The 138,997-nt window shown below is 48.2% G+C and overlaps 6 protein-coding genes, 5 long non-coding RNA genes and 1 pseudogene across 32 annotated transcripts; 9 read left to right on the top strand and 3 right to left on the bottom strand.

Moving 5' to 3' along the window:
- Positions 1-20,241: 20,241 nt before the first annotated feature.
- On the top strand, positions 20,242-26,930 carry LOC119158628 (polymeric immunoglobulin receptor-like). The gene is made up of 8 exons (XM_037410816.1): positions 20,242-20,458; positions 21,486-21,824; positions 22,133-22,447; positions 23,115-23,444; positions 24,512-24,587; positions 25,394-25,509; positions 25,925-25,974; positions 26,441-26,930. The coding sequence occupies exons 1-8, from the start codon at positions 20,350-20,352 to the stop codon at positions 26,621-26,623; spliced, it is 1,518 nt and encodes a 505-aa protein (XP_037266713.1). The 5' UTR covers positions 20,242-20,349; the 3' UTR covers positions 26,624-26,930.
- A 2,071-nt stretch (positions 26,931-29,001) lies between these two features.
- Positions 29,002-35,951, top strand: LOC119158645 (triggering receptor expressed on myeloid cells 2-like). 2 transcript variants are annotated; one of them, XR_005107928.1, is made up of 5 exons: positions 29,002-30,675; positions 33,262-33,606; positions 33,964-34,018; positions 34,423-34,976; positions 35,801-35,951. XR_005107928.1 is itself a non-coding variant. In XM_037410833.1 (4 exons), exons 1-4 carry the CDS (start codon positions 30,462-30,464, stop codon positions 34,637-34,639), a joined length of 831 nt encoding a protein of 276 aa, XP_037266730.1. In that variant the 5' UTR covers positions 29,002-30,461; the 3' UTR covers positions 34,640-35,951. The 2 variants fall into 2 exon arrangements, 1 of the variants encoding a protein (XP_037266730.1); XM_037410833.1 differs by having other exon boundaries at positions 34,423-35,951.
- Positions 35,952-36,899: 948 nt separating this feature from the next.
- Positions 36,900-50,861, top strand: LOC119158372 (annotated as a pseudogene).
- On the bottom strand, positions 47,990-63,950 carry NFYA (nuclear transcription factor Y subunit alpha). Of its 13 annotated transcripts, none has more exons than XM_037410181.1 (10): positions 63,769-63,950; positions 60,578-60,699; positions 58,805-58,891; positions 56,336-56,482; positions 54,920-55,051; positions 54,141-54,246; positions 53,444-53,610; positions 52,469-52,642; positions 51,985-52,086; positions 47,990-51,193 (listed from the first exon to the last, which is right to left on the bottom strand). In XM_037410181.1, exons 2-10 carry the CDS (start codon positions 60,650-60,652, stop codon positions 51,140-51,142), a joined length of 1,044 nt encoding a protein of 347 aa, XP_037266078.1. In that variant the 5' UTR covers positions 60,653-60,699; positions 63,769-63,950; the 3' UTR covers positions 47,990-51,139. The 13 variants fall into 13 exon arrangements, with proteins under 13 accessions (XP_037266078.1, XP_037266083.1, XP_037266081.1 ...); XM_037410186.1 differs by having other exon boundaries at positions 53,444-53,604; XM_037410184.1 differs by having other exon boundaries at positions 58,808-58,891.
- OARD1 (O-acyl-ADP-ribose deacylase 1) lies at positions 62,954-67,870 on the top strand. 8 transcript variants are annotated; one of them, XM_037410173.1, is made up of 6 exons: positions 63,283-63,536; positions 64,645-64,712; positions 65,226-65,370; positions 65,520-65,578; positions 65,965-66,077; positions 66,381-67,870. In XM_037410173.1, exons 2-6 carry the CDS (start codon positions 64,677-64,679, stop codon positions 66,481-66,483), a joined length of 456 nt encoding a protein of 151 aa, XP_037266070.1. In that variant the 5' UTR covers positions 63,283-63,536; positions 64,645-64,676; the 3' UTR covers positions 66,484-67,870. The 8 variants fall into 8 exon arrangements, with proteins under 8 accessions (XP_037266071.1, XP_037266070.1, XP_037266073.1 ...); XM_037410176.1 differs by lacking the exon at positions 63,283-63,536 and adding an exon at positions 64,116-64,134; XM_037410175.1 differs by lacking the exon at positions 63,283-63,536 and adding an exon at positions 64,162-64,326.
- A 1,219-nt stretch (positions 67,871-69,089) lies between these two features.
- On the bottom strand, positions 69,090-90,598 carry APOBEC2 (apolipoprotein B mRNA editing enzyme catalytic subunit 2). Its single transcript, XM_037410197.1, is given in 6 exon segments — positions 69,090-69,526; positions 70,107-70,654; positions 78,475-78,635; positions 88,089-88,227; positions 88,657-88,863; positions 90,510-90,598. Coding segments are annotated over 4 exon segments (1,014 nt in total). The 5' UTR covers positions 88,830-88,863; positions 90,510-90,598; the 3' UTR covers positions 69,090-69,526; positions 70,107-70,113.
- Positions 78,612-86,662, top strand: LOC119158379. The gene is made up of 2 exons (XR_005107851.1): positions 78,612-79,716; positions 82,859-86,662. It is a non-coding gene; the product is annotated as an uncharacterized LOC119158379 (long non-coding RNA).
- LOC119158378 lies at positions 87,163-88,136 on the top strand. Its single transcript, XR_005107850.1, has 2 exons — positions 87,163-87,620; positions 87,982-88,136. It is a non-coding gene; the product is annotated as an uncharacterized LOC119158378 (long non-coding RNA).
- LOC119158375 lies at positions 88,870-103,167 on the top strand. The gene is made up of 4 exons (XR_005107847.1): positions 88,870-89,514; positions 90,468-91,815; positions 95,989-96,097; positions 103,086-103,167. It is a non-coding gene; the product is annotated as an uncharacterized LOC119158375 (long non-coding RNA).
- On the bottom strand, positions 100,457-119,424 carry BAK1 (BCL2 antagonist/killer 1). Of its 2 annotated transcripts, none has more exons than XM_037410195.1 (6): positions 119,274-119,424; positions 115,145-115,261; positions 108,538-108,673; positions 108,266-108,409; positions 106,027-106,207; positions 100,457-105,870 (listed from the first exon to the last, which is right to left on the bottom strand). In XM_037410195.1, exons 2-6 carry the CDS (start codon positions 115,227-115,229, stop codon positions 105,766-105,768), a joined length of 651 nt encoding a protein of 216 aa, XP_037266092.1. In that variant the 5' UTR covers positions 115,230-115,261; positions 119,274-119,424; the 3' UTR covers positions 100,457-105,765. The 2 variants fall into 2 exon arrangements, with proteins under 2 accessions (XP_037266092.1, XP_037266093.1); XM_037410196.1 differs by lacking the exon at positions 119,274-119,424 and adding an exon at positions 116,380-116,440 and having other exon boundaries at positions 115,145-116,288.
- On the top strand, positions 108,352-115,176 carry LOC119158376. The gene is made up of 4 exons (XR_005107848.1): positions 108,352-108,440; positions 109,362-109,866; positions 110,748-111,714; positions 112,635-115,176. It is a non-coding gene; the product is annotated as an uncharacterized LOC119158376 (long non-coding RNA).
- On the top strand, positions 117,522-132,535 carry LOC119158377. The gene is made up of 4 exons (XR_005107849.1): positions 117,522-118,570; positions 124,830-124,918; positions 125,394-125,661; positions 126,342-132,535. It is a non-coding gene; the product is annotated as an uncharacterized LOC119158377 (long non-coding RNA).
- Positions 132,536-138,997: the final 6,462 nt, after the last annotated feature.

The raw sequence follows: 138,997 nt of genomic DNA, 5'->3' as shown, positions 1-138,997 counted from the left end.
CAGCTTGGCCTGATCCAAGCAGCTATGGAAAGGGGCCTAGAACCTCAGCTGGACTGTTCCTATGCTCCCAAAGTAAAGACTAGCTTTGCTGTCCTTCCCGAGGTCTAACCTACTCTTAAAAAGCTCCTGTATTAGATATTCCACTTCCTTAAAGGCAACCATGCCGTGCAATTAAGATGCTCAGGCTATGTTGGAGAGGCTGAGACACATACAAGCACTATGGATCTCCCAGCACATGTGGCCAAGAACCTGTGGGTCACAGAGGGGACGTGCTTCCCTTCTGCCATATACCCATGGTAATGCTACAAAAAATTTCCATTCAGTCCCAGCCACAGCTTTTTTCCTGTAGAGCAGCAGCTCCTAAGGGACAGGAAAGCACGTCCGTATTGTTATTGTTGTTATTATTCACCAGTGTGGCAGGGGGAGAAAGGGGCAGGGACAACACGGCTACTGGTCCCTGGTGCGTGGTCAGCTTGCGGAGCACGGCTGTTTGGTCCATATGAGGTGATGGAAAACTTTCCTTAGCATCAGGTGTTGCAGCTGAGTGTGAGCTGCTCCAGTTACACTCTCGGCAAGTGTTATAAACACACAGGCACAATCTAAATATTTATGGCACATGAAATCTCCCGTCTGCTGTTCCTCAGCAGAGGGAGAAGAGAGAAGGGAGGGTGGGAGGGTGAATTAAGAGGTGATTATTGTGCAGGGCCTGTAAAATCAAAATATGGAATCAAGATGTTTTCAGTCCCCAGGAATGGTGACCACAAAGAGGAGCCAGGTGTCACCTCCCTGATGCTGACCTAAGAGGTTTGCCACAGACTGGGGTCAGCTGGCCCAAGCCATGGCTGGGAGAAAACACTCAACTTCCACCAGCCGAAGCGCTGCTATTTTGCACCAGATGGAAAACGTGGTCCTGGTTTCGTGGTCTCCCTTTTCCTCTCCAGTATCTCCTGAGGGACTGATTGCTTCAGCTTGTAAAACCTTTCTGGGGCAGTGAAGGAGGAGTAGAGCAGGCTGGGAAATTATTTCCCTGCCCTTGACAAAAATTATGATAGAATTTGTTTTCTTATTCTATTTTTGCTCAAATCTCTGGGGTTTTTGTTAAAGGCTTAAAAAAAGGGAGGGGGGGGTGGGGGTGGGAAGACAAAAAGAGACCCAGACTGAGGAAGTTCAGTGTGTTTCTGGAACAATTGCCCATTGATCCAACCTGTAAAGCACTGAGTGTCTGAGGGTGATAGGATCATCTTGCCACAAAGGAGAAGCAGAGCTGCTTTAGGAGAAGCGCCCCACTTAGCATAGCTTGGGAAGTTAGTATTGACTGAAAAGGCCTCACCAACAGAAATCCCATCTGCGCTGGTCTCTGGTGCTAGCAATTGCCATTTCATCACCAAGGCAGGAACAAAGGACAAGTTGTTTACGGGTACACATGTAAATTTGGTTGGGTACCTGAACAGCCCACCAACAATCTCCTCCAGATCAACACAGAGGCCTGATGAGGAGAACAGATTGCAAATACAATTTCAGGACCGTAACATACCACGATTCCCAAAGATGTATCTGCCCACAGACAGAAGACATGGAGGGCAAGAGCATTATCCCCTTGCATAATGTAAATTCAACAGGGAATGCTGACCCATGACTGGCTTGAGCAGACAACCCCTGCGAAGACTGCTTGGAGAGCAGGCAGATGAGCTCTCAAGGTGCTTCCCAGACCCCTAGTTCAGATTTTGCACTATTACTAGAAGAAAAAGACAATACGGAGGGTAGCTCCCCTACCGCAGAGTGCTTTTTGTTTACACTGGTGTTAAGACATCAACAATGTTAGATCCTGAACTGATGGTTCTGACTGAAGGCTTGGTGATGCCCAGCTGGAAATAAAGCAAGTCCTTCCTTCACGTGTCGGAGCTGCTGCTTGCCGTGTTCCAATAACCCCATTGATTTCTATCAGGAAGGGTGACACCACAAGGAGTGATAGTTTTCTAGTTTCTGATGGCTTTGGTTTCTGGCTGCCAGAAATCGGAGAGAACCAGCACATGGGAATTTGTGTACTGCTCTGTTTTCAAAGGAGTGTGTTCAGTTAAGGTGGGGCCCCCCAAGTTATTTTTAGCTCAGTACAAATAACGGAGCAGAAGGCTTTGACGTTTTTCCTGAACGAGTCCCAGGACCAAATTAAAAAATCTAGGCGATTTAAGCTCCGATCAGGAATTTTTATAACCTTTCACCTTGATTTGTGCTGGCTTTGGTGAGTTTGAGCACAGGCCGGTGATAGCAGTGGGAGGATCAGCAGGAAGAAATGCACGGGGTACGGTTGAGGTGAGCTACACCAATTGAGACCTCATTTTTATGTCCAAAATATGGGCTTTGTTCCTTCTCAGATCTGCTCTGCAAAGTTGCTGAACAGTAACTCTTGACTTCAAGGAAGTACTCCAATGCCTCAAAGGGCTGAGGGCTCGCTGTTGCCAAATTAGAGTAAACAAGCCAATTTCCACGTCCCTCGGAACTGCAAGCACGCTGATAATCACTCGGGAGAAAGTTTAAGTGGAGCTGGGCCTCAGCAGTAACAAAGCCAGGGCACGTTCTAGTTGGCACACCCAGATGGATGTTTACACTCACACCCACAGAGGCGCCAACCCCAATCTCCTTCCATTGCAATGACAGGCCCGACTTTGCAGGGCTTCCAAAGGCGTAACACCTCCTGCCCTGCAGAGGAATTTTACTCCCAGAAGGCTGAGAAGGTTTTCCGTAGGAATCTGCAGTTGAGAAAGGCGCTGTTTTCCATGTTTCAAATACGCAAAGTGAGACATCATTTACTGCTCACGTTCCATAAGCCACACACCATCTCTGTCAAAAGCTGGAAGAAAGGTACTGACTTGAGTGGACTTCTTATGGACTCACCAGGGTTGCTCGTCAGCGAGACAAGGGGTAGCTTTCCAGTTCCTCTTATTATATATTTCCAGGGTCTCTCATTTAAACCTCTTCTATGCCTCTCTACCATCAACCCAGCGAAACAAAGTACCTTCCTCCAGGGACAGCTCAGCTGACTGCACAGCCAAAGGTAAAGCTACTGTGGACATTAAGAAGCCTCCACGCTACCCCCCGTCTGAGCTCAAATCTCAAAAAAGCCAAAAATCTCCAGCTCAAACTAATAGACACATCTGCCAACAACTTCTTTTAATTTTTTGGAACTACTCTATAGATTATTTCATTGCCAAGAAAAAGAAGAGATATTTATGATGGTGACTGAAAAGCCTTGAAATTCCAATCAGATCCTCAGTGGTGTAAACTGGAGCTGCTCCAGTGAGTCAAGGGGACACTGCCAATTTACACAGGTTGAATCGGCTCTCTAGTTTTATCTGCCTGGCTCTCTAGCACACATGGACGTTTAAAGGTAGCTTATTGAGGTACTATATGAGTATCTGCCACTCTGTCCTCTGGAGTCATCCAGTTGGAAGAGAAATATAAGGGCGCAAATGCAGAAATAAACCCAGACATTTGTTCCTACCTTGAACTTAGAGGTAGCTGGTGTTGCAGCTTTGGCATGAAAGTGGGAATTGAAAGCTGGCCAGAGAGAGAACACCTGATGACACAGTGCCAGGCAGTTTCCTTGAAGGCACTGGGTCTGTCCTATAAACCAGGCATGGGCAGGAATCTTTAGTTTGTGACAGAGTGGTGAGTATTAAAAACAGGTACCACAGGGAGGTGTTTCAATAGGAGCACGGGGGAGTTCTAGAGGTATAAAACACATGTGCTTAACATTCAGCAGGTGCTTAGGTATATATAAAGTGCAGCTCAATGGATTTCCTAACTTCCCTGTCCTGAGGTTCTTCATGAATACAGTTTCCCCAGGTGGGTCTCATTGAGAATCAGGGCCTTATTTAACATCAGGGAGGTTCTTTTGATCTGTTAAGTCTCCTGGTTTCCATTATAACCGAGACATCTTTTTGAGAAGGTTAAGGAAATGTGTATTAAATAATAATGGCCTTTATTCTTACTCTTTGGAATTAAAAAAAGAAGTATACAGTCAACAGAAAAATATAGGTACATTATAGTAGCATGCAACTGAGGACCTTCCTGAAGGTCCAGAAGACTGTGGTATTAGCAACTACACACATCAGTAACTTTACTCATGGCAATAGTCTCCATTATCTTAAACTACTCACACTGGTAAAGTGACTCCATGATTGAAAGTGCTGCAGGATTGGGCCCAGTGTACTCAACAGCGCATTTTAAAAAATTTAAATGTATCTAATCCCTTAAAAAAAAAAAAAGTAAACCAATTGTGACCTCCTGGCATCCTGTGAATTTAATGGGGAGTTTTGTCAGCACAAGGAACGATTCCTTTGTTAGATCAGAACATGCTGAATTTAATCTCAGAATGAATTTTTATGGCCAAGACATAACCCACCCTTGAAAAGAAAGAGAGTTTATAATGGAAAGGCTGACACAATCTGAATTATAGAGCTATAAATGACAGCACTTTAATCATTCGATTAAAGTGACCAATCACTTCCAACAAAGAGGTGCTTGAGCCAAAGCTATTGTAGCAGGTGGAAGGATCCTCCATTGACTTCAGAGGTCTTTGGATCAGGCCCAGATAATTTATGGATTTCAACTATTTTATATTCATTTCAATCCTTATTCCCCTAAATATTTAAACATGTGTTAAATAGTTATTGTTTGTGCAACCTGGAACTAATCTCAAGTTTCAGACTAGGCCTGGGTGTAACTATTTTGCCAACTGGTACTCAGATGAGCTAGATTAAAAAGGCTCTTACTTGAATTTGGTATTATATTTTACTTAGCTTTTTGATTTACCCCGATTGATTTAATGCATTTGTCACCTTTTGTTAAAGCACATATTGACACTGCAGTGCAGTGGTTTTAATTGTGTGGGTTTAAAAACCCCACAACTACCCTCTCCAGTTATTTGGGGTTTCATTTTCATTTTTTTTCATGTTTGGGGAAGAAGAAAAGACACAGGGAAGAAAAAAAAAAGAGAAAATGGAAGGTTGAAAATGATTGGGTTTCAGGAAAAAAAATATTTTTGGCAATGAAATCAGGAAAAGAAGCAGGGGTTTTGTATAGTGAAGCTCACCAGCTAAGCCTGGGAAAAAAACTGAACTGAGCTCTGAAACTTTACCTTCCTTTAATTATACAGGTGACATTTCAGACATTTAGTCTGATTTTTTTGCATCTGCATATTGAAAACACGCTTTTAAAAATACTTTAAAAAATAGCTGCTACAGAACATTTATTTAGTGAAAAGTAAATCTTATAAAAATTCAATTGCAAAGTAGTTAAGGTATTTGAATTTTTTTTAAAGAAGAAGAATCCCAAGAAAGAAAGTATTTGATGGCTAATAATCTCATTTCAATATAATAGGACCTTTCTTTTGCAAAGAGCAAGACAGGTTAAAAGATATAATTATGACTTTGCAAACTCTCCCAAGTGCTACGAGATCATCTGACAGTTCTGATCCCGGGCTCAGCTCTCAAAGGGGAAAAGTCTTTGTCTAGTTAGAGAGTTAAAGAGACAGGATCCCTATTCCACCCTCTGCCTACATTGCAATTTAACTGTCAAAAAAATCCAAGCTGCAAAATTGTCTTATTCCAACACAGCGCAGGAAAAGAGAGAGAGGTTTGAAACTGACCTGTCAAAAGCACCCTGTTTAAAAATGTATAATATATTTTAAACATTTTTTTCCAGAGGTACTTAAAGGTTAAAGATGTGCCAAAGAAGTAGGATGGATTTTTTTTCCCCCCTTCACTAAAGCTTTTTAAAACAATTAAAATAAAAAAAAAATCATTTCAAAATTAGGGATCATCAGTGTAAAAAATCCCCTGAAGATCAAAAGGAACACATTAGAATCACATTAATTCCGATTAAAAAAAAAAAAGGAGAATAAATCCCCTTTTTCAATGGAAAGAGAAACTTCGAGGACATTTAAATAGTGTTTTCATTGTCAGAATTTACAAGAAGGTGGAGCAGAGTGTCTGGAAGAGACGAAGACCGAGGCAAGCACTGAGCCGTGAGGAAAGATAGAGGCTGCTGTTGACAGTCCGTCCTGGATATTCTTGGGCTGTTTAAAGCTTTGCTTTTTTTAATGTTTCAAAATAGTGAAAGAAGGAGGGGAAAATATTTTTCCCAAGTAACCAAACAAAAGAAGCCATTTCTTAAGGGGGGGTTTCCAAGGAGCCACAAACAAACAATTCCAAACCATTTTTTTACCAAATATAGATGGCAGACGGCTGGACACGACCAAAGGCTTTTACACAGTCCACCCGCTTGGCATTGTGCAGTACCACGAGCGCGTGACATTGCACCAAAGCAGATCCCATCTGTCAAGATTACAGCAGCAGTTCCCTCGCCCAAGAGCGCTTCAACAGGATCAGGCCCCGAAGCGTGTCAGCAAACGCCAGTGGGAGCCTGGAGGCTGCAGGAAGGTCAGGCTGGGATCTGTACACGAGCTGTGTGTTTATCTCTTAGAGCATGCGATGCATTCCCCTAAGCAGGGACCAGGGGCCAAATTTCCCTATTATCCATCATACTGCAAATCGGGAGTGAGCCCTGCATAAATCAGGAGTCAGTTCCTCCGAGACAACAGTTCCCCCATCTGATAGAAACCAAGTGAGAGTGTGTTCAGGTCTGTTCATCCAGCCCCAGCAAACACTACAACAAATTGGAGCAACTGTGAGGACTCTCGCACGAGCAGCCTCTTTGTAGCCTTCATTTGCTGCAGGGGGGCTTGTCATCCAAGGAGCCAGTTGGGGTTTCCTCCCTCCTAATCAGCAAATTGTAACCTGCTCCTTCCCAGATGTGGCTTGACTAATGGTCCTGCCGTATGTCTGGCGGGGGCACAGGCCAAGCTGTTTCACACACGTGATTGCACGGAGAGCCGAGGGACAGGCAGAGCCGTGGGTGAGAGATTTGTAGCTTTTGGACAGAAAAGTTGCAAGATAATGTCCTTCCCTATCCCTCTTTGGCATTTTAGATCTTTCCCATAAATGAGTCCTCTCCCAGATGCTTAGGTCCCAAACCCACCAAGAAAAATGGGACTCCCGTTTGGGCTCTGCCACTGGTCCTTCTAACCGAAGGCTGACAGGGAGGACTACCAGACTCTCTTGTCCTCCAAGTCACAAGCTAAAATCTTTCTAGGACTGAGAGCCAAAGGACGCTACCTCAAGGAGTTCCCCAAGTCACAGGAGGGGATCAAACCAGCCCTAACAGAATAGCACTTACAGACAGCCGGCATTGCATTGCCAGCACGGGGGCCATGCCGCTGGGCTGATGCCATAAAGTGCTTTGAAACATACATTTATTTAGATTTATACAAACACCAGGGCCATAGGCTCCAGGCATCCTTGGCCTACCAAATAAATACACCCAAAACGTTATCAGGACAGTCCAAGATAACATGGCACCAGCAAGATGAGTGGCATAAAAATCAACCTATCCCCCTCTACTCCCCCTGCCAAATTTCTTCCCTTTCCAGCCCTCTTCAACCTGTCATTTCCAGGTGGGTGAGAAAATAGATGAGCTTTGCGACAGCACTGAACATCACCGTCAGACACAAGGAATTTTGGAAGAGGGGTAAAGCAGCAGTTGTGTATTGGTACTTACCTTCAGTATTTTAATATAGATAAAGAAACTCTAGTAAATCAAACAAACAAAAAAGGGGATGGGGGACCTCCATTAAAGCATCCTTGCAAGCTGATTTGCATACCTCCTGCTGCATTAGAAGGTGTGTCAACACAGCCCTGTGTTTCCACAGGACCTGCAGGGTGACCAGGCTTTAAGTATTACTCGCTAAAAATTAAAGCCAAACTGGACTCCTGCCCTAGGAAACTCGCCAGATTTCTGCTCTTAAAGGAACGATAAGCCTTTGGGATGCTGCTTTACTGATTGTGCAAAAATCAGGGTCAAGTCTGGGATAAGAGCTCCTTATTAAATAGCTTCGATCCTGCTTCCCTTAAATCTGGAGGGAAGTCTTCCTTGAAGAGCAGGACCAGAACCCTGGTGTGCTCCTGACAGCCCAGACGGATTATATTAGGGCAAAGGGCTCTGCAGAAAGTGTTCCTTTCATCATGTTGCTCATCAGATGACAAGAAAGCCTTCCCCAGCCTTTCTATTAAGCTCTCTGGACCCAAATTCTCATCAGTTTGCCTCAGTGTTTCAAGAGATGAGGTGGTGCTGAGGTTTTCCTGGTGCAACCAAGAGTAGGATCTAGGTCTCCCTGGGAAATATCGTATGCTAAAGCTGGCTGCCTCACGCCAGTGGAAAGCTGCCATGATTCTGCCCATGTACGAACCAAAACTCATCTGCTTTGCATGTCTTCCTCTTAACCCAACCTGTCCTCCAGCTCATCTTTTCTAATTTGTGCTCAGTTGGGAAGGATTTGTGCCTTTGTGCCAGGGACAGTCTAGCTGCTTGCTTATAACAGCACCAAGAGGGCTGCAGGTGTCAAAAGGGAATTCCTGCAGTGAAAATCATGGAGGCAGCTCTGAGGAGACATGGACAGTGGAGAGTAAGACAGTGCAAGTGTCACCTGGTGAGAAAACAGTAGAGTGTGGCAAAGAGCCATGGAGCACAGATTCAACATGTATTAAGGCTGTAGCTACACACAAAAGGGGAGAAGTGAGCAGGTGTAACCCCATGAAATTACCCAAGACCCATGCTTGGGTTTAGCATTTTCACCTCATCACTTCCCTTCCTTCCCGTCGCTGCAGAAACCACCCACATCTGAACATCCCCAATGACCCATGCCAGCCGGCACCCTCTTACCGGGCAATTCAAACCAAAGGCCATGGTTAATACTAACAGCTTTGCCATTCCTCAAATAACGGAAATTTGCAAGTGGGTGCAGCTAGTGATGCTGGCTTTACACAGCAGAGCGTGACCCTACGGAAGCAGAGTACCTGTCCTCAGAGCAATGTCTCTCCATCAAACGATGATTTCAGCTGAGCTGCGAGCTGAGCTGCCTTCAGGCTGGGACAGGCTCAGGCGACGTCCCCACTCTGCAGTTGGTCCCCCCTCAGCGCACAGCACACGTTTCGGTTTGATTGATTTTGTAATTGCTCGTTTAATTGAACAGTTACAGCAACACTATCAGGAAAAGGTTTCAGGGCTGGGAAGGGAGGTGGGAGGGTGAGGGGGTGGAAGGGGAATTGGAGCTGGGGAAAGAGCAAAATGGGTTTTTCCCTTTCTCTTAAGATGAAAACAGAGAGAAGAAGAGGCAAGGAGATGAGTTCCCTTTAGCAGGCACTGAGGAGGAGGAGAGCCGAAAACAATAAATTACAAAAAGAGAAGAAGAAAAATGAGAAGTGGGTTGAAAAGTGTGGCAGGGCCGGAGGGTCCCAGGGACTGCTTAGCCTCTAACTGACATCCCCTTCCTGCGAGCTGTGAATGCTGCTGGCATGAGGAAAATGGGCCACAGAGAAGGAAAGCTGTGGGAGCTGGAAGGAGGCGAACAAGCAGGAGAAGGTGCCTGTGTGCCTAAATAAAAGGTGCAGGAGCAACGTGGAGAGACAGGGAAAGATATACCTGTGTCAGAGAAACTGCAAAGAGCTGAGAGCGTATGAAACCCAAACGGATGTGTACAGGGAAGTCTGCATTTCAAGCACAAGTAAGGGTGGTGTGTGTAACATACCGCTGAATGAGAGGTAAACCTCCAGGGAACGGGAAAATGGACAAGCAGGTATACACGGAAAAGCTGGAATATGCGAGTGTGAAGGGAGGGTGCACATATATGAGAGAGAAGTGAGAAAAATAGTGAGAGAGATGGATGGACACCTCCACAAAAGGAGATGAGTGCAAGAGAAGTTGGGAGACACGCTGGCTGGGTTTATTAGCAAGCCTGCTATTTATTGGGTATGCTCCGCCGTCATGCTGTGGTACGAGGTTGCCACTTCTTTGCAGATCTGGTGCCACACTGTTTTTCATGTCTGGAGCTGCGTGGGCACTACTTCCATGTCTCTCTGAACTTTCTGGAGCATTTTTACCTCCAGTCTGCATACACTGCCTAGGTGGGTTTCCCAAAGGGGTGAGCAGTCTCTAGTTCTTGGCACGGTGGGTGTTTACATCACTTTTCACAGCACATTTGTCTATACCTGTCTGAAGGGGTGGGCACAGGTATGTGTGTAAATCCACTGCACGCCCATCTGTGAGGTGGGCATAGCGCACCTCTGCCTCTGCTTTCGCAGGTCCAGATGTGGCAGCATCACTGTGTGCCCCTCCGTGGTATGCGTGTGTCAAAGGAGCATGTGCTTGTTGGGTGTGTGTCAGGAAAAGGACAGGAGAATCCAGACAGGGTCAGGGGGGAAGGTGCACACAGAGGCCATGGTGCAGCTCCACAGCAAAGCAGATCAGGTTTCAGGAGAGCCTGGAGCTGGGGCTGGAGGGGGACAGGAGGTGGGCTTTGCTGCCTGCATTCCCTGGCAGGCAGCACAAGGCAGGTTTAAAGAATATCCTTCCATTTAGGAGTTTGTTTATTATTCTTAACTAAGCAGCTCAGACAGGCAAGCCGGCAGCGCCATATCCACGCTGACTTCCCAGGAAGGCAGGGAAGGGAGGGACAGGAAGGCAGATTTCCAGACTAGGGGACAAAGGCATTTATGTACCGCTGGGCTAGGGAAGGGGCAAAGCCACTTTGCCAGCTATTTAGAGAGTGTGGAAGACACTCAGCTTTGGGATGTCAGAGTGGAGTCTGGGTGGGGTGCAACTGGAGTATGGCAAACAACATCATAGCTGACTCGCTGCTCCAAACCCCAGCAGCACCTTGGAGTTGGCTGCCCCTCTTACACTTGAGAACTCAGACTTTTGTCTGAAATTCCTCACAACTAGGAGCAGAGACTCAGCTGCGTGTTTTCTAGGGTGGAGGGAGAAGTGATCTCTTTGTCTCCTCTTAAAATCCGTTTACTCCATCAGGAGTCACAGGGTACCAGGGTATTTGTGGTAATAGAAATTCCCTTACCTTGCAAGGTCCAGGTGAGTCAACGCACACCTCCCAGCTCTGTGTTTTGGGCTGTCTGGCCCATCTAGCAAGTTTTCAGCTACTGGAGCAGTGACCAAGTACACAGTAACCTAGATAGAAAGGAGGGAAAATATTGGTGTGTCACAGGGACAGACCGCATAGGCCTGTGGGCTCCCCTGAAGCATAGGTGATGGAGAAGGGAAGAGTTCTGCACATTTACACATGGAGTGAAACGCGTGGGAGTATTTTCCTGCATACTGCTTGTGCATGCATGCCAGCTCAGCTAGACACTGTCCATATGTGCAAGGATACAACAGATGAGCATTTTTCAGCCAGCACCTTCCACATCTCTGGGCCCTAGTACGCAAAGGAGTGCTGCAAATCTAGGTGATGGGTCACGCATCTGCAGCAGGTGAGCACACACCAAACCGACCCCACGTATTGAACAGGAGAGTCAGCATCCTTGCGGCTCAGAGAGCAGGACTGCAAGGGAGGGACTATCTTTGCCATTCGCTGAGTGCCCATGTGTGTGCTCACACTGTCATGAAAATGAGGTCAAAGAAGGTCATTCAGTTCAACAGTATAAATCAAGGAGGAAAGTAGAGTGGAAGCCTGTGAACACTCGGGAGATCTCACCAGTGGGGGGTGGCCGGGGGAGCGGAGGAAGGGCTAATGAGACCGAGAATGCCACACACGGGTGAAGCAGAAAATAACGGTGAATGAAAGCAGCCAAACGGTGGCAGCCCAAACAGCAGGCAGGAAAGCCCAGCCTCGGGTCCTTTATCCTGCACTATAACCAACGCTTCGTGTTAACTCACAGGATTATTCTGCCAGAGCAGGCAGAAGGGCTCCACACCCTCCAGTCCCAACCTGCTGACAGGAAACCTTTCACTGGAAACTTGCTTGCATTCAGTGCAAAATGTCTCACTTCTGTTAGCAATTTGTTCCCCATCACAAGCATTCCTGGGGAAAATTTGGTGGGGGTAGGAAACGGGCCAGGAGGGCTGCATGCGGGGTGCTTCCACCTGGCGACCTGGTTAATAACACAATGGAGCAGACAGCCAGCCTTTCACCACCTCTCGCTCTCCTCCATGTCCCTCATTCTGCCTTTCACCACTTCCCCCTCCATTTCTCTCCTCTCTCCTCCCTTTTGCCAGCCTCCTCGTTCCCCTTCTCCGCTTTCCCTCTTCTTTCATCCCTTTATTTTTCCGCTGCTATGTGCTCTTGGACCTCACGCTCACTCCCCTGTGTGCAGGCCTCCCAAACTCATCACACCTGCACCCCACCACGCTCTTGGGTATGGCAGAGCTCAGCACTTTCTCCCTGCGCTTGATCTGAGCCTCCAAAATGCTTTTTGTGATCGGTCTTTCCCCAGCACACTCTGGACAGAAGTCTCCCTCTTCCCTTCCCCCCTCTCTTTCTCTCTCTCACATAATATTTTCCATATGAAGAAGCCTTCCCGAAGCCGCACACTGCCCTCTTGGCGAGTCTTAGGCGGGTTAGAGGAGACCCTGGGAGCCTTTAATCCTCTCTCTCTCACTTGCTTTCATCCTCAGCCACAGCTGGACGCCCCATTGATGTGGAACAGACCAAACACCAGGCCTCTCGCTAAGCTGCTGCTGTGGGGCCTCTTCTCCTTTAGAGCCGAGCTGAGCCCATGGCCCATGTCTTGCTTCCAGAGTGCCTGTCCCGTGCACCCAGCAGCTCCTGCACGCACGTGGTCGGTGCCCCTGGCCCCGGTTCTGCCTGCCTGCCTCCCCGCCATGCTTCTGCTCTCTCTGCTCACTAAAGCTGCTGTTGCCCTGAGCCATCGTCTACCACCTTATTCTAAGGGAAGCCCCCACCTTCTCCCTTACCCCAGCATGCCCCCTTCATCAGGATTATATAGCATCAGTTTCCCACTGCCTTGCATCCCTGCAGAGCATCAGGCCCACGAGGGTGAAGGACTGGTTTGTGGGGCTACGCTGAAGAAGCAACTGGTGGCGATGCCCCCAGGAAGGGCCTGGCAGGCTCCATCACCTGACAGATAAGGTCTTAAGGCTGCAGCCCACCTGCAGTTTTGAGAAATGGCTTTGGCTGCCTGTTCGAGATCTCTCTTCGGCTGCACTGCAGGGTGAGGCAAGGGTATACAGCTTCTCTAAAAACTTCGCAGCACGCGCAAGACAAGGCTCAGGTGGGCACCTGCCTCCCGGAGCCAGGGGAGACAGACAAATTGCCACGCCTGGGCGCCTGCCTGCAGCCGGCGGCGTGATGCCCTGGGTTTCGGTCACTGCGCAGCCCGCCAGCCGAGCGGAGCATCTCTTCTTCACGCAAAAGATGGGCAATATCGCGGAAGCACTGCGCAGGCCAGCCCGTCACTCGGTGCCGAGCTCCATCCAGGCAGCTCAGCGGCAGAGACGGGCCCTGGCTGCCGGAGCCCCCGGCTGCCCGCGAAGCCGCCCCCCGCGGCCCCCGCCCCCCATTCCTGATCTTCCTCCGCCCTCTAGCGGCCGCGCGCCCCAGCCCTGCCCCGCGCACCCCACGGAGCAGCCCCGCCAGGTCCTCCCGTACCGCTCGGCAAGGGCCAAGCTGGTAAACCTAAAGCAGGGAAGGCTCTGTAAGGCCACTGACACTGCGAGAAGTGCCTAATCCGAAGAGGCTTCTGCGGGTTCCTCGGCAATGAGAGTAAATCCACGGGAAACAAGAATTTCTACGGAAGGCAACGGAGAAGCGCGCGGTTTCAGCCTCGACTGGATGCAAAGCTCCTAAGAAACTTCAGGAGGCTTTGGGGGCTCCGAGTAGAGAGGCAGAGAAGTGGTGGATTGATGAGAGAGTTCAGGGAAGGGGTGGTGGTGTGATCCAAGCTGTCAGAAACACAACCTAGGAGGGAAAATTAAAAGACATGGGGGTGGTTAGTCTGGAGTGGAAGACTGAAGGGAGGCATGGCAGGCGGCGTTGCATGCCAAGCAAGAGAAAGGGAATAATCTGTTCTCCGAATTCACAGTGGGTACAAAAGGGAGCAAGGTGCTTAAGTACCAGGGAGAGTCAGGTGTTAGAAGCAGCTTTCAAATAAGGATGCTGCAGCACTGGAATGGGTTACCAGGAGAATGCTGCAACCTAAACTAGTTAAACAGGGATCTTTAGAAATTACATTGAAAGAGCCGATCCTACTGCGTGTCACTGGGCTAGATTAAGCGATCTCCTGAGATAACATTAATCTTATTTTCTGTGATACTATAATTAAAAGCCATATTGATCCTCTGTCAGAGATGCAGCAAAAAGACCAACTTCATTACTTCCTTGCTGCTCCTTAGTGACCAATATGCTAGGTTCTGGACAGACATCTCTTCATGACGCGTCCTGCCCCAAAGAGCTTCTTTCCTCAAAGACAGGACCTCCAACGGACACGGCAAACACAGATGCTGTGGGAAAGGATAAGGCATTGCAACGCAGCACAGTTCGTGGTTCGGTTTGTAGGCAACCAGTTGCAGAAACTGAACTAATTGCAGACTCTTGGGATTTGTTCATAAGAGAACGAGTGCATTCCCCCTTCTTGTTACTGAGCATCAAGTGCCTGATGAGAGAGGGATTTGGGGACAAGACAATGCGAAGATATCTAGCACAAAATGATTAGCCAGAATGTATTGTTAATAAGCTCCTTATTCATATAATTGGAAATTATTTGCAGCCAGGGTGTCAGTACAGTCTTTCTGCACTGCTCTGATGGAGCGAGGCAGGTAGGTACTGGCCCAGGGGAGACCACTGCGAGAACATCTGCTGGCAGAGAGGAGGCAGAGGAATTTACTGCCATAGTACTTCCTTACTGTCACTGCCTTGAAGGGCAGAGAAGGGCACAGGGATTTCAAGGGGAGGCAGAAGGGAATCTGCCAAGCCCCACTGACTACGGGCATGTTTCCCAGTCTGGCAAGCACAAGGTGTCTGGGGAACAGAGTGGAAGGACAGGCCTGCTCCCGTATCCTTAGAACGGCTAGAATGAAAGTAAGACCATGAAAGCACAGAGTCAAGGCAAATAAGACCTGCCACTGCTTACACTTCCCAAAGCAGCTGTTTGCAGTAGAGCCGGGTGTGCAAGATTCAAGAGTCCAACCCAGTGCTGCGGCAGCATCACTAAAGGGAGACTTTGGTTGTGGTTATGATGCACACATTGTAGCTTGATAATTGAATTGCAGGTTTCCACAGGTGGCTTTGCTCACCTTGAGGAGAACTGGCTTTACCCTGATTTGCAGGAGGCAAAGTTCCTCAGAGGCCGAGAGAAAGGAGGAGAAAAGCTACAGAAGCCATTCCCCATTCCCTCTGTTAGCTCTGCCCAGCAAGTGCACACATACAGGGATGTGGCATTGCACCACCCCATGTCTTTCTCCTCCCCTCCACTGTGGTTGAACCCAGGCCTGCAAAGCACCTGGGATCAGAATCAGTCACACTGAAGTTTATGTACCTCCAAAACCTGAATTTTCCCTCATTTCTTTGAGACCAAGGGCTGGCTGAATTTAATTATGATGCTAGTGCCAAGTGTCAAAGCGTCTTGAAGGAACAACACTGAAAGTGTGGCAAGATGAAGACTTAGGAAGAAGCTCCTGTTGATGCAACGGGGAGAAGAAAGCTTATCCTTGAATTCTGCATAATGCATCTGTGTCTTCCGAGCTGGCCAAGCTCTATCGATACAGACAATTCAATTATTTAAGTGCGAATTTAGATGTAAAACAGCCGCAAAGGATTTCTGTGCCAAGCCAAATGGTAAGCCACTAAGCTCAGCCACTTCCCAGGATAGAAGGGTACAGAGAGAACACATCTACGAACCCTCTGATCTGCCTTAGTGTTGCTCTTTCTCTTGGCCCAACGCAGACATGGAGCATGTTTCCTGTTTCTGCTCTTCTGTTTTTCAGGGAAGAGAAGGGGTGAGGTGGTACAAGAGGCAAAGGGAGCTCAAGTACAGTGTTTCTCTTGCATTTTGCCTGAGGTCCTCTACAATGCATGATACTCCAGCACTCGGAAAAGAATCTTCTGAAAGTTTGTAGCACCAAAGCAAGTTTCTTTTCAGACAGAGAAATTCTCTGCACTGCTACAAAAGGAGATGGGCCAGCTCCAGTTCTTATTACCTGCAGATTCTGGCTTCTCCAGGTCCATAAGCCAAGTCATTTTGGGCACAAAAATTCAAAAATAGGTGTGTGTCATGCAGACAACGTGTCCCTTGGCATTGCCTGGTCTAGCTCCACCACTCCCTGAAAAGACCATGTGGTCACAGGCTCGAGGGACAACTGTCCTGGCCGCGATTCCTTCTCTGCATGTGTAATATTTAATAGAAATCACAGCTACTTAAGGACAGGCTAAATCTGTGTGAATCAAATAGGAAGGCCTTAAAGCATTTGTTTCATGGCTGTTAAATTCCTCTTAGGAGTGGATTATTAAGATGCAGAACGCCAGGTGCTGAGGCACACCAGGCTAAGTGCACAGAGCACCGCACCTTTGACACAGCACAAAAAGCAACTCTGAAGGGAAGGATTCCTCTGAAAGCTTCTGTCAAGGAAAAGGAGAGTCTTTGGGAGGTAGCAAGGAAGCAAACGTACATAAAAAGAGTTGCTAATAATTTTGGAACTGGGATCATCCAAATGACAGTAGCATAATACCACTTCAGCAGCCCCCAGGAATGACTAGCACAGATTTACTATCACACACGACTGACATCGTCTTCTGTTTCCTTACAAAACCTTTTATATCCTCAGTCTTTTGAAGCCTCTGCAGAGCCAGCTCAGGCCTGTTAACTATTCCATAGAGGGAATATAATTCCATATATATTTGTGCTCACTGTATCTCTAGACACAAAGCTTGCATAGCTATGAAAAGATCTGTCCCTGAGCACAGTACTAAGCTGTAACCAAAGCTGGAGAATCTCCTGATCTTTTGATGACCACAGTTTCCTGCCTGATCCCTCCCTTTCTCCTGAACACGCACACTGAACCCACCAGCCATCACAAGGACTTGTGCAGAACTACAGGGGAGCTGGCAGCAAGGCTCACGCCACAATTTCTTCATTTTTTAAGGGACCGTTTCTGACTCATGCTCCAGCAGGTCAGACTAAAACCAGCGAATCCCCCAACACTACAATACAAAGAACAGTTTCTACAGCAGATCTTCACAGACAGTCAGCAACCTTTGGTTAAAAAAACCCTACATTTTAGTGCAAATTTGTGACTTTTAACCCAAAAATATATTTGCTTTCTGTGAAAGATCAATTTTTTTTAAAAAACTAAGTTTGTGTTATCCTTTACAATACAGTAAAAAATTAATTTGGAATAAGGAAAAGCCCCCATTTTCCTATTAGCAAAGCTGAGGGATGCCGAGATATAACATTTTTTCTCTCACACACTCCGAGACCAAGAATTCAAACAAAACGCTACTAAAATTTGTCACACTAGTTTCCTTTTTCTCCATTGTTGTAAAAAAAAGGACACGTTATTTTAAGGCTTACTTCAATTTTATGTTCTTTCCAATATTTTTGCAAGAGGCTTACCTTCCCCTCAAACCACAACCTGAGATAAGGCAGCCTAAGAATTTACTCAGCAACTCCTACCTTGCTAGATTCTTCCATGGAGTCTGAATAAGAGAACAACTGCCTCTACCAGAGGTTTTATATGAACTCATTTGATAATGGGCTGAGGCTGCTCAGCTGTGAACACTGATGAGTTTCTCCCAGCTTGCTGTGATGGTGGTAACAGGAAAGGAGAGATGGAGTGCTTCTATCTTAAAATTGCTACTCCACCTAAATCCAGCAGCTTCTTTGTGTCAGAATTTGGGACATTGTGGGAAAATAAGTTGCTATGCAAGAGGCAGAGAGAGAGCAGCCGGTGTGTGAGGTACACAGGACTGATGTCCCAGCTGAAGCCAGGGTCTGGATTTCAGCTGTGAAGACTATCCCATAGTAGATATGTCATTCATGGAAGATGTGTCATTGTGGCTCTTAGCTGGGATTTATACTGCTGTTCTTACGTCCTGCAGTGGTCTAATACCACTCTCCTATGGAGCTGAAAAGTATTCCTGTTTTATGTCCCTATAATATCCAGAACTACAATGCTACGAGGAAAGCCTGGTGCTGAAGGAAATATAAAGATAAATGTGGTATCTTGGGTCAGCACCGATTACCACCTATCAGTGTATCAAAACAAGGTTTATTCTGAGAGAAGCACTCCATGTGATGACATCCAGAAGGGAACAATTACTGTCACGACGCAGAAGCTGCAAGCTGAAGACTTAGGAGTGCACTGGTGTGCACACTGTAAATCTTCTCATTTTTTCCCAAATAATTGAGATTAAGCTGTCTGTTTCCAAGAATGAGTATTTCTTTCTAAGGAACATGTCGGGTATTTTGTAGATTTCTTCCTCCCTTTCTCTGCTTACCTTTTCAGTGTCTTGTTCTCAGGTTACTGAGGAATAGCCATAGTAGGTCAGACCAAAGGTCTCCAACACTGGCTGAAGGACATAATTAGGAAGGAGTATAAAACCAAGAGGAGCACGTAGAAACAGCTCTCCTGAATACTCTCCCAGCCTCCAGTGAATTTCTGGAGAATTATTTTTGTTATAATAGCAATGGCTAAATTCTTTTTTCTCTTGAGTTCATCTACTCATTCTGCTGACACATAAAAACTTTTGGTATTTGAACATCCTGTGGCAGTGAACTCCACACTTGATGCATGCATGGAGAATTTCCTTTTCTCCTAACTAGTGACTTCCTTCTTAGAGTAGAAAGTGAATTGTTGCTCCCGTTCTCTCTCCCCCTGCTATTCCTGATTTTATAGATGTTTTTAATATCACCCCTGTCACCTCCTTTCCAGGAAAAAAGTTGGTTTAGTAATTTCTTGTACATAAGGTGCCTCAGATCTTTCTCTGTCTTGGCTATTTCTCTCTGATTTCCAACTCAGCTGAGGAATTCAGAGCAAAGTTTCCTGATGTTTCTGTTACAATAAGCTTTGCTTTGTTTGGGGATATGATTATATTATTCTAAACTTGCTTTAGGAAAGAATATTTTGGACATTATTTAGCATCCCAGTTCAATTCGACCTTCCTGTAGCTAAAATGCTTGTGAATTGGACTACGATATTGTGCTTATTCTAATGGTGGAAAACGGATGTAATTGGACATTTTGCCTGGGCCATACTAACCAGTGTGACCTTTTCCAGAAACCCAAGGATATGTAGCTAGGGAGATGCAGTCTCTGCTGAGTGCCCATATAACATGCAAGATTACAAGGCTGCGTGGAAAGCCTGGTGCAAAAAGACAGTTGGAAAAGAGTGTGCTGTCTTGGTCAGTACAGAAAAGATGAGCGATCAGTATGAGACTATAACACTCAGAGGAAGATACACTGCACCCAGAGCGGTGTTCTCAGCATCACCATGGAGAAGCTCACAGTTCAAGACACTGGGGAGTACTGGTGTGTTCTTTATCATGCCTCTCGCTTCTTCCAAATAAAGGAAATTAAGTTGTCTGTTTTCATAAGTGACTGGATATTTTTTTTTTTTAATTGGAGAAACTCCTTCCTCATTTTCCTTGCAGAACAATTAACTTCCCAGGCTTGCTGCCTCACCTGCTCCACCTGTTCTCTGCTCTCTATACTCTGCAGTTCCTGTTACCTACTAGGCTGCTCCCGACTCCTAGTTCCCTCACCCTACCATCTCCCATTCCTGAATCGTATGGGGGAACCAAAAGGACATGCAGAGCCAGGAAGCTGTGTTTAGCTGTCCATTTTCACAGTAAGCCAAGATTCAGTCGTGTCAGGAGCTGCTTTGAATGGATTATTCCAATATTTGCATTGTTTCCCCTGTACTTAAAATCTCTTCAGTCATGTGGAGACATTACTGTGTAATGTGCAAAAGCCAAATGGTTCTGGTTTGATTTCTCCAGCTGGGCACTCTGGGGGTAGTCACTCTGTGCACGGCAGAGCACAGGGCGCAAGGGGACTGGCTGGGGTGGGGGTGGAGATGAGGGATCCCAAATGGCACAGCCCATGGGACAGTCCATGCAGACACAGCCCTGGGCTTATTGCCACACTGACTTTGAGGTGACTTTTCAGCAGAGAATGCCTTGGGAGCCCAAAGAGAAGGGCTGGGCCAGGGCAAATGACCTGTTCCATCTCCCATGGCTCAGGACTGCCAAGCGAGTGCCCCAGTGCCACCCATCTGAGGGCAGAGCATAACGTGGCCAGGCGAGAGCAGCAAAGGGCCTTTGCCATCAGGATGGGGTGGGCCCTGCTCTCAGCCACTTCCCCAAATGCACTCTGAAATTATCTTAATTCAGTCTTGTAACAAAATGTAGTGAAGGATTTCCTCTTGAAGCAAGACGTTAGGCACTTCCTCTGGCAGTGCCACTGTGATGCAGAACTGTACACAAGGAAGATGCTTTTGCACAGGACACATAGAGCAGCCTCCAGCAATGCCCCTTCCCTGGGCCTGAGGACAGCCATGGAGCTGAGAGTCCTCCTGCTGCTGCTGCTCTGCTTCCCAGGTAAGAGAACGGCTGGGTATGCCTCAGGCTTCCCACACACTCAGGGGGAGTGGGACACCCTTCCCCACCTCCTGCCGCTTGGAGAGCTCCATAGCAGGGGGGAATCCCACACCAGCAGGACTCTTGAGCTGGGCAACTCGCTGCAGGGGTGGGAAGGGGCAGCCTGAATTCCCACTACTGCACGTCTGGCTCCTCCATGCTCCCAGGACGTACCACCCCGGGAGCACAGAGCTGCAGCCTCTAAAGCAGCCTCGGTGCCTCCCCCAGTCAGCATTTCCCATCGTGCTGCCTGGTGCCACTTGGCTCCTCTGATCGAAGTCCTGGCTGAGGACAGAGTCGTCTGAGGGCACCTGCCTGCCTCCCCTGCCATCCCAGCAGAAAGCACAAAGCTTTCAGCATGTGGTATGTTGGGGAATCAAGGCAGTCCTGCACTTAGCACAGCCTCACACCTGTGAGTTGCTGGGCATCCTCCGAGGATACGGCATGGAGGAGCTGCAGGCTGCTGAAGGCGAGTTCAATCCCAGCCGTGGGTCGAGCATTTCATCCCCAGCACACACACTGCCCCGGGTCCTGCCCTCTGCCCCATCCCGCCATCCGGTACAGGTGGTACCCGGCCTGAGGGGCACTGTGTGGGGAGGGGTTGGTCCCCATTTTGCCTGCAGTGAGGAGCAGTTACAATGGGGCTGGGCTGCTGGGACAGCTCCAAAGACCGCATCATGCACGGCTCCATTTAGGCTTGAAGGTCCAACACCTCTAGTACCTGCATGTTTGTGAGATTTAAAGCAAAGATACTGGATTTTAAATCATGGTCCTAGCTCAGATCTCAACACTGCACACCAGAAATCAACCTTCCCGTTTTCAAGCAGGAGAATTTAACAGGGAGAATGGTTCTTGGTTTTTGTAGTTCCCCCAGCCACGAGTGCCCATGGGGGAAGGTCAGAGGCAGAGCTTCCCTGCGTCCGTCGGGACACTGTGGGCAGCCCTGCGTCAGCCCCCCCCTCCCTCACACTACATCTGATATTTGCAGGTCTCCAAGCCCAAACACCCGATTCTGAGGAGAGGCGATGGGAGGGAAGCACTCTGTATATCCGGTGTCCTTACACAGCAGGGGCTAACTACCAGCAGAAGAAAGTCTGGTGCCGTATGAGAGATGACATATGTGAGCCCTTAGTGGAGACGAATCACCCGTACCAAAAGGAGGTCACAAAGGGGAAGGTTAGAATAGAGGACAACCCCACGCACAAGACTGTGTCCATCACCATGACTAACCTCCAGGCAGAGGACTCAGGCATATACTCCTGTGCTTCTCGTTCCCGCAGTCACAATTACCTTCCACTAAAGACGATCTCACTGAGTGTTTTCAAGGGTGAGTACCTTTTTCCCCACACAAACCCACGTATTGTCAGAAAGCACCATCATTCCTTCCCCTGCTTTGTCCCCCCTCTCCCGCACAGCCGGGCAGCTCCCCCCGATCCCCACGGTCTCCCACCCTTCCCAGCTTCGCTCGCTGCCTTCCACGCTCATGCAGGCACAGTGTGCAGGAGCCCCACAGACCCGGCTGCCCCTGCAGACTCTCAGCTCTCTCTTGTCCTGCCCTAACCTCACCCCGGCCCTGAGGTGGATGCCCGTGTGGCCACTGCTTGTGCGTCAGTGACCACATTTGCTGTTTTGCAGAGTTGCACAGGTGGGAATTGGACAGTCTCTCTCTGCAGTGCTCCTACAGGACCTTTGGGTACAGCTTGGGGACAAAAGTTTGGTGTCGTAAGGAAGGTCAGACTGGCTGTAAAGACCTGGTGAGGACAGATTCAACAGAGCATAACAGCAGAGCTCTGCAAGACAGAATATTGATCCAGGATGACACCCACAAAAGGTCTGTCACCATCACCATGAAGAAGCTGCAGGCCCAGGACACTGGTGTGTACTGGTGTGCATTTGCCAGAGGCACTCATCTCACCCGGATAATGGAGGTCATGCTCCTTGTGTCCAAGAGTGAGTACCTGCTGGCAGCCAAGTGTGGATTTCGGCAGATTTCACCCCCACCTTCCCTGCTTGTTGTCCTTCCCGTCCTGTGCCACACCATGGAGAAGGCCTGTGCTGCCACTGCACAGCTGACACCCATCTCTCCCTGTCTGGTGGACACGCTGGTGGCTGCCCAAGAGGTCTGTGGAGCCAAAGCTCAGGCCGGGCCCTGCGTGCTCTGCTCACAGCAGAGACTCAGGGGAGGTTCCCATGAGCTCCCACAAACGGGGCCGCTCGTCGCAACTGCTTCCCACAGGGCTGATCCAGCGGCGCCAGGAGCAGCTTCCCCAGCTCAGTGTTTGGCTCGTCCATGCTGGGCGCTGCCGCCGACCTCCCCGCTGCCACGCATTGCTTTTGCTCTGACACCGCAGCTGCCAGCCCTGCCCTGTCCTTGCCTCCCAGACCCTACGGGTTGAACACCTGGGAGCATGCGGCCCCTGGGGGAACCGAAGGAAGTGGACAGGACCTACCCAATTTCGCGACTCACCATCTGGGTCTAGTCCCCTTCTGCTCCTCATATCTGGAGGTAGAAGGACATCCAGGGAGCGTTCAGCCCACAGCAAGTATTCCAGTGATGGGGAAAGGGTGCCATCGTGCCTGCACTGGGATCTCACCAAATATGCTGGGTGTTTTCCAGGGACCCAACAATACACAGCCACGGAGTCAGGCAATATCTCTGTCCAGTGCCTGTACAGTGCCCCAGTCTACTGGGCTGTGAGCAAAGCCTGGTGCAAAGAGGGAGCGAGGACAGCATGTATCGTACTGGTGAACAGCTACGTTAAGCCCACAGGGTACCGCAGATTACTCCAGAAAGGCAGAGTCACGATCCAGGACGACAGCCAGCAGGGGATTGTCACCATTACCATGGAGAAGCTGCAGGCACAGGACTCCGGCATGTACTGGTGTGCACTTTATGAACCCAACGGTCTTTTCCGAATGGCAGAGGTTACGCTCAGTATTTCTGAGGGTGAGTACTGACCTGTAGAAAAACATGGTTAGTTGTAGGTTGCAGACTCACTTTCCTACTCTCTCCCTCTAGTCTCTGCACTGCCCAGCTTACACCACCTCCCACGTTACATCTGTGTTTGCCTGCCCAAACCCCACATCACTCTACCTTCTCACACTAACCGTGCTATGGAATAGCAGCAGGGATCAGAACTGAACCACGTGTGTGCGCCGTGTGGCTTCTCTTTTACCTGAGAGCAGCTTCAGTCATTTTTGTGGAGGTGTTTCTGTCACTAATTCTCATAATACAAGTTCTTCCCCTTTACAGCAACTCATCCCTTGGCTTTTAAAGACATTAAGATCTTCACGTGTGGTCGCCTTCACCTTTATACCCATATTTTAAAGATTTGTGACTTCTAGGTTTTATTTCAGCATAGTGTTTTAACAATATGTGATAACATTTAGGCACTGATTGTGGCAGACCAACACCACGCTGTAGCTTGTCTTTCAGGGGTGTGGCAGAGCAGCACCGAATGGATATGGCATTCCAGAAGATGACAGGGGACGGCATAATTCCCTAGGAGGAACTCCTATCGCATGGGACTGAATGCAGTCTCTAAGCGAGCAGGTTTCTGCACGCATAACCTCCTCTGGGTACTGAAACAGCCCCGGAAGCAATTTTTACAGCCACGTCTTTCACAGGCAATGCTGTATGCTTAGTTCTCGCAAGCTTCGGTCTGCTTAAGCACAGAGTCATTAAGTACTTCATTGCTGCCTGAAGATCTTTGCCATAGCACATACCTGCTTGCACTTAGAGCACTTCCTTCTGCCATGCTTTGGGATGGGAACACACAGAGAGGGGGTCCTGCTGAGCTCCTTGCCCCTCCCTGCCAGGTTTTGATCCTTACATTGCTTTGCCTGGTGGCAGCAAGTCTTGATGGCACAGGTTACAGCCTGGGCAGCTTGCCTGTGCCAGGTGTCACAGCGGGTGTGGATTTATATCCATGGTAGCAATGGCCGGGAAGTTTCGCTGGTAAATGCAAAGCAGCCCAGTAGTGATTATTCTTGTCTTCATGTTTGTGATTGCAGTATTGGCTGGAACAACTTTGTCAGGTACTGCAGGCAGAAGTGAAACAACCCCTTCTGTCAACACCCCAGCATCAAGGTAAGCCCTAAGGAAAGTCTCTGATCTTGAACACAGACAAGAGTTTGCAATGTCTCGTCCACAAAACACCTGTCTCCCTGGCTGGGCATTCTGAAGACTCCTGCTTACAGAGGAATTAGATATGACAGGTGTCCTTGCCAAAGATGGCCTTTCCTCTTCCAGCTCCTGCCCAGGGTGTAATTACAAGCAGAAGCAGACTGGTAAAATCAAGCCGCAGCTTTCTGGAATGTAGATGCCTATCTACTTTTTTTATCCTTATCTCTTTGGGCTGTGCTCTTTGCAGTAATAGAAACTCCCAGATACTGCCCCTAAGCCTTTCTGTCTCGATTTTGCTCACCCCTGCCCATGAATATTTAACAATGAAATAGTCCTTGGCTGCTATTTTATCCTTCTATTTCCATGCTGTTAAATGTAAAGGCTTTTCTTCCCCTTTGGACATCTGCTGTCATCAACACTACAGCAGCACTTTAAGAGTGCAATCATACATCAGCCCCAGTGTGCTAGGTGCAGCAAAACATGGGAGGAAAAGGCAGTACCTGCTCCAGCGAGCCTGGAATTGTGCTCTGAACTTTGAACAGTGGCTTGTTTTTAAAGCCTGAAGAGCGATTTAGGAAAAGCTCAGAAGGCACAGCCAGCTAGAAAAATCAAGACAGCATTGCTGCAGGAGAATCAGACCCTCCTTCCAAGTGCATAAAAGCTATTCCTGTTCCCTTTTTTTGGTCACTGTTTGTTTGGTAATGGGCTGTGCCAGCATCATGCAGTGCTACCCTATAACACTAGTAACTCCTTCGCTTTCCCGGCTTCAGCACAAATGAAAACACCTTCATTGTACTCTCTGGGATCCTGAGCATCCTGTTCATCCTGGCAGTCATCAGCTTGATAATACTGTGCATCAGGCGGCGCAAGCAGCTGAAGAAAAGAGGTATGTGGAGACTGGTGATGCTTCATGTTCCACTCTATACTAAACAGGGCCTTCTCTGGCCATCACTTTTCCACTCCAGGTGAGCTTATTCCCAGTTTACAGTGCCCTGGAGAAGACAAGGCAGGTGCAGCCTGGGAAGCCTCATGTCAGGCTCCTTGCTGTAATCTCCTCTCACAATAAGTCAAACCCATGTTCCTCCAGACTCTGCACAGGACACCTGCTCACATGTTAGAGAAGTAAAACGAGAGCAACGTGTTCACCACATTCAGAGTAGATGGGTCCCACTGGCACACACATTGCTTCTAGCACTGGGCAATACCACAGCCTTCCCCAAAACTCCTGAACCATAGGTAATGCCCAGGCATTTCATGGACTTCTCTACTTCTAAAACCTCTGATTTTGGCTCGTTCCAAAGGTAACAGGCAAGCAGAGGACACCTATGACAAACAAGAGGACACAGCACAGGTAAGGAAAACATTTTACTTCCCGTACAGTAACGAATTCCTTACCAATAGTCTGTGAGGAGCTGGCTGATCCCCCTGATGTGGACCTTGGTGCTCATTTTTGCTTGTGAGCAGGAGGGGAAACGGTATTTAATGTCACCGGAGAGAAGCTGGAGTTCCTAGCTGGAGAGAGAGAAGGGTCATTAATGTAAGGAAACTCCAGTAGGAAAAAACCACAGTGGAGCAAATTGGGGTGATCTCTTAGAATTTACTCAAAGACTAGAAAGCAAGGTTAGATGATGAGGTTGTAACCTGTATCAAGAAGAGGTGATGAAGGAAAAACTTTTCTGTTCTTTCACCTCTGTCACGACCGAAGGTCAGTTTTTACATGGCTTCTCCTTTCCTCCTGGGAAAGTCTTGTTCTTTTGATAACAGCTGTGGCCTGGCACTGAATCATGCTAACAAGTGTTTTCCCTTTCTTTTCATAGCCTGACAGCACGGAAAGAATGGAAAGTCCCAAGGATGACAGCAAAGACCTAAAATATGTTGCTATGAACTTTAGATCCCGACTCAACCCTGGGGATCCTCTCTACTGTAATGTTGAACCAAGTCAGGCTCACAGGAAACCCAAAGATGAAAATGTGGAATATGCTACCATTGCGTTCAAGTAGTTACCAATGAATGACAAAGGATGAAGCACAAAATCCCCAAACAATCCAGAAATGGGAGAAAAGAACTGGAAGACAAAGTGGGAATAGGGAATAGAAGCTGTGTGGATGGACACTGGGGAAAGATCTAAGTCTTTGCTGCTTTGTCTATGTTGCCTATGCATTTTAAGACCACCCTCCCATTAGAAGCCAGTAGAGAATTTTGCCACAAGTGTGCAGATTCTCTCAGGTCAGACAGAGGTGTTGCCTAATTCTCAGGATGCCTTGCACATTTGCTTTCTTCGATTCCATTAAAATGAAGACATTTGGAGAGGCAGGTGTGGAGGACTGACCATTTGGAAAAGAGCAGCATTTGTCTGAACATGGATGGGTTTGGTATTTCAACTATGTTCACTGGTAGAAACTTTATTCCACTCCTAAAGGTTCAGCTACTATGGCCAAGCAAACTCATTCCAGTGCTGGAGGGATAAAACTCTAACCTTGCTGTGACCAGGTTCATTTGCCGGGTAACGGTTGGGGGAAATGAGCACTGGGTTGTAAGAATAAGCAGAACCAGCACCTACGTGAAGGTAAATAGCTTGAGGGTCTATTGCAACATGATGATATGCTGGATTGCAAACTTTGTAAACTGAGATTGTGCTGGATGAATCTGAGCACCAGAAGGTCTTGTAGCTACGAAACAACAACAGTGCATATAAGTAATATGTACACATTTTGAGACTTAAAGCAAATTCCCTTATAACCTAAATTTATCAGGCTGCTTAGGCAAGGAGTAAGATGGCAAGAGGCTTTCAAACTAAAGCGAAATGTTTAGCTTTAGATCAAGAAACAGAGCATGCATGCTGGTGTTTGGGGGTAAGAGGGAATGAGAGTGATGACACTGCTGAGTGCGTGTATAAGTACCCTTTTAAGAAGTGCAGAGGGTTGTGGGATGCATTCAGTGCAGCTGCTGTGGATTACGCTGGTGACGGTCTCCAACACTGTATCCTCTAGACAATTATTTCCAAGCTTGAGGGCTGAATTTGCTCTCAGGGTCATCCACATCTTCAGCATATTTATGCAGTCTTTGAGGCCTGTACATTAAAAACCAGTATGAGGCAGCAGCTACGGGCATGGCTTCCCATGTGTAGCTTGTGCAGACTGCCCCATTCTTTCACGACCTCCGAATCAAAGACCCTTACTTTGTTCAACAATTTCTGGCTGGCCTGTTGTCTTGCTCCCTCTGCTCCCCAAGAACACACAAACCAGCTGCTTAAACCAAGGCAGTGTGGAACCAAGACAAGTAGGAAGAACCAAAAATGGGTATTTCTGGAGAAAGGAAAGAAGGGTACAACATGTGGTGTTGCATTAGAGGAGTGGACAGAGCACTGGGACATTTTTGGACAAAATGTGCCTTGCTATGCTAGCTGCAAGGATGAGCCCTGAGACAGACGTGAGGAAAGTCTGTACAGACAGCGGCACAGAGCAAGAAACTGGTAGGCTGTGTGAAGAAGTTGCAGGAAGTATGACACACATAACAGAGGAAGAAGTATAAAGTTAGAGAGTTGGTCTCAGCATCAGATGATATAACAGAAGGGACACTATTGTAGTTAAGAGTGGATTATTTACGGATGTAAATGTCCGAGTAAGTCAGACATGCTTACTCATGTCAAACATATAAATACATTTATAGATCTCTAGTGCAGCTCTGATGCAGGTTGGCAATTTCCAAGAGCTGCCCCAGAAACACTAGACTGGCTGGGACCTCATCAAACCCTGCTATCCTGAATAATCACACCATAAACTACCAAACATGTTTTTCCAGTGCACTTGGTCACCTTCATTGTTATGAGGCATCTTTGCATCTCTGCAGGAATCACTATCCGGCCAGTCTCAGATGTAGCTCTGTTCCTTTGCAGCACTGTGTTGTACTTTTAGCAGCTCTTCCCAGCCTATTCGCACGTGCAGGTGGTTCTTTGTAAACTCTTTGGGAGACCAATACAAACCAGCATGCCTACTTCCAGCACCTTTTTTTTTTTTTTTTTGGCTACAACATAGAATCATAGAATCTTTTAGGTTTGAAAAGACCTTTACAATCATCAAGTCTAACTGTTAACCCAGCACTACCAAGCCTACCACTAAACCGTGTCCCCAAGTGCCACATCTACATGCCTTTTAAATACCCCCAGGGATGGTGACTCCACCGCTTCCCTGAGCAGCCTGTTCCAATGGCTGACAACCCTTTCGGTGAAGAAATTTTTCCTAATATCCAATTTAAACCTCCCCTGGCACAACCTGAGGCTGTTCCTCTCACCCTATCGCTTGTTACTGGGGAGAAGAGACCGACACCCACCTCGCTACAACCTCCTTTCAGGGAGCTGTAGAGAGCGATAAGGTCTCCCCTGAGCCTCCTTTTCTCCAAGCTAAACAACCCCAGTTCCCTCAGCTGCTCCTCATAAGACTTGTGCTCTACACCCTTCATCATAGGATGCAAGCTTCTGTGGCTGCTTCTGAAGCCATAGACCAGAAACGCGTGTGCAGTTTCATGGGAGAGCTTACCAGAGCCTTGGAAAGTGATACCATTACTTCCATCTCTCTGCTGGAAATACTCCAAATGACATGCCTGCCACCTTCATTTAGCAGTCATGTGGCCACCAATATGAAATGAGTTTGCTGGGGCTCAGCTCAGTTTCTCCAAAAGACCAGAGACCCTGGCACTTTATTTAGCTGCGCCAAGCTCTGCAAACAAGTGGCAAATTAAAAAGGCCTGAACCACTCCTTATTCACAAGCCGGTCGCATCCAGTAGGTTTCTCTTCCTATGGCTGCAGCAGGGAAGCTGATGTGTTCTTTGAAATTTTCAGACTTGACATGTTTCGCTTGAAATGACAGAGAGAAAACAAAAATGGTTCATTCAGCTCAAGATTCCCCTAACTATTTACTATTCATTCAGTAAGTTACACTGGGTCAAACAGTGGAAGAGTAATAGTATAACACAATTGAGTGGAAGAGAGACATTTTCAGGGAGGCAGTTGCTTCTGATCAAAGAGAATTCAAATTTGTGCTCACTGGAGCAAGAATGAACAAAACCTGCAATCAGTAAGCCTCACACAGAATTTTTGGATACTGTAAGGTACCATTTTCTTAAACACTAATTACAGGAAAGAAAAAGAAGGCACATTTATGAATGGGTAGACCTGCAGGTTTATCCACCTGTTAAGAAGCAGATAAGCACGCAAGTTAAGAAGCCGGGGTCTATTTGTACTTGCCTGGAAGGCTCTGGGTAAATAAATTCAAAAAAGAAAAAACAGCAACCCATCCACAGCCTGCCAGTTTGCTAATGCTGCAGTCCTAAACTGCTATTGAACTGATGAGGAACTACTGCATCAGTATGGCACTGATCGGCTCTAAATCAGTGCCCCCATCCCTTGATTTTATGTCCTTTCTGCTAGGTACCAAATAAAGATGTCTTTTTTTCTCATTTAAAGCACCTCACCGCTTCACTCAACACAGTGCTCTTGTCTTCCTGACTTCACGGACGGGAACGCTTCATGCAGAGGCTCTTCTAAATCTTCTTTCCCCTGAAAATAGCCCACAGGATTATGTCCTTACGCTCCTTTCACCCTCGTGATGCTGACTGAGCTACCTGCAGAGTCTTAATGAGAGCCGCCCTCTCCCTTTTGGCTTTCCAAAAATTCACCCCCTGCGAAGCCTGCTCTGGTGGACAGGCACCATAGCTGAGCTGAGAGGACTCCAGTACCACGGCTTCAGGCCATCACATGATGCTCTCTTTCAGGCTGTCTAGACTAAATTGTTGCTGTGAGTGGGCAATGCTGATGCCTGAATTTTCAGCCCACGAGAGAAATGCCTGTCCCTGGCGAATTGCTCAATATGCAGGACAAAAAAGATGCCAAGTTCCTGTGCTCATTCCTTCCGGCAGAGCAAGGAGGGGGGGGAAAGCAAGCTGCTCTTGGGCAAGAGCTCTTTTTACTTTTCTCCAGACTCCTCTCTTGTCCCTTTCTCTGCTCAACTGACATGGAGAAGCTCATGCACCTCATCTTCATGGTCTTCTTGTCAGGTAAGAAAGCGTACGTGACCTTGGGTTTCAGTTAACCGATAGGGTAAAGGATTGGTGCAGAGCTTGCTCTCTATCTGCACCTGTTAGGAGATCAGCGACAATGCCACAGGAAAAGACTGCATGGGTCTTGAAACCCAGTAGCTTTTTCTGGATGTAAAGGTATCTTTGATGTAGCATGCTATTCTTTGGAAGACCAATATAATACAAACACTTACTATGGATACTCTTACTGCCTGTCTGTACACTGTAAAGTCCATGCAGTGCAAGCAGAAGGAACCTGGAGCACTGCAGTCTGTTTGACACTCTATTCTTCCTCCCGAATTATATTGCAGGGATGTCAGACTCCTTCCTCAGAGTTTGCTCTTTTCCCCTTAATTAAACAAAGGGCCAGTGGTGATCCAAGCTCACGAAACAGTGGCGACAGAAGTCTTGTGTGCCTTTTCAGAGTGAAACGTGAAATTTCAAAATCCTATTTGTTTGCATTTGTAGGTCTTTGAATGTAAATCACAGCAGCTAGGGTTCAAGAGGAGAAAAATAGAACTCAGTGAAGGGGACACCTCTGAAATCTTGGGCAATTAACTATTTTCAGCTTGAAAAGCAAAGTTCATCTGAAATGAGAAACAAGGCACAGGACCCAGCTGGTACTCCCAGCTGGCAGCCTTCTCTCTCCAGACACACTTTGCAGATCCCAGATAATTGCAGCAGTGCACAGAAAGGCAAGAGATTCAGGCTTTGGGCGCACAGAAACCTGTCTCAAAGATCTGAATGAGCCTGGAAAAAAGTCTGCTATACTGTTTTCAGTAGCACACAACAAGGGAGGAGGAACACAAATAGTGTGATCTGTCAGCAGAATTAGTTGAAAAGATAATGACACAAGGTTTTCCACAGGGGCATCAGCAAATCTTTAAATGCCCCGATTCTGACCAAGAGATTTTTCACAATGCTGCTACTATTTAAAACAAAACTAAAAAACAAACCCCTGGGCCCATTCCAGGAACTCAACATGCAGAATGGGAGGCAAGGGGTGGTCCACAAGAGAAATAGGAGAGGGAGTTAAAATGTTCGGAGGGATTGCATAGGCAGGACTGGACTGGACATTCAGCGAGGTAAGCTTGACTGGAGCAACATATCAGGATAAGGACTTGTAGGTGGTGGGTTGGTGGGTACTTGGAGAGCATAGATCCATTTTTATGTCCTCTTCTAGTCAAGCTGAAAGATCTTCAGATTTTTTTAGTTTGCAATTCGCTTAGAATGGTAGGAATTGTTTTTAAAAGTGTTATTTAGAGGCTCAGCCAGCACAAAGTCCTCACAACAGCCTATTTTTAAATTTATTTCTGTTTTGTAATTACTTATGGTTTCACTGAAGGCACCAGCCTCAGATTTTTTTCACTAGAAATAGAGATTTCCACAAATACCACACTGCACTTCTCTCTGGAAGTATTATTAGTTCACTGTCCCCTCTGCATTTGCCTGTCATACAGAGGAATGGAAATTAGAAATAAGGAACTAAGGCAAGAAAAAGGCCAAGCAGCCAAAGACCAGTTGTCAACATGATTAAAATTAGTAGGCTATTAAAAGATAGGGTAAAAAAAAAAAGCTGAAACCCTGGGCTTTGAAATCAGGCATAGGATTAAGAAATAACCTCCTAAACAGCTAGCTGGACACTGGTTTGTAGATGTCACTGTGATTCTAGCACTTTCCAGGGCTGTGTTGCTTCTCTCTGGCTGTGTAAAGATCCTTAAAATGGGAATAAAGTTTATGGGCATTTACTGCAAATGATCTTTTCCACAGCAGAGGGTATTCCAGAGCCAAATCTGCATCTATGGACATATGTGGAAGTGTTGAGCTCAAGGCCAAACCCTGAGGCAAGCTGCCTTGCTGCAGCTGTATGCAAGTCAGCAGGCTGGACGTTGCAAAGCAGGGATGTTACAGCAAGGCTGGTCTAAGCAGAGTTACACAGAAACAATTTGTCATTATTGGGTCAAGCTATGTTTTTATGAGCTGCCTTGTAAAAAAAGCTTTTAAAAACCAAGCCAGCTTGCCTGATGCCAACTCAATCTACCTGAATGCCCAGCTTCGTGCCCCTCAGGACCAGAGGAAAATGCAAGTTTCTATTTAATTCCCTAATTATGCTGACAAACTGCTTCCCCTTACTGGGCAGGAGCCCAATGATTACAGAAAGTGTGATGAGGTCGATTTCCAGACTGCAATCCAGAGCAGCCACCATGGGGCCAGATGGGAAGGCAAGGACCAAAATTTCCTGAGCGTCAGAAAATCTGCAAATATTAATGAAGCTGACACCTCTTCCTTTCCTCAGTGACCCCCACAAGAACAGCTACCTGGCAAAAGCCGAGTAACACACCAGTCAGAGGGATCACTACAGATGTATTTCAAGAAAGTCTGAATCCAGACTCTGAATCTGAGCACACCGTGTCTTTCCTGGGGGAAGTGGGCAGGTGACAGCCCTACAATTGACAGCAGCCATCACTAGAATTGTAAAAGATGAAAATGACATTTAGCATAAACATAGTGGGAACGGACAGATATAAAAGAGACTTGGCTCACTGCTTTCTCCTCCTCTCCTAGCATCATGTGCTGTAGAGAACGTCACTGTGGTGTACGGAATGGAGGGGGGCACTATTTCTGTCAACTGCACCTATAACCCCTGGCAGCAACGGTGGAGAGAAAAGAGCTGGTGCAAGATGATCGATGAGACCGAGTGCCAACATGTGGTGAGTGCCCGACGCTTCTGGCTGCCATTCCTAAAGAACAGGAATGGCAACACCTCCATCAGTGACAATGTCCGTGAAGGGGTCCTGACGGTGACCATGAAGCGACTCAAGAAGCAGGATGCTGGGTTGTACCAGTGCAAAACTGAGTACCTGGGGGAAACAAACAGCTTAAGGAAGGTCCAAGTGGAAGTGTTGACAGGTATGTCTTGGGGCTGTGTGTTTTCATGAGTTTCTGAGTTCCTACTTAAATTTCACATGTGTCTGCAGATGCCAAGGCCTCACTTCAGTAAAAAATGACTTTTGTCTTACTCTGAGGAGGTACTGGGTTTCATTGCCTCTTTTTAGTTCCTGATTTACAGCAACATGACCTCACTGTTAACAGGACATCTAACATATGTCATCCCTTTATTGCTACCCAGATTAATTTTCTAGCATACAACCCAGTGCCCAATCTCATTTTGGTTATCTATGCCTAGCTGGGGCACTGGCGCTGGTGATACCAGTGAATATCACCCAGAAACATCTGCAGACTAAACTGTTCTGTTTCTATCAACAGCTGTCCCGGAGACCCAAATGCCAGAGGAGCCTCGTGCTGTGCAGAGCATCTCTGGGTAAGCCATAAAACTCCTCATACTGTGATCTTTAGTCTTCCTAGGACAAAGGCAGATTAGCACCAGCAAGCCCATTAGAAGTGGAGAGGAATACCACCACAGGCATATTCTCTACCTCCTCCTCATTTATGACAATTCCTAGAACTGCCGTGTGGTTTCTAAAGAGCAGCTTTCTCCTAATCCAGAAAATGCGGTGCTTCGGTGCCAAGCAAAACAACTCCTGCAGGTCATAATTTATCTGTATGTGAGATAACTTATTAGAGTTGTTCTAACCTCCCAGGCTCTGTTGTGCACAGGCAGGGACCGCCTGTTGCAGATGTTACCGTCTCCAACACAGTGTGCTACAAGAGTTTTATTAAGGGTTGAACGGTCCCCCTCACTGTTATATTTATGGTTCCCCACAGCGTCCCTCCTGAAGCTGATTTCACTGTCCTCTATATCATTGTGGGATTCCTGGTTACTAAGTTCATGGTGGCCGTGCTGATCTTTATCATTGGCAACAGTAGGAAGAACGGAGAAACCGAGCAGAAGAACCCACGCTTGAATGAGCAGCAGGTCCTCCCTTTCACCGGTCACTTTGCACATGATGGAATCAGCCCCTCCTGGGAGAGCACTGCTTAGAGCCAAACCAAAGGGAATCCACAGAGAAATGAACATCAAGCATTTGTGGGCAAAGCTTTGCCAGCTGCCATAAGAAAAGGATCACCTATTAAACATAGGTATCGATTAACCTGTCACTCCAGAGAAGGAATGTTACCATCTACAGCTTCTTCTCATTGGCACTGACCGACTTTTTCCAACACAACTGAACTGAAAAGATGCTGCCAGTAACACCTGAACCTAATGGAAGAGGATGGGATCGATGGCCAGAGGGAAAGGAGGAATATGAAGTCTTTCTGTCAAGAGATCCAGCACAAACTTATCTCTGTGCAGAGATGCTTCCCTAGACATGGTACAGGTGAGAGCTCTGCTCAGCTTCCCCCTAGCTCGTTGCTAGGCCACAAAAAACTTTGCTGCTCTATACAGCTACTGGCAAATGCCTTGTTATAAAAAAAACCTACCGATAAAATGGTGGACATAAATAGAAGTTCAGGTAACACATTTCAACAACCATGTGTTGAGCAACTTACAAACACATCCGCATAATGTAAAAAAGACAGGGTTCTGTCTCAAATCTCCAAGAAACTTCTGATTCATTGAAGATCAGTGTTAAAGAACTAATAGCTTTTTCCAAGGTGTCCTACACATCGCTACAAAACACTCAAATGCTTCCCTCAAAAGCATGAGATCAGAACTAGACGGTTTGTATTGAAAGCTAATATTATTGGTCTAGAAATCAGCTTTTTAACTGAGATTCTGCTGTCAAAAGTCTGAAGTTTCTGACAGGTTTTTGGCAATGCAGTGCTCTGCTATCGTCTCCGGTCACTGCCAGTAGCTGCATCATATCACCAGGCAGAGTTATTCCAGATACTCATCCCCGTATCGTTCCACCAGGCTCTGAACTGAGACACATCAACTTCGTGTCATCTCAGAGCAGTGCCAGGTGAGAGATTCTGTCTTTCCAATGTAATGAAGACTAGCTCCTAAAAACTGCCTTGGACAGGGTGGATCTTCAGTGAACAGCCACTGTGGGAAGGCATAAGGAATTGCAGAACATAACAGAAAGGGATGTGAAGTCTACATGCAGCTGTGAGCCTGCTTCCTCATATCTCAAATGACTTTGCAACAAAGAACGAATGTTTTCTCTGTATTTCTCCCTGTATTTTTTTCCACTCTCTCCAGGGGATGTTACCAACATGTGATCATTGCTCAGCACTCCCCGAAGTAAAAAGCTGCTTTTAGCTCTCCCAGGAAGACCCCAAATCCAAGGGCATTGACACTTCTTTCCCCAGCACCGCCTGCAAAGCTAAATAAAATCAAACTGGTTATCTGACTTGGTGTGGATTCATGATAAAGAGCTGCAGTACTCCAGATCACATCACTCAAGGAAGAGGTAACACCTGGAACATGCTGGTGCGTTTATAATGTAGAGAAATGCTCTGAGCCAGCTGGGCAGGTTGGCACATTCCGCCAGCTCCGCTTAGTACCGTGCAGAAACAGCAGCTCACATCCTGACACCGGATCAGGCCAGCCGTGGTTGTGCTCTATCTAAACTCATTTTCTCTGTTTCCAGAGGGTAAATTAGCCCATACGCAGTCACGCACCAGTGCAGCTGTATTAACACAAACCTAGCTTCAGTATTCCTGGACCGTACTGTGGTGCCCAGCTAGATGTGCTAAAAAACAAGGGAATCACAGCTTTAACCCGGAGATCTGGGTCCTAGTTCCAGTTTCAACTTGTTGAGAGACCTCGGGCAGGGCCATCCACTGCCTCTGCGATGGCACGGTGACGGGTCTCCACCACTACACAAGGGCTTAGGGGAACCAGAGATATAAAACTTGCATGTAAGCGCAAAGCAGCAGTCAGGATGAATACATCCAACTGAAAGCTGCTCTGTAATACATCAAGGTAGCACTAGAGACCAAAACCACCTACTTCTTTCCCAGCCACACAATCTGATTGCTAAATACGGCTATCTAGACAACAATATATTTAAAACAAAAAAGTAGACAGTAAACATTGTGCAGTCTTCCCACCCATGAATTAACATTAAGGTTGTGGTTAAAAGATGTTCTCAGCAGTTCCAGACTGGCATCATTCTAGGCAGCAGACCACTGCAAGTGACAGAGCAAGTTAGCTTCCTCTGCAACAGAGAATTCTCAGTGATAAAGAAGCTCTGGGATACATTTTTTTCCTCTAGGCCCTAAAAAACCTTCTTACTACAGGATGGGGAGCCTTCCAGCCCTGCTGCTCTTGCTGGCACTTCCAGGTATGGCTTAGACTCTTCTTTTCTCCTAGGAAAAGGGTGCGCCCTGCACTGTTACACGCATTGCACGCTAACTTGCTTGAGCACTTTTTATTTGGGCCATCTAAAGCCTGGCACAGAATGAGATTCCCTGAAGTCAATGAGGGGAGGAAATGTTCAGCCTGAAATTTCCTTATTTATATCAGCTGATGGGTTCTCATTTTGGTTTATAGTAGTTCTGTATTTGGTCCAGAAACTGAACTTCATGGTGGGACATTTGGCAATCATTGCCCTTCTGAGCGAGACCTTTCTCTCCTGCTATTGTGAAGTTCCCAGTCTGAAACCACCCAGCATATGGAGAAGAAAATCTGTTTCTTGCTCTCTCCTGATACATTATGGATCAGGCATTGCCGTAAGACAGGCTAGCTACTGTTTGCCTTCCTACTGCAAATAAATACTGAGTCCACAGAGAAGAACAATAGGAATAAAAATGAAAAAAGGGTAGTGGCACAAAGGCTAAGCATAGATGTTTATTTAGGCAAACCTGCAGGGTTAAATTACTCTTCTCAGAGTCCCAGCCGTATAATACTATGCTGTGACTAGTTGCAGCATCATTTTCTTCTTTCTTTGGAAGAATAATGCATGGCACGAGAGGACATGCAAGTGTTCCTGCATACAGAGGGAGACTCCTCCAGAGCTAACTGCTCATATGACATGCACAAGAATTTATGTGAGAAGACATTTTGGTGCAAGGAGCTGTCAGAAAAGTCTTGTCCAGTCTTAGCCTTGAGTTCCCCTTTAAAAGAAAGGATCAACCTTAACCATGCACCGCATCACTCAGTTGACCTGATAGACTTTGGACGTAGTAGGTTTTCTGTGATCATGACAGCACACCGAAGGTAGAACTCTGGCACGTATCTGTGTAGGGTGTGGGGTGATCTGAAGAATATTGTGCTGCAAAGGATACAGGTGATGGTTTCATTTGAGGGCGAGCTATGAGATCAACAGTGCACCAGGTGGGAGACAGCCAAAATAAATCAAGAATGACGTGTCATTTCCATTTTTGTTTCACAGCAAAAGATGGTAGCTAGAGATAGAGATCCCACTAGAGGTTATCAAAGACAGAGTAAAACTCTTGTTATATAGTTCAACATAGAACCACAATATGTATCTAGAGCTAGAAGTGGCCAGGAAGTTATTTTTGCCATATGAAATAAAAAAGTTTCAAAGGAAAAAAAAAATTGTATGGATTACCATAAAAAATTAACACAATTTTGTATGATTGTATCAATAAAAAAAAATGGTTTTGGGACAGAAATATTCAAAGTCAGCTGATGAAATCCAAAAAACAAAACTTGCTTTTGCACAAAATTTTCCATTTTGTTAAAAGTGTTTTACAGTCACAGAAACCTTTCACAGAGCAAAGCTTTGATAATTCATGTAGAAGACCGGTGAGACAGTGCAACATCATCTTAAACTTGAACGTATGTACGAGGCATAAGAAATATGCTGAGGTAGCTTCATGTCCCAGCACCTGGGGAATCTGACAGCAATAACAACCCTGGAACCTGAGACAGCCCACGTTTGGGAAGGGCAGCAGGAATCCAAATTTCCCATTTGGCACCCCAGCTTCATCTCTAGTGACCACTCTCATCAGACTGGGGCTGCTTATTTCCTTGTCTTCTGCAAGTTCTCTTTGTGCTGATGTTAGCTTTGCTCCTTCGTTGGGTGAGATGTACCCCACCATGGGGACTGGTTTTTCCTGTCTTCTCCCTCTAATGAGTCACCACTCCGTTTTCTTCAGAGTTTGTAAGGCTATTTGCAAAAAAAGGGAACAACTTGTCCCTCCATTGCTCCTATTCTGTGATAGCCAACATCAGGAAATTTCCAACATTTTATTTGGTGCAAAATGGTGTCCTGAATTAGATGTCAACCTATTATCAGAGGTAACTCTGATCAAAGTATCATTAAAGTAGGAAGGACTGAAATGATGAATGACTTCTCGTGGAAAATGATTAGTGTGTGGCTGAAAAAGCTCCAACTTAATGACTCAGGAGAATATAATCTTGAGAGCCATATCCAGGGGAGAAACAAACTACTGAATAGGATCATGCTGGAAGTTTTGGGTGAGTTAATCAAAGAATTAATGATCTTCTAAAAGTCAGCAATTTCTTACTGCTCGACAAGAAAGATTACAGGTCAATGTTAAAGAGCTCTCTTCTAAGCCTGGAAATTTCCTGAGACACAGATAATTCCTGAATTTCTTTTTATTAAACAGATTTTTGATACATACTAATGGCATAAATAAATTGCAGCCAGTTGGTGGGGGAAGTCTGTCTTGGTTTCATTGACTAACAAATTTTTATATTTACATCAGCAGATGAAACAGACCTCAAGCAATCTGAATCATTCCCTGAATTTCTACCTGAGTTCCTCTTTTTGCCACAGCTCATTAGTAAACTTCTGCATTTGTTTTAACACTTTACTTCCTTTTCTGCTTTTTGCCAGCACAGGAGGCAGAAAACCAGAAGATAGTGAAAGCTATTCTTTCATTTTTATGACATGACTGAAAAATGTTTATGGGAAGTATATGACATCTTTCTTCTAAGATGCTTCCTTTCCAACAGCATTCAAGTGCCCAAATAAGCAATTCAGTTTTCATATCATTCTCTAAAATGGTATAAATTTTTATGGCTGACCTATACCTTCTACAACACTCGTCTCCTGCAGGAGCTGTTCTTTCCCTTGGATCTGTTACAGGACCCAAACTTGTAAGGAAAGCAGAAACCAAATCTCATTTGCCCCTCTGCACATGATATTTGTGCAGAGTACATTGCACATTGTACATTGAGTAAGTAGATTTTCCAAGGCATCATGCAATCAAGTATCAAATAGTTTGCAAGAATGAAAACAGCACCAGAGGACCACAACCCAAAGGGAACAAAACGGGAATCACAGTATGTCTGTTCTTGCCCTACTAGCTACTTACTAGAACTCTTTGCCTGGGCCTACATTCAATGTTTTCGTTGAGATACCCTGATACCAGGTACTATCCAACAACCCCAAAAAACCTCCTAGCTCTTACCTGAGGAACTGGTTGATCCTATTCCTGTGATTCAGCTGCATTAACTAACTTTCTTTTACTCGTAAACAGCACAGGATTAATTTTCTTGTGCAACTTCACAATTTCATAGCTAACAAGCAAGCAGTAACTGGACCGTTCTACAAACTGGCAAAGCAGAATTTTTCAGCATGATAAGAAGTCACCAGGGATGGACTGATGTGGGAAAATCACCTGCTCTTGGTTTTTTTTTTTCAAGGGGAAAATTGGAAATGGGATGCAGATTTACACACCATTTCACTTCCCACTGAGAAGGGGGACGTTGCCAACCCCACAGATGACAGCAATAAGGATCAGAGGTAAAAACCAAAGACTCCCAGACTCTAAGCACAGCATTCTGGATGCACTGCAGGATTTGAGGTGTGGTGTGACATCTGAAGCATGTGCACACACACCCATACACACACAAAGAGGCTGCCCCTTCTCCCCTGCAGGGTTTGGTCCAACCTCCCCACCTCCCATGAAAGGGTAGCTGTAGAAGGTCCCTATTAGTTTCGGGAGCACTAAGTGAGGCTTCTACTGAAGATGCTCAGTTTGACCGTGTTCTTGACTTTCTACCCGGTTAAAAAAGGGACAACTATATGGGCCACGCAATGCTACAACGACTCTGCCTGTTGTACAAGCAGACCGGTGTAAGACCAATCCCAGCTAAACAACATAGCGTGGCAGACGAGAGTGATTACCAGACCTGATCAAAGACAGATCACGAGAAGGGCTACTGCATCCTGATGAGGGATGCCTTTGAACTCTGGTAGCGCTGCAAATGACTGCAGGAAGAGAATTCAAGCTCCTGAGTATTCCCCAGGCTTGCCAAGTGCCAAAGAAATATACGGCTGGGATGGATCCTCTGTGGCTGTAGATGAGTACTGACCTCATGGAACCATGCTTGTTTAGAGACAGCAAGGGTAATATTCACGTGCTAAATTTTTATCCTGGAACCATAAGCCATTTTCAAACACATAAAATCCCCTCCCAAATTAACCTAGCCAACTTCTGGTGCTGTAAATAGTAATGGAGATATCATGCTTTTCCCTGCAGGACTCTCTATGGTCTCATAGTGCTGAGCTCCTTCCTGCCTACAACTGCTCTGATTGCTACTGTTATACTCCTTGTCACCATTTACATCAGAAGGAAAAGGGCAGGTAAAGCTCCCTAATCCTCTTGTCTAGTTTTCCTGCCCCTACAGCTTGCTGTCCCACCACACTGAATCTAAGGAAGGTCTGTTCGTAGTAATCATCGTCCAGGGAGGCAATGCAGCTGAGCTGAGAGTGAAATGCAAGATGCAAGTTAAATCGCAGGGATGGGGTAGTGGGGGTAGTCATCTTTAAAATAAAAAGGTAAAGGTGTAGTTTTACACTCAAAGGAGATTCTGTCCACAGCAGGAAAAGGGACGGACTTTGGCGGACATCCTTCTTTCAGACAAGCAGCACTGCAGGTAAGACATCATCAGAAATCCAACATTCCTGCTGCTTTTTTTGATCTCTGTCATGCAGAGACTCTCACTCTGTGTTCACCTCTCAGAGGGATTATGAAGCACACAGTAGCATCCACTCCAGCCAGCACACCGAAGCTAGCTGTCTGTATTTGTTGATTGTCTGACATCTTGTTGCAAAGCAGACCCTAACTTGTTCAACTCATAGCCCTTCTGCATATTTTTGTTTATAGTACTCAGAAAAATAAATATAATAACAAATATATAATTTTGATAATTAACTGGCCTTGAATCTTCAGTACCACCGCCAAAGTTCCTGATCAAAGGAAATCTTTGGTAGTTGCAATTGCTCTAAATATTTAGTGTGTAACAACAGTTGCTGCACCTTTCTACCCAGTCCCTTAAATCCTAGGAAGCAGACTTTTGAGCAAGAGAAGTTTTCTGAACTTCTCTGAGCACACGTGCCCTTTTCCCATGTATCCCTCCCCTTTTTCCCAGTTTTATAATAGGAGAAAATATTTGTGGTTATAAATGAACTAAGACTAATATTCCGAAGCAAAAAATGCTGAATTTCTTTTTAACTTCTCATTCTTCATTGTTCCTCAGAGCCACAGAAGAAACAAAGCAAGCAGAATGCTAGAAGGGGAACTGAATGATGCTACAATATACGCTGTCATAAGGCACCAACCTCAGCCAAAGCCTGAAGACGTTATATATGTCAACATGCAGCCTTCACCACAAGTTTTCTTCCACGTTCAAGAACCACCAGGCAATTCAGTCTCCCCAGGGCCTGTGGAATATGCTACTGTTATCTTCAGAGCCACAACTCCACATTCTGGAACTGAAAAAAACAGGCCCACCTAAACAACGCAGTATGAAGCCTCGGGCTTATTCATAGAATTTTGCTGAACTGCACTTAGAAACAATTCATTTGTAACCAATTACTGAAGTTGGATGCATAGGGGGTGTGAGGCAGGAAGCAACTGAAAGGATGAGGCGCACGGATGCACAAACCTTCCCTGAAAAAAATAACTGCGCTTTTCCAATAGTACAGCAGCACAATTTAGCTATTGGTAAGCAAATCTAGTAGAAAGCTATGGTACATTTGCTTTTTCCAAATTGCTCTATTTTTAAACGACAGGCAACTATAAACCCAAATGCAGGAAACTAGTTCTCTCTGGTAGCAACTGATACAGTGCAAGTCAACAAAGGGCTGTGAGATATGGGAACATGATGCTTCCTTTCAGACTTTCTTCAACAGCTCGCTTAAATACTCATATATAAAATGTTAATTATTGCCCACTCTGATAAGATCCAAATCAGCAACGTGGTAAAGAATCTGCTTTAAACATATGAGTTGCTTCATGGACTTCAGAGAGACAAGTAATGCACTTGGCATGTTTTAGTAAACAAGGGTCTTGTTGAAAAATATTTGTCTACCTTATAGTATAAACCATCTTCAGCTTGAACACATGGGTATAGAATTTACACCCAAAGTTATTTATTTATACAAAAAAATAACTTTGTCTTTCACTGCCTTTGGTGCTTGTTGTTTCTTAATGCCACACAATACAGTACAAATCTAACATGACTTTATTTGAAATTACACACATTTTGATCAAACAACTGAATCCTGTTATCATGGTGATATGCACAAACATCCCATTATGGATCATGGATAAATCCCAGAGTTCATCTGACTGAGATTTTTGTCTTAATTCCGTGAGTTAGAGCCCAAGGATGCCTAATCTGATATAAAAATGGGTTTAGCTTTTTGGTATTAAGATTGCAAGAAGACTCCCCAACCTAGGAGCTGGGTGGCATGGGAGGAAAGGAATGCGAAAAGGCGGAGAATACACCCATCAACCTTATAAACTCCCTCCGCCTGTGAGTGCTTTTACAATTCTGAAGCATGGGGAATAGAGACAGATGGGAGAGAAGAAGGAAATTCTGTTGTCTGCTCTGATGTGGCTACATAATAGCAGACTTTTTGCCATTATATCTGAGATTATTTTGTCCCTCTATCACAAATTATTTAAAAACAAAGCTAGAAAACCCCCATAATAATAGCTAAAGAAATCAATTTCTGTCTTCCCAAACAGGTTTGCATGACTGTATTATTCACTTCCTGTCCCAGCTTCCCACTTCTGTTCTTGCATACTGTTATTTCCTTTTTTTCTCTCTTTTTTTTTTTTCTTTTTTTCTTTTTTTTTCCTCTCCTTATTATTACTGCATTGACCACGTCTGGAAAGAATTAGTGACTGACACCCTTGTGCTTTGGGTCATTTTTGAGATGTCAAAGGCATTGGTGTGGAGACCATACACAACCAGAAAGGTTAACATAAGCCTCAATATACAAATGCAACACCTTATTTAGCCTGTTTGACTCTTTGAAAACATCTATTTGCATGCATAAATTCCTCATCTGGGTGGAACGGCATACACGGTGAAAGGTCTGGGGGCCTCAGATCCTAAAGTAATAGAAGTTAAATAACTAGCTTGATAGAGACACTGGGATACACTTCTGTCTGCCTACAAAGCTAAAGATAATCTGCTATCATATGATGAATTTGAGAGTGTTTCCAGGGATGTTTCTATGGATGGCATCAGTCCTCTGTCGTAAAAATGTAACTGCCTGATTTAAAATAAAAGACACAATAAACATTCTCAAATCTTTCTAAATTTGTAACATCTTACAGGTATTGTCCTCTATGCAAATGATGGAGATTTGCTAGTAACCCCAGCTGGCTACAACGGAAGAAGAATTATCATAAAACACAGTTTAGATTGGCACGCTTGATAGTTAAGTTTGGAAAGCATCAGCAGCCCATCCAATCTATTTCTGTTATGCTCAGCTGTGGAACCACATTCAGGAGTGGTCTAACTTACACGAGCGGCCTCTGGACATCTGGGACGTGACAAACCTGGCCATGTCTTCAGATAAGCCTGACAGACAGCTAGTTAGTGACCTAGTTCTATATTGGCTGTTGAATAGTGCTGTAGACCTGTATCTGGCTAATGTCTCACACATCCTCCCAGCTTATCTTTCATTTGATGGCAGCAGGAAACAAAGTTGTGGCATTTTAGGAACTGGGCATATCAGATTGGCAGGGCACAGCTGACACAATGTAAGAGGACAGGAGCATTTTCTAAGACTGAGGCTATTAGTCAATACATTCCATTCCAGTGCCTCCAGACATCTCCTCTGTCCTTCTACGGGATGTCTAGTTAAAAACTCACTCCGTATCTAAATATTCTTTGCAGCCTATGCTGAAATAGTTGTTTCTTCTTTGTCTCACTTCAAAAGCAGTAAACGCTAAAAGGACCGTTTCCACCTCTAATAAGGAGTAAATGAATATCCACACAACTAATGGCTGGGCACCTTCATCTGTTACCTGCTGTTCACTGCGAAACACTCTTGCCCTAAGGGCACTGTAAGAACAGAAAAAAATCATATAATAAATTATACTCTGAAGATTCTGCTAAAGTCATCATAGTACTATGCCACCTAAGTGCCTTCCGGTAGCAGTTTTGCAAACTGGGTAAAATTTGCCATATGCCTAAGCAGCCAGGGAGATTTGAGCAAAAGGCAGAGATGAAAAGGACAACGTCTTATTAGCCACTGTGGAAACCATCCAGTTCTGCTCCATGTCTTGAAACACCCACAAAAAGCGAAATGGGAAAGTCAACTGAATTTTGGATATACTGCAACTACAGAGACCAAGGCATCTTCTGCTAGACAAAATGAAGTTGACTCACTCGTACCTTCCCTCTTCCTCTGGAAGTCACTGAAACATGAGAATGTTTTTGGAACAAATGATTGTATCTAACCCCTCCAAGTACAAAGAATTAGCAAAGTGTTTCATGAAGAACCTGAAGAAAAAGAAAACTCAGCTTTCCAACCCTATTCACTTCACATTAGTAGTACATAATTTTATTAATTCTATTCACTTTAGAACATTTGTTCAATTGTTCTCAACTTCCTGCCTAGCAATTGCAAAATACTGATTACCACATAGGAAAACCAAGCAGTACGCGACAAGATCCTGGCAACTGTGACTAGCACAAGATTAGCAGATCAACTTCTCTCCGAAGTGAAGGATTACTTTAAATCAGTCTGCTCCTGTTCTTGTTAGGGAACTGAAAAGAATTTCAAATTAAGAATAAAGCAAAAAGCTGTAAAAAGCAGTATCTGAGTAGCTCTGTAATCAGGTAACTTACTATGGGCCCAAGGGCATTCCGTCTGGGCCCACAATGCCTGCTTACTCCCTTGGACCACTGCCCTTCATGCTCTTCTGCGTTCCTGAATCTTCAGCTGCGAGGTCCTCAAGGATTTATTCTGCTCTATTTGCCAAGAATCACACTTCCAGCATATCTGCATTTCACCACGATTGCAGAGCTGCCAGCAACGCAGTGACAGAAAACCAGGCCAGCTTTCTTCAGGACCCACGCTGACTGCCAGCCTGTGGCGGCTTCGCAGCACACAACGGAGCCCGAGTTAGGAGGCCAGATCCTGTACATGTGGCGGGGGGGAAAGGGCATCTTCAGAAGGTATTTCCAAACAGCAGGATGTGACTGGATGCTCTGAACTGCCTGCTGGAGAAACTTCTCTGTCACCTGTGGGGACACCATCCTATCCCGATTTTGACACTTAACACTGGCAGTATGGCGATGGCCCGTTATAAAGGGCATTAGAAGTACGCACCAATTTCCCATTAGAGCTCTGAGACCACCTCAGTGTAGCTAAATACAAACTCACCCAGTATTTCCAAGCGATTTTACAGCCAGTGTAAAGATGTCACTCGCAGTTGGCTCACTTAGAAAACACTATGAAGGGGTCTATTGCAGGAGAAAGAACGCAATAGTGTTTGGAGTAAAACTTGCCTTTTTTGTTCTGTTTGTTGGGAGCTAGTGACATCCATGTCTGTTTTCAAGCACTGCTAGCGGAGAGATGCTTTTGCATCAGCGAGGGCAAAACGAGACCCCCTGACCTGCAGTGTTCTTTCAAGAACACAGCATATAGCTACAAACATGTGCAGTTCAGTGTGCCCCTGCTAAGAGTGCCTACCCCAGGAACACAGGAAAAAAAAAAAAAAAAATAGGCAGAACTTAGTATCTTGCTTTTTGATATGGCTGCTTTTAACCCAAAGAGCTTTGCAAACTGTAAACACACACAGGAACTGTTTCAACAATACTGTACATACAACTACCTGATACCATACAAAAGATTGCTGAACAGTGTAGAACCTCAGCCTTGATAAAAGTATTTACATTATTGTAGTGAATGTTTAAGTTACAATACTGCTGAGAGATCCCGAGCAGCACACGTGGAAGAAACAGCATGCCTGCGAGGGATTAGCAGGCAGACATGGAAACTGGCTCTCCCTTAAACCTTTCAAAGCCTGCCCAATCCTCTTAAGAGGAATACTCCCTTTTGTGCCAAAACACAAGGAATAAGCTCTTTCTAAGGGTGTCCATTCAGTCATATTTGGCCAAAAAAAGATAACATGATACTTGGGAATCTGGGGACAAGAAAGATTCACCATCCTGGAAGGTAACCAAAAATATAAAGGAATGAATGTCTTACAAAGAAGAGAATTTGAGTGACATGAAGTTGGATCTCTTAAACTTACGCAACTCTGGACAGATTCCATCGCTGCATCCATAGGGCACTCCCTGTGCTCCAGAGCAGCTTCTGCATCAGCACTGGATTCTTTTGCATGGCCCTTCAGGGCTAATTATTCAATTCAACAAATCCTGCAGCAAGCACGCAGAGACTGAAATGTCACCGAAGGATGCCGAGCATTATGCCAACAGATATCCAGAAGCTGGCTAGGCATGGATGGGACACAGTGCAACTACCAGGCGTGTTTCTCTTCATTATTAGAATGGTAAGTTTTTCTTTCAAGCGGTAACTGCAGTGCATCCTCTTTCCTCCCAGCCCAGACTTGCTGCACATTTTCCCCACACTCGAAGAACACACAGAAGCAATGCTGGCCAGCTTGGAGCAACTCTCCTTCCCTCCCCAGCTCAGTGAGGCCATCTCCCAACTTCAAGCGGGTCACAGCAGCTCCCCTGGACTCAGGGCTGAGAGGAAAGTCCTTCTTCCATCCTTCCTGCAGCCCCTCCTCAGGGCCCAAGCCAAAGCTGCTTCTCGGTTTATAATTTTTTATTAGCTGGATAGTGTACACAGTACTTACAATTGCATCTATTAAAGACCAAAATACACTTGAAAAAATGCATCATATAAAAAAAATTATAAACTTTTAACTATATACAAACTTTGCCTTAACGTTAATCTCAGTACCCTCCCACACCCATTCACAAATAAATGATTTTCTCCCCCCACTCCCCCCTTTTTAACATGCAAGGCCTTAAAGCCATTTAGCATCACTTGAGGACCATTTTCCACATCCCATTCTTTACACTCATATAAAACTGGTTTTTGATCGGTTCACCACTCCAGTGCTCTCTGGATCAATTGACCACATTTCTCCCCGAGCTGCTTCTTTTATCCTCATACACTCTTTCATGCACTCCTGAAGTGGAGTTTTTGCTCAAGTGTAGCCAATCCACAAAGAATTCTCATTTAATTACTAGGGAGGTTTGAACATGATGACATCTCCAATTTAACAAATTTACCCAGGAAAAGAAAGCAGACTTTTTTGGTAACATGTTGTTGACCGGTAACTCCAATCTCACCAAGCAAACACTACTTTTAGAAGTGATACACATAACCCAAAGCAAATGAAAAATATGACAGTAGCACTCAGGCTTTCACATCACTAAAGTATTAACGATAAAACTTCCTATATAACACAAATCCATAGGTCTTAATACACATTCTACAACAACAGATCAGAGAACCTATATATGAAGGGCTTATTGGGAGAAAAGTTCTAGCTGCTTTGAAGAAGTTTACAAGTTCTTTAAGAAAAGGATTACTCATTAAAAATAAAAACAACCAACCAAACCAAAAAACTATGTCAGAGCAATAATCTTGCTTCCCCAAGTTCCAGCTCTCAAGAGGGGGTTCTCCAGGACAGAGATTAGCTGTCAGTTGAAGACCAGAAATGGTATGGAGAGGCTGTCTTACTCCAGCACAGAAATATTCCTCCAGCCCATGAATACTCCACCGACAAAACGTACAGATGCTCTAAAAAAATATTTACAATAACGCTGCAAATTCTTTGTTATTCCTTCACTAAAAGAGAGCTACCTATTTCCTGAAATGGGTGACCTCACAAGAAATGCTAGATGAGAATTTCGTAGTCGCCAACTGAAGAAGTTAAGCACCGTGCTCTAACTGGCCAAGTATTTTAAGGCAGAAGCGACCAAAGGCACCAAAGATGCCATCAATGCAATGGAGGTAAACAAATGCCTTTTAAATCACTAGACTAAAAATCCTAATGTAAGATATACGAGCAGAGCGCTAGATTACTGATATAATTCAAAACAAAACTGAAAGAAAGATTTATTTGCATGTCAAGAACTAGGCCACCTCCTCCCATCGCTGGTGTGTCAGTTTCTGTCTCAGCTTCAGTTCACTACATCAGCTGTGGTAAAGGTAAGAACAAGGAACTAAAATTCAGAAAAATGAACCGAACTAAATTTAGAAAATCCAGCTGCCTAACTACAAATACCAAATCTGCATTTCTTCACTGTTCTTTAACAGGCTATGTTCCTCCACAGGTGGCTGACCTAAACATTGTCATCCTTAGTATCTGGACAAGCATACTCTTCCTCCAAGATTGCCTGCTGGAAACGTAGAATTTAATGTTTCTCCACATTTCTGCCCCCTCTTCTTGCATTCCTTCCCATCTTCTCATACTCTCAGGTCTAGTATTTTTCTTTTATGCAAAGTAAATAGTATATTCAAGGCTCTGCCCTTTTGTATCCTCCCGGTCTTCTACAACTTGCTAATTTGTCCTCCATTTTGTATTTAGTCATAATTGTGACTTAGTCACAGTGAACGGGAAAAACATAGAGGGGAGATAATATGGGTTGTATTTTTCAAGTTGCATTTACTTTTTTTTTTGTCACTTGAAAACAGAGTTCACTGAATTTAAACCAGTCTCGCCTGTCCTTGGCTGCTTTCCTCAAGAACATCTCACCCTCTGCAACTTCACCTATTCAGGTCCATAATCACCTCCCTCAATGACAATGCCTGGCAGTTATTTCCAATCTCATGCTTAACTGCCACGATGCAGTTCTGGGTTTTAACTACAGAACACAAAAATTGGAGGAGAGAGGACTACAGCACACAGGTGATACACAGAGCATCTGTAAAACTCATTCAAGATGGCAGGAGACAGGCATGGAGAGATGCAAGTATCATCTGTTAAAATGCTTATGAACTACACCTTCCATCGCCAAATTTCAAATTAGTACAAACGGATCAAGCTTAAACTCTGTAATGAGCTACGGAATTATAGATAAAGATATGTTTTGTTGAGATACTCAGCCAGAAGTCATGAAAAAAATCCTTTTTTAAAAATGTAAGTACTCCTCCTTCATTAAGTACCACTTTTTTTTTTTATTTAAAGAGGATAATCTATAAAAAGCCTCAAAGGTTCATCAGTATCTGCCTTCATTTGTTTAACAGTCCTTCAGTTACATCAGGATGAGCCGTGTTGAGTTGCCCTATGCTTCTGCTGTCATGAAACAATCCCTCACTGTGCAGAATGAGAGAATTGTAGAACTGATTTAGACCAGACATCAAGAAAAACTGTCACAGAGGCGGTCAAGTGCTATCACTATGAGATTGCAGATTTTGTGTGTCTTTTGGAGGAACCATGCACTGGACTGGCAGGTTAGAAGGAAGAGTAAAAAGAAAAAATCTCCTTTGGAAGAGATTCACTTACGTCTTAATCCCTTTTATACTAGCAACAACTCCTCTTCCAAAGCAACAACCACTGGCAATAAACAGACCAAAAAACGCCCAGAGATTGCTTTTACTAATTAGATCCTTATCCCCACACATCACCCTCTCCCACCTTAATTCTTGGAACAGATACACAATATATCAAGTCCTGTAATAATCTTGAAATATTTCTATCATTGTCACTGGATGGCTGAACTTTTCCCAGAGAAGAGCTTGCTGTTTACATATTTTACAAGGTGGAACTTAAAAGAATCTCCCTTCAGTTTCTGCCAGTTCTGCCAGAAGTGCAGATGCAACAACAGGGAACAGTTCAGTTGATAATAAAATCCAAAGGTGTAAGGAATGGATGTAAATAACAAGTCTCTGCTGGGAAAACAAAGCACTGTCGTGTAGCCACGTCAGTGCTGGTCGCTATAAACTGGATTATGTCTCTGTAGAGAAGGGCCGTAACTCCAAGATGTCTTTGCTGGCCCTGCTTCAGCCTGCCAGAGTTATTGCTGATCACTGAGTCAGTGGCACACTCTCAGCCATGGCCAATCTTAATGCAAGAGGTGTTTAAAAGAAGAAAAAAAAAAGGCATGAGCAGTCAGACTCTGAAATCCCTGTGCTGTATCAGAAGAGTGTACCGAGAAAGTCGTTAAGTCTCTATTTGTTGACTCAACTTCAGTTAAAATCTTGACCACACACTGAAAATGTGGTGCTTGTTCTGTAGAAAAGGATAGGCTGTGATATGGCGATTGTCCCACTGAAAGACTCACTTGATACACTGGAAAGGTAAGACAGACTTGCAGAAGGGACGGGAATTTTTTTCAGTTATTTTGATTTTCTTCAAGCAGTGGTTAGGAAACTCTGATCATCTGTGTCATTGCTTCTTCGTTGGCCTGAGTTGGATCCTACGGATACAAAATACGTACCATGTTGTAATTCAGCATTTTCCCGTAACAGCAGAGAGAATCACAGACACACAAGACTATCAAGAGGAGACACTCCTGCCACCTCCTTTGATGTCTAAACATGTCATATTTCTCCGGGGTTTTACAGGCCAGTGAAAGAGAATGGGATATATAGATCTTACTAGTTCCTAGTAATGAGTTGTTTCTGGTAATAGGGGAGACCAAGCACTGGTCTACTATTTGGGAAGGATTCTACTTCTGAGTAAGAAACAGTCTTTTGCTAAAGCCACAGGAATGCTTTAAAGCACTAATCAACAGCAGAATTTGCTAATTCTACTCTATTGTGTCCCTTCCTTTGAAAACCTGTCTTGCACTTTTTATGTAAATCAATATGCAGCTAAGAATCAGATAGCCACATTTTTTAATTTTCCATCAGATCTAAGATAAGGTGTATCTACTTTTAATTCATGTCCTAAAAAAGTACTTCTGGTATGCAACCAGAAAGGCTGCAAAGACTGTATTTCTTAGGACAAATAAATACAAGCATTCTTTGTAAAACAATGTGAATACACTTCTATCAATATCACTATAATTACTCAAGGCAAATAGACACTTGCTTTCTACAAGAAGAGAGACAGAAGTTTTCTTTACAATGCCTGAAACAAATTCAAAGGAAGAAAATGACAAAGGTCAGCAGCCTAGCTCAAAAAGGAACAAATAAACCGGTACAAAGACACCTCTGAAGAACTGGAAGTGGCAGCTGTCCAAAGAACAGACAAAATTCTACTTACCTGCATATGAGGACTGTCTTTTTCCTTTGGTGAGAAGAAACGTCCACCTTCTCCCCGCTTCCTGGCCATGGCATGGCGATGCCGAGATTCATGCAAATATTTCTGCAACAATACGAAGGAAGTAATGAGAGACCAGCTTACTATTTCTAGTTCAGTATTTTCAGTAAGGCAAATTCCTGACCGCTAGAAAAGCCTACCCAATCCCTATCCTTCCCTGAAGATAAATTGTTTACAGTAAATGCTCATTTGCAACACTGCTACACAGCTGTTCAACAATTAAGAGCACACAAAGGAAGCATGACTGCCACTAAGGGGCTTAAAAAAAATAATTCTGATGGGGCTTATGAACAACAATGATGACAACAAAAATAAATTAAAAAAACCTGAAGAACACTAGGATCCTAGTCCTCATTTTCCAGCACAAGTGGTTTTTCTATGCCTTTCTCATAAAGCAACCCAGTATTAATCAGAGTTATTTTCTCACCCTTCTCTCTTTGGGAATTTTTCCCTCTGCTTCAAGCTTAGCACGTGCCTGCCTCCTCTTAAGGATCCGGTGATACTGCTTGGCGTTTACATAGAGGGGCTCTTCTTCCAGCATCTCTGCTCCAGGCAAAGGTATTCTCTGGATAGCCGGTACTGATCCAGCTCCAGGTACCATCTGTACAGAGAATACGTTTTTAGTACTTGTAGCTCAAAACACAAAGTGAATGCAAAAAAGTAATTAAAAAAAAAAAGAAAAGAAAAGTTAAAATGGAAATTGTTTGGGTTTTTTCAGATAATGCACCCACTTAAATTAAAAGGAGTAATAAAGTTCTCAAACTGCAGAACAAATTTAAACAAATCAATTACTTATCAGTCGTGCTTGGGTTTTTTCCCCGATAATGGTAAAATTTCAATACAACATACGGTTCTACAACCATGTTACTGCTTCTTGTAAAATTAAGCATACAGGACATGCCCATTGCTTCCCTTTCTTTTTTGTTATCACTTATTTAATTTATATGATAATTTCAGAGCATTTCTTAAGCAAATATTACTTGTAGAGCTGCTGACATCTAGTGGGGACGAACAATGAAATACAAGTTAAAAGGCCTCACTACAAAGAAATCAGAATCGGCAGAAAAAGGCCTCTTATGAATCACAGAAACAAATACTAAGGGATCCTCAAGAAAAGCAACAGTTAATTCAATCCTTTTAAACCTCTGCTTATCAGTTAACAGCTTATTTTGAATTTCAGTTTCTAGATTTTTGAACTCAGTCTGCTGTGGTAGCAAGTACAGAATATATAGATCACAATAAGACACAGGCCATTAAAACTGAAAACTTACTGCGTTTAAACTAATGGTCAGTCTTCCCAGTAGCTACCATATTAAGGTGACATGAATCTCAGAGAACAGTCTGCGTACAGACATCTTAAACCTCAATCTTTAGAAATATCAATGGAAAGTTAAACACATACCATAACCATTCCACCTGAATTGACAACATTTCCAGCAACCGGCAGCGTCACTGTGACAGTCCCTTGTCCACTACTAGTTGTATTGGTGTTGGCTCCTGTTTGGACAATTTGTGCTCCAGCCAAACTGGCTGCTGGAATGGTGATCATGCCTGTAACAGGGACTGTAACTTTAAGAAAATAAAACACAAAAGAACACACACACACACAAAAAAACAAAAAAAACAAAAACAAACCAAAAACACGCACACAAAAAGAAGGGAACACCATTAGTCCCACTTCTGTTTTTTATTCATTCATCCTTCCATAACAGGCAAAAAGATTCAGAAAAGCATTGCAAGTTATTAACTCCACCACCTGGTCCTCATACTTCCTATTTTTTGCATTTGTATCTGCACAGTAAACCTAGTGTCAGATAAGAGATCACGTACTCTCAGGTGCAAAAGCAAACTTAAGCGTTTCTATTCTAACACCCCTTGCCAAAGAAAAGAGCCATTTTTTAGTTTTCTGGGGCATGAACTGCAGACCAAATTCCTGTATAACAACATAAACATCTCTTCTTCCATTCACTATGCCAACAACTCGTATCACAGCACTCACAGCAGTACTAGCATTGCAACTCAATGTTTGACAATAATTACAAGATACAATACTATCAAAGATATTGAGAAGTTTTGACTCTTCACGCCAAAGCTCATACCTTGTTGGAGAATGGTTCCATCAGCGTTAACTGGCTGATAGACTATGGTCTGGCCTTCAGCTGCTTGTGCCACTTGTTGTCCTTGAACTGCTATTTGTTGCTGGGTCTAAACAAAAAAAAAAAAAAAAAAAAAAAAAAGAACACAGTAACTTTACAAATTGCTTATTTTTCAAAGTTTACAATTCCTGAATTAACACATGGCGCTTAAAGTGTTTCAGGCATCTATTTCTTTTGCTTTATTACCAGCATCAAGAAATAGGATGGAGCACAAACCAACTGTAGACAAAATACCTAAAGCACATAGAACATACTTTTTCTAACAGTGTAGTATTTAATACTGAAAGAAACAAGTTCTAGCTTTCCTGTCTCACTATGAACATGTTAAAGGAACAACTATTCTGCTTAGAAATTTGATTTTGGTCCTAAACAAAAACATCAGCAGAAAACCCAGGTATGACTAGACTACATCACAAAATGGCGCAAGTATGAAATTAGCAATACTTCATGTTTTCAACTTTCAACAAATAGACAAAAACAACCATGAACCAATAAAATACAGAAACACAATGGATAAAAAAACATGCAATCTATTTATTCTGCCCCAGAGTTATGTACAAAAACACTACAAAACCGTGAAATTTATTCTCAAGTTCTCCTCAATATTAATAATTCCTCTTTTTTTTTTTTTTTTCTCCCCCTTTTTTACTTAACCGCATCTTAAGTCATTTGTTTCTCTTCCTGTTCCTCTCAAGAAAACCCTTTCATGCTGGTGCAGTTACCTGTGTCTGGCCAGCAGTAACTGCAGTCTGTGGCTGCTGTATAATGATCTGCTGGGTCTGGCCCTGCTGCCCCTGTACCTGCACAGCCTGCCCACCTTGAATCTGAATCTGACCTGGCTGGACCAACTGAATCTGTGGAAGAAAGAGTCAGAAAGGAACATTAACTATGCCTCTTATTTCTCCCTCCTTGGCCTCAGCATTACCAAATCATCTCTGAGGATGATTTACTGTTGCAAAGAAAAAGAAAGCACTGATTCTTCTCTTTTTCCATTTTAAAACGAAGATTTTAATCTTTTCCTCCCTGTGACACAGCAGTCACAACCATACAGAATAAACATAACATGCTGGTGTCATTATGCCCTAACAGTTCTCCACTGCTTACACAATAAAATGGTCAGAAGAAATAAATTTCTCACATCAAACTAAAATAGTAATACTCAGGTGAAAGAAAAATAAAAGAGGACTAAGATTTAAGATATCTGTAGAGTGTTAATTATCCAGCATACAGAGGTACTCCTGGATATATAAAAGTTGTCTTCAGCTTCGCAGAGAAGTCTTTCCACCAATATGGAACATTTGTTAGATTAAAAAAAGAGGAACTGGAATATGGTTTGAAGCTTGGGCTTAAAAACCCAGTTACGGATTTTCCTCCAACAACCAGACTGTAAAGAACCTAACACAAAATATACTGGTTTTCTACAAAATAAATTTAAAAAAAAAACCCACTAAATAAACCTTTCAAAACACTGAAACATCACATGCCTTCCTGGACTGTGCTCAACCTGACCCCTAAATCCCATTCTCAAATCACTACAACACTTCCATTATGCCACTGTTAGAGTTTTTCCCTGTGCTTTTGAGGAACACACTTTGAGCACCTGTTTAAATTTTAAAACTGTCTTTTAGACAAATATTTCAAAATAATTACTTCTAACAGAATGCATCTTCTATACCTTCTACAGTATTACCTTCTGTGCAATGGACATGTTTAAATTCACCTTCACCCATCACATATTAGATGAACTCAAGCACAAGAGTTATTTTCAAGAAGCTTTCTTAAATAAATAAAATCCTCTTTCTGAGCCATAAATTGAGTAGGCACCAGATAACCAACTATACTGCAAGGGCCAGTTAAAATAAAAAATAAACAAACACAAAACCCCAAACCAACTCCAGCTGTATTTTAATGGACTTAATTTAAAAGGTTTGCCCCATCCCATAAAATACAAAAATCAGATACACAAACAAATTTCACTGCAAATTTCACGCAGCTCACTGCCAGATCCATTGCTGGAGAATGACCATCTCTGGCCAGTTTATTTTAAGAACACTGAGGCAAATGCACTATCTGACAAGGCGAAAACATCACAGTTCATTCTCTGCAATTTATCTTAAATAAAATGAGGGTTATCTCACCTGCTGCAATCCCTGTGTTCCAGAAACCGGGACTTGCATGATTGTCTGGCCCTGACCCCCAGGCACAGCCTGCACCATGATCGGCTGGCCAGTTGATGTGATCAGTTGACCTCCGCTTACTTGTACCATTAGTGGTTGACCCTGCACCTAGGAAATGGGAGAAAAAACCAAAAAGAACAATGAAAAAGTCTGGTGACATGAAGCCAGAAAGTGAAGTGGCCACCACATGAGGCTAAGCGCTTACCTATTTTAACGCAGTGACCAGAGAAACTGAGCAACAGTCACTAACCTGGGTTCATAATCAACATCAAATACCTTTAGTTTCTAAAACTTTCCATTATTAGCTACTGCACTTAGTAAAGGATCTTTTTCTGTTGCAGTCCAACCAAAATTTCCACGGCTAATTGCAGCAGAGCATGAAAAGCATGGCTAAACTTTCCAGACACAGTAACTACCTTTATGCACAGCCCAAGAGCAAAGTGTAATAAGAGAAACTTCATTATCCACACAATTATTCCTAATTTTTAACTGATGTTCCTAATGAGAAAGCTCTAAATAAGCTAATTCTGACTAAGAGATTCTGAGGTAGCTTCAACTCTCTCCAATTAAATGCTTTGAACATTTCCATTTCCTAACTGATATGTAGCATGTGACATTCTTAGAGAACCTTTTCACGGTTAAGTGGCACTATGAATGTAACAACACAAAATGTAGTTCAGTAAGGAAGAGCGAAATAGAATGAGCAGCAGCTCCCTCTTGGCCCAACAAGGCTTACAGCAGACTTATAAATCTGGCATAAGAGTCTCGGTGTTCTTGAACCAGGTATGTCTCTGTCACTAGGAAAAAGGCCAATGAAAAGAAAATCAAGGGGGAAACCTCTGTTTTAACACTCTTACCCACTAAGCCCCCAAACTCCCCAAAATATATTTTTCAAAATACCACCATACCTCCATGGCTTAAATGTGAAATGAGTCTGATGAACTAGGTCATCACTTTACCACGCTCTAAGTTAGTTAGAAACAAGAGCAACACGTGATAAAAAAAATCACCAACTTCTTGGGGTTTTTTACTTCTACATTTCAAGACTACGCGCTAGCAAACGCTGACTCTTCAAGAACTGTAGAATACCAGGCTAAATATCAGTACAGATTTTCAGCACATACTGAACTACCTACAAAAACCTTCACTTTGCATAGTTCAAATTATAAGTTAGTGAATTATATGCTAACACATCCACAGAAACAACCACAGCTGCACCTCAGTGATCAACGCCCTGCATAGAATGTTATGACTCTACAGGTCACCCAACATCCTTGCAACACTGTGCTGTTCCTCAGCCTTGTAACTATCAAGTACAAAACCCTAACAAAAATGAGTAAGTACTTGTTTTGTATTACCACAGGGAGAGAGAGGGGGGGGTAAGCATGCTCATGTCAGCCACAGAGAAGCACAGTCAGCAGTACAATACCCAATTAGCAGAAAGAAAAATGATACATTCCAGGATTCTTGTTAATGCACTAGAACAAGCCAAAAATAAAAAAAAAGGGGGGGGGGGGGGGCGGGGGATGGGGGGGACACGACACGCATATAATGATGACCAGGAGGCCACAGTGACCCAAGCAATTCAAGTCAGCCAGCTTTTCATATTTTAACTCTGAACATAAAAAATGCTGTGTTCAACTTGACACCTGGGCAAGACCATCCCAGCCTTTTAGAAAACCTCCTCCTCCGAAGACTTAAAAAAACAAAGAAAACTAAAATACTGAGTGAAAAATGCACAACTAAGCTGCTGCAGCTATCCAGGATTTATTGACTCCTTTAAAAGCCTCCTACGTGAGCTAATGAAATTAAGTTTGCAACACAGAAAATACTTCACATTGAAACAAATCAGCAAAAACCTTGCATTTCTTTCCAGTTTGTGATGCATTTACTGTTAGAGTACATACTTCTCCTGGGTTTCCCTGTGTTGTTCACATGTAAATAAGAGGCCAATATTGCCCTCTGGCGCCCCTTTTAATCACAGATGAAAAAGTTTCACTCTTCAAGCTCATGGGTCATCCACCACCTTTCTGTCTTTCATGTAGTGAAGACACAGAACTACTCACAGGATATAAGAAGTCTAATCTCCTTGAAACTAGAAGAAATCTCTGGATTGTATCGCTTGACTGTCACTTCCTCGTCTTGGTGGTTTTTTCCTTTTAAATCCCATTCCAACCTCTATTCACTTTCAGAATTACAGCAGCATGAATTCATGAATGCATCAGGGTGTCTGCCGTGCAGCTGAGTTCCAATGAAAAGCTATAATCCCCAGCACTTCACTGGAAACCCGACCGCTAGCGTAAAGCACAGCTACTACTGCTAACAAATTTTCCTGTTCCTATTTCAAACCCTGGAAAAAACACAGCATTAGATATGTGGCGATGGTGAGAGTCATGCAGTGCTCACAAACACAATTAGAGAGATCACCACTACCTGGAGGGTCTGGACTTGCTGGCCTGAGGCGGATGCCACCTGGGCCTCAGTCTGCAGCTGGACAGCAGTGACACCACCCTGCTGCTGGGAATAGGAACAGGAATAGCTTGAAACATGGAAATGCACAGCTCTGACAAGAGACGACGACACTTTGCTGGAAGAGGGTGAATTTAAATTTCATACACACTGCTCTTGGAACGTAAGGCACGTGAATACGTTTAGCAAACCTGAGAATGGAATACCAACAAAACTGCATGTGATACTGACAGGCTGCAATATCCTGAACAAAAATCGCTTACAAAGCACATGAAAGATTATTTCCTAGAATTTAAAATCTCATCTTCAGTGGTTTTGGACTGCTATCTTTCTGCTTAACATTTCCTTTCACTGCCCAGGTTTCTTACTGTGAAGAGGTTCCAGATTTTTGTCAGACTTACTAATTACAATAAAGGCTATAAATTCCTTTCTGCACAGAACAGCAGCACAGATGACTACAGTCTAAGCTTCATCTATGTCACCCCTGCATCAATGTCTTCCCACCACTGACCTTGAAGGACAATCTTGAGAGGTTGCAAGAGCAGTTAAATCTAGAAGCCTTTTCTATCTTTAGCCTCTTTAGTAAGAGTCCAAAAATAATCTGTGTTAGCATTTGGGAGATGAAGGACATCTCTCTACTAAAAGCTGTACTACAACAAGCCTGTTTAAAAAAAATATTTTACAAAAACATGTCATGTCAAATACATCAAGGCTTTAAGAGTGTGTACTAAAAAGGAAGCCAGTATGTTTTTACCTCCCTTTTACCTACAAAGTGTCAATAAACCCAAACGTATCTTTGGTTATCTGCTAGAAGCAGCTATTTTTGATAATTCTTAATATGTAATTTTTAAACCTCAAGAACAATCTTGTTCTGACTGAAAAAGTCAACTTTAGCTAAGTTCAATGGAAGAAGCTGGTCCCCACTATCACTCAAACAGGCTGATGACAAACCAAAGTATCTCTCACTGAAAATATAATCCAGTGGCTCGTTCATTTGCATGACAAAACTAAGAAACTCCTCTTGCCTTGAACTAGAACAAACATAAGATGCAACAAAAACTCAGCAGCAGCACAGCTCATCTGAAAATGCATTACTGTATCTGAATGTGTAAAGCTTAACAACAGAAAAATCTGTAAGCCCTTAAAAAAATGCAGCCCTACGCATCTGCATATTATAACATGAAGTAGAAACTTTCTGGAATGGATCAATTCATTCAAGGCTACACGTTTTGTTGCAAATCCTGTACTGTGTGTTTGTTTTGATGTACCTGTATTTCTAAAACAAATTATCTCAATAAATATTTCTTCTGAGAAAGCCGGAGAAAGCCTCTAGGGGCTTGAACAAAACCTATTTCAATTTGGGGAAGGAATCTACGTTGTTTCTTGTGGACAACTGACTATTTCTATTAATAGTCTGTTTCCTCCATTTTCAGAGAGGATTTTTTACCTTACTCATCTCACTACCAGTTTGCAAACTCCCTACTACACTGAAATTCGGTAACCTGTAGATCTGCATTTTTATTCATATTATAAAAAGTGGTTTTTTTTAAAAAAAACATATTTACTCTGACTTCAAGTCAAGTCAGATCACTGATCTGGTGACAAAAGTCAGGTAAACACATACCCAGACAGTATCATGAAGCATCTTGCTGGTTCCATGAAACTCTGACAAGTACAGAAAGATTTGTAACTCGGCACTGGCAATGCAAGCTCACCCGTTATCACTTCCCATACCTGCTGCTGAATCTGTCCAGCCTGCACAACGATCTGCTCTGTGGAACTGTTACTATTCGCTGTGTACTGCTCCATAGTGCTTCAGTTCCAACACGGTAAAAGGCACACCTCAGTCTGTGTATCTGGCAAGGCAAGTTAAAAAGGCACATGATTATAGTCCTAAGGTTTGAAATTTGTATTATCTTACAGTAGCTGAAAAGCAAACCATCTGCTGACATTGAGGACAGAGCCACAGAGTAAGAGCCAGTTTAATCAAGGACATACCTCTTTCATAATGTTGAGTAACAAAACTAGAATTGTAATTTCAAGAACACCTAACGTGACTGAGAAACAAAAAGTATCTCAACCTCAATTCTGTCATTATCTTCAGTGAATCAAACAGTAGCCGTGAGCCTGTCTCTCTTGCTATTTTACCCCTGGAGTTTGCATAGTCTGGGCTACAGACAGTTGCCTACACCGCGTATTGGTGGAGGAGAGGGGTGTTATTGCTAAAAAACTTGACAAAATACAAAGTTTAGGTGTAAAACCAAACTATATTTCAAGAATTCAACACGGCTAAATGAAACTCTCTCTCCTTCCCCAACTACACAGCACCCCCTCCTCACAGCTCTTTCTCCTCTTACTTTCATATATTTTGAAAATAGCCAGCAGACTTCTTGCTGCCTCCACCCTTTAACTGCCTCTCATTCCTTGGACCCTTGCCTACACATACGAAGAACACACTGTTGAAATAAAGTACTCGGTTCCATTACCTCCTTTCTCCCTCACATTTCTCCTCGGTTGATCAACAAGGGAAGAACTCTTACTATTACTTTGAATGAAGTATTTCATTTACGCTATAATTGAACAAATACCTACCACGTTAGTGCAAAAGCAGCCTGTAACTTTAATAAAAGAAGTCTGAAGCAACAAAAAAACAGGTTCCTTCAGTTTTCAAAGAAACACACAAACATTTCGTCAAAAGCTTAACTGTAACAGTTGCTGTAGTTACTACTGTAATGACACCTCTCACACTTCCTGCTCTTTAAAACATTATTTGTACTTCAGTGTCTGGCATTTATCCTAAGAACACTTCAGTTTTTCAACTTACTCCTCACTGTGGCCTAAGAAGACATACAATCATTTCACATTTTGTTACTTTCTTGCTTGTTAACGCTAAATGTCACTTACCTGCAAACCCACCCAATTAACCAGTATGTATCACAACAGACCAGAAGCATGTTCGTTACAGGGGACGTAATACTCAGCCGCAATAATGTAAGAACTTTCTCTGTCCCTATCAGATCTTTTGTTCAGAATAAGGACCTATGTGGTGATGCTAACCCTGGAGATCACAAAGATAATCTCAGCCACAGCACCGAAAGGCACTACACCTTACTGCATTTTTAACTCTATCCTTGGCTCACTTAGGAACAGTTTTTCACAGCCTGACAGACTAAAAGAAGATAAACATTCTTTCTGAAGATGATGCTGCCTACCAAGGTTCCCATTTTGATTTTGCACTGTATGGTTTCTGCCCCAAATGCCTGGGGACCTGTCAGAAAACAGCTCCCACATTTCACTCTTCAGGGAAGTTATTTCAATAGCAAGCACAGGATGCCAGTAAACCAGTTGCCAGAAGTTCTCCAGCTTCCTTAACACCACAACCAATAATCAAGCACAGGCGTACCTCTACTAGGGAATGCTTCTTTACAGACCCCCACATCAGGCCCCTGTCTTGTTTATTTAAACTATTAACAGCATTGTGATCTTAACAATCTGCACCAGCTGTGGCTAGCCAAAGTTAGAAAAATTTACACCGGCTTGATCATGGTCCTCCAAGGGATTATTTCATTCCCTTCATTAAAACACAGCGCACTGGCGTTACTGTACCAAAGTTAAATTTTAAAGACCGGTGATCTGCTTTGATGGTATGCTCCTCCCATAGCTGATCTCACCAGCCAGCTCCGCCTCACTAGGCCCGTCTGGGCTGAAAATGACTTCATGTTCTAGTTCTGTCAGCATATATTCATATACGTACACACACACACACATATATATATGAGGCTATAGAAGCTATATCGAAAACCGTTCCCTCAGCAGATGAGCTATGCCGAGAACAACGTAGCGTGACAAACCGTGCTAGGACTTGAGCTAGCTCAAAAGCCTCATTATTAAATGTGTTGCATCCTGAAGCAACGTTACTAAACAGGCAGAAGTTTCTAGGGCAGACCCTGTCCACCTACCCGTGCGATCGCTGTCCTCTAAGGACACCAGCAGAGGACAGACACGCAGACGAAGCCAAAGACAGGATTTAACTAAAGAGCAGCACGGGCAGGCCACGCTCTTATCTCCCACTGCTGAGCAGAGTAAAACATCTGGTTCCCAGATTTTGTTTTCCAACCTCCTTATAACACATGCATGTCAGGGAGTTCACCCAGGGACGCTTTTATTTTGCTGCGGCAAGCCAGCCTCAAAGCTGGTCATTTTCTCGGCGGGCTGAGCAGGTGGAGCCCTGCCAGGAGGGAGGGGAAGGCCTGGCAGCCCCCCGCCCCGCAAAGGGCACTTTGTCCTGGCGGAGCAGCACGTGGCCGGCGACATTCGGCGCCCAGGTGCGCTGAGAGGAGGCGGGAGCGCCCCCCGCACCCCCGGGTGAGGGGAAGGGGGGGCAGCGGCCTGCCCCACCTCCCACGGGCAAGGCGGGGGGGAGGGGGGGAAAGAGGAGGAGGAGGAGGAGCAGCCCGGGCTGCCCGCGGCCCATCTGTCAGCTGGGCCGGCGGGGAGGCTCACCCGCTCCGCTCCCCCCGCCCGGCCGGTGGAGGGCGGGGCCCTGCCGGCTCCCGTCCCAGCGGCCCCGCACGGGAGGCCTGTCCCCGCCGCGGAGGCCGGGCCCGCCGCGCGCCTCCCCTCCGCGGCCCAGGCCGCGCCCGCGCCTTCTCCTCCATCGCAGCCGCCCTCGGCCCCGCGCCAGCACCTCCCGGTACACCCCACCCGCCCCGGGCCCTCTCCTCCCGCGGTGCGGAGCTCCCGAGCCCTCTCCCCCCGGCCAGCCCCCCGCCCCCGGAGCGGCCGGGCCCCGTCCCCTCGCCTCCCCCAGTGCCCGGCCGGCCGGCCCCGGCCCTGCGAGCGGCCTCCTGACTGGTCACTCGGCCCCGCCAATCCCGGCGCTGGGGCCGGCGCTCGGGGGCTCCATATTGGCTGCTCGCACTCACCGTGCCTCGCTCCCCCGGTTCGGGTCCCGCGCTGATTGGCTCCGCTACCGGTCCCCGAAACCCAATCAGCGCCTCCACTCAGCCGCCGCGCAAAATGGCGCCCAACCCCGAACAAAGGCGAGAGAGGGGGCGGGCACGGGCGGCGCAGGCGCATGGCGGCGCCCGCCCCGGATGGCTCCGCCTCCCTCGCCGCGGCCCTCAGCGTCAGGCCCCGCCTACTTGCGGTTACTGCGCCTGCGCTTGGGGCCGGCGCTGCCAGCAACGCGCATGTGCAGGATGTGACCCCGCCCCTTTCTCCTCCTAATTCAGGCTCCGCCCCCCTCGTCCTACGCATGCGCCGGGGGGCTGCCCTGCGGAATGTTCTGGGCGAGTATCATAGAGAGGCCGTTCCTCCCGCCTGCCTAGAGAGGCGAGCCAGGGCGGCCATTTTGCCGTGACGAGGAGGCCGCGGCGGCGGACCGGAGCGGGGCGTGGGTTGGCTGATGTGGGGAGCGCTGGGGAGGTTCTTCGTGGCGCAAGCCCAGGCCCAGCGGATCGTTCTTCGCACCGCGCCCGCGGGTGTGGCCGGCTGAGGGGTTTCCTGACGGGGCAGGGGTGATTTGGAGAAGGATGGAGGGCCTGTGGGTGCCGGTTGAGTGGTGACCCTGCTCTGGGGCCTCCTTGCGCCTGGCGGGCTGGAGCTGTGGGGCTGAAGTGGGAAAGCTTGCGCCATGCTGTTCAGGCGTTTGGGCCTCCTCCTTTGATGTTTTCAAGGGGTGTCTTGGCCATCCCAGCAGTCCCACAGAAAAAGCAGGTTTAGCTGTGCACCATGTGGCACGCTAGCTTCTTGCCTAGTTTGGGGTTCCTAATAACTCTGTTTTTCTCTCATCTTTCCAGCTGCAGGAGCCTTCACCATAGCCCACGTTACCATGGCCACCCACTTGTCCAAGGATCACGAGGAGAGAGTGCGTAGAAAATGCATTATGTCGGTTACCGCTGTGATGCATGTCTCTGTAAAGAGGCCCAATTACCTGACAGTTGGCCGTATACCATGTAGCTTTTTGGAGGAAAGTAGGTGATATTGCTAAGTTCTTGTGCTTTTGTGCTTATGTCAGTGATGGAGATGCTGCACAACAGCACAGAGCTTACCCGCCTAACTAAATGAGGATATCCAGCACTGACACGCTCTAGTATGCTGAAGGTGTGCGCTAATCCAGTTGTACTCTATGACAAAATTTTCCTTTTTAAGCATTGATTTTGTAAAAGTAACTACTGAGCTGCCGTGGGATACTCATAACTGATCTTGTAGGAAAGATTGTTAGCTGTATATTGGGTTGGTAATTCATGCCAACTTGTGCAGTTGTGAGCTGAATCTTAATGCGTTACACTTCAGCGTACAGGCTTGTCAGATTCCCTGTTCTTTGAGTCTGCACTCTTAGCTCCGTTTTACTTACCCTTCTGTTTGTGTTGCTTTCCAGATCAAATGTGTTAAGGGGGACCTTTTCTCATGCCCCCAGACGGACGCATTGGCTCATTGCATCAGTGAGGACTGTCGCATGGGTGCAGGCATAGCTGTTCTTTTTAAGAAAAAGTTTGGAGGCGTACAAGAGCTGTTGGATCAACGTGAGTGATACACGTGGGGTGGACATGCAGGAGCTGAAGGGAAAACCTTGATTTCCAGCAGTAAGGGTATTCCAAGCTACTTGGGGTGCAGGGGGCATTATGCAGTGGAGTGTAGCTGTTTTAAAAATACCTTAATTTCTTCACTTCAGAAAAGAAGACTGGGGAGGTGGCAGTTCTCCGAAGAGACGACCGATACATTTACTACCTGGTAAGAGTGGGACATCACTCAGGCACTTCCTTGTAACTAAACTATATTAGATAGGATGAAGGGGGGTTTAATAGCCCTGGTTTTTCAGGGTATGTCCTTCTAAATAAGGGATGTGAGATGTATTACTCAAATATTGCTAGTTGAGGAGAAGCCAAGCTGTCTTGGGTATATATGTTTAAACTTTAAATGGGAAGAACTATGTGCTAAATTACACTATTTTAAGCTGTGAAACTTACTTCTTTCCCCAAGGCGTCTTGTCTTCATGGTGGCAAGCCTGGGTGTGGAGTTTCAGAGCATAGTGGAATATGTTTTTTAAAAAAGAATGTGGTTTGCAGTGATCATGCTGGAGGCACAGCTGACCTTTTACATGTAACATGTGTACTTAGATTACGAAGAAGAAAGTTTCTCACAAACCAACATATGAGACTATGCGAAAGAGTTTAGAAGCCATGAAAGCTCACTGTCTGAACAATGGAGTTACTGACATTTCCATGCCTAGGTAAGAAAACTAGTTACTGCAATGTAAATACTGAGAGATGATCCCCTGCTGTGAAATAAGAGTTCCAAATATCCACTTCTATTCAACTCTTCTGTTCAATTGTGCAAATGAAATTTGCATTTCCCAATGCGTTTAAATGATAGCAAAACACAGGCTTGGTTGCTTCCTTATTTTAACTGCATTACGTTGGTTTATGGTGAGCTGAGTTAGTGCTACATAAAATTGTAGCTGCTTCAAGGGCTGGTTGTTCATAGCATGCTCCAAAAGAGGCCATTACAGTTGTTTTGATGTCTTATTTTCCAGGATTGGATGTGGACTTGACCGCCTGGAATGGGATAAAGTTTCAGCAATACTTGGGGAAGTGTTTGAAGACACAGATATAAAGATCACAGTTTACACGCTGTGAGCGAAAGAGTTTAAAGAGAGCCCCATTTCCCTTTCTTTCAGGAGTGGAAACCTGTTAAAATGATTAGGGGGGAAACTGCATGCTGAGCACATTCTTTGTCTGAGCATAGCTCACTCTCGTATCGTCACTGGCAGTGGCTTTTATCAACAACAACAAAAAAGCTCCAGAGCAGCTAATTTGGGAGGTGGTGCTCAGGGAGGCTGCGAAGAGGGCAGGCAGTTGGTGGTGTGCTAACCCTACAGCAGTTCCCAGTCTACCCCCACAAGCCACCAGATGTCACTGGTCCTCCACGGAGCACCTGCCTGTGCTGGAGCTTCTACTTAGAGCTGACAGTTCCTGTGCAGAGTGAAATTGGAGCTGTCTGTTGCTTAGGTATTTGTTGGTTTGTAGTTATGGTTGATAATGATGAGCTGTGGAGCCCTGTCGCTTTTTTTTTTTAAGTTTTGGAATGTTTATATCTGGCATACAGTTCACAGGATAATTGTTACAGGATTAAAAACTTAATTTCTACCTTCTGGCCATAAATACAATTTTCTGTTAGGAGATTGTACTCACTTAAGAATTAGGCTGTCAACATTAAATAAATTGCTCTTCAGTAATCTGCTGTCGGATCAGAGCACAGTCCTTTTGGAAAACATACCGATGTCTGTCTGTGTTGTGGCTATGTGCTAGAGGGGAAGCCACATTTTGAAGGCAAACACTCAAAAAAAACACCTTTTGGGTGCATTTTCTACTGTGTAATTGCTGTGGTTTTCAGAACTCAGTTTTCTGAGAATCCGCATGTTTGAATCCACACTGTCAAAAGTCTTAGCATGGAGTTTAAGGTTGATTTTTTCCTATTTCTTTTTTTAACTGCATTTGTAATTTAGCTGTTATACGTAGGTTGCTGTTTGATGTCACCAACAGCAGAAGCAAATCAGTAATATGGTTTATCAGATCGTTGGTAAACACTTGATTTTGGAAAGTTTGGTTCTGGTACCAAAGAAGTACCATGTACTCTGCATTTCCTTTATGTTTGGTTTTTCCCACCCTCCCAAAGTAACAGATCTTTCGGACTTCGCGTACTGGATGGCCAGAAGAATGCCAGATGTACTGAATAAACCTAAAAGATGGGACATAACAGTTGAGAAATTTGTAGTATACCATAGGGTTCCTAATTGGTTTTCACTATTAATTGAATGGTAGAGTGTTTTCTGTTCTTAGCATTGTGGTTAGTCTGTATTGTGTGGTTTCTTTGCTGATGCAGTTCTGCAAATCGTGTTTGTGTCTTTAAGAGCTTCATATTATTTCCCTGTTTGTTGATCATCTTTTGTAAACTTGGTTTTGGTGGATAATTACTGTAGCTAAATACGCAACTGGAAAAAAAAATAAACTCGGTAAGATACACAGGAACATGGATTATTGAGCTAATCAGGAGCGGGCATCAAGACTGCTCAGTGATTTAGTCCTTACACTTTTTTTTTTTTTTTTTTAATGTAGTGACAAAGAGATGAAACCCATAGTGGCTTCACAAAGGTGTTCTTACTGCTGCACGTTTTTTCAGCCTTGAAAATTTATGCCAAGAGTGTAGTGCAGTTGACTGAGGTAAGAGATGGGTGCAGTCAGCAGTTTTACATGTCTGCGTCTAGCATCCTTCCAGCTTGTGACAGTGCAGGAGAATCATAGGATCACCACAGATCGGGTTGAAAGGGACCTTAAAGATACGTAGTTCCCACCCCCTGCCACGGGCAGGGACATCTTTCACTAGACCATGTTTCTCCAAGCCCCATCCAGCTTGACCTTGAATGCTTCCAGGGATGGGGCACCCACAGCTTCTATGGGTGACCTGTTCCCAGTGCCTCGCCACCCTCACGATAAAGTATCTAACCTAAATCTACCCTCTTTCAGTTTAAAACAGTTACCCCTTGTCTTAACACTTCAGGCCCTATTAAAAAGTGTATCCCCATCTTTCTTACAAGCCCCATTTAAGCACTGGAAGGCTGGTAAAGGTTTCCTGGAGCCTTCTCCAAGCTGAACAACCCCAACTCTCAGCCCGTCCTTATAGGAGAGGTGCTCCAGCCCTCTGACCTTCTTCATGGCCTCTGGGGTTTCTCCGTCAGGTCCAGGAGAAACCAAGGAAGAACAAACCCTATCTGACTCAGTTTCTTAGCCAGTGTGTGTCCCCCATGACCCCTTACTTGGTCTGTGCCTAGTTTTAGGTGGAAAGTGATAGGCCCATATTTTCGTGTCTCCCACGCTTGTATGTACTCTTGAAATTTTTTTGGCATGTAGTAATTCTCTCTTCTCGTTATGCTGCGCTTTGCCTAGGAAATATTTCATATATGGCTGTCCCAGGATGTCTCACTTGTCAGATTAAATTTAGGACCTCTTGCAAGTAGAGGGGAAAGAGTAAACAGTGCTTGAGCTTTTGCAGTGACTTCCAATTTTATTTCACTTTGCCTTTCCCAATTTTATTATCACAAACATCATTGAACAAGGGAAGAAGGTATTTGATGTGTTTGAAATCAAGTACTTGGGGCTCTGTCATAATTCGGCATAGACCAGTTACCCCTAGTTTAATTCACAGCTCTGAGGACGACAAGAAGAAGAAGACTTTTTTTTTTTTTTCTTATCTTAAATCCCTCTCTTCTTAATATTTATGAAGAATGTACTTTCTAAATGCATTTATCTAATTGCCAGCTTGGTTCTAAGGTATTGTCTGATAGAGGCATCCCAGTACTTGAGGCCTACAGTCTTCCTGTAGGTCCACTGCAATCCATTTCGTTCAAGACTTTAACCACACCGTACGTTGCTTTCTTTTTTTCGTATCGGCAGAGGCAGCATGGGTTTGTTTGGGGTGGGGGCCAGCGTAGGGGGAGGAATAAAACAAACCAAAAAAATTCCCAATCACCAAAGATCTGTTTTGTACGTGTATTTGTAGTCCATCAGGGCCTGGTTCCAGAAGTTGGTACTCCATCCTGCTGGAATCAAAGCTTGGAAAGTGGGAGTGTCCTAGATGTCCAAGTCTGTTGCATCTCTCTTCATAATCTTTTCTGAATTGGTCCTGGGGGAGGTAAAAGAGAGATGTGTTAGAACCTTTAAATGCTTTCATGTTTTATGGCTTAAATAGGTGACTTTTGTACTCCTTAAAAAATCAAAAAGGAAATTCTGCAATGATAACTGATTTCCTTTAGTGGTTGGTTGTTTTGGTTTTTTTTTCTAGAGGGCTAGACTTTGTGGGGTGGGGGAATCCCCTTTTCTCCACCTTCCTCTCACTGTTTCCGTGTGTGTTACAAATAACCATGCATGTGGGGAGCAATGATTGTTGCACCTAGTGACCCTGCTACCATTTTATTATTTATTCCTGGAGATGTTTACTTAGAGGAGAAAAAACCCCCAACTCTAAATCCCTTAATGTGTTTGCTGTGGAGGAGCCCACTGTAGCGTTATTACCCTTAAAGGGTAAGTTACTGCCAGGGGTTATTGTCTGTATTTGGGTACAGGCAAACCCTGCCAGGTACATAGGAGTGTAACAATAACTGAAGTTGGCTCTGGGTTACATCTTTAAGAACCTGAGGAAAAAAAAGAGGAGTCTGTAATACTAGTACAAGGAGGTACGTGACCAAGTGGAAATCCTCACTCACGTGAGCTTCAGTGTAAAATCTCGGCCAGCTTTTCCTCGTAATACTGGAAGTTCTCTTGAATGTCCTCCCATGGCACGAAAGCCTTTGCTTCCTCTCCTTCCTCCTGTTCCACAAAGTTCTGCCAGACATACTCAAAGTCTTGAGGCTTCATAATCCTCAGCTTGCAGCCAACTGACTTCATTTTTTTCAGGGCAGCCTGCATTTCTGGCTCTTCCCACATGAAGAGGCGCCCTACCATGATTGTCAGATGCAGGTTCTTGTTCTTCTTTAGGGTCTCGGTTATCCGATCAGCACAGGTCACACAGGGACTGGAGGAGACGTACCAAGTGATGTTGTAGCGGAGGCTTGATTCAAACTTTGGTAAAATTGTGTTAAAGAAAGCCATTTCTGCATGGGCGGCAGCGTGCTCATCTTCCAGGTAACCCCGAGAAGTCACTGACTCTTTGCCTTGGGTCTCGACAACATAACACAGGAAGGTTTTGTTCCTGCCTGAGCTGTATTCCACATTCCTGAACTGGAATTTGAAAAACATGGCTGGGAGGCGCTCCCTATAGAAAGTGGAGAGGAGAGAAGCATCTCAGAGGCTGACAATAAAGGGTTATAGCATTTGTTTAGTTCCTGCGTGTGATCTTGGACATCGTTGCATCTACGAAGGCTGCATTTCTCCATGTATTAAAAGGAGATGCCTTTTAACAGAAGGATAAGAATACATTAAAAATTCTAAGTTACTCAGCTAGTTTTGCTGTGTAGTGAGGCTTACAGGCCCGTTCTTACTACCTAGTCTTTTTCACTTCATTTTAACAAACTTGTACTGGGAATTTCAGGTATTGGCATTGAGGTATTTGAAGAGGAGCTTGCTTCTGAAACGTATTTGTTGAGACTATGATACTTGCTGTTGTTAAGGAGGGACAGCACCTGGCATTTTCCCAGTCTTAATGCACCTATAGCCTGAACTGTTCTGTTTTCTAGGCCATTAACATAGTTCTCTCAGGGTGGTGGTGCAATATTAATCTGCAGGACCTGTTGCCCTAAATTGTTAGGATGATGTCTAGCATCGCTAACTAATGTTTTACCCCCAGTGCTTTTGCAGTCTGGATTTCCTCTGAGTAGAGGCAAGCGTGACTGTCTAGTTGCAGTTTTCATGTGTTCTAGTTTTACTCTTCCAGTATCAGTTGAATACAAATATTCAGTAGGATTATGTTGTGATTTTAGTTTAATAAAATATCTGAGATCAAATCTAACTTTGCTATGAAAAAGTGTATTTCCTACTGAAGTTTGATAGCTGTCTCATAGATGCTACTGATAAACTTCAGATATTTTTTAAAAAAAATTGTATTGCACTTCTTCCATTTTGGGTTTCTATAGAAGCATAATCCAAAGTGAATCATCACAGTGAGTAATGTGTTTGCAGTCCTCTTTTCACCCAGACAAGGTAGTCTGCTGTTATTTAGGGAAATTAATAGCAGTCCCTTAAAATACCATGTATAGCTTTTACGCATTGCTGAGTGAAGAGGTCAAAAAGGAAAGCTGTGTTGTCTCATAGTACCTGCTCCTTTCTTAGGAGTACCAGGCTTTCCTGATTGCCCCTTTAGCATCTAACTGTGGAGTACATCAGTACAAGGACTAGTACTTGAAGGATGTTAGGTGGAACGATGAAAAAGATACTGCTGACATCATGCCTTGTGACCCATGAAGTGCTACAAAGGACAGGAGTGAAGACTGCACAAAGCAGTCAAAGTGAAATAATGAACAGCAGTAGGACAGTATTTCATTTATTACACACTCGTAATCTTCTGGCATGTTGTACTCCTCTCATCTGAGCTTTAGGTGGACCTATAACCTTGATATTCCCAGTGAGGCAGTAATGAATCTTTGTAAAACAGTAAGTGTCTTATTCATCCCTGTCTCATCTATAGTCGGATTGTAATGTCAGGCCTCTCCAGGGGGTACACTGAGCAAAGGTCAGGAGAGATTCTCAGACTCTTGGAAAATTTAATTGGGGAGAGCAAAGAGGCTGCAGAAGTAAGTGGCAAAGCATCGTTCTGCTGAAAGGAAAGAACAATTTGTGATGCAACATCTCACAAGATGTCTCCGGAGGTGGTGGAAGTGAACAGTATGGGAAAGAGTGAAAAGAATCAAGATCAGTTTATTATGCTTGTGTAGTAATGTGGGAACTACGAATGAAGGTGCTGTCAGATCACTAGTGGGAAATGCTAGTATGGGACACTGGAAGTGTGGGATGCTTGCAGGTCGGGGGCAGGGACTGTTGATGAAGAGCTGGATCCTATTTTTTTTAAAATTAGTGGAAGTGCAAAGGGTAAGGCTTTGCTAAGTCTGCAAGAAAAGCCCCAAACAGCATGATATTCTGTACAAATTGGAGGGATTGGAATGGGAATGTGAGCAGAAAGACCAGGAAATAGGCATTTAAGAGTTCTGCATGAAATACCTGGCTGCAAATACGTTATGTTCTGTAAGCAAATGGCTTTTTGCTTAGAAACAAATTGGAAATGGTGTGCTGTCTAGATACGTAACTCGGAGTAAATTACAGTGATCATCAGGCTGCTTTAGCTGTGTTATTTTATGGAAAATTGTATTTAAACATTTGAATGTTTAATTCTACTTACAAAGTTTCAGAAATTCCTCTCTGGTACGTGTATTCCATACTTCATGCAGCCAGGAATTTTCTTGCTGCCAAAGTCCTGTGGCACTTCTGGCTTTTGAGAAAGCGAAAACAAAAGAACACCCTCTCTATTTAATTTTTTATGATACTGCTGTAGTATCTGGGGTGCATTTGGGCCTGCTACACAGATTGGCAGTAAAAGGACTGGAGTTACAGTTCCCACTTCTGTTTTGGATTTCCCAGCGCGTGATTTTACAGATGAACGACTTCACTTGGAATATCAGTGTACTGTACCAGCCAAGTGGTGTGAGAGTTGATGTGGTTGGGTTGGCACAGTTGTACTTTGTACTGCGAGAGGAAGTTCATTAGTCTTCTAAATGCAACAAGATGTATGAGTCAAAACAATTTTGTTCACAGAATTGCATCTGCCCTGGGAATATCTACTGTTGCTGTCAGTCAAGGACCACCGTAATTCTTTTCACATATCATTGATCCGTGACAGTGGAAGTTGAGAGTGCTAGTTCAGCTGTAGAAATTTTACTAGAAGCAGGTGTTGAGCCGCTTCTTAAACGATATAATTAAAGCCTTGTATTGTTCCATTCTACATAGATGGGATCTGCACAAGAAGGGATTTAAACAACAGAAAAGCCCGTTTGGGAGCCTTCCATGCTATTAATGTTTTAGCTTGCGGTGTATTAATGAGGGATGAGAAGCAGTAGTGTGGATGCAGACTTTTATTTTGATTAATGAGCAAATGATTCATGGTGTTTGGGTATGATTTGGTCTGTGGTTCCCTAGTTTGCATTGAGAGTTAGCACAAGCCTAGGTAAGGGAAACTTGCACTGGCTTGCACAATTTCTAAACTACCTGGAAAGACTATTTCAGCTTCCTTTTCTTAGCATTTTGACTGCTGTTCCTTTACAGTAGATGACTTAAAGTTTTGCTAGAGCGAGTCTTATTTTATTTGAGATTAATTGTAAGGCTTTCACTGATTTTATTAAAGAGCATTATCAGATTCTAATTTAGCACGGTGCCGCTTATTCCCTGAACTCCTTTCTCTTGTTCTTTGAGACAAAAAATTTCACATGCTTCTGAGAACAGCGATTTTCCTGCTTTATATCCTAGATAATGAATGGTTCTTTGCTAATGATTTAATGATTCTTTAATTAACAATTTCTCTGAAGTCCAGCTACGTTGGGTCTGACATAAGCCACCCGTTGCCTCGTTTCAGAGCTAAGTTTGTAAGGCTACAATAAGTTGTTTTAAAATAACATCATATATTTAAACGTGGCACATCAGAGTCACATGGAAGTTCATTCCTGATTTAACTCTCCTGACCGCAGAGTGGTTACATCAGTGGTGGGATTGAGTCTGTTATGTTTTGATGAACTGTTTAAACAGCAGCAATCTGTTCCAGGATGCTTTGACTCAGAGGTTATTTAGACAGGCCTTCTAGATGGGTTTTATTGCTTATCATCTCAGCGTCTAAGATTATCTGGGATGTTCACCTAAATCTATCCTCCTAGCAACATGGCATATCCATCAGCTTAATAAGTTTCAGGTAAAGAATGTAAACAAAGCTAAGGGCATTTCCCAAGTCTGTAAGTAGCTGGCTGAGAGCTTGGAAAATTGGCTGATCGTGGATACACAGGCAAGCAATGGGCTGTGTGTGCTAGTTAGCAAGAATCTGCTTAATCCCATGTAAACCAGAGCAGGGAGGACGCTTCGGCACAAGTGTGAAGGCTTAGCTGAGTCCTTGCTATGTGACTTCCCAGCAGTGGGGACCTGGGGAAGGTCTCTCTGGTCCTGCAAGTAACTGGAAAGCCCTGTAGCAAGTGGTTCAGCGGGGAGAGAGTGGGCAAGAACAAACCACGTGTACCTTAAGGGTGCATATATATTTAATTGCCGTATGCTGCATAATTTCACCTTTTGAATTACAGCGTGATTGGCAGATGACCCTCATAACTTATTGCGAAGTGAAGTATCAAAATTGTATGGTTTATTTGGGTAGATTAAAACTCTTTGCAAACAATTGAGCATCAAAATACATCCCTGAAACAGCTGTGTCATTAAGCCAACTTCTTTGGAAACTCAAGTTTAGCTTTGAATAGACTGTTTCTGAGTAAATGACTAATTCTTGGCAAGCCCATTTTCCCATGTTTGAATGACAGGTGGTGTACAAATGTTAATATTATCTCTATTTTACCCTTTATTTTTGTTCCAACATTAAGGAGAGATAATGCAAACAAAATGTGCCTAGGAGATGTGAGTTCTGTTCTTGTATTTTCTTGTAGTGGAAGCTTTACTGCTGTAACTTCTAAACATAAAAATTGTGTCATCTTGCCTGTGACTTTGCAATCTATTAAAATATGCAAATATCAGATATTTCAGTGACTAGGCTAATTACTTTTCTGTTGTTGTTTTTTCGTTGCAGTTAGTGAAGTTGGCTTGCTATTTCCCTCTCCAGTGAAGGCATTACAGTCATTGTAAGACTTGCAGATAAGTTTTATGTATATAGAAAGTTTAAAAATTGTTTACAGGCACTGAACTGTCATAATATTCTTAATAATCACCTGTTCCCGCAATAGGATGCAGGTGGTCGCATAGCTCACGGTGTATGGGGAAGGTGAAAGTTGAAATCCTCATCCTCCTCCTTCTCTGAAGGTCATCGTTAAAGGGTGATCTGTAGGGATTTTCTAAATGCCTCAAACCTAATTTATCGAAGGGCTTACCCTGGGGAGCAAAGTGTTTTGTCATCCATTAGGTCACATGGAGATGAAAAAGATAGAAACTTTGAGACAGAAACCTCAATCTGTAAGAATGGTACTGGACTGAGCAGAAGGTTTTGCTGAAATAGGGTAGGCTGGAGGAACAGAGCAGCTGCCCAGTGTGACACTGGCAGTATTGCATGTCAGGTAGGAGAAGAGAGTGAGAACTTCTAATGAGAGAATAAAACTACAGGATTATCTAAAAGATGCTGTAAACAAGTAGGACATAATCTTTAGATTTCAATATTTGTTCAGTGACTAATTTACTATGGTCTTAGGTGGTTTAAAGTGATAAAACACTGTCCTTTGACTTGCTCTTTGACAGCTATTCACAGATAAACGCATGCTGGGCTCATTGATTATAGAAAGCCTGTAACGATCAACTGTAACAGGAACCAAGGATTTGTCACTGCCAGAAGGAGCCTCATTTACACTCTGGGGAAAGTGTAAATAAATGTGTCTGCTTAATTGTCATGAAATGTACACAGATGGGGCTTATATTTATCCAGGATTGTGAGCCAAATGTTGACAAAAAAAGGGGTTAATATTCTTAAACAGAGTAATTACATTCCCAGTATTTTTCTTGTAAGCCAGACTCCCCAGAGCTATAAGGAACAGCTTGAAAACTTGGCTGTGTCATAAGATGCCCCTAATCCAAGGGCTAAAACTGAAATGCAATGTAATTGGATTTAAGTGCTTCCACAGTTGCAGTTATGTGTTTTCTCATAATTCACATAACTGACTTTATTGGCTGAAAATTTGTAAATAATTAGAAAAATTCTAACAGGGATCATAGTAGGTCAAGGCACAGTCTAAACTCACAGCGTACTTAATGAAAGTAAAAATTGCTGGATTTTTCTGTACCTCTTTCAGGGTCCTTTAGGATTTCTGCTTTACTTCCTCATTCTCACCTTAGCCAGCGTATTAGTAATAAACTAATAATCAGAGGAGACTTGGTCCCAGTTCCTACAGGAATTCACCAGATATTTATAAGCGTTTTCCAAATAATATTGTGATGGGGGTGGTATACTCGCATACCAGCAGCTCTGTCATCTCTCATCAGGTGTCTGAGTACTTTCATTTCAAAACCTTAGAACTCTTGTCTTGCTTGGAATCGGGGTATAGAACGTGAAAACCAGCTGGTACCAACTTAACATATGTAGATGCCATATCACAGACATTAACTTGTCCCCGCAAAAGCGTTACCCGAGGCTTCCTTGCATCACTTGCTGCTCTTACTTTAGTCCCTCTGCCCTGGTGCAGTTCCAGCTGTGCAGCTCACTCCTGAATCTCAGCAGGTTAACTTTTCCCGGTTTTACTCCTTTCTGTAAGCACGTCTTCCCTCGTGTTCTTGTTGTTGCCTTTCCGGAGCGGAAAGTCCTGTCAAATTCTGCAATGCCCATGTAATTTCAGCAAATAATTTAATTGCAGGATGACACTAAGAAATTATTTTTCATCCATGATTAGCATACCAATTCCTATCCAGGTTGTGTTTGGCTTAGCAAGGAAGTTTGAAGGTACTGCCCAATTCCTTAGCATTTCTAATTGCAAAGTTGAGTGCTGCAAGGCTGAAAAATCTAACTTCTTCATGGAGATTCATTTTAGTACATCTTAATTGTCTAGAAATTGTCACCGTATGTGTCATTGGTCCAGTGGCTTGTATAAACAATTTTTGGTGTCTTAGCTCCCTTCCTAGCAGAGGGATGTGCTTTTCTTAAAAAGATTTCTTAATTTTTTAATGTCTTGATTTCTTAATCAAGAAATCAATTAATTTCTTGATTTCTTAAAAGTCACTGCTTTAGCAGACGTGTATTATTTCCATGTTTGTGTATGACAGAGACCAAAGGCTGAGAACAGCCCCCTCCTCAAGAAGTTATTTTTTTCAGAGCAGACACGTTTTAAGGAGAAAATGTTTTTTTTTTTCACCCCTGCACAGGAATGTAACCCAATTGTGTGAGATCAGACGTAGGTGCTGTCCTGCCTCATGCACTGTTTTCAGAAATGCCAGCCAAATTGTATTTCCAGAATCTTTCTTCCCAGTGACCGTGTCACAGGCAGATGGATTCCAAGTGGGATTTTAGGGTGTGTGGCCTGAGCTTTACATTTGAGCAGCTGGAAGAAACCGTAGTTTTGGTTTACACACTGGGAACACTGCCTCGGTGGCTGCTAAGGGAGACCAGAGGGAAGCATGACACAGGGCATCTTGCTGCTACTACTACTACTACAACAAACATTTTGAAATGTGTAGAGATAGGAGATTACAGAGGTTTTTTCCTAGTTGCAGCTGTCAGTTACGCCTGACAGTTCACCTTCCTAGTAGATCTCTGTTACATCTGCCTTTTGCAAAGGCCAGACTCGCTGGAAGAAAGGAGCTGCTTGCTGCTTTGCTGTCTTGAAAACTGCCTGTTGTTTTGGTGCCTTTCTGTGAGTTAGGCTTTTTTGAAAGTCAGGCTCCAGCTGTGGGTGTGGAGTGCTTGAAAATGTGGAATTTTAGCTCTCTTGAAAAATCTGTCCCTTAGGTCCATAAAGCAAATCAGCCATAGCAGGAGTATTTTTTCCTAATCCACAGACAGAGAAACTTTCAGACAAGAGCCATTGATCATCCCAAGAAATCAATATTCAGCGCTCATCAAGGGCCAGTACCTACCATCCCGATATCATCAGGCAAGTGATCCCTTTGCAGTCAGTGGGACTGCTCCCACTGTAAGGGAATCAGTCAACACTAAAGAAACAGACCTGCTTGTATAAAACAAAGATTTTTCTGCCTGGCTGGTGTGAATCCATCCTCCGTAAAGCTCATTGAAACTTCTAACAAAACTCCACAATAACAAAATCCGTACTTACACCATTTAAAAATATTCAGAAGTGCACTGGCTGAAGATACCGTCTTTGATTACCCAACATAAGAGCTGAGACAGAGACCTTTGAACATCCCCACTTCACTCTCTTGCACCCTCGTATTTATATCCCAACCTCTTACCCTGTCACAATTTCAAATGGCGGCAGGTCTTCCCGCTTCAACTTCTTCTTCTTTTTTTCCTCGCCTTCTTCTGCATTGTCAGGCTCTCCATTCTGGGTGTTGCTGGGCTCCTCCTGCTTTTCTGCCATCTTCTTGAGTATGGGAGTATTAAGTTATGGCCACTGGGAAAAAGAAAGAGCGATTTCTGAGAGCTCTCGGGGAGAGGAGACAGCAGAGGGAGGAGGGAAAAACAGAGCTGGGAGTTCCTGCACTAGGCACAGTTGTCAGGAGCTAAATACGGAACAAAGCAGCAATGATAGAGGCTGGATGGGGTAGGATGACCCAGGGCTCTCAGATGTCGCCTCCTTCCCTTGCTTTCTCTAGGTCTTTTTAACAGTTCCTCTTGCTCCCCTTTTAATTTAAAACTGACAACTTCACTGTGGGCGGGTTAAGCGATAGATGGAAAATCTTGGAAGCATAGTACCTATTTATCCATTAGTGTGACAGCTGGCAAGATGCAGAGCTGGCAGCTTTTCCATTTATCTTCTTTTGCCAGTTTATTACATTGCTGACTTTGAAGGACCATTGTTTTGGCTTGGGCAAGGGGGGAAAGGGATAATCCCCATTTGGTTTGCTGAGAAATCCCCATTGTTGGTGGATTTGGCCTCATGTTGCATGCCAGCAGGAGTGCTCGGAGGAGCAGGAGACCTGCCTTTCCTTCCACCCTGCTCATCCGTGCAGGGACACAAAACGGGAGCTGAACAGGGTGAAATCTTGCTTGTTGAAGTTGCTGACAGAGTGTACTGGTGTAAAGGCAAGCCAGAACCTGCTCCCACATATTTTAAAGTCAGCTGTATAATTCACAGTGGGACACTGTTTCTGGTGCAGGGCAATTCCGAGTGCACGTACTGAGCATCTACCTGTTGTTCTGTTTTTGTTTTTTTTTTTCTTCTTTTTTTCACTGTTGCCTGAACATTTGAAAGATGCCCAGCATACCAGGAGCGGTAACATGGCTAGGTAAGGGTAACCAGTTGAAAACTGCTGGGCTTAGTGATTCTTGCCGTATTTCTTAGTTTCTTTCATCTTTGCCACTGCAGAGGATGCAGATGTTGAATGAGTGATTGTGCTGGAGCCAAATAATCAGGCAGATGAGAGCCCGTGGTGGAGGTATGATGAGAAGTGAAGTGTGTGGTTATGCTGGTTATAACTGGGACAGGTGTCAGCAGCGTGCTGAGGACAGGCTACTGGAGGCATTCTGCTAAGGTACTTATTGGGGTTTGCCTGGACTAGTGTGGGTGTGGAGTCTTTCATACAAAGAGAAGTGAGAAGGACTATAAAGATTTTATTGACACAAGTTTGGGATGTTTGGTTTGCTCGGCACTGTATCAACCAGATTTCTGAAAGAGGCTCTGCTATCTCAGAAGGATACTCGGGGGTAATGTAGCTTTCACATGAGCTCTTTTTAGAGTTTTATATGTTTGGGCTGGGGGAGTTCTCTTTTCCTTTTTTCTTTCAGGATTATGTGAAATTCTTCCAGTTGCTCACTGAATTTAAATGATGTAAAGTCTGTGTAAATCCCATGTGAGCCAAGCCTAATGAAAACCTGAGTATGATTTTTCTTGGAGACTAATCCTGCTATGCGATGAGGGCGAAAGTAAATGGAAAATGTGTAGCTGTGCAGAACTCATGTTTTAGCCAACGCATATTGGAAATCAAATCTCCAGTATCTTGGGTTCTGCACTTAGTTCACAACCCCGCATCATCAAGATTTGGATAAATATGAAATACTAAGCTAGATTTGATTGAGTGCTCAGTCTGTACTTAGTGGAAAGCCTGCTCCTAGTTTGGGGAGGATAAACCACATTCCATAGAAATCAAATAGGTGTGAATACCTGCTTTCAGGCCAAACTCAGTCTTTGTGATGTTGTTGTAGTCAGCTCTTTAGAGACTCTAGAGGGGTCTGCATTATCACAAAGTGAAATAAATTTTTGCCATGGGGCAGATAATTTATTATCATAGGCAATAAATAATATGTTATCATAGATAATTCATTCTGGCTACTCTCAAGCCCCCTTGTTAACAGCAGCCTGCCTTTCTGTGCTACAGTATCTTTTGTAGCTTTTCATTAGTAACATCACTGAAATGCAGTTGTTCTGGGGACAGAGCATCCCACCCCCCACTTTACTCCCACACTGTTTGCTAGCGATGAGAAGTTGTTTATTTGATGACTGACACTGCTGGCATGGAGAGTATTGTGACAACAGCGGAATCAAGGATTTGACAAGTTCCAAGACATCCTATCCATGGAACACGGATCTTTCATTTTCATGATGCAGAATTTTATTTATCTTTAAGCTCAAAATACTTTTCCTGGAGGGCAGGTGTAGTGTTTTTCCTCTCGCATGGCAACTGTGCTCAAATTCCAAGTCCCCTGTCCAATTACTCTCACCTTTGACATTTCAGCCAGTATTTTTGGGGATGGGAATCCTCTCTTAATGAGTGACAGCTTGTTTCCTTCTTACCCTTATACTTAAAAGAAGCATTTCAGTCCCTCTGACCCACTTTTCTTTATTTTTGGAAGCTCTTGATGGCTAGGGTCCCATCCTTCTTGCAGCCTTTAGCTTTCACTGGCCTGGCCCCTCTGCAGGGTTCAGGGCTGAGCTCTAATCTAATCTCGGGAATGTGGCACTGAGACTCTACCTCAATCCAGCCCTCCCCCAGCTGCTTCGCCGCTCCATCTAGGGCAGTGCACTAAATAGTCATGATCCACCCTGTCGCAGCATCTGCCTGTGCCAAAAATATAAAAGGACACCACCGAGTCGCTGTCAATCTGACATTTTGCGTTAGAGCCATAGGAATGAAAGCTTTGATCAGTTTTGTTTGGTTGGTTTTTAGTGACCCGAGTTTCCCCCGAGGTGCGCACGTGTGTACAAGAGCTTGGTGCGTGGGCCTGATGACTGAAGCCAGTGACGGAAATTTTTTTTCCGTCAGCTAGTTCAGAGAAGGAGCTGGGACACGGGTGCTGAGAGGTGCCAGGGATGCGGTTAGCCTCTTGTGAGGACCTTCCAGTGGCACTTAGGTTAACTGAAGTCATTGCACTTGCCAACCAGCGTTTTTATCGAGGTTCCCCTCTCCCCACTGATTGAATGGCTTATTTAGTTGACTCTGAATTTCATGCTGCTCGGAGTGCCCTGCACGCTGGAATCGCTGTTCAGCTGCTGATGGGGCACAAGAGGTCCCCACGCACGTTGGGTCTTGCGCAGGGAGAATGTGACTCAGTCCGTTGTCTCTTCTTGTTCGCTCCCCCATGGCAAGAGCCAAACCTTCCAGCAGCACCTCGTGGCGTCTCCCCGCACCCAGCAGGCTGGACGCAGCCGGTAGCTGCAGACTTTTCCCTCGTAGGTAAAATTCTTCAGCAGCTGCACCTCGTGTGTGGGGAAACCTCCGAGGTGACCACAGCCCTGCACTGCAGCCACAGGATCGGCCATTGAGCCAACGCCATCTCAGTGGTGCAAGCCCAAGCTGTGGTGTCCTGCCCTGAGCCTGTTCTCCATCCTGTGGCAGATGTGTCCTGCAACATCTGGCGGTCTGTCTGTCTCTGTTTTAAAAGATCTGGCCTCACTGTGTCAGGGTATGGAGGGCAGAACGCCTGAGCAGACCTCGGTGAAGTGATGGGGAAGAGCAGTCCTCGGGGACGCCGAGTCGCAGTAAGATTTGAAGAGCTGTCTGCGTGGGAGCACCGCCAGCGAAGGCGGCTGCTAGCAAGGCAAGGCTGGGCTGACAACCTGTTCTGGGAGCAGCTTTCTAGCTTTGCTGAAGTATTCGATATTAAGATGTGATCCTGCATCCATCCGAGTCCGGAATAGTTTCTCTGCTGACTTTAGAGGCATCTCTGAACAATATGATGACTTTTTCACCCCATCCTAAATCGGTATCTCACAGAGAGAGTACCGTATTGCCTTCACCTGTCTCCCAGGCAGGTTGTCTGCTGTTCCTCTAATTGTCGCAGGAGTTACTTTCCTGAAGTTAAAATGGTTGGTTTCCTCTCCTCATCACACAGGGGCAGTAGAAGAGACCTGGCTGCGACAGTGCTTGCCAGGAAAAGGAGGCTTTTACTGCATTCTCGGGCTAAAGGAACATTTTTTGGATAGATGCAAGAGTGAAATAAGACACTGGCTGTGTGAGTCATGGCTCAGACGTGCTCTCTATTCCAAAGGGACAGCTGGTGGCACTAACAAAACATCTCCCTAGATACATTGTCTGGCAGCAATCCCCCTCCTGCTTTTTCCAGTTGTAACTACCGTTACGTGATAAATAAATAAACACACTGACAGTGATGTGCAGAGGCAGCTTTCCTTTTCTTGGCCCCTGTGGGTTCTCACCTGTCCCTCTCCTCCTGCTGCAGGACCATGCTGCCAAGATTTAAAAGAAGGGGCAGGAAACACTGGTGCAGACACTGCGGCGTCCCATGGGCTCGACCTGGCCAGTGCTCGCGTCCCTCTGGGCAGGGTGGTGGCTCCCCATGGAAGGCACTCCACCAGACCCGAAGCCAGCTGTGGTACCAGCAGAGATAAGCGATGCTCTCACCTCCTTGTCTGCCTTATCTTCACAGCTACAGCCTGGGCCTCCCTGGCTCCTGATCCCCAAGCTTCACACACCCATCACCATGTTGCTGTAGAGCTGGGAAAGAGTCTGTTTTGTTGGCAGTGTCCAATTAATTCAAAGCCCAACTGGAAGTTAATGACACCTCCAAGCAGCACAACCTCTTTCCTGCTGGGCTTCTGCTGCAGCTTTACTGGGAGCAGTTCAAGGGGAAGGTCAGCCCCAGCCATGCCGCAGGTGCTCAAAGTCACAAGAATTTATATTCTGCACCACCCCGTGCTAACGACGGGGCAGTGGGGTTAGCTGCTGGCCCATACTCGGCTCTCTGAAGTTTACATGCACACAGCAGCAAATCCTCTCTAGCATTAGACTGTATTTTAACATAGCTCCAGACATCAGCAAATCAATTAAAGTTCCTTACTGCTGAAGCCAAAGCGTTTTCTGGAACAGCTGGTAAATTATTGAATGAGACAAGGCTTAGGAAAAGACCGGACTGAAAGGCAGCGAGATTTTGTTTATGCACAAATATTGCGTATGCAGCAGCCGTGGATGTGCCCTTTGGGCTAAGATCAAGTGTAACGATCAGTTTAATTTCAAATAGGTCTTTCTGGAAAGACTGGCTGAAGTTTGAAGAGAGGGATCATAGTCAGACGTGGTGATCTGAGAGGTGGCCCTTCTCTAAATGCCACGACCCCATGAAAGCTGTCATGAATGCACAGCCTTTGTCTGAGTCACTGCTTGAATCACGTAGACCGCGACATGTCCTGTCGTGGGTTATGAATGTTCATGACGCTGGGTGGGACGTGGTATCCATTCCACAAGCTAATTTAGCTTTGGATTTCTAGCATCTCTTTGCTTTGGTTTTTTTTCCTCTTCCCTTTGCAACTCGGGGATGGATCCAGGCAAGGGCTACATGGCCACGTGCTTCTTCCAGCCATCGTGTGACCGGGAGCACAAGCCCCGTTAGCCATCACTGATGGGAAACCAGGACCCCTCCAGCTCCACAAAGGCAGAGCCTGATTTTGGTCTGCACTGCACAGTATAACTAATACATTTTCTAGATGACTGACTTTGAAACGTCATTAAAGTTACTGTTACGCAAGGGGGTTTAGTGTATCTGTTTAAATAGCAAATACACTAAATGATGCTTTAAATATTAATACAAGAGGGTGCTTTGCAGAATTTAACTTCGTCAATTGATTTCAAGCTATTATGTATATCATATGTAGGATCATCTGCTGTTTTTGCTGCCTGCAAGAAAATGCAAGTAGCAAAGATAAGCTATTGGTGCACTTGTAGGTGGACTGGAAGGAAGAGGAACTGAAATGTAGACAAAAACATGTCAGCTAGTCACATCGGTTGGGAAAATGGGGAGGGCAAACATGAAAAGATCAAAAAATTACTCTTAATACCAGATTTTCCTTTAACTGAACACAAAAAAAATGGAAGGAGGGGAAAGCCGACTAATTTACGAAAGCTGAGCAAATGTGCATCCATATCTTTAATTTAGACATGTTATTAAAACGTTGCAGGTTTGAACCAGATCTAGAGTCACTTGCCAACTTAAATGTGATTGAAGTAATACTTTTCCCCTTTCCAAAAGGCAGAGCTCACTGTAAAGGCTTGTTCCATCCCTCCTGGCTGCACTAGGTGGCTCTGCTCATCTCTGTTCCTGGTGGCTTTGCTGTGCTGACTTGGAAAGGACAGGCGTAATGATGTTCAGGTGCCCTAAATCATTCTTAAGTCCACTGAATTGAATCTGCAGCCCAGATATTAGCTTCTTTTTAGGAAGAAATAATTTATGTCTTCCTGTCCTTTAGCATGTGGCTTTCTAGAAGACACAGACGAGGCACCGCTGTAAATAAGCTCCGTGGTAACATACAGTTACATAAAGCCCTGAAATATATAGGATTTTTTTTTTATTTTTTTATTTTTGTTAAAGTAGCTTATGATTTTTCTAGTGCTGCTTGCAGTGCTCATGCTTTATAGTCCTGCTCCTGCTTACAGCCACGTCTATTCAATGGCCTGTTCTTATGCAGCTTTTACTCGGGAGATTATAGCAATATGCTTGCAGCAGCAGTCCTGCATAAAGGTGTCCTGTAGCTAGAAGGGAAAAATAATGAATGGGATCAAAATGACAGCACAAGATATATGACCAAATTTTCGAAAAGCACTACAGATTTCACCTGCTCTCAGCTACTGGTATTGGTTTCTCCTGGTCCCAGCTTTCAGTCACGCTGAGCACCCAGCTCTGCCATTGACGTGAGTTGGACCTGAGAATATTCAGCATCTCTAAAAACTGGGCTGGATGTGACTCAGGAGGGACCCCAAACCCAAGAATTAGCTTCCTTACCTTGAAGCTGTGGGTGAGGTATAAGGGAGGAGCCTGTCATGGGGATGCATCCCCAAACGAGCGTGTCTCTGCTCTGAAGGAACCTCTGGGATCTTTAGGCTCAAAACCCATGCAGCCCATTTACTCCTAACGTGCAGCCAGGCACGAGTCTGGCTGTAAATCCCCTGCCCTCTGGAGCCAGAGCACAAGCCATGGACTCCAGAGCAGGTCCCTTGAGCTTTTGGGAAACCAAGTGCCAAACCAGTAAAACAAGAATAACTTGGATTTATTTATTCTCCAAACAAAAGTGGCTTGGTTTTATTAAAAGCAAATGCAATTTATGTTACAACCCCAGCTAAGCCCTCCTACCCCCAACCTTTGCAAGTGTACCCACGCACCTTAATCGACAGTCAGCTGCCAGAAAGAAGATCCACTTACCACTTTTCTTGACATATATTGCTTCTATCGATTAAAAATAATAGTAAGTATTCTTTGTGGAGAGCAGCATCTAAGGTTCAGATCTATCTAAGGCAGTGGCCAGAAAAAAGGATGGACAGGGGCTATCCATGCACCTCTTGTGTCTGGTTCTGTCATGGCTTGGTCCCGTTTCTCTGGAACTACTTAATAATACTTAATATCTGCTTAATAATATTCAGGAATGAAAAGAGTCTGGGATGAGTTACCCATACTGCACCTGACAGACCTGGCATGGGTTTTTTTGCCAGTCATGTAATTACAACCTTCAAAGCAGTGTGAGCAAGCTCTTGAATTTTACAAAGGCTCTTGTGTTTCTGTACTTAAGAAAACATTTTTAAGTGTTTTCTTCAAAGGCACTGTGTTAGTTTTTCTTTTCTGCTGAGGAATAGCACACAGAAGTGGAAAAGAGAAATTTCCTCTTGGGAAAAGCATTTGCATTCTAATCATTGCTGCTTTATCTTGGAGCATGAAACTCAAGAAGTGTGATACTCCACAAATAGAAGTCAAAGTGCCCGGTCTCCTTTCACTAGCAGAACAAGACAGATTACTGCTTGCTCAGTAGCTGACAGATAAAAAGTTAATGGTATAAAGCACAAACCAGGTGATACATGAAAATGAAGCTACAGCACAAATAGCAAAAAATCAAGTAAGTTCTTAAAAATTGGTGTGCATGAGTGAAGGGCATTTTTGTTTGGTCCCAGAAGAGGTGATGGGACTTACCACATGTGTGAACAAGTTCTGCTCTCTGGGGGAATGGTAATAACAGTTTCGAGGGGTGTCCAGGATTGCTACTCTGAATTATGCTGCTGTCATGAGATCCTAATTTGGCTAATGGAATTTGACCTGATAGCATCAAGGTCACCATACAGCTGTAGCCCCCAAACCTCAGCAGTGCTGGAGAAAATGGTTCCCAGGTTAAGGATGGACGGTTACTTTAAAGGAGCACGTGGGTGTGTGATGCAAACCTTTCCTTTACACAGCTGCGATGAAGGTGGGAACAGGAGGCATGTTCTGATGCCTGTCCCAAAACCGAATCCCCCAAATCATCAGATCTTGGTTCACATCAGCATAGGTTAGCTTCACAAAATGCCTTCGTTTCTGTCCCGCTCTTATTCACTCTTTCCTGCTTTTTGCTCAGGGTTGTCCTTCCAGATGCGGATTGTGAGGCAGGTCGCCATGGCCAGCCAGCCCAGGTAAGGCACCATCAGCAGTGCTGCTATCTTGTTAATGCGGTACCAGGAGCACGTCGTGCCTATCGCCAGGACGTCCAAGCACAGGATGTCGATCAGTGCCTGGAGCAGAGAGAAGACGACTCAGGAGCTCACTCCTGGGAACGTGCAGCAGTCTTCCCCACACACAGCTAGAAACCATCCTACTAAAGGTGGTGAGATGGGATAGGAACGGGGCAGGTTTAGCACTGACAAGTTACCTTGAGTGGTCCTAAACCCCACGACCGTGGCTCCGAACTCTAATCAGCGAGATCTGAATGTATCACGCCAGCAGCCAAGACTAACGTTAATATTTTTTTGTTCATTATTGAGTTTTGCACATTAATACACTGTTTATGACGATCAGTGCCCCCTTCTGCTGCTGATGCCTATGCAGGCAGATCACAAACGTGCTTGTCTTAATATTGGTGACTATTATCACTTCACAAACTTTGTAAATGTACCTTTCATCCACAGGGTGACAAAATTCGGATGGAAGCATATATCCTGCTCTGTGCTTCCATCACCTGTGGGCCTTGGCACCTGAGGTAAGTGCTTTTTGAATATAGCACCCATTCAGCTGTGCCTCACCTTCCCGCATATCCTCCTTGTGGGCTCTGCCATCCACAGGGCGTTGTATTTGCTCGATAAGCCCCTCACCGCACCCCCCACCAGGGATGCTAGCTTTGCTGCTTGCTGGCGCCGGGTGTGACTCCCAGAGGGACTTATCTCTAACCCCAAATCCTTAACTAGGAGCTGCAGCAGCTGGGCTATTGACTCGCTGATCTCCCACCCTGCGCTGGCGGGGCTGGCTATCTGCGTGGCAAGAGCAGGGTGAGGGGTGGAAGGGACTGATACCATTGTCTAGACCAGGTGCAGCGTGTACCTGAGCAAAAGCTCTTCTTGCAGCTCTCTTTGCAATTGCACAATGCTAGTTAGAAAATCTCCAAGCAACCCCAAAACCCCTGTGGCAGGGACACCAGCAAACAAGATGAATGGATGGCCAGATACGTTACCATCTTCAGGTTATGTGCGCTGAAGAAGAGGGGAGGCCAAGCCCAGTTCAAGACCAGCTGAGCCCCGTAGAGGCCAAGCGGGACGAGGGCTTTGCTGCTGCAGCCACCCAGGTCATTCCATATCAGGTAGGAGGCATAGCTGTGAAGAGGGAAAGACATTAGTGTTTTGCAGTGAGTAAATCCCTAATACAGACAAAGTCTTTTCATGTGAGATTGTTTTGCAACAGGGATTTGCAGGACAGTCGCATTTGCACGACGGTTGCATCTGTCGCGTACCTGGGTGGCTTGTACGACCTCCCCAGGACATGGCTGGTTTTGGTACGTGGTTACAAAGCTGAGCACAGGCTGTGTCCCTGGCCAAAAGCATCGCCTGCAGTGGGAATCTGAGGCACTCGGCCCAGAGCATGGCTCGGGCTGTACTGCATCGGGTAGGAATAAGCGTACCTGGTGTGCCCTGCAGGTTCGGGTACGAGGGATATCCCAAAAGCAAATGAAAGAGTTTGCAACGACTGCTCTTCTGAGTGTCAGAAATGGCAAGGTGAGAGAGGGAGTAATATGCAAAACTTACCCCATGCCGGTGTACAGGACAGTCCAAGCAACAGGGAATATTTTGCGGGGTGGACACCATGAAGGCTTTTTCAGCTTCTCATACCAAACAGGTATTTCTTTTCGATTAATGAACCAGCCAAGGAAACCTCCAATGTGAGGCAGGACAGTAAAACCAGCAGTATAAGCCCACATCCTTCCTTGGTGGCTTGAAGTAGCCTTTTGCCTGCTGCGAGTTAAAAAATAATAATTGATTATCATTTTAAAAAGACATTTTTTCCTACTTTGATCTTTCAAGCTTTTTCTCTGATTGTCCATATTCCACTTCAGTCTCTAAAGCGAAATCTAAGTATTTAGCGTTGCATTCAGCTCTGCAGCTGGCTGCCCTCTGCCCATCTCCCGATCTCTGAAATAAAGGTAATTATTTCTATCACAGGTACATTTTTCCTGATCCACCCAGCAAAGTAGCTCCTCCCTGGTATTTCATGGCTTTTCATTTCAGTTTGTATTTCAGTATTTGTGTGGCAGGGTTCAGCTAAGGTGGTTGTATTCGTAGAAGACAAGACTGCAGTTACTTTTATCATTCCTCCCCCAAATGCCTAAGCCAGACAGCACACAAACTGTAACGTACGTTCACGGAGGCTGTGCATCTCAGCAGAGCTGTTCTCTCCCCTCTGCATGCTATTCTCAATATGAAAACCCAGACAGATCATCCCGGGAAAACCCCATCCATTCTGACTCTGTCTAATTTTTCACCATGCCTTTATATTTTAAATGAGTCTACAACAAGACAGCATCCTTACAGCAGATTTTAATGAACCTTGTTGAATCCTCCCTGCAGCCCCAGCAGGCGGAGGTGGATTCTCACCTCTGCAAACAGGTAAGCTGAGGCACAACAGTAGCGTCTTAATTTCCTCATGGTCTTCCTCTTGCGTAAAAGGAAGGAACTTTCACTTTAATAATTACGTTATGCTTCCGCGCAAGACAGCTGTGTTCAGGGTAACAGCTAGCATTTCATTCTCTGTCCCCTCTCTTCCCCTGCCGTTATTCTCTGTAGGGCTCGGAACCTGCCTGTCGTTTGTCCTCCTTCCTTTGGTCTCTATGTTTGCCTTCCCTGTTGATCCATTAAGGAATTAAACCCAAATTAGCATTCACCAGGGATAACGCAGAGGATTCACCAGGGGCACGGCAGTTTTGTGCTGTCAGCAGAAGTGCACAGTGCACTTGGGCGAATGCACTTGGCAAGGACTGGCTTTTAGCAGTGCAGGAAGAGAAGAGCAGGCACAGAACATTTCCTCGCCTCGGGAATGGCCCTGGCACTCCGAGCGCTGTTCAGAGACAGGGAGCACGAGGAAGGGACTGATCTGCACAGGCATCTCTGTTCGGGACTTTAATTCACAATTAACGCTTTGCTATATCCTATGCTAATTGTTATTATTATCATCGTGCTATGAAGCATTCATCTTTAGAAACGCATGGCAGCAGTACAAGCCAATTTACACGTCACTGAGGAACAAATACGGCAGACACCGTCTCTAACAATTCCTTTACCAGACAATTTATAGTGCTATTAAAGTGTCTACAGAACCAGAAAATCAACCGAACACTGAGCAAAAAATTAAAGCTGTTAGCCCTTGCTTTTAAAGTCTAAATAAAACAGCACCAGCTGAGTTCAGGTTCCTCTATAGTACTTTGGAAAAGTAATATGGGAAAAGTAGATTTTTCCCTCCTCCCAACCCCTTTGTAGTTGCTAGATTAACCTGATTGACTGCGGAAGCAACTGAGGGTTGAAAATAACACAACACTGTTATAAAACCTTATTTCTTCTTGCAGCTGTTAAGAACTTAACGGGGTAGGAGCTGTAAAGAACCTTACCGTCTCTTACTGCCTTCCTCTCCCTCGCAAAGGAAAAGGGTTGGACATCCAAGGCCAGCTTCTGCCTGCAGTGCGGGTGCTGCTATACAATGAAGAAATTGTTGGCTCAGTTTTACCTAAATAGCAGAAAAAAAAAAGGGTGTGTGTGCGTGCCGGTGGCTGGATGAGATTACACAAGAGAGCCCACGCTGGGCGAGGATTTCAGGGGCTTTGGCGGTGGTTGAGCAAGGGGCGGAGGGCAGGACCCGCTTCTGGTCCAGGCACCGTCGAGATGGGACATCTGAGGCTCTTGGCTGGGGTTGAGGACCAGCATCTTGCGGAGGGTGGCAGAGGAGCACCCTTTCACCCGCCTGCGAGTGCTTTGGGCAGGCAAAAGTAAAAATTAAAGCGTGTTGCGGACAAATGAACAGGGTCATTTCTCACATGGACATCCCCGTTGCATAAGGGATCAGGTCCATAACAGCAGGATTTCCGTGCGTGTTCCATGGATGCAAGCTCTGCTGCTCTACCCCATGCGAAGATCTATCCCAGAGCGTGTCGGTGGCTGTGAGCAGGGCAGGAGGAGCCTGCTGGATGTGCGAGGGTATCCCTGCCGTGCCAGTCCCCCCTGCGCTGTTTTACACAACAGTGATTAACCAGATGCTTTCGGTGGTCGCCCGCGCACTAGCCTTTTGGCTAAAATTCACTGGAAAACACTTGAATCTAAAATAAAGACGTTGCACAAGCATGTTCAATGAAAAAGAAAAAAGCTAGAAATCAATTTCCATCAGTAAGCTGTCTGCAAGGGATGGGAAATGAAACACTAATTTACTTCATTTATGGGTCATTACCTGAATTTCATGGCCAGAAGCAGAATTTCTGGCTCCTAGCAGAATGCAATATAACTGTTATAACACAGAATCAATGAGATCTTCTGTTTTATTGGGCTCAGAAGGAAATTATTTTTTGTGGGAGGAGGAAAGAAAGTAAAAAACGATGTAAAGGGACAGATTTTCAGCTAGCATAAATCAATGCACTGCTATTGCAGTGGTGTGTTTATACAGTGTAATTGCCACTTTGAAATAACAGATGCAGCACTCATTAATCAAGCTGTAGCCATCCGCGTATTCCTTCAGAGTCCGTTGCTATTTGCGATCGGAAACTTCTGTCGTGCAACGATGCGGCTACTATATGTGACTGGATGGTTTCCGTTGCAGTTGGCCACTTCTCGGCTGAAGCGGTCGTGGTGCAGATCGCTGGGTAGCAAAACCTTCCCCAGGCTTAGGCAACTTGGTCAGGAAGCAAACAATTCCACATTTTTTAGCTGGTAAGTATTTCTCTCCCCAGGCTTGAGCACAAACCCACGATTACCAGTTTGCTTGACATGTAGCAGTTGTATTCCCAGGCTGGTCTAGGGTGTAATAATGCTGGAAGAATTAAAAACTAAGGGACAAATCACGTGGATCTCGGTGAATCTGTGAAGCTGGGATGCTGCTGCGTGACTGGGGAATAGCAGGTGCAAAGAAGAAAAAAATAGCAGAGGTGATTACAGGCCTAAAAGTCAGGTATCGGTCCTAGACGAGCTTTAGAGCAAAGAAAGGGGTAAAGGTATGAAGGTTATGAAGGATGTGAAAGGATATGGAGGTGTGTGGATATAAGAGGATATGGAGATGGGTGGAAAAATGGGATAATACATAACAAATTTGCCCAAAGTGGATGACAGCAGGTGGACGCCATTGCCTGGGCAGGTGTCTGTGCCCTGGGCAAGAAGATACGGTCCCCCTGGCTTGTCTGAAGGCCAGAAGAGGCCCTGCTACGGGGTTCAGTAGGTGGTCATTGAGCTGAAGATGCTGGCAGATGGCAGCAGGGCTGCTGGGCAGCGGGAGGGGGGCAGAAAGGCAAGGACCAGGTCTGGGAAGTCTTGTGGCACCAGCCAGGGATCAGTACTGGGAGCCAGGGTGGTTTCAGATCTACTACAAGGACGTGCGTGGACACGGTGACAGAGCCAGGCGTGTGTGCGTGCCCCATCCTGCGTGTGAGCACACGCCGTGGGCTGGGGGGGGAGAGTCCTGCAAGAATCCGGAAAGAGTTTCTCTATCACAATATTGGTTTTCCTCTGTTACCTCAGATTTATGTCTCAATATTTCTGGTTTGAATCATTTTACAGTAATACAAGATGAGGTAATACTACCTCTTGGTAAAATGTTTTCGATCCTGTGTCTTGGTATGCTTCGGATTATTCAAGTAATATTACTGCTGGGTTTTCGGATGGCTGCCATATCGCTGCAATGTGTTTTCGTGAAAAAAAAAAAAAAAAAAGACATGGGGGAACTGAGTTACACAACTGTTTGTTTTCTTCTTCTTAGCAACCTTTGCACGTTGTCCCAAGAGGTTCTCAGTCTATGCAAGATTAATTGCCCAAATATAAAAGCCCTGTTAACCTGAATATATTATTGAAAAACAGCATATTTCAATCTGCCCTAGTTTTGAAAATAGAGATGCCGGGTCAGCTCCTGGCATAAATCTGCAGTGCTCCTCGGAAGCCAGCGGAGCTTCTCTGATTTACATAGGCAATAAACTCGTCCTGTGGCACTGAGGAGAGCGTGAGCATGCCCGCCGTGTGCCACAAAGGACACGGCCGTGGCCGAGGAGGAGCCTCCGTGGCCGTCACCTTCTCCTGAGCAACTCCAACGTGCCAGCCTCGACACTGCAGAATAAAACATTGCATTTCTCTCTCTGAAAAGCCATTTTTCAAAGATTAAAAATCCCCTAGTTTTATTTCTAATGAATAAAAGCTTGTCTTTTAAAAGTTTTCAGTTATGTTGAAATAAAAATTCTGGGTAATATGAAATGCTGTAGGAATTTCCAGCTGGTCAATTGGTTTTTTTCTGCCTGGGCTGAAGTGGCCCTGGGCTGGCCAGTGGCTCCCAGTCCCTCAGAACTTGGATGTGGATGGCTGAGTTGAACTTGAATTCAACTTGAAATTCAACCGCTTGAATTTCCACAATCTGTCCGCTAGAGGGGATTTTAAAACAGATCTTTTTGGGGAGTAAAGTCCAGTTTTCAGTGTGTTACCGGGTGCTGCCCGCAGGACACCGCTGCGTCTGGATGCGCCGGGGCACTGGCTCCGCTGTAAGGCGCAAGATGCTGTCTCGGTGCTGGCTGATGACAGCTAATTGCAGGAATAAATTCGGTTGGGAGGTGAAGAGCAGAAAAAAAACTCCTTAATTTTTTAGGGCTCAGCCTTTGATTTCCCTCTGCCCGCGGGGAGGACCGGGTGCACCCCAGCTGCGGGGCTCGCCTGGCTCCCCCGGGGCTGGGGTCTCTGCATCCCAGTGGTCAAGCTGGAAGCTCCGGCTGAGTTTTGAGGGAAATGTTGGATGTTGGACCTTGCCGTGGGGCTGGTTGGTTGTCGGCAGCAGGGCCGGTGAGGGCTGGCGTGCGGAACTGCCTGCAGGCGATAACCGCCGGGGGGAATGCTTTGCTCTTATCTGCACGCAGAAGTTGCACCTCAGTAGCCAAAAGAATAAATTTTAACGGACACGGTTCAACGCCTTCTTTCATGTTAGGAGTAGCTTAGTGTGGGGACAGGCAGATGATTGCAAGCAATTAGGTTATGCAGCTTAACAAATTACCGCTCTCTAGCTGAGCCTTTTTAATTAACCACATGCACAGACCCAGCCCAGCACTAACGTGACATAAAATATTTTGCCTTCAACTGCCGTGACCAGTCATACCAGCTTTACCGGAGTCCTTGTTAGCACTAATTGTGACCTGCAGCAGACTAAGCTGCGAGAGCATGAAATTCTGGTACCCCTGACCATGCCGTGCTGTGTCGTCCACTGGTACTGCCTGGTGCACGTAGGATGCTGGGCTGCTGGCACGGCCAGGATGCTACCTGGGGATGCCAAGGGCTGGATTTTTGTCTCAGGACTTAGCCCTTGCCTCAGCCAAAAAAAAACCAAAACCAAAACAACAAACCAAGCTGCAGAAATGACACAAAGCCACTGGCAGGGTGCTGTATTGCAGTGGGTGAAGTGTTATCACAACTCGGCTGCTTAGTTCTGTGGTTGCATGATCACAACCCTTGTATTAATGTCAGGCGGGGGGATCAGGTTTAAAGTGAGCCAGAAAAATAGTGTTCACAAAGGATTTTCTAATGCCTTAATATAGAAGTTTAAAATGCTTTTCAAGGTCTTTCCACCATGCAGAGTTAATTGAGAAAAGCTATTGCAGTGTCAAATGATGCTCTCACTTAAATCAAGTTCACTTTCATGTGCTGATGTGCCCTAAATTACCCTGGTGCAGTTTTCCAGCCAGGCAAGGCTTTGTAGTGAGGGCATGACGCTCACCAGTTATGAAAAAATTGAGGAGAGGGTTTTCCTGCTGGGACTTTCAGAGGAAAACCAGAAACTGAGGGGCAGCGCTTACCACCCTGAGGTCTTAAAAAAGCAGCAGGTGACCTCTGGACCCTTAACTGTGCTTTCTGTGACCGTAAGAAAAACTTGGGGATGTTTCCCCACCCAGGTGGTTCAGGCAGTGAACTGGGAAAAGGCGGCAAGCGCTGGTCACAGGCAGTGGATGGTGAACTTTAGGAGACTGGATGCCTCTTATTCCTGGAGTGGGATGGCACAGCCCTTTCCTGCAGATGCCTCCCGAGGGATTTATAAGCACTGCTGAGCCAGCAGCGGGAGGAGGTCAGGGTCTTTCCCACGGGCTTTTCCAGGTTTGGGGAATCTGTCAAGCCCTTGGCTTGCCCAGAGCTCAGGAAGCACAAAAACTAGAAACAACCTTTGTTCCAGGTATTAGGGAAAGCACCGGTTCAGCCTGCAAGGTTATTGCTGGTGATTATGAAGAAAGGGACCAGCTGTCTTGGATTTTCAGTGGAAGGAGTTTTCTGCACTAATTTGTTAATTCAAGGCCTCCACAAGACCTGCACCGTTCCCTCTAAAGCTGCATTTCTTAGACAGTTCAGCCTAAGATGAGATCGGCCAAGAAACTTCTATCAGAGTATTTTTGTTGTTCTTTTAAGGGACTTGCCCTTTTTACTAGGAGGGAGGACATCCGTGACTGCTTCTTTTTGGTCTAAATGTTTTTGCTGATCATTTTGAATCTGCCAAAATGCATCAAAACAAGTGCTTTGAGAAGGTTTTGTTAGGAGAAAACCTATGTTTTTCTTGTGTGTTTCTTCAGTCTTAGCAGAAATAGAAAGTGAAAAGGTGAATGAACACAGGGACCAGCAGGAATTCCTAGAAGAGGGAAAATAAAGATAGAGATTCTGCAGAAAACCAAGGTTTTCATTAAAGGAAGAGAAACGACAACATTTGGAAGATATGACAAATGTTGGTTTTTTTTCATTTATTTGTTTTGAAGTGCACATCATTTTCTTGAGTTAATAGCTCTCACCTTGGTGTTATTCTTATGCAGGACCTCCTTTTTTGTTGTTGTTTTGTTAGTGAGTCATAACAAGCCCATTTTTTTTTTTTATTTTTTTCCCCAGATGTAGAGGCATGTGAGCAAGGTGACTCTTGCCTCTTGCAGCACCTTCTCCTGAAGGCTGCAGCCGGTTGTGAAGGACAGCAGATGCTTCACATCTGAGCATCTTCCAGGTAGGGAATCACAGGAGAAATGCAGTACCCATTCCTGATGGCCTTCTCTGGGGGCTCGGAAGGTCAGTTCCTCAGCATCTGAGACGGTTCTTGATTGTGGTGGCTTCGCCCTTGGCAGCGATGGTCCCCACAAACCTGCCACAGAAAAGCCTTCTGCAGGAGCATCAACATCACCGTTTAGCATCAGAAGAGTTGCCAGCTGTAGGGGATGAAGCACAGCGCTTCTGCTGGGAATGATGCTCAGTTGCATTTTCCCCTGACATCATCTGCATCAGGGAATAACAAAGACGGGGGTGCAGCAGGAGCAGCACTGCTGGCACATAAACCCGAGCATCTATGAATTGCTTTAAAGACAAGGCTCAAAGTCTGAACAAGCTGTCGGGTGCCAGATTTTTGCTGTCTTTGTGGGTCAGCCTTTCCCTCACTCACATGTCCCCGCTGCTACATGATGCATTTCTTCTTAAGAAAGTGTCCTGCTGCCTCAGCAAAGCCTTGGTGCCTTCATGGTAGGATTGCTTTATTTTTGAGGAAGCTCAGCTGAGCCGTGGCCATTACACAGGTTGTCAGCGTTTAGCTGCAGATACTTGCAAGAAGATTGCAAGGAAAAAAGGATTGTGAAACATCCCGTGCCAATTGAGTGCTGCTGTGGAGTTCACAGAGGGTGTCACCCGAGCCATGCGGACCTCATCCAGTTTCAGCTTTCTGACCTTTGGTGCAGGTTCTGCAGAGTCAGTGTAGAACAACCCCACCTAAAATCCCAGGTGTAAATCCCCCCGGATGAGCACACCCAGCACATGGTAAATGCCAGGGAGCTTCCCCTGGCTATTCTGGTGAACAGGTTGATGGGCAGAGGCATGGTTCTAGCAAATGTGAGGGCGTTTTTGGAGAGAGGGAGTTTGGAATTAGAAATGCTACTTGTATAAAGACAGGGTTATGGTTTGGTCTCCTTCAAAGACTGGTGTAAGTGGAAAACTGTATTTCTTGCTTGCTTTGTGCTGAATCAAGTCTTCTAACTGCAATGGAAGAGGTTGCTCCTTTACAACACAGATCTATCCAAGGGCATTGCATTACTGCAGTATTCCCCACAGCCATCTGATGATAAGGATACGTCTAAACGGTATATTGAGCGCAGACATGAAATTGCTGTGTCAGAGCTCTTGCTATGTGGCCAGCCTCCAGCTTTGATCCAGAAAGCTGTATGACTGCCAGGAAAGCAGAGCAGAGCCCAGCTTCATCCATGGATAACGGTTGGACTTGATCTCAAAGGTCTTTTCCAACCTAAACGATTCCGTGATTCTGTGTCAGGGCGGTCGTGTCTGCTGGAACAAGCTCATCTTGCTCCGCTTGCTCACTGATAGATGGACCTCCAGGACTGAATTTGCCCAGACCACCATGATGCATGGAGATTGTTCAGGGAATGTCAGGGAGATCTGGGAATAAGGAATAAATTGGAGAAGGCTGCATCTCTGGCTGCCAGTTCTCAGGATGGAAAAACCCGCTGGCTTAGCGACCTGTTTGCTGCGAGCCACAAAGGCGCTCGCGCTGTCGGAGGTGCCAGTGTCGGTTCACGTCAATCAAGGGGTTTCACGGCTGCACGCGTTCCCCTTTCAGCTGGGAGATCAAAGCCTGTTTCCTTCACTTCGTTTGTGGCGATGCAGCCAGGTCCCATGTGGAATCCCAGATAGCAGTGGCAGAAATGATGCGTGAGATGAATGGATGTGACCAAGCCCCCGAGAGCGAGCGTGTCCCTGACACGGCAATGACAGCGTGCTGAATCGTAGCCAGGGGCTGAGAATCCTCAAACACATGCCAAATGAAGGAAACCTGCCTGGGAGTCAAGGATTTTTGTTTCAAATACGAAGATAATAAAAACAAGCATGATTTCCCAGCTCCTGCCCACTCTCATTTCATATCCTGGAAGTTAACTAGAAAAACTTTTATTTCTGCAGGACTCAGGGTGGGTCAGAGTTTGACCCAGTTTGAGACATAAGGTCACTTGTCTCAAGTACCAGATCTAGATCTAGATCGCTCCCAGATCTTGGATTCTGGTTTAGGGTCAATTCTATTTGAATGGCCAAAGGCAAATACTTCAATAATATTGTGGCCTTAATATTATTTTTTTTTTTGGTAATTTAATTAGGAGCTTGATCTGGTTTTGGGGCAGGACACAAAGTGGATTACAGGAGCAGCTGGCTCTTTAATTAGGGCCGTTTATCTTCTGTTAAAGTTTAACCTTTACTTGCACGGAGAGGCAGGGACAGCAAGGGCCGGAGCTTTGGCAGTGTTTTTGTGTGCAGAGCATCGGGTCAGCCGGGTACGTGCAAGATTGCGTGACTGGGAATACTCTCATCTTGCTCCAATCTCACTGCGATGGTCCCAAAGTACCAACTGGCAACTGTGGTGTACAGCTATTTATAGAGACCAGGAACGAGCCGGTAAATATTTATTCAGATTCCGATGCTTAATCTGCTGCTGGCTGATTGCGTGGAAAGCCTGAGCCCCTGCTGCTTCTACAGCAATTTATAACCAGAGCCTTCAGCTCCTCTCCTTCTCCCAACACTCCCATACACATTCCCCAGGATTAATTCCGCAGAAAACGGGCATGGCCTGAGTTCAGGCCCTCGGGCACCTGCTGGTCCCAGGCCACCCCAGCAGGCATCCTGCTCTCTGAATCTCCTCCCTTGGCATTCAGAGGTAGAAATTGCAAACCCAGGCGCCGAGGGAGCATGAAGGGCAATGGCACGAAGCTGTCAGTGCTCCCTTGGATAGACAGACTCATTTGCAATGGCGTGGGATGGGACAGAGCAGCGGCCGGGAGCTGTGGAGTCACTTGGATTCATCGCTAAGCTGGCTGAACGCTGACAGCTGCGCTGCTCTGCATGCTGACAAGGCAGAGCCACCCCTGGTACACCGCAGCGTCCTGCGGGTCCCATCCGTCCTGCCACCACCCACTCTGCTCCTTCTCCCCACCAGAACAGATCCTTATTGAGGGGGGACAGGGAAACTGGAAGGATGCTCCGTGTTCATCAGCAAGGACTGATGGAGACAGCATCTCCCCTGACTGGTCACCGGGGCTGCCCTGGGCTCGTTGCTCCCACCACAGTGACCAAGAGGCTGGGGCTCCACTGGGGGGTTCATCCCAGCCCCAAAATAGTGACAGAAGGTGGGAAGGCATCAGCAGAAGTGGCTGCAGGTGGGGACAACGGGGTGGGGGGGTGGGGGGGGGGCTGTTAGCACAGGGGGTGTGTGTCTGTGCTTATTAGTGAGGAGCGTGCTCATTAAGAAGACACATGGTCCCAGCTGCCAGACACTACCCAGTGGTGTTAAAGCCTCCTGTTCCCCTAATTACAACTCCCTGATGGAGCTCTGCAGTGCTGGTAGGAATGGTTGGTGGATACCGGCACCCAGACTGGTCCTGCAAAGGGCTGAGAAGTCAGGCAAGCAGCAAGGTTTGGAGCAGAGTGAAGGAGAGCAGTGCAAGGAAGGGAGGGAGGGCAGCTTGGTATGAGCTCGTGCCCGATCCTGGGATGTGGGAAGAGAGCAGCTGGAAGTGGCCTTGGACCTGGGCTGGTGGTTGCGGAAGGCAGCCCAGGGCAGTGACTGGTGCAGAAGCACCAGCTTCCCAGCTTCGTGCCAGCCCCGGTCCCAGTTAGCAGCGTGAGTTCTCCATGCGCTCAGCTGGAGCTGTTAGCAGGAGGCACGGCTCCATCCCCACCCAGGGCAGCGGCAGCACCTCCCCATCTTCTACCTGTTGGGCTTTTCTGGTAAGAACGTGCGTGTCCCTTTCCCTTGGCGCAGTGTTTTATGGCAGATGACAACCCTGCCGTACTCCTCCGTAAAGGATTTTTCCCTTTGCCATTTCCTATCCTTATTGTTTCCTGCTGGGCAGGTGTGGACACAGCGGAGAGTAGATCCTTAACTCCTAGGTGGGTCCAGCAGCTGCTCAGAGAGCAGGTTACTACAGTGTAACCTGCACCTCTCACCCCTGCAGCATCTACTGGGTTCTCTACATTATCTACATCTGTTTCTCAGGGATGGCAAAGCAAGCTCCAGCGGCAGGTTTCTCTCCCTGTCTAGGTCTCCAACTACAAAAAGTGTAAGAAGGGCCGGTATCCTTAAACTAATGGGGCAACTGAGATTAAATACCTTGTACAAATTTGTGCAGGGGGATCTATAATGCACCCAAGAGCCACCCAGAGCATCCCACGGAGCACGGCTTCTGGAAGAAAACCCTCAGCACAGCCAGGAAAAGTTTGCACTGCATGTACCATTTTTATTTTCACATATAATATATATATATTATATCATTTTAAAAACAGAATATTTGTGAAAGAAATGTCGTTTGGGTTTGTTTTTATTTTTTTTTTTCAGGTAAAAGCAACCCGCAGTGTTTCACACAGCCCCTCTGCCTGCCATTTCAAATGACCTGCCCTGGGGAAAGGCTGGTCTGCAGGCAGAGCTTGTTCCCCATCTCCCTGCTGCTGCGGGGACAGCCTGCGGTCTTCCTCTCCTCCCCACCCCCTGGAAAGAAAAGGTCTTTACCAGTCATCTCCCCCTCCTCCAGAGTCAGTGCAAAGCATCTTTATTGCTTCATCATATACCCCGTCCCCTTCCTGCAGTGCTGGGAGAGACCTGGGGCTTCCTGGAGGGGTGGAGAGAGGAGCTGGGGAAGGAGCTGTGTGAAATACATACTTTTCGATACTGTGAAAAAGGCAAGGAAGAACCAGAATTGCTAGTGTGGTTTCAAGTATATGTGTAAAACCCATCGCACAGAGCAGGCTGCTACCAGTCCAGACTGTGAAGGGACCAGTTCCTCTGGGGCAGCGCTGGCCCCTGCCACCCCCCAGCACCCGACGTTCAGCTGGGATGGCTCGGGGCTGGGTCCCAGGGAGAGGTGGTTCTGACAGCGCAATAACTCGGGCAGGTTCCTCCATCCAGAAGGAACAGGCTCAGTAAAGGAGATTTTCCTTCAGGCTCTCACCCCTTTTCAACGCACCCGTTATAACCTCCCGGATTAATTTCTCCTGCCGACCCTCCCGAACACAGATGCTTCTGCTTGAACCAAGTTTTCTGTCTGGACAATTCCCTGCGCTGTGCTCCCTTAGCACCTCTCCTGGGGCAGCCTCTTGCACCACGAGATCCTCACCGAATGTACCTGTCCCTTCCCGCACCCCTTGCCACGCCGGGGGAGGAACCACGGTGCCCCCCCAGAGGCTGTGACCGCCTGCCCTGCCGTGTATCCATGCACGGTTCCTCCAGCCCTGCGGACTGGACAGCCTGCACCCCACTTTGCTGCTTCTGGGGTGTACCTCAGCCTTCTCTGGGCACCGTGATGCTGAAGCCATCGCGGGGCTGGGTGGAGAAAGGAAATGGCAGAAATTTTTCTTTGGTCCCTCTTCCTTTCCACTCTAGGAGCGGACCAGGCAGGCACTGGTACCCGTGGGTGCGCTAAGCTGTAGGCATCGGAGAGCCAGTCCTTTCCCAGTTGCAGCCCCAGCTTGGGTCTCTGATACTGGGAAAACAACCAGCTTGCCCAGCAGCCACCCACCAAACCCTGCAGTGATTTAGGTAGCCTTGCTTTGAGTGGGGGTGAGACTTCCCTTCTAACCCAAATGATTCCGTGAACAATCCTCTCCATGGGAACAGCCATAGCGGAAACTTCTCCTCATCTTCCACCTTCATTTTCCAGTTGAGGGCTTCCCACCTGTTTCCCTTGCTCGCCAGGGGAAGAAGCTAAAGCCCCCGGCACATGGTGCCCGAGTAGCATCACGGTAGTGAGGAAGGTGGCAGCAGGGAGAGCCTGCTATCCAGTGCATCACAAGGGCTTGCTTTCATACGAGGCACAATATGTGACTGGGATGGGGGTTAAATGACATTTACACTGGTTAAAAATATTGTAGTCACGCAGGGCTTTATCCCTGCAGAGTCAAGTGGCTGATTCAGCCCCGTAAGGGAAGCCTGGGCTGATTCTAAGATTGTAGTTTTATTCAGAGCTCTTGCTTCTATAGCAAAAACGTACTTTTTTTTCTTTTTTTTCTTTTTTTTTTTTTGTAGAAATGGCTTCTGGCACTGCCAGTCCCAGAGCAACAGCCTTATGCACACGGCCAGGGTAGCCCGTGGTACCCTGTCCGCCCCCTGCCCAAGCTCTGCCAAGTGGGGCTTCGAGGTAGATACCGGCTGCGGCTCCCCCGAGGGCCCACCGACCCTGCCGAGAGCACCAGCTTCTGGGGAGGGCCAAGCCTTCTCCTCTTGGGTCTGCCTCTTCTTGCTGCTCTAAAGCACTCCCCGACAGCACTCCAGTACAAACCAGTGATGCCTGCCTTTGCTATGGGGCAGGCACGGTGCGCACCCATCGCTCCGGGTGCGCGGACCACAGCTGATGGATGGATAGCGAGGTCACCCGGCCAAAGAGGGGGATGGGGAAGGGGATTTGTGTCCCCTTGGGTGGGAGGCTCAGCCCCTCTCTGCCCTCGGAGCCAGCACCCCGGTGGCTGTGCCCGCAGTGCTGTTGCCATCCAGTGACAGGACACAGTACTACAGACCAGTCACCCATTCACAGTCCCAGTTCAAGCCTTTTTCCACTTGGTCACCATCATCAGGAAGGCTGGGAGAGGTGAGAGCAGGGGGAGACAATATACTGATATCCTGAGATGATCCTCCCTGCAAATCCCCTGAGAAAACGGATAAAATGGAAACTTTCCTTTGCTACAGCACCTATTTTTAAAAGTTCTCTTCTCTGTCCTGGTATCACAGACTTTGCTAAGGCTTGAGCATCTACCCTAAAGCTGAAAAATGTTCTTTCTTTAAAGTCTGCTGGCCTTACGGCTGGATTTGGATTGCAAGGTGAAACGCTTTATCTGGAAGATGAGAATAAATTACAAACAGCATGGCTTTTTGTACAAGCAAAAGTTCTCTCCAATCTGTTAGAGTTCTTGGAGTCTGTCGGTAAAGTAGTGGATAAAAGCTGATCTATTGTTTTCTTTCCAAGGTCCTCTGAAAAAGTCCTGCTGGAGACACAGCCAAACCAGAGAACCAGCTTAGAGGACGGTGACGTGCCAATAATGTGGCTGATTAAAAGAAAAGAAGAACAATTAACAGTTCATTTTCATCGTGGCAAAAAGGCTCCATCTGGTGGTGTTTTCACCCAGAAAAGAAGGTAAGGAGTGGGGATGGGCCACTGCAGATGATGCTAAGGTGGCTAAACTGGTGCTCACACCAGAGAAGAGTCTTGAGATCTTGAGGGAATCTCAAGATCTGCTCAAGATGGGTAAACAGGTGATGGTCAATGAAGTTGTGTGTGGATAAATGCCAAGAAATACATTTGCAAGGGGGCAAATGAGCTAGGCAGGCGTTCAGCTGCTCCGAGAGAGTCAGCACAGCCGCAAAACCTGAGCACAGACAATCCACGGGAGGTTTGTGCTGCTCAGAACAGCTACAACAAATAAAGCAACCAAACCAGAGCTATATAGAAGAGGAATATTACAGCAAATATTTTAATGCCTTTCTATTAAGCACAGGCCAGGGCACTCCACCAGGGAAAGGGATGCTGCAGAAACAGGCAGGGTCAAAATGCTAAGCACAGAGAGACCACGATATGGGAACAGGCTGAAAAGTTTGCTATTCTTACGTTAAAAGCAGCAGGAACAGGAGGGACGTTAAGTGTTACTAAATTATGGCTGGTCCTGCTAAGCCTCTGCAGCTGCGAGGAGAAAGGATGCAAGGATGCAAGGATGCAAGGATGCAAGGATGCAAGGTGTCCTGTCCCTGTGCCTCGCACAGGACGTGCAGGAACAACCCTAAACTGCAGCAAGGGACGGGCATTGAGGAGAAGAAAAAAAAAAATCCATCTGAAGGTAAAGATCAAGGTAGGAACGAGCGATACGGGGAGGCAATACTGGAGGGTTTTAAAAACAGGTTAGACAGCTGTCTGTCAGGAATGCCTCTGTTACAGGGGGCGGAGGGGCTGCCCTGGAGATCTCTCTGACCCTCCCCCCGGGCTCTCAGGGTGACACCAGGCAGGGTGGCCCTGTCCCCCTTTGGCCACCCCCGTGCCATAGAGGAGCGGGAGCACCGTCTGTCGCGGTGGCTCAGCCCGTCCTGCGATAGCGATGCCGGCAAGTTCTCTGCTCCAGCCACGGTGGGAAGGCTCCGGAGGGCTCAGGGCTACGGAGCTGCGACTCCCATGGTGCTGGTCTCCAGCCCAGGAGGGCTGTCTGCATTAGGAGAGGAGCCCAGACATGGAACCACCGCTCATTTCTTATCCCCGAGGTCCCTCTGGTCCCCTCCCCCAGCTGGCTGACCTGCTCTAGGAGCCGGGTGATGCTGGAATAGGGCAAGTTTGGCTCAGACAGGGCCAGTCACAGTTTCAAGCCTTACAGAGTCACCTGGAGTTAAGAAGAACGGAGCTAAACTGTGCGGTCCACGCCGAGATGCTCTCCCTATTTTGCAAAAGCCAGAAAGATGGGAGAGTGGAGCCTGCTTCCCTCCCTCCCCCCAAAATCATGCTCAAGCGTTAATTGTGAACGGAACAAGGTCAAGTCACGTCCCAAAGACACTGTGCCCAGAAGAGGCTGGGTCCTGCTGTCCCGGCAGCGGTCAAACACTGCACCCCTGAGCTCAGCCAGGGCATGCCTGCACCATCCTGCCCAGCTGAGCTCAGAGGACAAAGAGCTGATGCAGGGATGGGATGCGACTCCAGTGCCTCCCCCTAAGAGCAAGGGAGACCAACTGGTCACAACTGGGCTGCTCGCTTGCCAGCATCCAGGTCTACTGAATGGAAGCCCCCAGCAGAACCGGAGGGAGGGCAGGCAGGCTGCCTACACCCACCGTTAGTCACCCCAAAACTTTTTAGTGTTTGGCAACCTGCTGGTGCTTCCTAGGTCTCTTGGGGGGGGGGGGGGGGGGCTGGGAGGCTGCAGCCCAGCACCTGCATCAGCCACGGGAGAGCTGCAGGTCTCCAGGCTTGGGCTGTGGCAGGGCAAACCAGCGCTGCCAGGGGGCCCATCGATTGTCAGAGGACAGGTAGTTGGCGTGTTTCTTTAAAAAGGGGAAGGGATGCTTGTTAAAAGGAAAGAGAGGGCTCACGTACTTGGGCTCAGGAAGAGAGGGGAGGTGAAAGCAAGCCCCACACGGGCTAATTAATGCTGGCTTGCCCCTCCAGTGACGTACAGACAACGATTGCAGCAACCAAGGCTGCAATCCCTCTCCAAATGCAGGCATGGGCTGGGCTGGAGCTGTCGGCACGTGGGAGCTGTGCACCAGCCCCGAGGAACGGACAAGCCCCACGCGCTTGCACACGCACACAACAGGCGTATGTTACCACAATGTCCTTGTTCCCCCAGAGTCTTGACTCCAGAGGAGCCCGTTCTGCCTTGCTCCTGCATGCCAGGAGTCACAGCGATGCTCTGTCCTCGGCAGCCAGCAAGGCATAAAACAGACAACAAAGTTGAACCTTCCCCCTCCCCCCCCCCCGCTTCTCTCCATAGCTCCCGGTGGTGTCAGTGTAGATGGCAGAGACCCTGGGCTTTGCGGTGGGAGGGTCGCAGGTCCAAGCCGCTCTCTCTCTCAGAGGTTCCTTGAATCCCCCTTCTCTCAGGAGATGTCAATGCAGAGCAGAGATGTGAGAGCGAGCTTGGCCGGACCCCCCCCAGCCTCTGCCCCCACCTTAGTTAGGGCCTGAAGAAGCGTCGTACCACTAAATGCCCCACCATGACCAGGGCCACCACCACCAGCATGTACTTCATGTAAACATTGTCCAGCTCGAGTGCAGCCACCTAATGGGAAACGGAGAATAACCACAGCGTGTTAGATCTGCCTGGGCCAGGTCGCTGCTCTGCCTGCACCCGGGTAACCCCACCGACCTCCGCAGTGCCACAGCCCCCCCTCAGCCCCGGACCCCCCGGGACAGCCCCACGCTCCCGCTGGCTCACCCATCCTCCCTGCTGGGCGATCCACTGGGCGATGCGGTTCCGGAGCATGAACTCCACCACGTAGCGGGCGATCCGGCGGAGGAAACCCGTTATGCCTTGCTGGTAGACATGGATGGCCATGCGGTAGCCGAAACCCAGCAGCGCGATCACCCGGCCCCAGTTAATGCCGCTCTCGAACAAGCTGCAACGAAGCCGATTGACTCACTGAACGACCGCCCTGCCTCAGACCTCCCCATTCCCCGCATCCCTGTGTTGCCCAGGCTGCGGGTTCCTGAGCAGGGCTGGGGATGCTGCACTAGTCATCCAGGTGCATCCCAGCGGCACAGACAGCGCAGTGATTTTTGTGCCTAGATGACACGTGGCTCCCCATCACCAGGACGGGCTTTCAGAGCAGAACAAACGTGGCCTCAGTCGCAACCACCGTTTGCCTCAGCCAGGGATGTCCTAGGGAAAAGGAGCTTCCAAATCCTGCCTACAGCCTCTGAACTGCTGGAGGGGAGGCTTTGCGATGCCTGTTGCTGACCTGCCAGCATTCCTGCCTTTCCCACAGGTCTCCATCCAAATGCAGGGATCGTCAGCTGCCCGCAGGTCCTGTGTTTGCATGGGCAAGGGCACCGAACGAGGTGCGTTGGAACTGGTGCTACACAAGCAGCCAGCAGCAGGAACAACCACCCACCTCTCCCAAACCATCCCTTGCTTCTCTGGTCATACCCGCAGGTCAGGAAGTTTAAGGATATCTAAGGACGAAACATGTTAGAACAGAATTTTCCCGCATAGACAAACCCCTCCGAGCCCCAAATCTTGGCTTTTCCTTAGACTGATGTTCCCAAGGGCTGGGGGGGGCTCTGAAATGCACCTACTCGACGCCTACTGCTCCCGATTTACGTTTCAGATGCACAAACTGTATCGCTGTGGGCAGCTTTGGCACCGATTGATCTATACCGGCTTTTGAAGATATTTTTCCTGGTTCCCAGCACAGCAAGCAAGAAGGAAAAGAAAATTAAAAAAGAGTAGACTCAGGCCCTGTGTTTTGACCTGGTGCCCTGTCCTGCTGGTCCCTGTCTGCACAACCGAAGGGAATGGTCTTCTCGGCGGAGCCTTGGTGTGGAGCTGCCACCGAGCAGGTCGCAGAGGGACGTTAGAGGGAACAAGAGAGAAACAGGCAGCACAAAGAGAGGGACAGAGGTTAATTTACCTGTTTGCGGTGCGTTTACCGCCTCAGGCTGGCAAAGCGGTGAAAACAGCGCAGCGTGGCTTCCCAAGGACAGGGGAGCAGGAAAAGGACAGAAGAGAGGCAGTTAGACAGCGAACACCGAGCGGAGGGTGCGCAGGGATGGGGCCGCAGCGGAGCCAGGTGCGCTCGGAGGAGCGGTGGGAGCCTGGGAGCCCAGAGACCCCGGCTTCTCCTCTGGTTGTGCCAGAGGTCTTCTGCATGCCCCTGGGCAAACCGTTTTAGGTGCATAGTGCCTTGGGTTCCCTACAGACAGAGCGGAGGGAGGACTGAACCCCTGGACGGCCACCTCAATCCCCGCCTGTGCCTCAGGCAAGCAGGGCAGTACGTTATCCAGGTGCTCGCCCTTCGGTCTTCACCCTGTCGCTGTGCTTTGGGTGGGCGAGCTGGGTGTGCATCACCCACCGGCTCTGCAAGCCTGTGGAGCATCCCCCATCCTTAGCCTGATCCCGTTCCGCGTGGACCATGTGCCAAGGGCAGCGGGTACCTGCCCGTCCCCACAGCCTGCAGCTTTGCTTTGTGCCTCTGAAAGCCCGAGCCATCGGGACTTGCCAGCTAGCCAGCAAGCCCCAGTGGGACCAGCAGCACATCTGCCTTGGTCCAGGGCTGCTTATAGCCCTAACGGGGAGCTGGGGTGGTTTTTTGGCTACTGATGCATGGGCCACACTTCCCAGGCATGCCCCCCAGACCTTCTGAGCCCGGCCAGCGTGCGCAAGGACTGTGAGATGACTGTCAGGTGAAGACCACCCGAACAGCGTGCAGGAGGAAGAGCAGACAGGCAGAAAACACAGGACCCATCACGGTGATGGTGAGCTCAGCCCGGGGGTGGTGGGTGAAACTTTTGAAGGGACGGGGTCTGTGTGCTGGGGCACAGCCGGGGAGGCAGCTGCTCCGGGGTGGGGGCAAGGGTTGAACCAACTGCATTGCATCCTGTCAGATCTTCTTCCCTTCCCTGGGTTTCTGCAGGAGAAGGTGCCCAGCCCACGCCGAGGGAGCCGGTGGCCTTACCTGGAGGCTATTCTGGTGAAGTACTCGTAGGCGTTCTCCTTGGTGGGCTGCAAGGATTTCAGCATGTAGCGAAACTCCGCGTCGTACCGCTCGTTGATGTCATCACCGATGATGGCCAGGCGCCTTCCCACCAGGCTCCCGGTGCTGCCCAGGGGGAAGACGATGTTATGGACAGGTCAGCAAGACCAGTAAGCAGGACTGAGGGGTGTCTGTACTGCAGCCTGGCTCGGGATGGGGTTGAGGGATGTGCATGCGGTTGGTAACAGTGTTACCTGCCCAGCTCCTGCTGGATCTCCACAATCTCTGGGTCCATGGGCACCTCCTCCCCTCTCTCCTCCCTCTCCTGTTGGTAGCGGTAGAAGGCATAGCTCCGAAACACCTCCTCCGTCTCCTCCGCCACTCGGTCTTCTGAGGGTGACAAGAGGAAGAAAAGTCAAGGGAGAAGTTCATCTCCCCGCTTTCCCAAGCTGGAAAGAGGCCATTCCCTCATTTTCAGCCTAAATTTGTGCTGTTTGCACTAAACCGAAAAGAATCCAACATCAATTAGCTCTCAGAAAACTAATTTTGAAGCCAGCCTTTGTTATTAAGGGCACGGACCCACCTTTTGAATCCGCTTTTGGCAAGAGACAGCTACAGGACTGTCCCAACACAAACCAGATGCTTGAGTGCTTGCACTTGGCAGCTCTTCGTTACCTCTCCATAAGGGCATCGCTCAGCACAAGCAAGTTCAGGCATCTCAGATCCAAACCCAAACTGGAGGCAAAGCTCCGTCCAGCGCTGCCCACCAACCCTCTGCAAGCCACCTTGTTTTCCAGCGCCACCAACGATCGTGCCCTCAGGTGGCATCAGCGATGACGTGGTGAGCACAAGTTAAATGGGTCATTTTTAGTATAATTCCTTGCCGATTCCATCACGCATCGCTGGTCTTACATACACCCAGCAGCAGCGACGCCAGGGTGGGGTTTGCAACCTCTGCGTGGGCTGCTGGCAGGAACAGAAAGGAAAGGAATAACCCAGAAACTGTAGCCCAGGGAGGTGGGTCCCCATCCTGGGCTTGAAAGCAGAAAATAAAACCGGAAAAAATATATTTTCACAGCCAGGCGATCAGCATGAACCGAATGCCTGCTCCTGCTCCAGCACACCCGTTGCCACCGTGCCACAGCAGACGCCTCAACCCCCTGCTCTGCTAACCCGTGGAAGCAATAAGCCCGTTGCACAGCGAGCGTGAGGCTGCGGTGGGCAGGGGGGGTCGTGCTGTGGGGGCGAGCTGAGGCTGGTTTTGGGTGCCACAGCGTCCCTCCCCTGCTCTTGTAAACAAGCAGGGCTCGGCACGCCAGGTATTTGGGGTTCAGCGGGGGGAATGCACCCGTGCAGCCACATCACCCAGCCCCGCCAGCGCGCCGAAACCCACCCGGCTCCGCGCAATGAATGAAACAACCAGCGTCAACAAGCACGCGCCTGTCTGCAAACGGCTCAAGCTCCAGACCCGCACGCGTGTCCCCCGTGCCCACGCTGCTCGGGGAAGAGCGAGGGTCTGGAGGTGGCCAGGACCTGCCCCTTCCAGAGCAGGGAGCCCCCAGCAAGGCGCCTGGGTCCCGCAGGTACCATGGTGACCGATACCTTATCACACACGCTACACTGCTCCCGGGGAAAGTCCCCGCTCTGTCACGGGTTGTCTTTGATTAGAGCTCGGTTTCGGGTGACTTGAGAAGCAATCTGGTCTGAGGCACAGGTTCCCAAACAGCCCAGTCACCCCGCAGGGTTGGGGGATGCTGGCCTTAAGGTCCCAGTAACACAGCTCTTCCCAGTTTCTTTCCTAAGATGCAAAATTTAGAGGGGATAGAAATGGAATGGACGGAGCAGAGCCCCACTCCCTTGCCACAGCATCACCATTCAGGGTGGAGGTTCACAGACGCTACACCGAGGTGCAAAGCCCAGATAAATGAGCCACTTGGAGGAACCTTTAGGTGATCCTCCTGCAAGGCTGGTGACACGCAGCAGCACATCTGCACCGGCAATGCTGTCTAGCAGCAGCGCAGCTCACTGCAGCCAACCCAGCTAAACCCCCGTCCTGCCCTCCCAGTATATCCACCCGCCAGACTGGCCGTGCAGTTCTCTGGCTGCTGGAAACTGCATTTCCAATACAGAGATGCTCCTGCCCCAGCAGTGTCCCAGGGTTGGGATACGAAGACCTGGACTGATGGACGCAGCTTTCCTGGCAACAATGCCCTGTAATCCCTGTATCCAAGTCTCCAAAACATGCCACACAGCTCGTCACGGAGTTTTTCCGGCTGGTCACACCTACGTGCCCCATGTGTGACTCTGGGGAGATGGACCCAGCCCTGGATGGGGCGTGGGGAAGGGAGAGGACCTGTCCTGCAGAGACTCAGGTTACACCGAGTTTAGGGTGGGTAAATAAAGGTGAAGGGAAATGACAAGCCCCGGTTGCTGTGTTTTCAGGGGATTGTTTTTTCTTTCGCAGGAACAGGTTTATTTGGTGGTAAATAAATCCCACCTTACGGAGGAGCCAGTGACCGCTCCAGCGAGAGCCTGAAAACGAAACTGACTGACTCACAGTTTCAGTGAGAGGCAGGGTAAACACGCTGCTGTGAGAAGAAAAGAGGAAATAAGTGTACCAAAAAAAATTCCCTGGCTTTAATTACCCCAGGTGCTATTTTTAGTAACACATGGACAGGAGAACACACGTCTTTTTCTCCCCCTTGCAGCACCCACTGGGTCTCTCCCACCCAAAGGAAGACTGTCCAGATCAAGATTTGGCTTGTGGACCCCCTGTACCAGCAGCGGAGAGGGGGGAGACTGGTTTGGAGCTCCTCTGGGGTCTTTGGGCTCCCTGTGGGATCCTCGGGGCCGCGTCAGGCAGCTCAGGAGCTGCTGTGAACCCCCCACACACACTGCAAGGGAGGACCCCCTCTGCTTTGGCTTCACGGAGCTGTGACCCCATCGTCCTTGGTCCCCAGCTCACTCTCAGCATCCAGACCAGACCTACCCCAACAGCCTCTCGCCTGGATGTGCACTGCAGACAGCACTGACCAGAGCCCAGCCAGCCTCAGACATGCAACATCTGCCTTTCTGGGCAAGATCCTTTATTTCTCACAGTTCCCGTCTCCTGGAGAGCAGCTGCACTACAGGAAAAACTGGCAGGTCCCACCAAAGTTATCCGTCAGACCTCGTTACAACTAAACAGCCCTGCTAAAGACGGCAGTAATGACAGATGCAACCTGGCAGCATCCCCTTTCGAGGGCAGGAGATGGGCAGTATCTACACCCAGAGGTGCATCTGGTTGCACAGAGGGAGACACCCAGCCTGGAAAGAGCAACAGGCTCTGAAGGGAGAAGACAGCCCTGAGGAACCAAGAACGTGTCTCTGGAGATTTCTGCCTCCAGGGGAAGCTCAGTTCCACCTCATGGTAGTTGCAATTCAAGTGTGGGGTGAGTAGCATCTGCGTTAATGGATTTGGTTAAGCTTCCACCGGGCAAGGCAGCCACTTGTGAAACGTACTGCTGGCCAAGAGCAATGCCACCCAGGATCAAAGGCTGCTCCACCTGGCACTGCATCACACCGGCACAATCCTGCACCCAAAAGCAGGGCTTCTAGACAGGGAAATGGAAAACTGCCGTCCCCAGAACCATCGGCACAGCACAAAGCCCTGCCCCTTATCCTGCTGTATCCCCAAAGAGCAGCAATATTCTCCAACAGCCTCCTGGCAGAGCTAATGGTTTTAAGAGAAATTTATCTGTCAAATAAGGGAGATTCTCTGATCCAGGTTCTGGACTGGACTCAAGAAACCTGGTTTAATTCTTCTCTTCCGTGGTGTCCCACCAACACACCCAGAGTTACAGGCTTGGGGCTGGGGGCTGCAGCAAGGTTTTGCTCTGGTACTTTGCTGCCCAAGCTGAGCCCTGTCCCATATCTGCAAAGCTACTGAACTGGGAAGGGAGGCTGGGCCCAGTGCCCAGTGGGATGCCCGAGACTGGTGGGCATCTCAGCTTTGGCAGTGTATCTCCCCCTACCCCATCACGTTTTTCATAAAAGATTTTGGGGGGCATCCTTTGCAGGGCAGAACAAAGGAGTCACGAGGCAGTTCCACAGCAGAGTTATTTCCCAGTGCAGCCATCAGAAGGATGACTTTTTTTTTTTTTTTTTTTTTTTTTTTTAAGAATGGAAACCACATGTTGATGGGAGATGCAGTTCCATGGGAAGTCCAGTACTCTGTGTCTGTGCTGGAGATAGGAACTGCATGGGCACCAAACAAGACAAAAATATCTTTAAATGGGTTTGGATGCTCTACAGAATGTATGAGAACCCGGGCTTAAACAGGCAGCTCACATTTTTCCTGTTCATTTTGCAGTTGGCCTGGGCAATGAAGGCATGGAGATGCTCACAGATGCATGACTAACATCCCCAAGCAACTGTTCATCAGTTCATGACTTGCTTCACATGCAACATCAGGTCCAGGGCTGAGACAAACAACCAAGGAGCAAATCTTACACCTCTCTAGGCATGTTACGTGAGTATTAAACACAGACAGGTGAGAAAGCCCGAGTAACCTGAGGAAGAGCACGGTTGCCAGTTGGACACTGCAAACTGGGTGTCGGGGTGGCTGGGCTTCCCATGCGCAACCCTGGCACCTCGGGCATCCCTGCAGAGACTGGCATCAAATCTCCCTCTATTTCCACAGCAGTAACAAGTGGATATAGTGATACATCACCTTGCTCAACAGAGTGCTTTGGGGTTCTGGCTGACATGGTCCACGCAGGCGCTTACGCCCACATAAGTGGTATTTTCACCACGTGGGCTAGCCCCTCTGCGGTGGAGGGGGCTGAGCTGCCTTTGGGTGGTTACCTGCAAGTGTGAGGACATGTCCACGGCTGGTGCCATAGATCTAAGCCTCCATGGAATGATCCAAACCATTCCTGTAGCGGTGTGCATACCCTGGCTGCACGTCCGAACAGGCACGACAGCCACCCCCTCGTTACAGATGAGAACCAAGGTCACTTTTCTGCAGTATGAGCCCCGCTTCCTGAGCTCAGCTCAGCACCGTTGGTGCTGGGCCTCCTACAGCCTCCTTCTGCAATGTTTGCTCCCCTTTGCATGACTATCAATGAGCTCACTTGCTCCTCCTCTTCACCACATACTGCCAGGAGCATGAAGCTCCTGCTTTTGTCTGCAATGCCCTGAAAACACCAGAAGTGCAACTTGGGCACCCAGCCTAGACAGAACCAGCAGCATCTTGCCCATGCCCTAAGCAACAGCTGGCGGAACCAGGGCTCAGCATCTTGCCCATGCCCTAAGCAACAGCTGGCGGAACCAGGGCTCAGCATCTTGCCCATGCCCTAAGCAACGGCTGGTGGAACCAGAGCTCAGAAGGATGTTCAAGCAGATCCTTGTGCAGCAGGTAAATCTCTTCACTCCCTACTGCATCCAAAGATAAACAAACAGAGCAAGCAAGCCCTAAATGAAAGCCAGACTTAATACCTGTTGACAAAAGCCTTCCGCCCCGTAATGGTGGAAGCTGCACGTTTCTGCCTCCACTGGAGTCCATGAGGCTTTTGCCCAAGAGGCATGCAGAGATCCCACCTCCAAATTCCAGATGGACCGCCGCCCCCCCCCCCCCCCCCCCCCCCCCCCGAGTTTTGGGAAGCAGAGGGATACCAGTACTGCCAGTAAGTGTTTGCAAGTGTACAGGAAGCGTGACTGTACAACAGTGTGGTTTGAGCTTGGGGCCTGATCCTTTCACTGGTTTTCACATCAGCATCTCAATGGCCTCAACAGGAAATCAGCATACGTAAACAACTGCTCTTATTTATTTTCATACCTTGTAGACTTTGGTAAGGGAAGGACAGGGTGCTTTTTTCTTCTAGTGTATTCACGCAGGATCTAGCACAAACGGTACTCTGAGATGGAGAGGAGTCCAGGCAATACGAGAGTATAAATAACATTATCAGGCCAATAAACCAGCTCTGAGCTGGATCTGAGCTCAAATACATAAACAGGTAGGTATAGCTTCTAATCTGCATTATTGACAGAACTGCAGTGACTCAGCCTTATTTACAAATCCACCTGCAGAACAGGTTAAGAAGTCACCTGTGTTCAACAGCTCCCTGTGCAGCGGCATTTTATCATTTGGGGATGAAACGGGAGCTGAGGATTTTCCCAGCTTCCTTTCAGCCCCTTTCCCAGTTTTGCCCATTAGTAACAGTCTGCTGGGCTTGGCACGCACGAGAAACGGACTGAACTGCTCCTGCACGTTGGTAAGCCGTAACTTTGCATTGCTGCTCTGCCAAGGCACACCGGACACCCCAGCTCATCCAGCAGCTGATGCAGCAAGGCTGAAAGCAACTGCCCGACACCCGGCGCTGCTCGGCCAGGCGCGTTTTTCTCTGTGTTTTAAGCATCGAGCATCTTTTGCTCAGGGAAGGGAAAGTAAATGACACCAGGCACCAGCCAGACATCTCGCAGCCAGCCCCGTGTCCCAACCCCCGTGCCCTCTGGCACCCCACTGCCCACCTCAGCGTGCCTGCACGGAGCTGCGAGCGTACCCCACTCCGGCAGCTCCCTGCACACTTATTTTCTCCGTGCTTTTCAAGCCCCCCCTTGCTGCCCGCCGCGCTAATCCAACGCCACGCATCTCCCCAAAGCATTGCGCACGCGCTGCTCTCCCAGTTCAGTTCAGCACAGCTTTATGGAGTTGGTTTGTTACCCCAGTCTTGCCAAGGGCCCTGGAGGTATGAAGAAACCACCTTTCCCAAGGAACAGAGCAGGGAGGGGAAAAAAAAAAAAAAAGAAAAAGAAAAAAAAAAAAGAAAGAAAAAGAGTTGAAAATGCTTCCTCCCCTGAATATCACAGCAACCTTTTTACCTGAGTTGAGCTCTTGCGACCTGCGCCTGTGGCTTTCCCGACGCCCGTGGGCCCCCAGTGGGTCACCGTCGTTCCCTGAAGCCATTGCAGAGAGATGCTGGGGAGTATCAGCGTTACCTGGAACGACCAGAGACAATATGTGAGCGAGGTTATGAGCAGCCAGCAGGGTCACGGGAGCCTTGCTCCCCCCTTGCTCCCCCACACCAGCCTTAGGAAGCCCCTTTGGCTGAGCCAAGTGCTTGGAGGAGCAATGCTGCCTGCTTTTATCTCTGCAGGTGACCTGGCTGCTCCCTTTGCAGCACTGCTCCCCAATTCCAATCCACACCAAGCCCCTTGGCTGGATTTCTCCTCTCCTGACTCATCTAACGTTGCAGGTGGTCACATGCCACAAAAGGTAGTCACTCAGCTCCGCACTTGACCTCAGGACCTGCGCATCCTCACCGGGAACCTGCGAGCAACTCGCTGACCAACCCACTCAGCAAGTGCCCGGGGCTGCACCGGCTCTTAGCCCAGACACCAGCACTCGCAGCAGCTCTGCGCCGGGCTGAAAGCCAAAAATCACAGCGCAAGAGGGCTCTGTGACTTCCTGGCAGCACCCAGAGAACGTGCCTGGGAGCTGAGTCGTGGGGCTCTGCTGCTGCCCCGAACGCTGCTACCCTGACCTGCTGGCACGGCAAGAGCAAACCCACCGCGGCTCCCGCGCAGAGCCGGAGCGATGGCGCCGATTCCTCTTGGCAAGCACCTCCAACTTGATTTCCAAAACTCCTGCAAGAGACGAGTTCCCTCTTCTCCAAAATCCAGAAGCTAGAATTCCCCCTGTTCTGCACAGTTCTTACTCTGAGCCGCTCCCAGAACAAGAAAACGAAATGAGAACCAAATGCACGGCTCCTGTCGCCCCTGAACTTCACAGGTGGCCTAAAGCCAGACCTGTGGCTTAGGGCTGTCGCAGCTCCTTTATCTCTCTGCTCGTTGCACTGACCTCACCCCCAGTTTTTGCAGAGAAGGAAGCGAGTCGATGCAGTTACCACCAGGGTTAGCGAGAGAGCACGGCAGCTCCCAGCCCGCCTGGCATGCCAGTACATGTTCTCGGGGCTTCTACAGGGCTCAGCTGGTGGGGGTTGTGATTTGCACCAGGTCTAAATTACTAAAGACACACCGACACCCAGAAATGTAACTTGTATCCTGGGCAAAAATAATAATAATAAAAAAAGCACTGGTTATGGATAAATAACCACCTGTGTCAGGATGAGAAGGGCAACACACGGTCCGAGCATATAACCTCACGCTGAAGATTATGCAGAATTAAAACTTAAATTGAGGGTGCTGTGAAGTAAGTGTGAAGTACAGTTTGCAGTCGAGGTGGGGACGGGGGTCTGGAAATGCAAAGCTTATCAGCCCGGCTTAGAAAGCCACCGCGTGTTTGCAGAGCTGCAGTCAGGGAGCCCCGGCCGCGGTGACACGCAGATGGAGATGCTGTTTTTTCCTCTGTGCCCCCGAGGACAGGATTTCCCTTTTCCTCCCCAACCTTAAACATCCCCATCCAAGGAAAAGCTGGAAACACGATGAGGATCAGCAGTTGGGATGGAGAGTAAAGCCGGGAGGAGAGCTGGCTCCCACTTGCCCAGATCAGAGACCCAGGCTCCAGAGCTGCTCCTCTCCTTGCTCTTCGCTGCTCTGGGAAGTGGTGGAGAGAGCTCAGGGAGTCCTTGGAGCGGATGCACGTGCCCCCGTCCCCTCCTCCACAGAGGAAACCCTCCCGTCCTTCCTCCGCTGCCATCCCCAGCGCCTCCTGGGGTGCTCAGCAAGGCTCCAGCTGCAGCCCACCTCGCAGAGAAGGGCCTCAGCACCCTTCAAGGGGAAGCCAGCCCGGACCCAGAGCAGCTCTCTGGCGTTCGTGCTAACCAAAGCACTACGAATTTCCACTGTATTCCACGCTGCTGCGACCCGAGGCTGCCCTGGATGCTGGGGAGGGTAAGGATGCATTCGGCCAAAGAGTCCAGCTGCCCCTGGAGCCTTTACAGCTGGGTCTGTAGGTGCATCTGGCTGCGTTTGACATCACCCCACTGCCTCTGTCCCAGACCTCCGCTGCGATTAGCAGGGAATTTCTGATGCAGACCTGACTGCCCAGCATGAAGGGTGGCCTGCGAGCGCAGGAGGCTGGAGAGAAGCAGCTGACTCGTGATTTTTCACGCTTGCCGTCTGGCAAACCCTGAGGAAGGCTGCGACTGTGGCCGCCCATGTAAGAGGCACTTTCATTTTCAGTTTCCTTCTCAATATAGTTTCATGCAGCGCTTTCTTCTCCTGCAACATGGGCCACCGCAGCCCCTTTTGCACACATGCGCAGCTGGGACTGGCAGCTATGCTGGCTCCTGACCCGCTCCCCGGGGAGCACCCCAAACTCCCACTCCTGCAAACTAAGTGAACACCCAAGACAGCTCACTGCCCGTCCTGCTGGGGGTCCAGGTGCCTGGGACCATCCTATCCCATACCAAGGGTGCTGCTGCCCACATTCCTCCTGCTTCCCAGCCCAGTGCCCCTTTGCTTTGCCCTGTTCTCCGTTAGGAGAATCCACGCTGGAAGATAAGGGGAAGGGTGTGAGGGTGGATGGGAAGGGTGTGAGGATGCGCATCACGCCCATACACTTCAGAACAGCCCAAGGCTGCAGAAAACGAGGGCTCTCCAGGATCCGAGACAGGGCTCCAGCCAGGGTTTGGGGGAAGCTGCAGGCTGCTGGGGGGGTGGGTGGTTAACACTCAGCAGCTGCTGAAGGATTCAGCTTCACCCTTTTTGCTCTTGTAGGAGGCCACAAAGGGTTAAAAGCTGCAGACAGCACCTAGGATGTGGATTTAGCAACACCTCCGAGGTGGCACAGGATTCTTATCTTTATTAATGAGCACATGCCATGCAGAGAATCAGCCTTCCTGGAACCCCTCAGGCTTCCCTAATAAAAAAAGACCTTTGCCTCAACTGTTTCTCATTTCACCCTCATCTCCTGTTCTTCAAGAACAGCTCTCTGACACATTGCCCGTGTGCTCTCATGACACACTCACTACTTCTCCCAACTTTTCTCAGAAGGAAAGTGCCTGGGTGCGGGAAAGCTGGTGGGATGGACCCAGAGAGGGAGGCAGATCTGCAGGAGCAGCCATAATCCCCAGGAATAAGCCCAGCTCTGGGGCTCTGAAGTCACCTCCCGACATGTTATGAAGATCCTGTTCCAGGAAATGTGTGGAGCATCCTCTGGGACGAGCATTTTGTAGGTCTGGCCCCGAGCCTGGGCATGGGAGCGATTCCATCCTGCAGCGTGCAGGTCAGCTAACCCTCTCCTGGGGGGAGATCCCGCAGGACCCCCATGCCCTGCTGCCAGCCCTGCACGGGCAGTGCAGAATCAGGCCCGCACCTCCCAGCCTGGCTTCGAAGAGCAAACAGGTGAGTTCGCCCAGTTTACCCAGTATGGCACCAGTGTCCTGCTGGCCCACGAGCCCCAGCAGATGCAGACGTCGTGGCCGGGGTGTCCCCCCCCTGCTGCGTGCCCCCATCCCGGTGGTCCCCGCTGCTGGGTGCAAAGCCACATGTGCCGTGCCATGCCAGTCGCCAGAGGTCACAGCCCGGAGCGGGGCGAGCCAGATGTCACCCTCAGCGTGGCCACAGCTCTTCCCACCCACGGCTCGGACAGCCCCGGCCTCCCTCTGCCCCCGACCCCGGGCGCTGGCACCGGGATGCTGGGTGCGACTGTCACCGCCGCGGCCTCGCAAGGGGGAAAACCCGGCAGCTGGAGAAAATATGATTAAAAGAGGCGACAATTCCTCCGGGGGGCACCGACCCGCTTGTTGAGGGGCGGCGGGACCCCCACCCCGGCCCTGCTACCGCCCGCACCGCCGTGCTGCTCTGCCAGGTACCACCGCGTACTTTACCCTCGCTCCCGGGGCGGTGCAGGATGAGGCCCTGCGGCTCTGCCCCCTCCCCCCGCTCCAGCTTTGCTGCCCCCCCCCCCCCCCCCCCCCCCCCCCAGCCCCAGCCCCCCGGGGCTCCCGGTGCATCCCCCGATTCCCGGCACCGCCCGGCCGGGCCCGGTTAATAAAGATACCCCATCCCGGGGGAGGCTGGGGGTGGGGGGTCCCCCGGTACTCACCGCGTCCCGGCGGGGACCAGGCGGGCCGGGGGGTCCCGGGGAGCTAACGCATCCCGGCGGGGGGCTGCTCCATCCCCGCCGCCTCCCTTCCTGCCTCCTCCCCGGAGCGCGGCGCGGGGGAAGGAAGCGAGCAGAGCCGGGGAGGAGGGAAAAGAAGAAGAGGAAAAAAAAAAAAAAAAAAAAAAAAAAAAAATAAACCCAACCCCAGACCATAGATGCAGGCGCGCAGCCGGGCAGGGCTCAGCTCCCTCTAGAGGCGCCTTGCCCGGCCCCAGCGTGGGAAAGCGGCGGCGGGGCCGGGGGCAGCGGGGGGCTGGGGGGCCCGGGGTGGAGCTGGGGCATCGCCTGGCTGCGGGGCGCGGGGCAGCGCGGGGGGGCTGCTACCTAGTGCTGTGGGGATGGCGCATCCCGCCCCAGCGCATCCCATCTCACCCCAGCGCATCCCACCCCACGGCATCCCCCAGCATCCCACTGTGTCCCATCCCACTCCATCCAATCGCGTCCCATTCCACCGCATCCCACCCCATCCCACTGCATCGCATCCCACCCCATCCCATCCTCTCCCCTCCCACCCCACCCCACCGCATCCCATCCCACCGCACCCCGCCCCACCACATCCCACAGCATCCCACTGTGTTCCATCCCACCCCATCCAATCGCACCGCATCCCATCCCATCCCACGCAGCGCATCCCATCCCCTCCCACCCCACCCCACAGCATCCCCTCCCACCCCATCCCACCGCATCCCACCCCAGCGCATCCCACCACACCACACCCCAGCACCCTCCTTGCATGATTCCCCAGAGTCTTTGGCTTCTCCCCGGGTTCCAGTGATGTTTTGCCCCTCTTTTAGGGCTGCGGCTCCTCAGCACCACCAGGTTGCCCTCGGTCAGGCATCGCTAAAGCACTCCTGGTTTCCAGTAGGAAACTTCTGCGTTGATTCACCAGATCCACCAGCAAAAGCTGCTGGTGGCAGAGGGGGTTCACACCGAGTGGCTTAGGAAATTAGAAATCCACTGAGGTTGGGACGGATCACAGTGGCTGGGGGAAAGGGTGCATGTGGATAACCCTAGGGAACAAGACGGCTTTTTCCCTGGAGGTGGCTCTTTGCCTCAGGAAGCTGCCCCAGATGCTTTTCCTCTCCTTGCTCCTGGGGGACCTGCCAGGGGCTTCGTGTTGGTGCTGAAACAGGCCACGTAAGCAAAGGTTTGGGGCTCGTATAAATGCCTGACTGCTAATTATCAAACGACCTGGCTGTCCAATGGTAGGAGCATTTTCCATGCCCTGGGACGGCATGCCCTGTGGGATGCTCCCTGTCCCAGAGCTGAAAAAAACCAGAGATTTTTGAATTCTTGATTTACTTGGCTGAGCTTTCCCTGCGGAAAATGAGCCCCTGGCCCCAGAGATGCCCTGGCCCCAGAGATGCCCTAGCCCCTCGGAGCTCGGCAGACCTTTCCGAGGGCGGTAGCTACATTGACACCAGTGAGAAGCAGGTTGTGGAGGGTGAAGCGAGGGATGCCTGCAGTAACTGTGGGGGCCAGGGGCCAAGAGAGCTGTGTCCGGGCCACAGATGGCTTTCAGGACTAATCATGGAGCAGAGGAGGGTGAGGAATCACCTAACAGGGAGCACCCCATCAGCCTGGTAGCAAGGGGTCTGCCTTCCTCCCAGCATGCAGAGAAACTCCTGGTTCTGGGGGGGCTCAAGGTCCCACCACCAACCTTACTTCTGCACTGAGCCTTGGGGTGGGTTTTGGTGGTGAATGTAGCAGCGGTGGCTGGCTGGGGCCCTCTGGGTTATCCCAGCATCCCTGCTGGTCTGTGCTGGTGGTGGCTGGTCTTGTACACAGCCGGTGTGATGTGCAGCCAGGTCTGAAGCTGAATTCTAGTGCAGTGGGATGTGCTGCCTGGTGCAGGATGAATCCTGTGCTTCTCTCTGCCACATCACATCAATCTGGGCTGTTCCTGAGTCCCACCACCGCTTCAGATTTAGCATCCCTTAGTATTACCTCACTAGGCAACAGCGTTGGTAAGAACTTTTGCAAAAACAAATCTAATCTAAAAATTCTTCTTCCTTTTTGCAAACCACTTCTACCTCAGATACATTGCATAACACCTCTGTGGCACAACTGTATGCTTGGGAAAGGGGTACGGGGCGAGCATCAGGTGTATGATATTCATAGCTGCTTCTAATCACGTTGAGCAGCAAAAGGTATGGAAAATAAGCTGTGCAGGAGGGTTGAACAACTCCTCTGTGTCCATGGAAAGTGCAGCAAGGAGCTTGTGGGGACCGAGTTGTGGGTGGGCAGCAGGGACTCGTACCGCGACGTGTCTGCAAAGTGGCTACTGGAGAGTGTCAAAGAGCAGGACGATGTCTGGGATAAAGGGAAATGAGTCTGAAAGCACCAGCTGTGCTGTGGGAATGGCCACTATGGACATCAAGAAATGATGGTGGCAAGCAAGAATTTAGGAGATCATTTGGTGAGTGGTCTAAACCCTGCGTGTGGCTCTGCTGGTGCAGGGACAGCCTGCTTTGTTGTTGCAGTGGCTTTAAGATGTTGAGGCAATAGGGAAGAAATTCCCAGCTGGCTCTGCCGCGCTGGCTTTGCGATCGCTGCTGCTGATGTGAGATGTTCCCTGCTTCCACCAGCAGCTCCTTTGGCTGGTGTAAACAAAGAGATATATTTGCTGGTGCAAATAGGAGATGCACGGCAGCTGCAGAGAAGGAGCCCCTGGCTTCGGGATTCATGTGGGATTTTAGGCTGTGGTTTCACCACTTGGTTGGCGTAGTCTAAATCTGTGCTGGTGCTGGGAAAGGGGGCTGCGCTCAGCCGTGCATCCCCAGCCCTCTTGTGCCAGGAAGAGCAAGGGGCTGATGTGGAAACACACTTTTTGCAGCGAGGAGGGCTGCGGTCTGTGCTTTGCAGGAGCTGTGCCCTGCACCGGCTGCCCAAGCCCAGCGATGACAGAGGAAAGGAAGCAGGAGGGTGCAGCTGGAGGATGGGAGAATCTCGGTTTCAACCAGTCATGATGACATGGCAGTTTTAGATGAGTTTTTCTGAGGGGGAAAAAAGACCAAACCCACCCTTCTTGCGGCTAGCTGAGCCAAGGATGAGCAAGCACCGGCAGAAACTCGTAGTGCAGAAGCAAAGCTGAACCCCAAGCAGCGTGCCTCCGCGAGGGACACGCTACAGCAGCCAGGGCAGCTTTGTGCCAGCGTCACTGCGGCTCCAGCATGGCTCTGTTGAGCACAGGAATATTGTAGGGAAAATCATCCCCTGCCTGAGGCTGTGGTCCCAGGAAAATACCTGGTGCCAGGGTGGCCGAGGGAGAAACAGGTCCTTGAGTTTGCTGCTCTTTCAGTTCCTGCTCTTATTGCCATAAACATATCGCATTGCAATGGTGAGCGCAGACACTTTAAAAAGCCGTTTGCTCCGTCGCTGCCTGCAGAAGTAGTTAATTTTTCATCTTTCTCTCTTTGGCCATGGTACTGCACTGCTGCAGGAGTTCCTGTGTGTTTCCATGAGCCTTCTCCCTTCCTCCCACCCTCCCTCGCTGGTGTGACATCTCAGGGCTAGGCCAGGCTGTAGCAGAGGTGCGAATGCTGCAAGAACCAGTTGCTGGGGGTAGAAGGGGGACTTCACCTTTTGGGACCCCCCTTCTCCCCCAGCTCTGGGCTGTGCTTGGTCTCTATCCGCCTCCCAGCCCTGGGTTGTGTATCCTTTGCCCCCCCCCCCCCCCGAGTGGCATCTCGCCCCGTCCCCAGCCTTGTTTCAGACCCCTGTCACTGTCTCGGTGTGGCAGCTCTGGGTTCGGGGCCATTTGGGACCATTTAATCCAAACCCAGGTCTGAGCTGCTGAGCCACCAGCACTGGGCACCGAAGGATGCTCCAGCGGTCGCCCAGGCTCCCGGCCATCCTACCCTGCTCCAGCTCCTCCGAGGTCTCTTTGAGATCCCATGGAGCATGCAGGGCACATGGGAGCCCAGGGCGCAGGGGCAAGCGCTGGGTGCTGTTGGGGGCTGCAGCAGCTGAGGGGAACTGGCAGGCCAGCAGCACTCAAGCTGGGAGCACTGGGAGCACTGGGAGGGTGCTGAGGAGAGAGCACAGAGGAGCTGGAGAAGCTCAGCCTCGCCGCCTGCCTGGGGAGCAGCAGGAGCAGGAGCTGCCTGATGTTGAGCACCAGCAGCAGGGAGCTGGTGGCCGGGGATGCAGGGGATGCTCCTGCTGGCAGCCCAGCCTGGCAGCGTGCAGGCAGTGGGGTGGCCAGCAAGGAGGGGACAGCCACGCCAGAAGCTTTTGGTGACAAAGCTCTGGAGACGTAAGCGGTGGGTGGGTGGGTGACATGGGGCCAAAAGCCCCACTTGCTTCAGTGTCCCTGTTGAGGGAGCAAGTCCTCTAGACACGGATGCCCTGGAGGGACAGGGAGCAGCTCCCCTGGCTGTGTCAGCCTTGTCACATCCTGAGCAGCCGGTGTTTAGCAGAAGGCTGCTCATTTGGACTTTATAAACAGCTACTCGTTTGGATTTTATAAAACCCAATTTTCCCACAACTTCCTTAAAAGACCGAAATGAGCCCAGTGTTTCCAGTAAGGCTGCAACTGGCTCCCAGAACCAGTACGGCTTCGGGACATGCTGCATGCACAGCAGGCAGGCTCCGCTGCCACCGCTGCCTGTGCTGCCCTTACCTCCCCAAAGGTCCCCAGGCAGCTCCTGCAGGCTGTGGCACCCTTCAGACACCTGAGTTACAGCCCTTTGCAGCCTTTGGCTTCTCCAGGCTGCTGACAAAGGATGCAACCAGATCCAGCTGTGCTAGTGCTGCTGCTAGAGGGTCAGAAATTGCAACGCTGGTCCTGCTGGCCTTCGGTTGAACGCATCTAACTGTGCTTTGCCTCCAGGGACAGGGTCCCTCAAGGTTTGTGTGCTGATGGTGATGATGTTATCTGTGGTGCAAGCCCCGAGCCAATTATTTCTTTGGACTTTGATGTTGAAGGGGAGAAAGAGCAGCTCCTGCAAGGTGAGAGGATGGCTCAGAGGAAAGGAAATCCCCCTACTCATCCTCAAGAAATTGTGGGCTGCCTGGTTGTTGGCGGGAGAAGTCCTGAGGAATGACTGGTAGCCCTTCTCCCGGTGTGTATGTTGCTTTTTGGAGAGGAGCTTTGGGTGACAGGAGCTTTGGATATGAGCTTTTTGGATATGTGCTGCATGCTGTTTGCTGGCTAAATGTTGGCATCCAAGCCACTCGTTGGAGAAGATCGAGCAGGGGGACTGGGGGGGCGGTCAGAGCACTGCAGGGAGCACCCAAGGGCCAGGGCAGAGAGCACTGGAATTTCCCAGGGGATTCGAGGGGCTGCGGCACTTCAGCCAGTTGCTCGCTGAATTCAAAGCCCAGTGTGCCTGGTGGTAAATCCTTCTGCTTTGCTCTACTAGAGGATCTGGACCTGGCATGGTGTCCTCTTTCAGACACTCTACTGCATGTTCAATTGCTGTGCCAAGGAGCATGTGCAGGGAGGTGACAGCTTTGGGGTGTCACTGTTTTCTTTGGGCTTGTTTTAAACAGGAGGCGAGGATGCAGGATCCCCGAAAACAGAGCTGTTCCAGAGGACCAGGCTCTTCCACATGAACAGACATCAACGGACTTCACCTAAGGTTGGTGAAAGGACATGGGACATGGGGCTAAGGCGGTGATCACTCCTGAGAAGGATCTACGTGCACACAGATCTTAATGCCCTCAGGCTGCAGAAAAAGGATAGGGATAGAGCAACATGGGGGATGCTAAAAAATGACCCCTGGCACTGCCAAGGCACGGCCGTGTCAGAGGCTGTGGGCTTTCAGGGGTGTCTCTGAAGTTCTTCTGTACCTCCCTGGTCCTGTCCAGCTGAGCAGGGAATGGTCTCAGGATGCTGCTGCTGGTCACTGACGGGCAGTGCATGGTATTGGGATGTTTGCTGAAGTGGGATGGATGGGACTGAAATAGGGATAAGTGGCAAGAGCCAAGCCTTTGGGGTTCCCTTCCTGGTCTTAAAGACCCCCACTGTGACCATGGGTGTTTAACTGGGTATCTTGTTACCCACCAGCCATGAAACAAGCTGGATCTGCAAATTTATCTTGCCATCCCTGACAGACCTGTTGTCGTAAACCACATCGATCCACAATGGGACAAGAGATGCCCCTGCAGCCTAGGTCTTCATCAGAGATGAGCTCAGGGGTGCTGGTCATTTCCCCACGTATCCACAGGACAGCTTGAGCAAGCCAGGAGGCCACGGGTGGAGCAGGATGGGTGCCACCAATCCAGACAATACAAACAGGGCAGATTTGCAGCAGAAAACCAAATGCACAGCGGAGCCGAGACTCCAACCGCTCGGTCAGGGCTGAAAAAGGCGCAGGACTTGGTAAGAGCTGCAGGAAGTAGCTGGGGTGGCAGATGGATTAGTGGTTTAATAAAGCTGCTCAGCCGGAGCGTGGGTGTGGGGAGGGGATGGTGCAGCACAGAGGTGCAAGGCAAATTAGCCCCCCTCACTGCGGGATGGTGCAGCACGTTAAATCAGCTCTTTGAGAAACGGTCAGCGTTTTGTTCCAGGCAGCAAAGAGGGACGCCAGGGCAGCGTTTTACCAGTAGGCTTGGGGAGCTGCCTGAAGCTGTTAAAAAGTTGGGGTTTTTTGATAGATTTCCTTTGTATATGGCACAATTGTGCTACAGATCCTGCCGCTGCCTGGTGAAATGGGGGAGACGGGAGCTAAGGAACAGTTAGGGTGGGGGAAGCTGAGGAGCAGATGTCTGCAGGGTTTTGTTGCTGGCTCCCTATGTGACCCCAGGCCAGCTTTCCCCCCTGCTTGCCTCAGTTTCCCTCCTGCGCCAGGAGACATCTGCTCGAGTGCATGAGGCGCTCTGAGCTCTCCGGATGATAAATTGGCATGGTGGTGAGGGGAGGAGAGGTAGAGTTTTTTTCAAGATCAGCTGCCGGAATTAGCATTACATCAGAATCAAGCCGTTTTACACAGATATTTTGTCAATGCTGACATCAACTTTTATTTTTTTCTCTCTCATTTTTTTTTTTTTTCCCTGCTGCAGCCTCATGCCCTGGGAAGCTCGGTGGAGCTGGAAGGCAAGGAGGAGCTGATTCTGAATGCAGCAGCTGATACACCTGCAACTCCACTTGTCACCCTCCTGCCTGCAACCCCCCCCCCCCCCCCCCCCGCTGCGGTCCTGGCCGGGAGGTGAGCCCCCCGCACCCTCCTGCCAAGGCTGGGAGCAGAGCCCCTGCGCTGGGTCCCCCCAGACCCTCAGCTGAGCTGCGAGAACCTGCTTGGGGAAGAGAAATCTCCTCGCAGCACCAGATGGCACTCTCCGACTTCCAACCGAGCTGAACCAAGCCGGTCTAACCCAGCTGGGTGACACAGACACCCGTGGGTGGCTGCGGGGCCACCCTGGCTCCTTGCCCCGTGCCCGGGTCCAGGCTGCGGGGAGCAGGGGACACTGGGGACAGGAGGATGGGGGGCATCAAGGGACCATCTCTGCACAGGCCAAGGAGGTTTTGGAGGTTTTCCATCAACCTACAGGTTCTGGTCACCCCACGCAGCACGGGTGGCAGGCTCACCTCTTGCAAACCCTTGGCAAAGCCAGGATTCCAGGTTTGTGCGGTCCAGCCATGAGCCCCGGACGCGGTGCCGGCAGCGTGTGCATGCCACCCACGGCTCAGTCGGGCTCGCCGCAGCCTCGCTGAACTGTCTGGAGGATGTGACTAAGGGAAAGTTATTCTCTGCTGCCCTTCGTGCTGTGGTGCAGGGCTGCCTGCTGCTCCCAGGCAGGAGGGAGAGCTGGTCCAGCTCGCCCGGCACCGCAGCACCCAGCTCAGCACGGGGTGATGGCTCTCCAGGGATGCTGCGGTACGGAGAACGCTGCGGAAAGGAACAGCAAACCTGTTGTTTGTCAGGTTTTAGCCACAATTCCTTCCCAGTTCCCTCTGGGATTGCTGGGAGGATGCAGATGGTGGCAGTGCCAAGTGCCTGGGGGCCAAGGTCGGAGCTGCGATGCCCCAGACCCCCGCAGAGCCCAGCCACCGTGCCCAGATCATGGGTGTCTCCACACCAAGTTTATCGTGACTGTGCTGTCTTTGGGCTCTGGATGGAAGGAGAATGTGGGCTTCAGGGAAAGTGCTTCTCACACACCCCAGATTTATCAAATTGATTAAAAAAAACCCCAACAGATCCAGGCCTTATTCCTATAATAGCTATTGGAGCGTGTTGGATGTTAATCAAACTGTCTGTTCGCTGTGTCCAGAGAAACCAGCATAAGCCAGCTTGTGTTTTTCAGGCATTGGAAGAGCTGTCAAGCTATAATCTGTTTAGGACCAAGCAACTTATAAATATACTTTCTGATAATCTGTTGTATAAATATGGGAAGAGAGGGGGTGTTCTGTGACTGTGTGTATCGATCAGATGGCTGATAAATCTGGGGTGGGGTGTGTGTGTGTGCTGAGTGTAGGGGCTCCCAGCAAGAAGGGAGGGACCCTTCCTCCTTTCCACCTTTGTCCCCGGCACAGAATCGTTCTGTCCAGACTGTTCCCTCCAGCTTTGCCCACTGGGTTTGAAATATTGCAAATAACAGAGCCCCCCTCTCTGGGATGCATCTCTGGGATGCAGACGGTGGTCGAGCGCTGATCCGTCACGTCCTGGTGTGAGCCCTGCAGCACCCGGCACCTGCGAGCACCCTGGGGAGACTCTCAGATCCTTGGTGTGCCAGCGCAGAGGGTGCTCAAGCATGGCAGCAGAGCTCTCTGCAGGCAAGAAGCTTGGGACAACCTGCTCCCAAGGTCCCACAGGTCTGTGCTGATGTGGCCAAGCGCCTGGGGTCGGCTCCCGGCTGAGAGGACACGTTGAGAGCGTTATCCAATTTGCCGAAGTACTCGAGGTGTCTGTCTCTGACATATTTCTTTCTCTGACCAAGGTTTTCGGAAGATGGCAGGAGAAACCATTGGCAGCTTTGGGAGAAGCTGGGCACAGCTGGGAGCATGTGGAGCAGGAGCTCCTGGAAAAGGCTGAGGTCAGTCTGGAAGAGGACGCCGTCGGTGTGCCGGCGTGGGATGTGTGCCACCACGTGCGCCGTGGCCACAGCTGTATTTCTGCCTCCTCCACCAAGCCATTGTGGGACCATGGGCAAGGCACTTGGGCCAATACGCTTTCAATTGCGGAGTGACAGGTCCGTAAATCCATTTTAGAAAAGCTGGTGGCTTCTGTAGGAAAAAACAAAACAAAACAAAACCAACCACCCCAGCACGTTTCAGCAGAGGCTGTTTATTAAACGAGCCTAGGTTTAAGTCTCCCCTTTGAGAAGGCTGGCTGTGCGCTCCCTGCCTCAGCTTCCCCTTTCACACAAGGGGTTGCGTACCACCTCCTCCCCTCCAAAGCACCTTATGGATCAGTGCCAAATTTCTAAATGCCTCTGAAATCAGGGCTGACAAGGGCTCTGGGCAGTACCAGGCAACTGGCTCCGGAAACCCTCCGTCTCCCCGTGGGGAATTTCCAAGCCTGGCTCTGAGAAGGCAGATCCACGCGCCGGTTATCGCTCCTCGCTGGTGTGAACCGAGGGCAGCCGAACACCAGCACGCCCCTCCTGAAGGCAGGGACAGCCCGGGAGAGAGGAAAAAGTGACTTCCTTCGCTTCATGCACAGGAAAAGCATGTCTGGGAGGTGGGGAGGGGGGTTCTGGGGGGGGCTGCTCGCCCTTGCTGTCTGCCGGGCACGTGTGCATGGGGGTCACTTCACAGCATCCCATCTTCTCCCTCGTGCAAAGACCAGATGTGTTGTCTTGTCTTCAGGAGCTGCAAAAGGGGGATGGGAAACTTCCAAACAGCGTTGGAAAATGGAGCGTGGAGGCGGTTTCTTTGTCTCACGCCGCGCGGGCCAGGAGTTACACTGGGTTGTTTGCTTGGTTAATTATTTTTTTTTTTCCCTCCATGCTCAGCTTTCTCCGCAGCCACCTCATCCTGCAGTGTGGGGGCAGGCGCAGACTTTGAGCATTTAGGAAAGCACTCAGAGTTTAATGGGGATGCTTCTCTGTTTGAACCCATCTGCCATGAGCTCCGGAGCGCGGGTCTGATCCCAGAGCCCGCACAGTAGCTCCTTTCAGCCTCTGAGGGGGTGTCTGCAAACAGATGCCGATTCATAAGCACAGTCTTCGCAGGCAGATAAAGGCAAGGGCACGCCTGGCATGGCTCCCGGAGCCGCAGTCACTGGGAATTGCTGGTGTCCAGCTTCTCTGAGGCAGTAAATGGAGCTGGAGGCCAGACGGGTGCAAGCAGCTGGGCATCAGTGGGGTGTCACGTCAACCTTGCTTCACGCTAATGGTTGTGACGCGGCAGCGTGGGTCCAGCTCTCATAGCCAGGGATGCTGGAGGTGCCCAGGGCTCCGTGCTGCCCAGCGGCTGCAGGTAACGGGAGGGAAGAGCACGGGGCAGCACCGGCAGGCGGAGGGAGTGGGCCGCAGGGCTGGTGGGAGGCAGTGCCAGTGTGTTGGCTGCTTTGGTCCTGAGGTGCATCCTTCCCTCCCTAGATCCCACTCCTGGGAGAGGTGGGATGCAGCTCTGGATGGACCACCCCACATCGGCAGCCCTTCTGGAAGAGATCCATGCTGCTTCTTTGCTCCCCACCCTGGTACCGGCCAGGCTTAGGCTTGTCCCAAAGAGCTCCTCAGCTCCAGCTTTTTCCTCTTCGTTCCCCTATGTTTCTCTTTAATGAACATACCACATTTCCCTTTTTGCTTTCTCCTGTCCTGTTCCTGGGGAAGGTTCTGTGAGTCTCACCCCCCTGGCTGGCATGGCCTGGGTTTGGGTTGGATTTATTATATATATATATTTAGATCAAGCATTTAGTGTAAGTAAATTGTTCTCACTTCTCCCTCTGATTATTCACTTTCCCTTATTAATCAGTTCTGTGTTGCATTACTTTTTCTCCTTTCCCAACTCTTCCACCCTCTAGCTTTTTCATGTTCCCCACATTAGTTATTCCCTGTGGCTTTTAGCATTTTTATTTATTAATTTCAGGGTAAGAAGAGACAGGTTCTGCCTCTGTTCCCTACCCACTGCAAAAGGAGCAGTGAGATTGGTTTGGCTGGTGATGATCTCCATCCCCTGGGTCTACAGCCAACCTCTTGTAGAGGTATCAGGGAGGGGTCAGGGGGGTGGTCCTGTCCCTGGGGTTGGAGAAGTACCCCCCTGCCCCTTCGTTTTCCCTTGGGTGCATGGGAGGTGTCCCGTCCCTGCATCCTCACCTCATCCCAATCCCCTGCCTCTGCCCTGAGCCACTTGAACCACTGACCTCGGCAGCGGTTCCCAGCCCCGAGCGGCTCATTCACGGCCAGGCAGGAGGAGCTGCTGGCAGCCGGGCTCCTGCTAATCTGGGAATTGTATGCCAGGAAGCACACACCCAGCCGAGCTGCCCCAGACAAAGCCAGCAGTGTACGCACCAGCTCTCCCCAGGCGTTGCTCTGCGCGGCTCAGGGCTATTTCTGAGCCGTCCCCAGCGCGTGAGGCCTCGGTGGTTCCTTCCCTGGACTTGCCCGAGGGTTGGGCACCTGCGATGGCTGCAGTGCCAGAGCTCGGTCCTCCTACGAGGGCTCCCAGCCTGGCACCTGGTGCTCCTGCCTTTCTCCGGGGCGAATCATAAAACAGGGCTGTAGCATCTAAACTGTGCTGGCTAACTGGAAACCATGGCTGTGAAAGGGATGAACTCCCTGATTATCTCTGGGGTGTTTACTCTGGAGCCTAACAACAGCAAATTAACCACAGCCATCATTACTTTCGAGCTAGAGTGGTTTAGCCCATCTGTCCTGGCAGTCCCTTCCCACCTGGGTACCAAAACTCTGTCCTTGACACATCCCTGGAAGCCTTGAGCTCCAAATAGACTTGACTTCTGTGTAAAACCGTCTGAGATTTCCCGAAGAGAAGTGCTATATAAAATGTAGGTATTATTAGCATTCTCCCACTGCCAGGTCATATGTCAAACACCAGCCCAAGGTGTTAGGAGGAAGGGTTTGCCTTGGCTGAGTCATTTCGTAGCAGCTCGTTTCAGGGTTATGCGCACCTCTTTGGGAAGCAGCTGGTGTCATCTGCTAAATTAGGTCTGGCAGAGGCAGCAAGTCATTTCCACAGCATCCGAGCATCCCTGGTCAGCACAGTCCTTGTCCCTGTGCTGTTCCCGCTGCGTAGGTGGGAAGCGGAGACGCCTACACCGAGCTGTCCTTGGCGATGTTCAGGGCAGGCTGATGGAAATTTGCTCGGTGGCTTATTCTGCTCTACCCTTTTGAGGGCACATCGCCTTGACAAGAAGCTGCACGTTCACGTGATGCTCCCACATCCTGCTCGATGTATTTTAAGGTTGTTTACAAACACTGATGTGGTGCTAGAGCAAGCGAGGCTGCTCACAAACTGCGTGAGCTAGAAAAGCCTCTACAAACCTCGTCGTCTTCCCATGCGCTGATAGAAGATGATGATCCAGCGCTGGAGTGCAGCTCTAACTGGAGATGGATGGGCTGGTGGGACTGCTCTGGCGCTGGGAGGCTCAATCCAATTCCCTGCATCGTCCTGCACTTCGCTGCAGCCTTGCATGGAGACCCATGGCCTTGCTCTGCTTATTCTGCGTCTTCAGTAGCGCCACGAAGCCCCGGTGATGGGCTCCTTTGTGCAAGATGCTGCACAAATGCGGAGTAAAATAGATGGCCGGTGCCTGAAATAATGTCCAGTCTGAGACTTCCAGGTCTCACAAAGCTGTTGTAAAGTTGCATTACAAATGTGAGACGCTCAGATATTACGATGATATGAGCCAACATAATAGAATATTTTAAATTAAATATTTATCTGGATCCTCAGCTTGTGAAAGGGGTAGAGCTCTGCTGGCTTCTGTGGACTCGCACTAATTTATTTTTTATTATGACCCATTTGTATTATGATGGTGGCGGGGAGGTTCTAGGAGATCGCCTCCAGCTTAAGACCCCATTATTTCAGGTGTTCTAAAAGCACAGAACAGCTCGACGATCTGTGCCCCAAATTTGAAACCGCTAAGGATGTAGCCTGGTAATTTTGTAAAAACCAAACTTGTTCTCTAACGTACACACAGTGCTTCCTCTGCACAGGCATGGACCCTTCCCCGGCGATGCAGACGGGCTGCAGAAGCCCCCTCTCCCTGCCGATGGTACCGCACTGGCTGAGAAAGGGATTGCCATTGCATCAACAAAGAGCCCTTGCAGCCCCAGCCCAGACAGGAGAAATATTTGCCACACAAAGACTCTATTTTCAAGGAAATCCTCCGACTTCGGCGTCAAATGAGAGAAATGATTCAAACTCTGGAGGCAAGCGGCCGAGACAGCCGTGGGTAGGAAATTCTCATGGCATGGGCTGAGCGATTCGCCTGCCTTGTCCACAACGGGAGCAAGGGCTGCTTTTACGAGCAGATATAATTCCTGCTTTACATTCAGGAATTATTTGAATCCCTTTGCAGATGCAGGCTGCAGCTAAACCTGTTTTCTATTTGCACCCACCCATAGCCCTCCTAGAGGGATGCTTGGGGCTTGTGCAATGGGGTGAAGCAGCAGGGATCCAGGGGAACCCCAGCATGGGGCTGGCAGAGCCCTGGAGATGCTTCTGTCTGGGATGAGGAACAGCAACCGATGGCCCGAGCTCACCGGAGAAATCCTGTGCGGGGCTGGGGCCAGCCACTGCGGAGCAGCTACGTGCTGCTCACACCTTCCTCCCAGCAGCGTCAGGACGTTTTGCTCACCAGAGCCATGATTTTGATCAAAGGAAACGTTAGTCATTGGAGACTTGAGCTTTTGGTGTTAAAATTAAATGTTAGCTGTTAAGCTGGCACCCATGATAAAGAAAACTCTGCTTCACCAGCACGAACACGCTTCGTGCCTGAGTTTAAAAGGCCAACGGGGCAACTGCATCCTCTGCGGGCTGGGGGTAGCTCCTGGGACCCACGTTGCTCCTGGGACAGCCTGGATGGGTTTTCAAGCCATCAGCTGCCTTTCCACAGCCCCGGCCGAGGTGCTGATGCCTTCAGAAATGACAGGCCAGCTGCCGCTCTGAATCAGGCAGGAAGGAGCCGCGTCTGCCGCAGCATATAAAAGAGCTGTTGGGTCTGTTGGTGATATATAAAATGCGATATAATGTTACCTATAATTTTTAAAGCTAGTTCCAGTCCTGCAAATAAAATACCTCTATGTTTCCTTTTTTTTTTTTTTTTTTTTTCTTTTCTTTAACAGCGATAAACTCTGCCTGACTATTCCTCTTCCCTCTCAGCTTGTGACTGTCTCAGTTTATGGCATCGTCACAACCTCCTGATTGATTTACATGTAAAGTCAGTAAACAATCGCTCCCACCCTCTCCAGTCCCTTATCCCACGGGCTCTGTGGCTGCTGGGTGACTCAGCACCATGGAGCACATGCATGACTAATTCTTCCCTCTCCAACAAACAGGGAGTTTGGGTCTTTGTTCAATGCATTCCTCTGCTGGTGGAAGCTGCCGAATGAGCCGCCCTGGCACAGCAGCATGACTCATCCCAAGGAGGTGCGTGCTGAGCTCCGGACGCGAGGATGTCCGGGTCCTCCAGCACCGCTTCTACCCGTATCCTGCTGCAGGAGCTGGGGCTGGACCGATGCACGTGGCCGTGCCAGGCTAGCAGCAGGCAGAGCAGCCAACATTCCGCCCTTGCCAAGCCCGGTGCTCCCTCCAGCACACCCAGCGTGTTTTATTCTCAGAACTGGATGTGGCCAGTCCCTCGGAATCAGATCTCAGGCTGGTTATTATCAGTCCTCCCGGTGCTGTTTGGGCTGTTTCCTCCCCAGCAGCTTTTGGACCCCTTGGGGGGGTTTGGCCACCGCAAAGCTGGTCGCTGCTGGGGTTCACATCCAGCCTCTTGCACGATGAGGTGGGCTTGGGAGCGCGAACACCCCTCACCTGGGACATCATCACTGTGAGGGTGGAAACATGTCCAATGGGGCACTGTTACCGCACGTGCCATCTTCCTTTTCTCTCTTTGCCAAGCAAATTTTGAGCAGGAAGAAGCTGAGAGCTCAGTTCTTTAGTCCACAACACCTAAGTGCCTGCAGCCAGGTGAGCCCCCCTGGTCCTTTAATTGCAGCGGTGGGTGGGAGCCTTTAGAAGGGAGGGAGGGGGGATTCCTCCTGGCAGCCTGGGCCGATGCAGCTGTGGGGCTGGTGGGGCCTGTGGTGCCTGACCACGATGGAGCCTGCACCGTGAGTACTCACACTGGGGGCCGGGGGTGTCTTTGGTAGGCAGCTGGTGCATTGGGGGTTTGCAGCACTGGGGTGCACGCAAAAGGGTTGCGAGCTGGAAAGCTGCTCCCCCTGTGCCAGCCTTGCCTGAGAGCAGAGGGGGCGCAGAGCTCCGGGGAGATGAAGGCACAAATGTGTTTTGCAGCCTGGGGTAGTAACTGGTGTGTGGGCTGCCCCTGGGGGTGCCCCGTATGCCCAGCCCTGGGACTCCGTCCTGTCCCGTGCTCCTGCTGCAGGTTTTAGAGCGGTTTGGGTTGGAAGGGACCTTAAAGATCATCCAGTTCCCCCACCCCCCCCCCCCGACCCCGCCATGGGCAGGGACACCTTCCACCAGCCCAGGTTGCTCCAAGCCCCGTCCAACCTGGCCTTGAACCTTTCCAGGGATGGGGCACCCACAGCTGCTGTGGGCAACCCGCACCAGTGTCTCGCCACCCTCCAGTAAAGAATTTCTTCCTAATCTCTAATCTAAATCGACCCTCTTTTCAGTGTAAAGCCACCCCGCCTTGTCCCATCGCTACATTGCTGCCCTGGGCTGGGTTCAGCTGGGGCTGTGTGGCAGCCTCCCGGCCAGGGCACAGGCAGAGCCCCGCTCCCTGCACTTGCCTCCCCACACAGCACCCATGGCCCCATCCTGAAGGGTACAGGGTCTTGTGCGGGACCTCACTGTATCGAGCACCTGTGCCCCCGCATCTCCCCTGCGATGGGGGTGCTGGGAGCGGAGCCCCTCTGACCCCAGCAAGGACCTCACCAGCCGCACAGGGACCCCCCACTTGCAGGTCCAGCCCTTGCTGTGCTGCATGCACAGCAGCTCCCCCAGCACCCTGCACTGAAGCTGGTCCCCAATTTGAGGTGACAGCAGGCTGTGCCAGGTGGGCACACCTCGCTCGCGGTGCTGGGACGGGGGTACAGCACGACGTGGGATCCCCGCTGCGGGGTGCGCAGCTGCAAGTGCTGCGGCATCACCCTGCTCGCCCCGAGCATCTCCTTTGATCTCGGGGCTGTGACGCCCGTGCAGCAGCCCGGCCGTGCTCGCAGAGTGTTTCCTTTCATTGTCGCATGAAGGGAGCCCATAAAACTGACTGCAAGCGCAGGCTGCGGCAGTGAAGCTCCTGCAGGCAATGCTGCCCGCTGCTCCCGTTCTCAGCACACCCTCACCGGAGGGGAACGGTGTGTCCCCCCCATCCCTTGGGGATGTCACCAGTGTGCTGAAGGCGGTGGCCTGGCCCAGACAGGGAGGCAGCTGGTCCTGGCCCTGAGCCACATGGTAACCCAGCCTGTCATTCAGCAGGAAAGCATGTGGTTATCTCAGCCGAGACTGTAATTATGCTGATTGGCACTAACTTGTCTCAAAAAGCTGGGGAGGAGGGAAGAACCTCACATCAGCCATTTTATATGAAACTTTACAGGGAGAAATGGAGGCCAGGGCAGGACAAGTTTGTAGTGGGATCCTCTGCACTCTGCCCCTTCTCCTGTCCATGACGTTCCCACGCGTCCCTGCACCCTTCAGACCAGCCCCACGCCAAGAGGAGCTGGGCTGGGTGCCCCCTGTTTAAAACCAGCCCAGCATCCCCATCCCCAGCTTGCAGGCGGCAGGATGGAGCTGGAGCCCATCCTGCATCCCGGCAGCGCGCGGAGGTGGGCACCGTGCCCGTCCCGGGCTGTAGCTGGAGAGCATTTCCCATCCGCTCTCCGATAAGATGTTGTTCATTCATCGCTGCGTGTTGACAGCAAGCCAGGCAAGAGGGCCTGCGTGGCCCACTTGGAGGCAGAGGAAATGCTGCTTGGCGTGGTAATCCATCTCCAAAAGAGCTATTGAAAGAAGAGGCTGTGCTGCTGGCTCCTCCACGCTGGAGCGTGGTTTGCAGCGGATCCCTCCGGATTTCTTCAGGGACTGAGACACATGCTGGTGTGATCCGATTCCAGCAGCACTCAGGCTCACTCTGGAGCTGCTGGCCGCTCTGGAAAATCTGCCCATCGATGGGGACCGTGTGAGGCAGCTGAGTTTGAGTCCCTGCCCTGATGTGCAGGAGCGAGGAGGGCTTGGGGAAGTAACAGGAGACTCTGCCCAGGATGTAAATTAGTGTGTGCCCTTGGAGATGAGCCAGCAAAGCCGTTAGTGATGCTCTCACATGGGCATGACTGTAGTGGGCAATAAATCAGCTGATTTGGAGCAAAACAGTTGTGCAACTTGTGGAGGAGTTTGCATGGCGGCTGCACACAGGCAATGAGCAAGGTACGGGGCAGCGGATGGCCAGCTGAGCCAGGGAGGGTTGGGCAATGCAAAATCTCTTGGGCAATGCAAAAATCTCTTGGGCAATGCACCAGAAGGGATGGGAGATGGAGAACGGGGCTCTTCCTCGCCCATTCTGTCCCTGCTGCTGGCTGCCATTCTGGCCCACGGCGAGGGTACAGCTGACGGCTCCAGCCCCTGCTCCACCCCACAATTAACCTGTGTTTGCTTATTAGGGAAGCCACAAGCCTGTGCAAACACTTCCATTTGCTTTTGATAAACTAAAGGTAGAAGAAAATCATGCCCATGAGGTGCGGCCAGTCCTGGCAAGCTGCTCGTGCAGGTCTGGGTCACGCTGGATGGGTCCTGAGGGCCATCTGCCAAGGGCCGAGCATCCCTCCCTGCCCCGTGTCACCCAGCCAATTCCCATGTCACCCGGCCATGCCAGTGGCTGTTCCCAGCCCTGCTGTTCTCCAGAAAACCACGGTGTTTGTCCCAAACTTGGCCTGGTGTCGCTAACGGCAACTGCTAATTGTACTCTCGTTCTGTACTATATTTAATTCCCCACTATTATTTTTTCCCCTCTTAATCATAAAAAGCCTAAATTTCCCTCGGGGAAGGTTATTGGCTCAAGTGTGGAAATATACCTGCAACTTGCACAGAGCTGAGCCACCGGGGCATTGGCTGTATTTTTAAATCCAAGTACAAAGTGTCTTCGATGCGAGCGTCGCTTAACCCGTCTCTGGGAGGGGGGGTGGGAGTGTGGGGGGGGTCCTTCCCCTCTTCTCAGCTCCCACTGCTCACCCTGCCCATCCTCAGGGTGGGATGCAGCCACCCGTGGGCTTGGATGTGTGGATGGGAGGGTGGATAAGGAGCAAGTGTGGGACTGGAGGAATTGCTCTGTTCTGCCCTATTTTCCTGCTGCATCCTCCTCCCTGCCTCACCGGGGTGAGGGCAGCGTGCGGGCATCCTCCCGCGCACGGGGAGGGTCAGTCAGCAGGACGGCGAGTGCCTCAGCATCCTCTCCTTCCCAGGCCATCTCCCGCCACCCCTGCAGGGACAGAGGCTCAGGTTCTCCGAGGTAACCTGGAGCCTCCATACCTTTGAGGATGTGGGCCAAAGTCATCCAGTCTGAGAGCTATTTTGGGGGCGCGTGGCTGCTCCCGTGAGGCCGTTGGCACAGCCAAGCCGGAGACGGCCAGGCGCGAGCAGAGGCACAGATGGGACGTGCAGGAGGGAACTGGCCCTCGTCTCCACCAGTTAATGAAGTCACCCAAGGGGGTTTCAGCCCTGTGCTGGGCAGACCTTGGGTCACCTTTCAAACAACTGCTGAGGGGCAGGTTTGGGTTTGCAGCTCAAGCAGAGCAGATTTGGGGTCTAACCCTCACCACCGCAAATGCTCGTAGCATCTTCTGCACCAAAGGAGCAATTATTTTTTTTTTTTTTTTAGTGGTAGTTACTTTGGGCTCTGAAATCCTCACCCAGAAGGAGACACAAGGTTGAAACAACCCTTTATTATTTGATAGCTGTAGCCTACAGTCAGTCCTGGCCTGCTGCTGCTGCTCTCTCTGGGGTGGCTGGGGTGGGAGGACAGCGTAGCAGCGTGAAAGGCGCCATACAGAGCCCAGACAGCCTTTGTGTCACATCTGCAGGCAGCAGCGGGGTCAGGGCACACCCAGAGCCAGCAAGCCGAGGGGGCAAGCTCGCCTCCTGGCCAAAGAATCCCCCTCTTATGTGCATCTGTCAGCAGAACCTTCCTGCTCCCCACTCTGCTCGTGCACAAGGGACCGAGTGTCTCCCTTCCTCCTCTTCGAACAAAGGAGGCTACAGTTATTTTTTGCTTCCTTCTTCCAAGTGGCTTCACCCTTGAGTTCCCGGCCTCAATTTGGGATGTCCAAGGAGACCCGTGCAAAAGTCAGAGGGGGACCAGGCAGGGCACTGGGATGCTCCTTGGGTACCACTAACCCATCTGCCTCCTCAGCCAGCATCCCTCCTTGCCATCCTCTCTCTCCATCAGAGACATATTTGCTCCCAAAGCATGTGGACAAACTTAAGCTCCAGTTGGGGTCCTGTCCAGCCCTGGGGGGCTACAGCCCTGGCTGATCTGGTGGAGGGTTGTGGCTTGTTGGGAAGGCAACCCCATCCCACGTTTGGGAGTGGTCACTGCCAAGGGCCATTGTGGGCAAGGCATGCAGGTAGAGGGGAA

The sequence above is a fragment of the Falco rusticolus genome, chromosome 17 (genome assembly GCF_015220075.1).
Source record: "Falco rusticolus isolate bFalRus1 chromosome 17, bFalRus1.pri, whole genome shotgun sequence".
Classification (NCBI taxonomy): Eukaryota; Metazoa; Chordata; class Aves; order Falconiformes; family Falconidae; genus Falco; species Falco rusticolus.
This window is presented reverse-complemented; position numbering and strand designations above follow the sequence as displayed.

What these genes read in the sequence shown, in the direction of transcription:
- LOC119158645 (XM_037410833.1), top strand. Translation starts at nt 30,462, where the DNA reads ATGCCTGTCCCTGGCGAATTGCTCAATATGCAGGACAAAAAAGATGCC. An exon ending in CCAAGTGGAAGTGTTGACAG is followed by an intron (nt 33,607 to 33,963) that starts GTATGTCTTGGG and finishes TTCTATCAACAG; the next exon opens with CTGTCCCGGAGACCCAAATG. An exon ending in GCTGTGCAGAGCATCTCTGG is followed by an intron (nt 34,019 to 34,422) that starts GTAAGCCATAAA and finishes GGTTCCCCACAG; the next exon opens with CGTCCCTCCTGAAGCTGATT.
- NFYA (XM_037410181.1), bottom strand. Translation starts at nt 60,652, where the DNA reads ATGGAGCAGTACACAGCGAATAGTAACAGTTCCACAGAGCAGATCGTT. An exon ending in CTGGACAGATTCAGCAGCAG is followed by an intron (nt 58,892 to 60,577) that starts GTATGGGAAGTG and finishes TCCTATTCCCAG; the next exon opens with CAGCAGGGTGGTGTCACTGC. An exon ending in AAGACAGTCCTCATATGCAG is followed by an intron (nt 51,194 to 51,984) that starts GTAAGTAGAATT and finishes TTGTATCCGTAG; the next exon opens with GATCCAACTCAGGCCAACGA.
- LOC119158628 (XM_037410816.1), top strand. Translation starts at nt 20,350, where the DNA reads ATGCTTTTGCACAGGACACATAGAGCAGCCTCCAGCAATGCCCCTTCC. An exon ending in CTCACTGAGTGTTTTCAAGG is followed by an intron (nt 21,825 to 22,132) that starts GTGAGTACCTTT and finishes GCTGTTTTGCAG; the next exon opens with AGTTGCACAGGTGGGAATTG. An exon ending in CAAGCAGCTGAAGAAAAGAG is followed by an intron (nt 25,510 to 25,924) that starts GTATGTGGAGAC and finishes CTCGTTCCAAAG; the next exon opens with GTAACAGGCAAGCAGAGGAC.
- BAK1 (XM_037410195.1), bottom strand. Translation starts at nt 115,229, where the DNA reads ATGGCTTCAGGGAACGACGGTGACCCACTGGGGGCCCACGGGCGTCGG. An exon ending in ATCCAGCAGGAGCTGGGCAG is followed by an intron (nt 108,410 to 108,537) that starts GTAACACTGTTA and finishes CCCCCTGGGCAG; the next exon opens with CACCGGGAGCCTGGTGGGAA. An exon ending in TCGCCCAGCAGGGAGGATGG is followed by an intron (nt 105,871 to 106,026) that starts GTGAGCCAGCGG and finishes GTTTCCCATTAG; the next exon opens with GTGGCTGCACTCGAGCTGGA.
- OARD1 (XM_037410174.1), top strand. Translation starts at nt 62,978, where the DNA reads ATGTCAGGGAGTTCACCCAGGGACGCTTTTATTTTGCTGCGGCAAGCC. An exon ending in CCCCGCGCCAGCACCTCCCG is followed by an intron (nt 63,537 to 64,644) that starts GTACACCCCACC and finishes TCATCTTTCCAG; the next exon opens with CTGCAGGAGCCTTCACCATA. An exon ending in CCAAGGATCACGAGGAGAGA is followed by an intron (nt 64,713 to 65,225) that starts GTGCGTAGAAAA and finishes GTTGCTTTCCAG; the next exon opens with ATCAAATGTGTTAAGGGGGA.